Source organism: Barbus barbus (genome assembly GCF_936440315.1).
Source record: "Barbus barbus genome assembly, chromosome: 3".
NCBI lineage: Eukaryota > Metazoa > Chordata > Actinopteri > Cypriniformes > Cyprinidae > Barbus > Barbus barbus.
The window spans coordinates 22,312,417-22,417,285 of NC_136731.1; the positions used below are offsets into that span (position 1 = coordinate 22,312,417).

Below are 104,869 nucleotides of genomic sequence, written 5' to 3' on the forward strand. Positions count from 1 at the left end.
AGCAATTAATGGATGTAAATGAATCAATGTATCTTATAATTATTGTTCTGCCATAGTACGCAACATACATTTGAACTATGCACACTTGCAACTTTTTATGAGTTTTTAAAAGGTTTCGGGGGGGTTCACAGCAAAGCAACAGAAGAACCATGTTTGGTTCCTCAAAGAACCTTTCAATGAACAGTTCTTAAAGAATTCTTAGTTTGAAGAACATTTTAATAATATAAAGATCCCTTTTCCCACTAAAATGAATCTTTTTGTCCAGTCTAAACGTTCCATGGATGTTAAAGGTTCTCCATGGAACCATAGATTCCAATAAAGAACCTTTATTTTTAAGAGTGTACAGGCAGCATCACTCACAATTCACAAATACTGTATGTTGAAGAAGATAACTCCAGTGTCTGAATATCAGTGGTGATATGTGGGTTTGGTATGTATGTGGGCGCGCTATTTTCTGCCGTCCAGGATAAAGTGAATGATGAAGTTCTGCTGAGTGGAGTTTCACATCAGAGCAGCTGTTCTTACTTTAAGCAAGGAAGAAAATATGCTTTTTACAAAAAAATGGAATAGGTGGACTGGAGGATCTGCATTGCCATGTGACAGGAAAACTAATGGATTTGCTTCAGCAGTGTCATCTTCTATATAACATAAAAAGTCCTGAAGTATCATGATCTCCATTGTGTTTCAGCACATACTGACCTGAACTTTCTCCATTAGAGTAATAACATGGATAGTGTTTTGCCATTAATTAATTGAATTGAATTTATTTATTTGATCAGGGACAATGCACAAAAAACATTAGTCTAAAAAAGAAGAGATGTCATGTGCCAGGTTATAGCAAAAAAATGCTAATTTCCACCCGTTCCAAATGTTATTGAAATATTTGCTGGATCAAAAGAAACTTTGGAAATGTAATTTGGGAATATAGCAGTCCCCTCTTACAAGTGCCCTCTTTCTTTGTGGCTTTTTATCCAGTTTAATATCATGTCCTTTAACAGTTTCCATGTTAATAAGTATTTTGTCGTTACCCCCTTCACATTCACATCAATGCTTCAGGATCTCAATGACACAATGAAATAAAAGAATGCAAAAGTGACACTACACTGCACTGAAACTTTAACCTCTGGTGTTGCTGTAATGAGTGATTAACCACACACGCACACACACACACACACACAAATCATTTTAAATGTTATCATGATATTACCATGTTATTGCTACATGATGAGTTGATGAAAAGCTAATACTGTAATTACTGAAACATTAAAAGAAGACTTTCTCAATGTATATCAAGTGGTAAGTATACATGTGGTTTTGGAAAGGAAATTTTAAAAGAGAAAAAAGATTTTGGGTGAATCAATGTATGAATAATTCAACTGGCACTGTATGTAATAATATGTAATACATTAAAAGTAACTATAATTTCATTATGACCTTTTTAAAATATAACAATCTGAAATTAAAGTATAAAGTAATTATTATAAAATATAACTTATAAAGTAATTTTTAATAAGAGCTTGTGGTCCAGGTGACATGTAATCAGGTACTAGCCAGCACTTTTTAAAAATAATTTCAGTTACATCTTTTGTCTTTTTATAGTGCCTTTCAGTCTACAAGAAAGTACACAGCCTGCTTGAATGTACACAGTACACTTGAATGTATTTTCAGGTCTATTTCACACTGTCCATGAGTCTTCCAAAAAAAAATCTACAAAGAGAACAACGAGCTAGAGCATCTACTAGAGTACAGTGACACTTTTTATTTTGCTTGCAATCAATCTATCAATCGATATTTCATCACAATACATGGCTACTTTTGAATGGCTGTCAATGGAGAAAGACTCATTTTACCTCCAAACCGGTGAAGTCATAACATCTACCACGCTGCCACAGCTTACTAGACAGATCTTGAGCTCCTGACATATGTTGCTATTTCTGAAGTGTTTGGCCCTGTGCACAGTGAATGTCTCACTGATGGGGTGGACCTAGAAAATTATTTATGGGGTGGCAAAGGGGTGGCATGAGGACCATGAGGGGTGGCAACACCAAAGCAAGCGTCCATGCATAGTTCTTGATTATTTATGGCCTGATATACCCATTTGTGTCCATGAATATGCAAAACAGTTGCATTACCACAAAGTCATCATCTATTTTGTTAATGACTTTAAATAACAAAACATCAACATCCAGGACAACAAGACACTGTCTATTAAATCACTTCAACAGATTATAAATATGTCTGAGCTTATAAGAGTAGATTAGTACATGTTGTTTTATTAATATTATAGGCCACAAGGTTGTTACAGTAAACTGCCCAACACGGAGGTAGGTGTAAAAGAACAGATGTTTTATTTACAGGATGAGTGGGAACTGAGATGGTGAGGTGAGTCGTGAACTTTAGATATTTTGCAGGTGATGATTCGTGCTTCTAAGGTGTTTTTCGTGTCTTCAGGTGCTGGACGAGGCGGTGATGTGGAACACAGGAGAGCGGGGATATCCAACTACACACAGGACGGTCTGGAGACGGGGAAGACAACGAGGAGGAGAACAGGAGGTAAGTATCAATAGGTAAGGAATGCAGAGGTAATACTCAACGACTGGAGTCTGTCGGGGGAGAGTCCACGATGCTGGAACGAGATCGGACACTGGGTGAATGGAGGTGAGTGCTTTTATGTGGTTGGACTGATGATGGTGGTGATGAGGTGCAGGTGCGGGTGATCAGTAAGCAGGCGCAGGTGAAAGTGATTGTGATGACGCTGGAGACAGGCCATTCTGTGACAAAAGGTTTAGTGTATCAAGTTTAAGAGCAACAAAAACTTTTGAATTAGAACATCAAAAAGAAATGCCAAAATATCAAAGCACTGAAGTGTCAGATTTTTTGTTATTACCCTAATAAAATGTCTGTATGTGGACGTTATAGAATACAACCCGGGAAAACGTAACGATTTTAAGAGATGGTGATTGATTAAATGGTGATTGGGATCATCTAAATATTGTTTTCATTTTTAGAAAGTTCTAGATCCACGATGAAAGAGTGCTCCTGGCAATAAGAGAATCTATATGCGCCACAAGAAAATAGTGTAACACTTTAGTATAGGGACCAATTCTCACTATTAACTAGTTTCTTATTAGCATGCTTATTATTAATATAATGGCTGTTTATTAGTGCTTATAAAGCACATATTCTGCATTTCCTTATTCTACATCCCTAATCCTACCCAATACTAGTAACAACTACTTTACTAATTATTAATAAGCAGCAGTTTATTGAGGCAAAAGTCATAGTTAATGGTTTGTTAATATCGAGAATTGGACCTTAAAATAATGTATGACCGGAAATGTGTGACTCAACAAAAGTCAGAGTAAACAAGGAGAAGTGTTGTGGGAAATGATATAGCAATCCCAGACATCTGGATGAATTGGATTTCTCAGAAGACCTCTGAGTTAGAAAAGAAGAAGTAATTTTCCGATTCTCGAGCAAACAGAAAAAGCCTCCATTTGTTCATGAATTGGTCTACACTGCTTGTGGTGTGTGTGTTTGATTCACCAAAAAGAACACTTTACATATTCCAGGATGACAATGTTTAGATTCATTGGATCCAAATTGTGAAATAGTGGTTCAGTGAACATGAGGAATCATTTTCTTGTAGGAATTGGCCGTCACAGAGTCCTGAGGTTAACCCTATTGAAAGTCTTGAGGATGTGCTGGAGTCGACTTTACAGGTTTGACTTTCAAATTGTCAATACAAGATCTTGGCCAAAACTTGATGCAGCTCTTGATGCAACTCACAAATGAATGTTGTGATGTTGCATAATGTTGTCGAAACAATGCCACAATGACAATGCACAACACAATCAAAGCTAAAGCCGGTCCAAAGAAATATTAGAGTGTGCAACTTTTTTGGCCAGGCAGTGCCAGCACATCCTACAGACTTTCAATGAAGTTAAAGTCAGGACTTAGTGGTGGCCAGTCTTTCACAATTTGCAGCTGATGAATCTTGATATTGTCATCCTGGAATATGTACATGAGAAAGTCTTATAATATCATTGTATGAGAAATAAAAAAGTTATGCACTACAACAGTTAGGGTTAAAATAACTGCCAGAATTATATTAATCACTGCAATGATTCAATCCTAAATCTTGAGTATTTGCTTATTTATATCCAGACGCCGACTTTAAGCCAGGCAGTGATAAAAAAAAAAAAAAAGAAATTTGAGGCAATGAAGCTTACTACATAGTGTGAGCATAGTGTAGTGTAGCATACTCATGGTGAGCATAGTGTCATTCTCTCCAGCATGTTGTTTTGAGAAATCATTTAAAACCTACCCAGGACACGCCTCTAATTGTGCTAGATATTGATAATTGACTTCTTTGATGCTTGTCTTGATGAGTGGAGCAGATGAATTAAGTGCTTAAATGAAATAGGAAGTGATTATGTGCACATCTCTGTTTCAGTTCGGGGAGGGAAGTGACCTCCTGACCTGTTCTTATAGTAATGAGGAGGGAAGCTGTCCCCATGCTGCTATGACTAATGCTAATTGCAGACATGATTGCCCATATTTGTGGAGGCCAGAGCACATGGAAAACAATTTAGGCATAACAACTGCCTTCCGCCATCTAACGCAGGAGAACATATTGTGAAAATAATGACAGGGTTTCAGACGTCAGAGCTGTTCTGTCCCCATCTAATCAAATGCAACCAGTAGGGCCGTTTTGGCACAACAGACTTTACTGGGGATGGTTCGGTCCCCACAGCTATTACAATCAACCAACCTATGCATTCATATATATGAATACAATGTTCTCCTGCCCATACGACATATTAATTTCCCCCTCCCAGGTGGCACCAGGAATTGGCCCCTGAACACAAAAAGGAAACCAACTATATGAAAGAAATGACCCCCTAATGCGTCCGAATACAAACATCACACAGTCGTTGAATGTATTAATAAACACAGGTCACTCAACAGGCACGTACCTCAGTGCTCTGGAGAGGCAACAGAGTGACAGAGGGCTCTGCCACAGCTGTAACAGCAGTACGGACATCATGTTGAAGATAGCAATGAGATTTTTAAAAGAAATGGTTGGCTAGATGAGCTTGCCCATTCAGAGCTTTGCTGGTTTAAGTGGTCATTACATTGGTGGTTCTTAATTACTTTTGTATGGGACTAAAATAGTTTACCACAAAAGCAAGACAATTTCATTTAATTTTGTTTTATGAAATAAATGTATTAATATTATTTACACTTCCATTCAAAGGTTAGGGGCATTAAGACTTTCTTTAAGAAATGAATACTTTTATCAAGCAAAGTGACAGTTAATAGACATTTCTAATGTTACAAATATTAATTGCAACTTTTTCATTATTATTTATCAAAGATTCCTGATAAAAAATACTTTTCTTCTACTAGTAAAGTAGTTTTTAAAGTAATTGTTTTCTACTAGTAACGCATTACTTTAAATTTGCAACAAAGTATCTGAGTTACACCCATGTTGAAAGAAATATGAGAGGGGTTCATATTGCTTATGTATTAAAAAGAAAAAGTGACTTTCTCACAAACGGTGGGTGCTTCATTTTGATAACTGGATGCTTATGTTGTGTTTAGACTGGTCTTGTCATGGTGGGAGAGACTGGCATGTTAGTTCAGCAGGAAATGGTTATCTTTAACAAGTACCTAAATTCACTTAATGCCTGGTGTGTATTATGTTTATCCTGTGGAGAAAGAGTCTCTGTCAAGGTTCACTAACCACAGTGTGGTTTAATAAGGCCTGTTACCACCAGCAAAAGGGTCGACTGGTTGTTCCCCAAAGGCTTTTACAGCATTATGTAACAAGACAGACCATATTCCCCCAGGCACACTAGATATTTTTCATTGCTTTGAGAAAAACCGTCCTGCCTCAACCCACGGGATGCTGAGCCAAAAGACTGGAAAATAGATTTCACACACACATAAGCATGCATAAAACTGGCCACCTGCTTCATGAGAGCATTTCTAGAGAGTGATATTGGAGACAAAGATCAATAAGAAATGCAGTTTCCCGGCATCTGTTGCCTATTTATTTTAAATCAAAATAAAACTCAGTAAATATAAGCATTCCACATTCACCGCTGCTGAAGTACTTACTTCAATCAGCGCAAAAATGACACAGCGTTAAAAATGACTTGATGGCAATGACCCTGCCTTGAGAAAATACTTGCATAAATACAGTTTAAACCTTAACTGGTCTATCATTAAATATTCATGCAATGGTATAAGCAACAACAAATGAAATAATGTACTTGTAAAATCAGCACTGAAGGAGTGTGCATGTTTTTGTGGTTTATGAGGACACTAATTTGTATAATGACATGGGTATGACAGAGGTATTACAATATGAAGGCGGTTTATGAGGACACTGCCTATGTCCCCGTAATTCAAAAGGCTTAAAAAACATACTAAATGGTGTTTTTTTTGAAAATCTAAAAATGCACAAAGTCTCCTGTGAGGGCTAAGTTTAGGTGTAGGGTTGGTGTAGGTGTAGTTTAGGTGTAGGGTTGGTGTAGGGCAATAGCACACACAGTTTGTTCAGTATAAAAACCATTACGCCTATGGAGAGTCCCCATAAACCACAAAAACCAACGTGTGTGTGTGTGTGTGTGTGTGTGTGTGTGTGTGTGTGTGTGTGTGTGTGTGTGTGTGTGTGTGAAACATTTATGTTTGATTGCTTTAGCTCTAAAACTGTAGGAGCATAAAAATGAAAGCATTAACTGTAAAACTGGAAGCGCATCAGAATGAATCTTTAGGGAGATGAGAAATGGATGGACAGCAAAATCAGAAAAAATAAATAAATAAATAAATAACAACATGCATTTACCAAATTAGGCATAACCTAAAATTGTACAACAGATTGTAGTTTAGGGTTTGGACAAGTTACAAAAGAGAGTGGAGCCCTATGAATGAATAAAGCAGAAGGCACGTAGAGTATATAATTCAGTGAGAAAGCCATATATTTGATAAAAAATATGACAGAAGAGACATTTGAACAAAAACACCACTAATTTTTTTCAAAGTGAAATCTAACTGAACCCTGTTTACTTTCTTAATGCACTTTCCTTTCTTATTGTGCATGACTGATTGTTGTATGTTATTCCACGGAGGAAAAATAGTTATTTGTTAGTTATATTTCATATTTCAAAATATAACTTTTCATATACTACATTCAAAAGTTTGAGGTCAATACATTTTTTATGAATTAAATTATGCATTAAATTGATTTAAAAAGACATTTATAATGGTACAAAAGATTTCGTAAAGAACTCTTAAACTGTCTATTCATCAAAAAATCCTGAAAAAAAGAATCAGTTCCCACCAAAAAATATTGAGTAGCATAACTGTTTAACATTGATAATAATAAATGTTTCAAATTATCATATTGGAATGACTTTTGAAGCATCATGTGACACTGACGACTGGAGTAATAATGCTGAGAATTCAGCTTTGCATCTCAGAAATGATTACATTCGAAAATATATTCAAATAGAACCATTTTGTATTATTTTAAAATGGTAATATGTCAAAATATTCATATTTTTGCTCTATTTATTTTGAACAAATAATTGCCTTGCAAACATTTTCTGTCAGTGTCTAAGAATTTTGCCAGTAAAATTAGATTTTGTGGTTTGTATATTAATAGACAAAAAGACAAATATGATCGTTATATACAGATACTGTATAAGTCTATGTGAAATGCATATCAGACACATTGTTGACAAATTGCTGTACATCTTTAAGGACCTGGTATATAATATTTTTCTCAGTCTTTCTGCATTCTCCTTACGCAGAATCTGTATTTCCTCAATTTCTGGCCTTTTACCCTCTAAAATCCTGTGTCAGCTGCAGCACGGAAAGATTTATATAATATTCATGGCTCATCTGTTTTGAGGGGTCATACATGGTACAGAGTGCCACTGACTCATCTGCTTGCTTGGCTGGTTTATTTATTCAGACATTTTAATGGGTTGCCAAGTCTTTTGGGGTCATTTTAAATACCTTGAGTGGTATTAGTAAAGTGTTTGAAATTGTGTGGGTCACTTATCATTCTAATTGAGATCCAGTGATCGGTTTATCTATTTCTCACACTTTCATCACAGGCAGAATCAAATTAGTGTGGAATTATTCCGATTAACAGAGAAATGTCAATTTGGACGTTGGGTGATGGCAAGTCAAGAGTTTATAAGAATGTCACATTTGTGATTAGCACTTGTCATAGCATTTAAACATAGTCAAATAAAGAGAAATTAGCACTTTCATAATTTTACTATCTGGCCCACATTTTATTTTCCATTGATTCTTTTCATTAAACAGGACAACTAGATTTTTACATTTTGTGAACAAAATCCGAAAAGTTTCAATTTTAAATAAATGCAGAACTTTCTATTCATCAAGGAATCCAAAACATTACACAGCACAACTGTTTTCAAAATGAATAAGAAATGTGTCTTGAGCAGCATATATATCATATTAGAATGGTTTCTGAAGAATAATGTGAAATTTATTTGTAAATTGTAGCAATACTTCACAATACCACTGTTTTACTGCATTTTTGATCAAATAAATGCAGCCATAGGTGAACTTACAGTAAGACTCAACATTTCAAAGATCTTACAGCCAAGCTTTTGAAAGTTATAATGTGTGAGCAATTTGTCATCTATTTTACTGTCTTCCACACTAAAATTAGTTCTGATCACATAGAAAAGTTGATGGTTTAATGCATAATTCATGTCTATAGCACAAACAATACTGGAAATGTTATGCAGCTAAATTTATTATATAGCAGTTGTTTGTTCAACAGTTATTTGCACTTTTCAAAGCTCACAAATATGGATATGATCAAACACTAATTTATGAAATTAGCTTCTGTTGGGATATAGGATTACAATTTAAGAAAATTTAAAAAAATAATGACTTGATGTGTAGTTTTACAATTGTAAGAGCAGCACTTAGTTTGCTTCCAGTGTGTACACCTGAACTCCTGTGATTCCCAGCTGAATCAGCAGACCTTGACAAAACTAATAGGATAGAGTTGCACTGCTAACCATACAAATGATGTGAAATATTTAATAGGGATTATGGTAATTTACGTGTGAAACTTTGTAAAAAGTCAGAAAATATTTGACTAGATGGTAACTGCTTCTGGCCAGTCTTCTTTGATTCCTCTTAAATAACTTGGACCTACAATTAAAACCACATCTCTGCACAGCCAAAGTGATTTAGTCACCTCAGTCAATGTTTACACCTCGATTTTAAAAAATACATTGGCCAAAAGGGAGACAAAACAAGATTTCTACATTTTCACAAAATGCAAGCGCTGCTTTTCCACACAAGACCTCACCACAGCAATGCTAGTGTGTTCTGGGTGTCTGCCACTTGGATTTCATGCAAGCTTGAGCGCATGCTGATAGCACCGCTATTTCTGTACTAACTGATTTCCATTGACACTTGAGGATTAGACTTACAAAGACACATGTAGCAGCATTCAAAGCCATATTTCTTTGGAGACGTGCAAGTCACTGAATTCAGATGCTGTGTAGAGTTTTGCTGCTTGATTATCTATTTTTCAAAGAACGGTAAGCATTTTTTCCATATAAGAAATGCTTTGTTTGGACTTCTAAGAAGATCACATCAAGAAGCACCAAATTTAAGGGTTTTTTTTTCCCGTTACTTGAAAACTTCAGACTGTATGAGAGGGATCTACATTGCTGTGATTGCATTGTGATATTGCTGGGTGGACTTTTGTTTCCATTTCAAATTATATTGTAAGCATAATATTTGACGTTAAAAATCATTAATTGGTCTCTCTTTTGCTTTAATGACAGCAACACTGCATTTAGCATGAATGAACTCCACAAAATGACGTTCTTCAGAACATGATGGTCTTCAGAAGATTTCTTCACAAATGATGTTCTTCAGAATGATTTGAATAAGCATCGTGAGCTCCAATGGAAGCAAAAACATCAGACCGTCTGTACAAATAAGTGGTCAATATCACAAATATGCTTTTTTGATTAGTGATAGTATGTGAAATAGTGGTGAATCCTACATATTTTGGCTTAAATATATAGTTGTTCAACATTTCTCACTATCCTAAAATGTTCTATTTATATCTAGGTTTAACACAGAGCTTTGGTTTTTCCAAAGTGGTCTCTGACTTTTGGACCCCACAGTACACTGTCTCTCAGATTAAACAGGTCAATCAAAGGGAATTCACAGGAGTGCTTATCACCAGTGACCTAACAGCTAACAGGCTTTTCATGTTTCCTCTGGCAGCTTTACCAGATGGCGTATAAGGGTCATTTGGCCAGCTCAGTGACAGACAGGAACAAAGCAGAAATACGTGCAAAGTAACATCCAGGCCTCTGTTCGCTCCTCTGACTAAAACAGTTTTCTATGTCTGCTGTAGAGTCATCTTTCAGCAGCTGTGAAGTGTTGCCAGAGTTCCTCTGGAACACAGTCAGGCACAGGAGCCAGAGACACTGAGCACTCAGATGCCACGGGTGTTATTTCGCCTGAGCGCTATACTTGCCATATTCACACCAATTATATGTCAACAATTATTTTGAATACATTATTTATTTTTTAAAGTTGATACTTAAATTAAGTCTCCTGATCCTGCTGGACCAGAAAAATGTATCTAGTTTAGATGGTTGGCAGGACATTTTGCTGCTTAAAGGGGTCATATGATGCGATTTCAAACCCAAAGAGATATTCTTTATAAAAGTTAAGACTCTGCCACGCCTTCCTGAAATGGCTCATTCAAACACGCCCCCACATGTCTACGTCTCGCTGTGGGAAGATTAGTAAAACACTGCCCAAATGTATATGCAATGAAAGAAGGCGTAACTCTTAATTTCGCTGTAGTATAGTTTCCTGAACCTGGGAGAGAGTAGCCTACAATGTGAACACTATAAAGTGGGGCAATTCCAATGACTCACAGCCTGTAAGTACATTTCAATATTTGAAGAATTTGCTACTGACTATTCAAACGCGAGTTTTGAGCAGTGTAGAGAAGTGCTTGTTTGTCGTTTCTCCAATCACAAATGCAGATATGGTAATGTTTACAAGGCGCGGCGCAACGCATAAAAAGACAGTATAAGTCTTTATAATCAGTAATTATGTCCTCACTGAATGCAACAAATGCCTCGTTTATAATGGGTTTTATTGTTTTAGTCTCGTCGTGCCTGCCTGGGACACGGCATCACAATACGGTGAGGGGCATAACATTTCCATCTCACGTTTGAGGTATTTGGCCAATCATAACGCACTGGATAGCTGGCCAATCAGAGCACACCTCGCTTCTCAGAACAATGAGCTTTGTAAAAATCGGCATGTTTCAGAAAGGCAGAGCATAGATGAGCAACAATAATGTACAGTATGTGGAAAATAATGTGCTTTTTGAACCTCGAACCGCATAAACATTCCATTACACCAAATACACAAAATAATGTTCTTTTTTAGCAACGTCATATGACCCCTTTAAGAATCCTGTAAGAAAAACCAGCATCCAGAACACATCACATGCTGGTGACCAGATCCGTCAGTACTTTGTACTAATGACTGTGACAAGGACTGTTTTTGTAGTTTTGCAAGAACTTCTGCTTAAAGCTCCAAGCAAGACAGAAAGAGACAGATAAGATAAATGCTGTTTACTGAAGGAAGTCTTGAGAGTAACAGAGATTTCATGGAAGTTAATTATGTTTCTTCATAATTATAAATAGAATGATAAAGAAAATGAGCAGTTATAGGTGGATGTTTGTTTGTGTTGTGTGTGCGGGTCAGGTTGTGATATCATTCTGGTGACTAAATGTCCCAACAAGGATAAAACCTGAAATCCCCAACAGTGAGGGGAGCAACCAACAGATGACACAAGGACATCAGCTTAAAGGAGTTGAAAAATGTCAACCCTGTATAACTTCTGTTCCATGGAACACAACAGGAAAATTTTTGATTAATATCCATGTTCTTTTTTTTTTGTGCAATTACAATTAACAGCAGCTTTCAAGCTTCAAAAATGATAAAGTAAAGGCTAAGGAACAAGATTTTTGAGTGAGTTTAACTCGAAAACAATAATCATGATTTAGGAATGAATCATTCAACATTTGTAAATGATCTGTAACCCGTTCAATTGATTACTTAAAAAGCTTAGATTCAAAAGAATGATTCTTTCATGAAAATGATTCTTTCTCTCACTGAAAATGCTAGCAATCAGGGGTTCGCAAACCCTGTACATGTGAAATAAATACTAATAGCATCCCCTGATATTTTATTTTAATAAGTCAAGAATTTAAGAACATATTCACATGCTCACAGTTCTCTAATTAATGGTCACATTACATTAAGTTAATAAAAGTAAAATTATAATCATTATCAATCATATATAATAATGAAATTATTAGAATTATATATTAAAATAATTATTATTATTATGATTAAATAATTAAATGATGATTAAATAATAATAGCCTTATAATAATAATAATAGGCTACAGAAACAATAGCAGATAAAAGTGAATATAAAACACTAATAAAAGATTACACATTTTATTAATTTGCTGCAAGTTACAATACTAAGATTAAAGCTGCAGTCCTAAGTAGCCATCTCTGTTGAAAACCTGGTATTGCAGCCAGGTGGGAAATTATCTTTATTACGTGGGCTATACTCTGGCATGGCTTCAGCGCGGATGAATCTAATGTTTTGAGGTGAATGTGTAGGTGACACCGGTGTGAATCAAACACTTAGTAATCACAGATTCTAGCCTATGTCTTGGGATATATGACCCATTATTATTGTTATACTTTGTTCTCAAATTATTAATGTTAACAACATCAGCATTGCGTGACTATGAGTATAGTGTGTATAGCCTGTAGATTTCAATTTCTGTACAGTCTAATCTAATTGTCATGCCATTCGAATTGCATATTTAGAAATTCTTTTAACCCAAAAAGCAAACTATGCTCCCTTCGAAATGGTTTTCTTTAGAATACAAATCTTGTGTAATCCCAGGCTATCTGTAATCAGAAGCACGTTTAAAACTGGAATATAATTTAATTTCATTCACACGTGTTTCATAAACACATAATCCTTTCTGCATCACAATCCGGCATCAAAATGATACATAATTATTCTAGCTGCTGTGAAATAAGGCTACAAATGATCCGTGCACCTGCAGGATCCTCACATGCGATAGCCGGGACAACTTCTTTATGTTTACCATAGACTGTAAAAAAAGATGGACGACGAGTCTCTGCTTCCTTCCACTATAGAAAAGTGAAGCGAATACATCTCAGTATGGCCGCTGCCATCTTGAGTAAATGAGGTCATTTGGAGCCAGAGTCTGCGCAGTAGAGTCATGAGGTGGAGCCGCGGAATCAAACTCAAACTTCCGCAGACCCAATCAACCATAACGTTTTTATAGCATCAAATTACCAGCTAAAATCAAACTTATCACAAAAACGAACAATTGAACATATATCAGCGTGATAACAACTAACTTAAATGACCAAAACCATATTTCGGAAAATTGTATTGGAAGTGTTGTTTATTTTTTATTTTTTGACTGAAGTCCCATTCGTTTACATGGAGAGGGCGGGGTTTATGACCTGTACTGCAGCCAGCCACCAGGGGGCGATCAAAAAGCCCAATGAGTAAGACACACCAGATGTTTACAGACGTGACGTAATGATGCAGTGCCATGCTCGAATTTCCTGCGAAAAACCGTACCACTTAAATTAAAAAACATTATTATAAGCTAACCGTTGTGAATCGGGCTAAAGTAAGGAGATAGTTTTGAACACTGGCTGGTTTCTCAAATATTGATTTCGGATCATTTTTAACCAAAAAAAGTTACGGACTGCAGCTTTAATGTTTTCAATTCTTTAAAAACTCTCAATCTATCGAGATTTGAACATTTTATATTCTCAAGCCTATTTTGGGCAGAACAATGCTGAAATACTATAAATTTCTGCCAAAAAACATACAAAAAATGTTGGAAATTATGTGATTGTTTAAATAAAGCAAACTTAAAAGTGAATATTTACCTTTCAGTCAGAAGCGATGCATACTCACGTTCCTTAAAATGCTTTATAAGCCAATATATGCTTTAAATATGCTTTATAATGCTAAGCAGTTGTTGGCAGTTGAGAAATCGTCAACATTTCTCTCCCAAAACTTGTAAAAACCGCTCCAAGTTCATCTACCGCGCTCTACTCTTCTTCTTCTTCTTCTTCTTTTGATGTTTATGCTACTTAAAAAAAATAAGAAGGAAAAAAACTTCTACCTATATTTTGTTCATTTTTTTCATTTCAGGAAATTTGTAAGAGCTTTGTAACCTTTATGAGAACTGTTTAACACATATGTCATAGAATTAATGCCACAGATTTGAATTCCTCTTTTAACTTAATTCTTTCCCTTTCTATCGCACCCTCAGCTTCCTGCTTCTCAAATATGGACTTCCCTCGGTGAACGTGCCAAATTACTGGCTGGAGGAAAGCGCTTCAAAAGTGAACAATCTGACCGCGGCTATTTTATATTTTACGGCACTCTTTAGTAATTAGTGAAGCAGTGAGGGTTAAAGAGACTAGGCATGCAGGCTAATAAGGAGAGAAGTCTATTTTTAATACAAACTCCTAAAAATGTGTGATTTGCCTTTATTCCCTGACACTGCTTTTGATATGACCATTTTAAATATCATAAAAGTCATGAGATTGGTACATCGTGTGAGTAAAATAAAAAAGTTGAAATATAAGGTCAAATGTTTCTGTAAGGGTTAGGTATAGTGGTATAGTAGGTAGCAAATACAGCAAATATAATTAGCTTAACAGAAACGAGGCCCATTTGTGAGAGATCGCGTCTGTAGACTTCAAAATCTTTGATCTCCTAGTAAGAAACTGATCATGCACGCTGAGATTACATAGATGTTGTTTTTTCAGCCAGGTTATGTAAGGTTTTTTGCAGGGGGAAAAATGGATGGAAAAAGCCAGACAGATTGGAAATTAGCCCATCTTTTACAGTATCTCATATATCTCTCAAAGCATCTCTCTCATTGTACATCTCAGCCTCAAATGTCAAAACAGATATGGCTAGGAACTATACTCTCATTCTGGCGTAATACATTTACATTTATGCATTTAACAGACGCTTTTATCCAAAATGACTTACATTGCATTCAAGTTACAGTTTTTACATTTTATCAGCTCTTGCTTTCCCTGGGAATCGAACGACCATGGGTTCAGCCGGCACAATGATATTACCCAGCACCTGAAAGTAGTCCACAGCTATACCTAGGAAAATTATAAATAGGAAAATTATCGAAACGCTTTGGTCATTTTTGAGCGAGATGCTAATGGTCTAATCCGATTCAATGATCTATGCTAAGCTAAGCTAAGCTAAAAGTGCTACCTCCAGACCCAGAGATGAATGGATTCAACAACAGTAAAACTCAACTGTTTAACTCTGGGGGATTTGTAAAATGAGCCTATTTTCAAAAAAGTGGAGTGTTCCTTTAACAGGGCTCTTGGGGTTATGTCACCACATATATGAGCACATGTTTTACAGTCAGTGAAGTAGTGAGGGTTTATCTTGACTGCTGTTTACAAAGAGGCCGTTCGTGAATGTATTTTTATGGCCCATAGCTTCAAATATTTCTTTATTGTTCTTTTCAATGAGATAATATTGTGTAAAGCACTGATGTCTTGGTCTTTTCAGAATAATTATTTCATGTTGAAGTACTGTTTTATGAAACTGTCTGTAGTTTAGCTATACAAACCAAACATTTTTAAATTGTTTTTTGGATTATTGCAGAAAATAAGCTCTGTGGCCAACAAACGTTTATGATCCTTGCACGTATTGTTAATCATGAAAAACTTTACAAATGAATACAACTTTTATGAAATTTGAAGCCCAAATAGGCTACTGTTTTAAGAAACATATTTTTGATTTTGTTAACGTTTTGTTATGTTGTAGAATAAAACATGAAAATGTCTTAAACTTGTGTAAACCACAGACCTTATTTCAGATGTTCAGAAAAACCATTGGCTTCAGGATGATGAAACCAAAGGTGCCAAAATGCTAATCTAGATTCTGAATGACACTGGATGGGTTGGGTGATGGCTTGGTGGATTAAAAAAAAAAAGAGGAAATATTGATTTTATACGCAATATTGATCAGAAACCAATTATTTTTTCCTTACATCCAAATTAGATTTTTTTTCCGCAGTATTTTTTTTTTTTTGACTTCTTGAAATCACTCACTTCCAAACATCTTCACAAAAACATACTTATCTGTATTCATTCTTATGATATAAAGTTATGAATGCTGTTTACTGTAATTATGTCCTCATGTCTCAGTGGCATAGATATTTTCTATGCTGACACTTTCTCACCCCATGAAAGCATGAGTTTACGCTCACACCATCGAGTTAGTGACAATGCAGCACTGTCACCTGTAGGACATTACATGCATTACATTATTCATTGTAATAACACCAGCAGGCTTTTATGGTTTGAGATGGGTTCTCATTAAATAAACAATTAATCAATAGAACACACAAAAGGTTGTACAATTTAAATATTGTGATTGTGAAATTATGTTTTCTGTCAATTCCAGTCTGATATCATTTCAGGTGAATGAAAAAAGATGCTTTTTTTATTATCACAAAGAAAACATGCCAAGGTCTATATAACATAAATGACAAATTGATTAGGCCTATATATGGAAAACATTATCACATGCAGGCAACTTGAATGTTAATATTAATGGGACTGCAAAATGAATATTAGTAAAAAAAAAAAAGACAGTTAAAGAAAGGTAGGCCTACTACTATTGTCAACAGCACTTTTCTCCTCCTGAATCAGGTTCCTTGGCCGGTGCTTCCCTAGAACTACAGTCCATTGCTATGCATCTTACTGTAGAGCAACAAGCTCTGTATTGTCTTTTGAGACACTGCAGAAGTCATTTTGGTGCTGTTTACACATGGTATTAACATTCATCTTGGTTAATTTAGTCACAAGTAGTCACCCACAAGAAAAGGTTGAGAACATTGTAGCTTCCAAATAAGCTTCAAATTTTAATCTCAACATAAATGTGACATTTTGAGGCATATTCATTTATGAACTGAACTTCAAAACTGCATATTTCACATCATGTTTCCATGAAGTCTTGTGCAAGTAATTACAGGATTTTCCAAATATTTTGATTAGTTTATTTTCTTTTAAAGGCATAAAAAGCTGGAAATGTTGTTTGAGACCATTGCTTTAGAACAAAGAATGACTGACAGGTGACTAGGTGGTCCTTTGTGGTTTGAATTGTGTTTCTGTCCACCTTATGGGGTTTCAGTGATTCGGTCACAGAATATTTTGGACCCCGTTTACACCTGATTTTATTACTGTCTACTTGTGAAGGGATCACCTGAAACTGATGTTAATACCAGCTTTTGGGTCAGAGTTCATGTAGAAGTGATGACTCCAATGCCAAAGTACAATCGGAGCTGCTCCAAAAAGATGAAAGTAAGTACAGTGTGAGGAATCAGACGGATTCCAGCTGGGACAAGGCCCTGCGAAGACAAAACACATTTACTACCAGAGTTTAACACACTCAGCATGTATAACACTCTTTATTGACATAAAAATAGTTTTCACCTTGTAGAAAGCTTTAGGTCCGAGTTTTCCAGTATCAGACAGGCAATGAATCACCCCCTACCACAGAAATTATAGTTTTAATTAATTAATTAAATTAATAATTTTAGATGTTTTATGTTTTTGAAAGAAGTGTCTTATGCTCACCAAGTCTGTATTTATTTGATCAAAAATACAGTAAAAACAGTTATACTGTAAAATATTATTACAATTTAAAATGACTGTTTTCCATTTTAATATATTCTGAAATGTAATTTATTTCTGTGATGCAAAGCTGAATTTTCAGCATCATTACTCCAGTCTTCAGCGTCACATGATCCTTCAGAAATCTAGTATGCTGATTTGCTGCTTAAGATACTGTTCTTATTATTATCAGTGCTGACAACAGTTGTGCTGCTTAATATAATTGTAGAAACATGCATTTTGTTCAGGATTCTTTGATGAATATAAATTTCAAAAGAAAAAAAATATTTTCTAAATTATATGAATCTTTTGTAACTTGGTAAATGCCTTTACTGTCACTTTTGATAAAATCTGTTCTTGTTTAATAAAAGCATATTAAAAAAATGAAAGAAATCACGCTTTTGAACTATAATGGTTAATTTAAAAAAATTCAAGATGCAACATAGATTTAAGATTTATAAAAAATAAAAGAAAAAGAGGAATTCAAGCAGAATCTTACCCTGTATTCCCCCTTTGAATTCATCAGTCTGGTTTTCACCACATCCATAGGCTGACAGAGAACAGTAGCACAACCTCCCTGTGAAGAAAACATTAAAATGTTATTAAGTGAGCTAAGCTGAACTACTAAGTGGAATCAACAACTTTTTTTTTTAATTTTGAAAAAGACATGCCAAAAAAGGAATGGTCTTAAAGTCACAGTAGCAAAAACAGGTTGTTTAGTGAGAGAGAAGGTGTAAATGGTCATTAAAAATTGCAAATTAAAATCAAACTACTACATTACTACTTGACCAACATTATAAGTGGACCTTAAGGAAAAAATAAAATAAAAACCTAACCTTTAAAGAAGCAAAGGTTAGTTTATAATGCATTTCTGAGGAGGAGGGCAACTCACCGCAATGAAACTAGCAACAAAGTGAGTGAAAATGTTATCAGTCATCAAACCAGTTCCCAGAACAAGCTGCTTGGCCTGGTCATAACAGGACAGCTAGAAGAACCACAGAAAGACTAGTGAGGAACTGAGACTATCCTGGTCATGGCAAAATGACAGCCCATTCAATGACTGTCTAAAAGTGTATCTATAAAATCTAAACAGTTCTTCCTTTACCTGCCCCACAGTGACCATGGCCCCTCTACTAGCTGCCATTGAGGCTCCAGAGAACAGCTTCCTTATTCCCTCTGTGAGGAAAAAAAATAGCAGGTCTTCAGGCAGGAGATCTTACAAACAGAGCTCTAGGAATAATTCAAATAACCCCAACCCTTGTCTGTTCTCTCTTTCCTGATGGATGAGTAAGTAGCACAGGCCCGCATTCTGTCATTACACATTTCCAGATTGCTGTGGGAAGGTCTTTTAAGTGCAGACATCAGCATGCATACATCCTCAGCAACAAAACAATGCTGCAATTTATTCTATACTGTATTCCAGTGGCGTAGCCAGAATTTTTCTTTTTTGGGGGGGAAGGGGGGCATCTTAAAATGAGGGGGCAGCTCTATATTACATGTAGGCTATAAAGTGAATATTAAAATGTGTGCATTTTCAAGTGTTTGTGCGGCGTGTGGAAGCTGAATAGCAGCAAGAGCACGCGGCTCAAGTTACTGCAAGAGGAATACTTGGACTGATTTAATTTTATTTTTAATATTATTCTGTTTATTTTTTCATTATTTTTATTGTGATTAACCTCCCGTTCTTGTTCACAGTATAATGACATTCAATCGTTGCACGCAATCACAGAGAATATAACTCGATTAAGATTTATTTTTAATTATCGTCTATGGGCTGGAAATATTTCTTTATTTAAATCATAAAGTCAGCGCATGAAAAATCTGAGCATTAGCCTATATTTAATACAACAAGTTTGCCCTACACCTTTAATTGAATCCTTCTATACAGCCTTCAGTCGTAAATAATGTTTTAAGCTTTGGCTAATTCTAATGCTTTTTAATGATATGTTGTTTGTATAGTTTTCTCGCGGTTCTGTAATGAAATAAGGTGATCAGACAGTGAAGAATTCCCTATACAGCATGGCTCGCGCGCTTCTGTTTAAGTCACGAAATAAGCATCGGGATATCGTGACAACATATTCCAATGGTTTCATAATACTCACTCAATTAATTGTTGTAAACGGAGATTGGTGTCTTTAGAAGATGTATATGTGCCGAAATCTACATAAATAATCCACAACAATGCCTTGCTATAGACACAGCCATTGATAGAGGCTGCAGCGGAAGTTCTTTTAGGGGCCGAGATGGAGGAACAGCTGATCATAGCTGTACAGGGATAGCCATTTTAAATAAATTTAGTAGCAGAGCGCAAGCGATTTTTAGTGCTGGAAATGCATTTATCCTTTTCTGAACCTTCCGCGTCTTAGCAATGGCAGATGCTACTGGAGCGCAAGTGGGCTACAGAGTGCTTTGAAAGAGGGAGAAAGCGACACGCCGAGCGTTTTCCACGCGTTTTTAGGCGGGACATGTGAACGACCCCGTGCTACTATTTGACTCTTCCCTTTTCAAAGAAGTGTGAAAGGATTAAAAAAAATTAAGCAATCTACGCCACTGGTGTATTCTATGACAGTATCTTTTCAGACAGTTCATCTGATTTCTTATAGTCCTAAGCCAAAATGTGTCTCATTTTTTTGTAAACAGATTTTCTTATTCTCACCTTCTTTCCAGACGCGTAACAATCCATCAAGAGCATGTGCATAGCTGCAAAACACCATATGTTGTCATGACAGATTATTTTGTTTAAGTTTGGTGTGTACTTCATATTTTTTGAGACTCACTTTCTTCTTAAATCAGGTGGCAACTTCACATCATTCTGCATTCTGTTATAAAACACAGGGTAGAGGAAAAGGCACAAAATATACTTGAACCAGTTTCCGGGTGTTGTGCAGGTAAGGAGAGAGTTAAAGCATGAATATAATTGCAAAGTGTATTAAATAAAAACAAAATCAAAACACCCTGCAACTCAGGAGCACAGGATAAACGGAGGAGCAAAGCAAACCCTGGCCGAGCCAACGGAGGAAATGACCACGGCAGAGGAAAAGACCACAGCGGGGCTGGAGACCCCCAATGGAGGAGGCAGCAGGTGAAGAGACCATGGTGGAGCCGGTGAAGGAGATGACCTGATGGTATAGCCATTAGGATGGAGAACCGTGGAGGAGTTGGCTGGACAACTGAGCATGGTGGAGCCAGTGGGTTGGAAGACTGAGGAGGTGCCAGAGGAGGTAAAAAACAGAAAAAGTGGAGCCAGTGAATGGTGGGCCATGGCAATGTCACAGGCTTGGAAGACCAAGGTGGAGCCAGAGAGATGGGCCCCAGTGAAGCAAGGGAAGGCAACAGACCAAGTTGGAGACTGAGAGATGAGAAGTCTGGTGGATTCAGAGGGATGACAAACCATTGTGAAGCCAAGGCCCGAAGCGGAATCATGGCCTCGGAGAGCCAAGGTGAAACCAGAGTGTTGAATGTCGCAGGTTTGGTGGACCTGGGTTGCCATGAGACCGTGGCTGCACCAGTAGAGCTGCAGAGCTGATAAGGATTCTGGCAGAATATCTAGGCAGGGCTAGGGCACTGGATGGAGGAGTGAAGGAGGATGGGTTTTGGGGCTAGGCTTAAGAGTGGGGATTACTTCCAGGACACTCAGGTCAATAAGAGTTGGCTCTAGGACAGACTGGGCAGCTGGCGCTGGCTCAAGGTTGAACAGGGTGGTGGGATGGACAGCTCCTTGGATTGGGTGTCTGTTGCAGGCTAAAGCACTGGCTTGGGGCTCACGGTGGGCATGTGCATTGGCTCGGGGCCCGTGACTGGTGTGATGAGGGGCTGGGAGGGCTCAGGAAGGAAATCCAGGGCTGGTGCGGACACAAAGAGGGTGAGATTCTCCTCCACCTCACCCACTGTGAAAGCAGATTTATTGCTCTGGAGCACCTCACAGTGTGCCCCTTGAGGACCATCCCCAGGAAGATGAGATCTTGTCCGTGTATTTAGTCTGGCGTGGAAAAATATACAGAGGGATTTGTCTGGGTAATGTACCATGTGAGCCAGGTAATTAAAACTCACATGTAAAATTCTTGAGGGACCAATCCCCTGGAAGAGGAGGAGGATTTGTTCCGCTATTAGATCAATTTAAAGGGTCTGTTCGTGACATTTGAAGCATAGATCTATTTGCAAAGCAGGAAATTTAACAAACAAAAACAATAACCACTCTGGAACTTGGAAGCACAAAATAAACTGAGGAGAAAAGCCAACATTATATTGATGAGAACACTGCCAAGAGCTGAACCAAACATTAATTTATACATAGGCTAAATAAGGCAGAAAACAAGGAACAGGTGGGACTGATCAATTGACAAATCAATAACCATATGAACAAATTTAACTGACACTAAACACAGGCACTCTCAGAAATAAAGGTACAAATGCTGTCACTGTGTGGTACCTTTTCAAAAGATACAACTTTGTACCTAAAACGTCCATATTGGTACCTTAAAAGTAACATTAAAAAGTAAAACCTTGTGGAAAGGTACTGACAACTTTTGTAGCTTTATTTCTGAGAGTGGGGGGTGAAACTGAACTGAAACATGCAACAAGACATGACACATAGCAGTTTTTATTTACATATAAAAAAGAGTACCCAAACAGATCTACAGTTGCTTCACCATAAAAACACTCACAACTCTGCTGCTGTTTTATGAGACTCCCTTGTGTAAACCAGTGTCACTCACCTGACATTAACCATGTCCGCTGGTGTCCCAATAAACCCACCAGTAAGACCTACAGATTAAGAAATTAAAGGAACAGGTTTTTCTTTCTTTCTGTTTTGTTGTATAGAAACAGAGCCAGTTAAAAAAATGTTGCCATCTCATTTTGTGTTTTATAGAAGAATTTATAACCCATGATAAAAATCATGAATAAATGATGACAGAATTTTAATTTTGGGATGAACTGTCCCTTTAAAACAGTGGTTCTCAACCAGGGGACTTCAGCAAACTTCCAAGGGGGCCTTAAGATGACTTAAAATTATTAAAAATTATTTTTATAAAGAATTTTTTTTTCTAGCTATCTCAGTTTCTAAAATATTTTACTTAATATACAGAATTTGTGAGTAAAAATATATAGAATTTCTTATTCTGTAAATCACAAATGACTAAATTAGTAAATCATGTAAATGATAGCGCGAGATATCTGAAGAACATTCTGCTATTAAAACTATTATTATACTAATTTTAATTTATTATTTTGATTTATGGATGCTTCTAGTTAACTAGAAGAAAAAAAATCTTTTGAAAATAAAATTTTGGACAGTGGGAGTTTGGAGTCAAAAAGTTTGACAATCACTGATTTAAAAGATGCTAAACAGAGAGATTCATCTTCAGTTCATCATAAGGCAAATTACGAGAGTTACAGGATTATACGGCATTAGTTGTGATGTTTTTACCTCCAAAAGCAGCCAGCAAGATCTTCTGGTAGAAGGGCATGGGCCCCTGGTTTTGACTAGATATCTTGTCTCTCACAGTTTCATAAATGGCAAAGCGGGTCATTGAGTAAGTCATCTAGAAGAGTGAACACGGCACCACACTGTCAAAAGAATCTTTACCATTTGGGACGTCTTATTGTAAGACATTAGAGTGAGCACAAAAGCATAAATAAGCCAAATCCTCTGCAGAGGCACTAACCTGCCTGCAGAGTGAAGCACTGAGCCCATTGTAGAGCGCTAGCACCCCATCACTGCGCACCACCTGCATAGCCATGCCAGTCATCCTCATCTTCACCTCCTGCTGGGTTTGCAGATGAACCTGAAGGTGGAGGAAAGAACTAAGGAAACCCCAGTATAGATTATCCTAGACTACGGTACTATCTATATTACACTTCTGTATCTACTGTATTAAGGGATACAGGAACTACTATACAATACTACACTCCTCAAAATAAAGGTTCAAAATGGGGTTTTTGCAGTGATGCCATAGAATAACCATTTTTGGTTCCCCAAAGTGCCTTCCCTAAAAGAACCTTTTTTTTTTCCTTATAGTGTGAAGAACATTTTTATAGTCTAAAAACGATTCCATGGATATTAAAGCTTCTGCATGGAACCATAAATGTCAATAAAAAAAACTTTAGCTCAGTTAGATTTGTCAATATAATATAATTAAATAATTTTAAGTTATCCTGTAGCCCCCTTAGCAGTGTGCTGAGCCCCCTGGTTGAGAACCATTGTACAATACTGCACCTTACTCTACCAAAACAGAACTAAGAATTATGATGCTCCTGTTCCATAAATGTGTTTACATTTGCAGTATACTATACTACAAACAATACTATACTATATACTATTCTATACTATTTGCTACTACAGTGGTTTTCAACAAGGGGGCCAGAAGATGGCTCAAAATGATTTAAAATATGACAAAACAATCATTAAAACATAACATATTCACCCATCAATAACCGTCTTGAAAAACCTGCATATATGAGGTAGCCTCGTTTTAAAAGTGTAATTTCTAGACCTGGAAAAGTCATGAAAAAAAAAAAAAAAAAAATGGGCATGTTTAATGAAAATACATTTTACACAATACAAATATTCTGGAAATTGTGGGGGGCCTTGGAGTCAAAAAGGTTGAACCTCTGCTAGCTATACTTTACTAGCCTATACTATACTGTGCTATAATATACTTTAGTAAAACACATTTATAGCTTTAAAAGCTAAGAAACTTGCCGGTAGATTCCTCACTCGGTACCTTTATTAAGTCCAGTGGATGAGTGCAACATGCGGCCGCGCACGAGGCGACACCTCCGAAGTACCAGCGCGAAACGCGCGTCTCTGTCATGATTGAATCTCGGTTTATTCCGTGACGACACGATGAAGGAATAAAGTGGAATAACGCGACTCACACGTGACATTAACCGCTCGGTTCTGTGATAAAAGTCCCAGCGATAATCCTCTATTTACACCGCAGTTGATTGACTTAGTGCTGCCGGAAGACCTGCAACTGTTAATAGTTTCTTTCATCCGCCATACATGGGATTGCAAACGCGCAGACAGGCTAGTACAGAAAGTCGCTCGTTTGTAAGCATAGTAATACAATTTACAGATAAGCCTATAGCGGGGAAACCCGTGGGTTAAAGAGTAGTGTGTCGCTCGGTATATTAGTGCATCGTGCTGCCAACTCGGACACTCAGGCGACCTTACAAGACCGAGCATCTGTCAGAAGAAAGTATCATGTGCCAAGGCAACATTGTTGCTTTAAGGGGACATGCAGTTGGTATAACTCACACAGCACGGTTTGTGTTTATTCTGAAATTCCTTTTTTATTTCCATTTTAATTGTTCAAAATGTAAGCTTCTGATGGCTTTTGAATGACTCAAAGCATTATTAAGCCGTTATTTTCTGTCAGTTTTTGAAACCTATGAAATATCGTTTCGCTTTTGCACTGAGACAGTTTCACAAGGATCTCCTCAAGCGTGCTTTCAGTGAGAAGTGTGTACGTGACGCATATAAATAGAATCAAGAAATGTTTGACCTCCGTAGGGTTTGTAAAAGGCTGTGTGTCAATAAAGTCCACCTTGTGGTCGCTTCTAGACTCGTAGTAATTTTTATGAGAGCTATTCAGTTTTTTTTTTTTTTTTGTATATGGCTTTTCGCAGCTTTATAGAAAATTATAATTCTAAATGTATTTCCAAGATGGTGAAGCAAACTTGCATCTTGGAATCCATGACCAGTGACAGACGTCTGAAAGCATGATGCCTGTTCTCCAGTGGTGTCTATTTTGTGTCCACTGTGTATGTTGGGCTGTCAGCGTCATATGTACATGTTATATAGCTCAAATGAATGAATAAATAGGTGTATGAATTAATTATGGTTATTTAAGATAATTCTAAATTAATTCTTAAGAACTTTCTTTTTTTGTATAACAGAAGACAAACAGCTCTACCGGCCATCAGGGGGCCCAGATGAGCTGTAGAGATGGCACATATTTACCAGAAATCAATTACAGCCTATATTAAATATATATTTGACTAATAATTATCAATTGCAAAGATTGTCAAACAAGATTGGTTTGGAAATTAGGCTATTCTTAATTATGACAATAAACAGTGCTGTTCAGCGGTGAGGGGCACCTAGTAGCTTACCAAAAATATTCATATTAAACTGAATAAATATATAACCCACAATCAGGTGACTGTCCAACAGAAAGGAAGATTATCGGGCATTTGATTAATGAACAGGTTTGATAAGCACAGAATCAGACCAGCAGAGGACGCCAGAGACCACTGTGAGTGTTTAAAACCAATGAAAGGTGCGAGACTTAAACAGAATAATAGGCTACTGTTTGTACATGTGTGCAACACATACTGTAAATCTTGAGAAAAGTACAGATAGTGTTAAGGGTAGAATCTCTCTAGTATCTATTCTGGTTCATCAACACAGTTTCACTGATGATCCTCCTTGTGGAACCCAAAACCCAGCATAGAGTGACTGAGTGAATGTGGTCTGGACCGTGTGAATGAGGTTCACTGTGTCAGAGACGCTGTAGAACAGGGGTGCCCAACCCTGTTCCTGGCAATCGACTGTCCTGCAAAGTTTAGCTCCAACTGTAATCGGAGAACGTACTGTGGACAGATGAGACAAAAGTAGAGCTTTTGGTAAAGGACATCATGGCACTGTTTACAGAAAAAGACATGAGGCCTTCAAAGAAAAGAACATAGTCCCTGCAAGTCAAACATGGTGGAGCTTCAAAGATGTTTTGGAGTTGCTTTGCTGCTTCTGGCACTGGATGCCACGACTGTGTGAACGGTATCATGAAATCTGAGGATTACCAAGGAATTTTGGGGCGCAACGTAGTGGCCAGTGTCAGAAAGCTGCATCTCCACAAGAGGTCATGGGTCTTCCAGCAGGACAATGACCCAAAACACACTTCAAAAAGCACTCAGAAATGGTTACAAACAAAGCGCTGAAGAGTTCTGAAATGGCCAGCAATGAGTCCAGATCTGAATCCCATAGAACACCTGTGGAGAGATCTTAAAACAGCAGTTGGGAGAAGGCATCCTACAAATCTGAATGACCTGGAGCAGTTTGCAAAAGAAGAGTGGTCCAAAATTCCAGTAAACTCATTCATGCTTACAGGAAGCGATTGATTTCAGTTATTCTTTACAAAGGGGGTGCTACCAAATATTAAGTTAAGGGTGCCAATAATTTTGTCCTGTGCATTTTTTGGGTTCTGTGTGGAATTGTATCAGATTTTGTTTAGTTTTTTGTGTGTTTTTCCAATGCAAACAAAAAAATTAAACGTGAGTACCAAAACATTTGCAACTGCAACAATTTTCTGAGAAGGGTTGCATTTTCTGACAGAATTGCAAGGGTGCTGATATTTTGTGGCAGTGCAAAATATTTTGGACCACAATAATCTTTCTAGTTTATTTTCGTCGTCACTTTGTATGTTAGGGGTGGAGTATTTCAATTAACGGCGGAAGGAAGGAAGATATAAGGAAGTTAGACTTATCCAGGGGTATTGCGTCATCAGTAAGGTTTGCAGTGTGAGAGGGACTTCTAAGTGAACTGTTGCTTTCGGCGAATGATATCTGGTGCGTCGCGGAGGTCAACGTGACTTTTTAGGCTTTGCACGTCAAGATTATCTGGTTCTAAGGCTGTTCTGAAGACGGGTTCCGGCTGCTTATTCACCTGTCCTGGTGTCTGATGAAACCAAATACACTCTCCAGCTTACCTCATGACTGTGAACTTGGTCAATAGCCGTCATTATACATACTCATTTACTCACTACATACACGCACTCGCATAACAGTCATTCCCGCACATTCAGTGTGTTCTTTTTTGTTTTCCATGATTGTCAATTGTAGTTTTAAGACTGTGGTTTGATATTATTCCTTAATTATGAAATGAACAAAATGCTTATTTAATATTTCTTTGATTTCTTTTTTTCTCTCTCTTTCCTTTCCCAATGGACAATTTATGAATGATTGTCGACGTGAATCTGCCGTTGCGGAAACATGAATAGTGACGCAATTACAACACGGATTCCGCACTTGAATCAAAGTGATATATAATATAATATATATTGTTTTTGTATTTTTGATTATTTTGTTTTCTCTTGTTCCTTATTTTTCAAACACGTTTTTTCCCAAGGACATTGTGGAATAAATTTTCCCTTTGTGAAACAGTTTTTCTTTGACTATTTTTGTGATTTAATATTGTAACAGGTGGTTTATTTATTTCGGCTATCTTGGGTTAATTTAATTTTGTCAGGATAAATCTTGGCTGGCGCCCAAAAAAACTTTCTTTACCAGTGTTTTCTTTACCTTTATGTTAGTGTGGCCACCACCATTACAAAGGGTGCCAATAATTTTGTCCAGTGCATTTTTTTGGGTTCTGTGTGGAATTGTATCAGATTCTGTTTTTTTTTGTGTGTGTTTTTCCAATGCAAACAAAAAAATTAAACGTGAGTACCAAAACATTTGCAACTGCAACAATTTTCTGAGAAGGGTTGCATTTTCTGACAGAATTGCAAGGGTGCTGATATTTTTGGCCATGACTGTATATACAGACCATAATCTCCACTCCACTCAATTTCCCAGTAACAGTGTCAAGTAGGGCACGCTGCAGCCCACAAAATAAATTATTACTGATGCTTCGCTTTCGACTAGCAGTTGTGGCCTAATGGATAGAGAGTTGGACTTGTAACCCGAAGGTCATGGGTTCAAGTCTCAGGTCTGGCAGGGATTGTAGGTGGGGGAGTGAATAACCAACACTCTCTCCACCCTCAATACCACGACTGAGGTGAGACCCTTGAGCAAGGCACCGAACCCCCAACTGCTCCCCGGACACCGCAGCATTGGCTGCCCACTGCTCTGGGTGTATGTTCACTGCTGTGTGTACACTTTGTAGTGCTTGAGTCAAAACGCAACAGGCCCACATACCTAACTTCAACATTCTTGAGCAACTCTCCCGCTCTCCGGCCATAAAACCCCTAAAACCCAGGATATATGGAAGAGTAACATCTGGATGTCTTTCGAGAATAAAATTTTAAGCGCTTGGCTGGTTTTATCATAAATAAAGACTTCGGCGTCTGAAGGAAAAAAAGGTTCTAACGCGGACTCCCTCGATACTCCCTGACGTTCACGCAGTAATTCAAGGGTGGTATCAGCTGAAGATGACGTTTTTACAGCCGACTCGAACCAAAGACAACTCCACACTTTCCAAAAGAAGTGACATTATGACCTCGCGTTTCGCCCAAGAAAGGAATGCGCCTTTTCTGTTGCGTTCTCTAAAACAGACAAAGAGAGCCACAGCTTTGATTAAGGATATTTGGTATCTTACAGGGACAAAGTTATACTAGTTTCTGCTATTGAAGCAATATACTGGAAAAACACTATATATATATTATATTCACAACATATATTAAGGTTGTCACGACATGTATAAACTTCACTGTGTTATTGAAATTATGATATTGTTGTAATCTTTTGAGGCATAATATTCCTGATCACTAGTTGTTAATTTTCACATGCTCGATGTGATTATTTAGAATTCAGGATCGTTTAATCAATGCATTAACCACGTAATGAATATAAAGGATATGTATTTTTGTGCATGTCAAATGCCTAATGTTTGGTGTCAGACGAATACTAATTTCATGAATAATGTTGTGGTATGAATGAAAATGACCTGTTTTCATCAATGCATGATTACAATACGGATAGATCAATCTGCTGTTGAATAGTTCTTAATGTGACAAACTGAACAAGATCATGTATGCACAACACGCAGCTGTGCGGAGCGGGTCTCCGCCCCACAGAAACACTTGCGATTGGATCAAACGCCCCACAGGAAGAATCCGATTGGATCAGGCGCCCGTGGGCGGATCCCAAATCGGCCCGTTAAAAAAGATGCGCAACTGAAAAGTTCGGTTGGAGTTGAAAACTGAAAAGGAAGAGCTCACGCTCGCCTCGCTCGTATCTCGTTCTGCACGCGCTGCAAATCGCTTCTGGCCACTAACATCACGGCTGAGCATTGCAACCGCGATCAAGGTTCAACTTTGAAAGAAACTAACATATGAAGCCAGGAACCGAACGACTTCCTGATAGCGTCATCAAGTCAGAACGAAGCCCTCCAACCACTGAAGAGTACCCTCGTGACACGACCTACCAAGCAGCCAATCAGCGCACGGTCCGTCGACTGAGGGCAAAGTTGAAGCAGAGACGTCTTCAACCAAAAAAAGACTGAGTTCGATCGGAAACAACTGAGGAAACAGTAAGGCAAGCAAAACTCCTTAAATTGGCTGAACTGGTTATATCTATCTTTTAAGAGTAAGGATAAAGAGTTCCTGCGTTTGATTTCCCTCAGGTTGAAACGAGCATTAGAACCTAAGACTCTCTTCAGATCAGAACAATCCATTGCAACGAATGTGTGTGTTTATGTCTTTTGTTTTGTGTTGTCTAATGTAGTAGTGTGTTAGAGTAGTAAATAAACTTTGATTATATTAAGAAATCTCTTGTCTGTGCTATGTGATTTTGCAAATCGTAATTATTTGCCAAAAAGATCGCGTTTTACCTACGCTCATGAGCTTGATAACTTTAACTATTTGTACTGTTTTATCGTTGGCCAGCGAATAAGATAAACAAATGGTTAAGAAATAACGTGCTGATAATAAGGTATCGTTAACCAGGTATAAGTTGGACATTCTGATTAATAGCAATTAATCATATAAATCATATAATCATCTTAAGAGTGATTCCCTAAAAGCTAAAATAAATATAATGTGGTTAGAATACTACAACTTGGATGGGTTAAATGCAGAGCACAAATTCTGAGTATGGGTCGCCACACTTCCCTTTCCTGTCCCTTTTGTATTGGTATGTCTCCTTGTTTACAGTTGGAGCAATGATGTGAACATGAGTTCCATCAATGGCTCCAACATCTCCAGGAAAGTCCACAATCCTCATAAAAGTGATGTCCAGCCTAGGAAATTTGAACTCTTCACCCTGTTTTATTTGTGATAATAATGCAATGAAACATGCCAAATTGTGAAACATGCCAATGAAATGTAAATAACTTATGTTGTAGTCAATGTGCCAATGTTGCCAATTTAGTGATTTTGTCACTAGACTTCCTCATCCCTTTAGATACTTTTTTTCAAAAGCCTAGCAACAAAATCAATTTCTTAGACAAACTTTATCTACATTCTGAGAATCTTCCATGACGTCGTAAAGGCGAGTTCACTGATCTACAGTATAGAAATGTAAATACAGATCAGTGAACTCACCTTTATGAGGTCATCTAACAACAAGTGACCAATTTTAGCTACTTTCAGTTGAAAGCAGTTTTTTGTCCTTTTGTATTTTAATGGTTTAAGTGAAATGTGGGGGGAAAAAATCCACACATCACTTTTGGCCACTGTTGTGTTTGGTGGGGTTAGTGCTACAATATGTAAGACCCTGCTTACAGTGTCATCACTGGTGCATTGCTGCATTTTTCCAATTTTCCAGCCAAAAAAAATGAATTACTACTTTCATTTCTGCAGTTAAAGCATTGACTTGTTGTTAACTTTTAAAGGGCCACCTATGGTCCGATCTCCATGAAACTTTTTGTGCTTGTTAACAGTCATTTGACACGTTTTCACCAACTTTCATAAAGTTTCAAGTTTTTGTTTAGGTTTTATAGGCTTTTGGGTATATGTGGCCACGCCCCCTTTTTAAATGAGCCAATTATAGCTAATCAAAGGACAAAATTCAACATTTTTTTGATGATTATTGGGAGTCCAGAGATTCATTTTATCAAGATTGAGCGAAAAACCAGGGACTAGTTCGCAAAAGTAGATTTTTAACATATTTGTAAATAATTAATGAACGATTTGATTGACAGAAATGGTTCTAGAGGCAAAGTTGCCCATTGTGAGGAGATCCATCAAATGATGTGCATTTTTTGTGGATATGTTAAACACCACATGATTACAGAGCCAAAAAACTCGTTAGCACCAACTAGTGGCTTGAATTTCTTTCAAAATTCTTACAGACCTTTAGGGCCAAGAGTCGAACATGCCCATCGAGTTTTGTTTCCGATCGACCACCGTTAACCTTGTCAAATGGGTGTTTAAATTTTTTTTGCTATTTGTGCCACCTCGTACAAAGACACTTCATACCAAATTTCATGTCGATCGGACCAAAGCTTACCCAGTTATAGTTTTGTCAATCTTATAGCACCCCAAAGTGGCAGATCTGCGCAATTTTTTTATTTGACCAAAGATTGAGCTGCTATGTTTGTGTACCAAATTAGGTGAAGATATCTCATTTCGTTCACGAGTTATAGACTTTTTAGTAAAATTGGCCCTCGACTTTCGAACGTTTTGGGGCCCTATTGCAATAGTGAGTCGAAATTTCATTTTTTTTTTATAGTTATTGATATTCACTGTCCAGAGAATATTTCTGCAGTGGTTTGGTTTCAATCGGGCGAAAAACCTAGGACTAGTTCGCAAAAGTAGGTTTTGGATATCACTCAACTTTGCGCAAAAACGGGACGTCCTAGACCCAAATTCACAGTGACCTTGACCCAAGGATTGCAAAAATGTAAAAATTTTGAGTCTACGACAAGCGGGTTTAGGAGCTATGAGCGATTACGCCTTTTTGATCGCTGTAGCGCCCCCGATAGGCCGATTGGGGCGAGTCTGTGGATCTGAGTAGAGAGCAATACTACTACGTTCTGACCAATTTCAGCTCTCTAGGCCTTACGGTTTGGTCTGCACAATCAGTTTTACCGGAGAATAATAATAATAATAAAAAAAATCATAACAATTACAATAGGGTTTCAGCACTTCATGCTTGAACCCCTAATAATAAAAATCCTTACAATTACAATAGGGTTTCAGCACTACGTGCTTGAACCCCTAAAAAAAGACTTTTTGATCTTGACAATCAAGTTTGTATCGTTTTATCAACTCCATATCATCATATAACTCATCATATCTTCACTGGACAGTGTCTGTCTCCGCCTCTTTGCTGCCATCTTGTTACTCCTAACTAGGTTAGGAGACCTCTCCAGGGCCGTATTTATCAAGCTTCTCAAAGTGCTGAGAAATCATGAAATTTACTCCTACTTTCAAACTTAAGTATAAAAGCAAGTTACCAAATTTCATCACCTCCGCACTTTGTGCTTTTTGTGATTTTAGTTTAATAATTTCTTTAAAGGGGACCTATTATGCAAAAATCACTTTTATAAGGTGTTTGAACACAGCTGAGTGGCCGCAGTGTGTGAAAACAACCAGCCTATGATGGTAGAAATCCACCCACTCATTTTTTTATAATCTAAAAAAATCATAAACAGTCTCTCAGAACGAGAAGTCAAGAAGAACGAGATTCTCCCTCTGTTCACGTCACCGAGGGGAAAAAGTCCCGCCCATTTGTGACGCTGCCCTGTAAGCATAGACACAGCCCTGAGTACGTTTTCTGTAAAGATAACAGGCTTGTACTAATCGTGGAATGTTTATTTGCAAAGGCTAGCACTGCTAATGCTGGAGCTTGAGCTCTTGAAGCTCCGCCCTCTTCGCCGGGGAGCACCAGCTCATTTGCATTAAAGCAACATACTCAAAATCAGCGCGTTTTGGCTCATACCCTAAAAGTGGCAAATGTAACAAGCTATAAAAAATGATCTGTCGGTATTTTGAGCTAAAACTTCACATACACACTCTGGGGATATCACAGATTTATTTTACATCTTGTAAAAAGGAGCATAATAGGTCCCCTTTAATAAATCTATTATTTAAGGGGATTTTACTATATATTAACATCGTTGATATGCCAAAGTTTTGGTCCGTGCACTTTGGCGAATTCTCTCATCAATAAATAAGAGAATAATTCATCATACACTGCAGACAGCTTCACTTATAGCCTAACTGGAGCTTTTTTAGAGCGCTCTAAAAAAGACTCACATTAGACTGAATTTGACAATGAGAAGCGAAAAAGCTTTGTAAGACGTCTTATAAAAAGAAAAAATACGTAAGTGGTTTTTACAAGTCAGAATCTAAAATTAATCTCATGAACACTTCACATGAAATTCTGTCACTGATGCGGGACGTGCGCCACAAGGTGCTCAAGAAAAAAAAAGCTGCATATTTCTGGTCAGTTTAATATATAATTAATTCATAAACTATTACAAAATGAAGTATATTGGGGATGATCGAGGGGCACAAGGAAAATCTCAGGCCCAGCCCTGCGGCGGGGGGTGCTGCAGCACCCCTAGTTCCTGCGGCCATGCTTACGCATTACTTTAACATATTTTTTAAAAGGGTACTTATCACGGAAATAATATAATTAAAAGAATATACCTATGAACTAAATATAATATTTTCAGAGACATTGCAAAGATGTAATATTCCAGCAAGTATGCTTGATCAATTACCAAAGAAGCATGTCAAATTTATTCAGGAAAAATAAGATTTTCTAATCAAAGTGATAAAATGTTGTGAAAAGTGAAAGTGAAGTGACGTGTGGCCAAGTAGGGTGACCCATACTCGGAATTTGTGCTCTGCATTTAACCCATCCAAGTGGACACACACAGCAGTGAGTAGTTTACTCTCAGTAAAGATCCTCTCACTGTCCTCCACTGCTGTCTGTGCAGGGCGCTGTTAAACACAACACAATCACACAGTGAATTCAGTGAGACTGAAAGAGCTCCAGCACTGGAGAAGAGTACAGACTAGGACTTCTCAAACGTCTCTTCTTCTCTAAACTCACCTTATGAGACACCACAGGCTCTTTCAGCTGCTGGAGATCTTTCTGTCTCTGCTGGAACGTTTCCTTCAACTTTTTCAGGAGGACAAACCAGTAACAGTAAATGTCACATAAAACTACCATCACAAAACCATAATGTAATAGTTAGCCTACATGAATCCAGTATTGGTGGAGTAGATAAAGATCTAGCCTGGTAAGATTGTAAGTTCAAACCACAGATTCATACCTGAAATTAAATAGTTATGAAGCCTATTACATTATAGTATTAAATTTGAATCATGTCATCATAATTTACCCAACATGATGTCGTTCTGAACCATCTTGACTTTCTGTCTATTGCTGAACAGTTTTTTTTAAGCATACAGAGCACAAATATGGTGACACATCAATCAACCTCATTGGTTCTTGAGTGTCATAGTCACACATGACTAAATATTATGATGCATCACACAGGCCAGTGAACTTTGATGTGTTTTGCAATAGCACCATATTTGATTTGGGCACACAAATTCATAAATTATTTAATTTGCAAATTAAATTTGGCTCTCCCTTGTGAAAATGAAGTACAGTTCAGCATACTTCTAAAAAGTGTACTTATTATGGAAGTAATACAATTTAAAAGAATATACTTAAGTGCACAAGGACTGTAGCGTAATGTTTTCATAATTACATGTTAACTAAAATGAAATAAAAACATTTTATTGTTTACTCTTAAACAATTAGCTCAACTTAAGAATGCCTTTTACCTGCATAAGTAGGACTTTTTAAAAGTACATCTTAATATGTAATTTCATAATTACTTCTATTTTCTTTGAAACATGGTTGAAGTTCATTGCTGAATTTACTGACAAACATTTATGGTAAACTAAAGTAATCTTTTATGTCATTTCTATTGAAAATTGTATGTATTAATATATTCAATAAAGGCTGCATTTAATACAATCAAGTGCACTTCTTTTCACAGGGCTGTTATCATTCTAAGTGGCCGAATCACTTCAGAAGACTTGGATTAATCTGGAGTTTTACTTTAAAGCTACATTTATGTCCTCTTTGGAGCTGGAAACTTTTGTACCTCGCTGATTTTAATGTATAGACTAAAATAGATGAGGTTCTTTAGATATATGCTCCACAGAAGAAAAAAATTGAAACCGGTTTGGAATGAAATCTTGGAACGGGAATTTTTATTTCAATCCCTGTAAGTCCATACCTGTTTCTCTGTCCTCTGAGCTGCACTTGATACAGTTTTGTGGTTTTTATGTTCATACTCCTTACACAGCACACAAATGCATTGTTGGTCAGTGATACAGTACATTTCCAGCTGTTTATCATGTTTACGGCAGATCATGTCCTGGTAGTCGTCCAGTGGCATAAATCACTTTGTGAGGCTTACAAGAGTGAAAGCCAGAGACATACACATTGCTTGCTGACTGAATTCTCTCATCAGAAACAGCAAAGTGAAGATGTAGCCTAATGCAAGAGATTCACTCACAGTGTAAACAGCTTTAGTGATTATAATGGGAGTTAGACTGAAGTGAAAATGTTCTTTGCTCTCTTTCTGTACAATGAAAGTATTATAGGCGGATTAGTAACGTGCAATGTTTTATTAAATTCACATTAAATACAAAGTCAGTCGTATTAAAACTATTTTATGGCATGACACCCTGGTTCTATGCATAGTTAATACACTTATTTATTTATTACAGGGACAATGCACGTTAATAAACATTTCTGTCAATATGTCAGAGTTGGCCAGAAGGCTATTTTTCACCTGCAGTCCCTAGACAGATGGTAAAAGTCACCCTAAATGAGAGTAGAATTACATATTTGTATAACAATATAATAATTACAATACATTTAGTAAAAAATCCTATAAAGCTAATATGTACAATAGAAACACAACAGACCAACAATCAGACAAATCCATGAACACATACACACACACACACACACACACACACACACACAAAGCAAGAAGCCAGCAGGGGGCAGCGAAAGCAGGTCTAGTAGTAATGTTGACAGCTCTGATGATCAACGAGCCATTTCTTTAACTGGATCTTAAATGTACTATATGTGTTTAGATTTATGATATTTATGGGGGTGAGTTTCCACTCAGCAGCCGCTCAAACAGAAAAAGCGGTTTGGCCAAATACATTTTTCCTAAAGGGAATGATACAATCTCCCCTCTCTGCACCTCTGGTTCTACTATGATCAGCTGTTCGGATGTTGACAAACTGGTGGAGAGGAGGGGATGATAGACCATCAATAATTTTATAAACAAGACATAGATTTGCATATTTTCCCAGCTGAGTAATCTGTATTTTTGTAATATTGGACAATGATGAGAAATGCTTGGTTTCTTATCCAGAATTTTTACAATTGGTTTATAAACTGATCGCAGAGGTTTCAAAGATGTAACACTAGCTTGTGACCAAATAGGTAAACAGTAAGTGATATGTGAAAAGATCAAAGAATGCATGTACATTTTTGCTGCCTGTGTGGACAATTGATGGCGAATGTGTCTAAAGTTACTGAGGTTGAATTTGATTCGATTACAGACCCTTTTTAAATGAGATTTAAATAGTAACTTTGAATCAATTAAAACCCCCAAATATTTGTATTCTGACACGATCTGCAGCCTTTCCACTGACACAAAAACATCTAGCTCAACACTGAAGTTATTTGACTTTGTGAAAAACAAGTTTTTTACTGTTTTTGATGTATTCAACTGCAGACAGGAATGCTTCAACCAAGCTGTAATATTGACCATGGAGTTAGTGATCTTCTCAGCTACCTGAGATATATTACTTCCATGAACATAGACTACGGTGTCATCAGCATACATCTGTGCAGACAGACGGGAGGTCATTTTATATAAAGTGAGAACAACAATGGTCCTAAACTTGATCCTTGAGGAAGACCGGTGGACAGACTGAGAGTCGCTGATTTAAATGACTGGACTCTGGCATGTTGGAAACGGTCAGTGAGGTAAGACTCAATCCAAGTGCATCTGAGGAAAAGTTAAAACTGCATAATTTTGTCAGCAAGATTTTATGATTAACAGTGTTGAAAGCCTTCTTAAGATCCAGGAACACAGCTCCAACAACCCCACCTCGATCCAACAAATCTCTGATGTTTTCAGTAAAGAAGCAAGTAGCAGTTTCGGTGGAATAATTGGCTCTAAAGCCAAAATGCTTCGGGTGCAGAGCATAGGGTGTGGTATTTAGATGGTTAATAATTTGTTTTACTATCAGTTTCTCTGCAATCTTAGACACAATGGGCAATATGCTGATGGGTCTGTAGTTTGACATGGAATGAGGGTCTCCACTTTTGAAAATGGGAGTAATAACAGCTGATTTCCACATACTTGGGAATATATTTTGTGAAATAGATTGATAATCTTGGTAATGGGGCGTGTAACTGTTGTACTGAGCTCCTTGAGCATCACTGTATCCATACCAAAAATATCTTTACATCTAGATGGTCTGAGTGATTTAATGGTCTGTGATGCCTCTGATTCTGTGATATTTCTTAAACTGAAAACTGATTGACTTGTGTATATTGAAGGAGTGTATGTGTTCTCAAGTGTAAAACAGCTTGCTATATTAGCCACAGAATTAATAAAATAGTGATTGAATGCCTCTGCTACAACCAGAATATTACTTGTTAGTTGTTCATTTATTTTAATTTCTAAAGTGTTTTGTTCTTTGGGGCGATCACCTGTCATTTTTCTTATCTGGTTCCATATTATTTTAGCATTTTCATTTGATTTTTCAATTATAGTGAGAAAGAAATCTGCCCTTGCTTTTCTTAATGATCTTACAACTTTATTTCTCAGCATGGTGAAACGTCCTCTGTTATGAGTTGATTTTTATTTGCTATTTTTAGGGCTTGATCTCGTTCCTTCATGAGTTTTATGATATCTGGGTTTATCCAGGGTACAGTGTTTCTGTGTTGTTTGTGCGTGATTTTTTTTGTGTGAATTCTTTAATAGTTCTCAAGTGTTTTTAGAAATATTTGGCTATATTACATACACATATATATATATATATATATATATTAGGGATGCACGATATTATCGGACTGATATCGAAATCGGCCGCTAATGACTTTAAATGTAAATATCGGCATCGGCCTGACATGCAAAATTATGCCGATATCTTGCCGATAATGGGAAGGGGTTAACTCGCATGTGCTCAGGGTGTGCTAGCGATTAGATCACGTCAGCAATGTGGCTCATTCTTGAAGCAAAGTTTTGTCTGAATGATGAATAGATTGACTGTTTTGGATCGCTGCATTTAATGTGTGAAGGCATGTACAGAAAGACGCGTTCGGTGTGGGATAGAGTAAACAGTTATAGCACAAGCAGGGGCAGCAGTGACAGCCTCCCCCAGGTCCTAATGCCCGTTCGGTAAGTAGTTTTAATAGTAGGGGCGCTGTTGGCCTACTTCTAATTAAATTAAAAGTAAAATAGCCTACACAAATAACATTTAGACTGTGTTTCTGATTAAATAAAGCAGTAATTGATGTAATAAAATAAGTATGTTTTGATTTAATGGTCAGAAGCTATAGCTTACATGAAAAAAAAAAATCACAAACATGACACTTGTAAATTAAATAATTTTATATATACTGATTTATTCATTAATGTGTAACGTTTTATTTTTTAAACAAATCATGAGCTCTAAAAGATTTTCAGAATTTTTACAACTCTTTTGTTTTAGACCATCTACAAATGTTAAATCTTAAAATAAAATATTAGGGTTAACACTGCATCTTTCTGGGGGAAAAAAATGCAGAGATTGATATAGTTGATTTATATTTATTTTCAAAGCTTCAATGTACTGTTAAAAAACCTTTATTTTTTATTTAATTCTAATAAACAAGTTCTTGTTAAAAACTAACCAAAATTAATAATATTTTGCTTATAATTTCTGCACAGGAGAGACTTGGTGTTGTTTCCAAATAAAAGGAAATATATCGGTATCGGCATCGATATCGGCCAAAATGAGTTGAAAAATATCGGCATATCGAATATCGGCAGAATTCCAATATCGTGCATCCCTAATATATATATATATATACACATATATACACCTACACATATATACACCTACAGGTGCTGGTCATAAAATTAGAATATCATGAAAAAGTTTATTTATTTCAGTAATACCATTCAAAAAGTGAAACTTGTATATTAGATTCATTCATTACACACAGACTGATATATTTTAAATGTTTATTTCCTTTAATTTTGATGATTATAACTGACAACTAATGAAAGTCCCAAATTCAGTATCTCAGAAAATTAGAATATCAAGTGGCAGTGGTCCCTGCCAGAAAATGCTAAATATCTCTTTAAAAACAACTGAGATATTATTCAGTGTGCAGTGATCACCAATTACTCGCTTGACAAAAATGGTATTTTATAATGCATTGATTATTGCTCTATAAACCATAATGATACAATTACGATCAGTACGGTATAACATGTTTATTTAATCACAAGCAATAGCATCACATCCCTTTGTCAGGACATCCCCAGTATCAAACACACAGACCAGCTCCATCCATCCTGCCCAGGACAGCACATGTGTAACTAAAGGTCAGATGGAGGAGTCAGTGATGGGTGGGCGTTTGCAGGCTCAGAGCCTGTTAGAGTTCAGTCTGTAAGTTCAACACCCAGACCACTTCTTGTGGACCAAGTGGTCATTTTAAAGGCATTATTTGTTTTCTTCAAATTCCTTTTATCTTTTTTGTAAAAAAAAGAAAAAAAAAAAAAAAAGAAAAAACAATGACTGACAGGTAACAAGTGATCAATGAAGGGCCAGCGCAGATATTCATTCCAGCACCACAGAGCCTCCTGCTGCTTCTAGTGCTGCTTTCAGTTTTTCTGCTTCGTCTTTAAACACATTTGCCCGGATCTCCTGAGGTAGAGACTCTACAAGCTTCTTGGCCTGTAAATGAGATGAAAACCCATCATAAACTGAGTCCTTTAGAAATGAAAATCAACAGCAACTCACATTCATGTGTAGCAAAATCTAGTGAGCTGCACTGCTGTCTGCAGACTTTTGACACACTGGAAACAAACTACATAAACAGCAACTGATATGTGCTAATAAGAGACTGAAATAAATTTAGATTAGCCTTCATGCTACTGTGGACTACAAAAAAAATCTTCATATTACTTTGTAATACTTAAAAACATCTTACCTGTACAAGATTCAGACCTTCCATGCAATTCTTCACTTCTTTAATCAATTTCACTTTGTCAGCTGCTTTGAATTCTGTCAGTTTGACTGTAAAATGGGTTTTCTCTTTCTTTGCAGGTGTGGCCTCCTCCTCTACTGCCTGCAAATTCAGTTAATCATTACAGCAAAATCGTCACAAACAAAACCATTACATTTGCACAAAAATATACAAAATATTTAGAGCCATTATAAATGTTTTGTTTTTTTCCCTCTCAAAAAAATGTTCCATAAAAACCAGATTACAGTTTACCAACAAAGTTTAAGATAAACTTTGTTTATCTTAATTTAGATATTAAATCCACATAGGAGACACACATTTCGGAGGAAAAATATATCGTTGGTCGTCGCCCCCTAGCGTGCAGGCGTGAATTAGCAGAAGGCGAACATTCGTTTCGCGCTCGGTGAAAGCAACATTCGTCGGCGTTTCGCCTCGATTTTTCGCATCGCGCTCGGTGTGGAAAGGCCTGTAGGTGTTGCATTTTAATGCTTTTTTTTGCCTATCCAGTTGAAGCCACTAGATGCGGTGCTGCTACGTTGTAGTGTTGTCAAAAATATCGATATTTCGATAAATATCGATACTGAAATATCTGAACGGTACCAATATTAATTTCCCGAAGTATCGATACACCGATACTAGCCGAGCTGTCACTTTCACTTCTCTCCAAAGGCGCGTGGACAAGCACCACACGTGACCGCACTCGTCTCCCTCGCTCTGGTTCGATAGCAAAAGTGAAGTGAATAGAAAGATGACTGCTCTGGTTGTTAAAGAACACAGCAGGAGCGCTATCTGTAGGATCTATGATCTCCGCGATGCAGAGAACGTGCACGGAATCGTGGAATCCAGTCATAAAAACGGAATTTACAGTTTAACGCGGAATGTCACGGAATTTGTCAAAGTTTGGATGAATTAATCAAAAGTAGGTCATTACACTTAAATCAAATCGCGATATGGACTAGTATCTGTAAATATTAAGCTGCAAAAGTGGATTTAAATATGAATCCTGCATGTTCTGCGCGTCTCTGTGTGAATGTGCTGCACGTGCGGTTGTGTTTATGTGGCGCTCGCGATGATTTCAGCGTCTGCCGTCTCAATGAGGACATAAATACATCAACAATATCTCCAGAACTGATCTGAAAGGCACTTTACGAGCATTTTACCATTTAATTTGAGTAAAACTAGCATCATATCATACACAGACAGAACTTTAGAAGTATTCACGGCAACCCGTCAAAATAAAAGTTCAGTTTAACAGCCTATTAAAGACCGTGTGCCAGAAATAGGCTATATTACTATTATTTAGTAGAATGTACATAATACTACTACTGTTAATTTTTTTAAAGAAATAATCACAAAATATTTTAATTTTAATAGTAAATCCCCTTCATTTGCCAAAAATGTAAATGTTTAATTTTCATTAATTCAAATATAAATTAATTAAAATTGTTTTATGCCTTCATCTGATATCCAGTAACATTTAAATAAACAACACAGAATTTCTGAGGGGGAAACACATTTCATAAGGCTACTGTAAGAATAAATAAAAATAGTTTGTATGCATTCAAATAATAGACATGCTAAAACACAGAATTTGGTAACAATAAAACATAAGGTGAGAAAATAATAAAACATTTCATACGGCCCTAAACGTGTCATTTTTGTTACACTTTTAATAAATTAAATGTTAAATTGTATAATTTTCATGATTTTAATGAATTAGAAATGCTTTTAGATTAATAGCATTTAATTTGACCATTAAAGAAAAAGAGTCCAGAAAAATTAAAACGGAAAAAAACAGAATCCAGAAAAATTCAAATGGAAAAAATTTAATGTAGAAAAAAATAAAACAGAATTTGGGGAAAAATAAAACGGATTTCATAGGGCCCTATGTCTGGAAATATTTTGGTTATGAAGCAAATGAGAATATCAACAAATAGAACTTTGGATTTTAATTAGTACATATATTAGTAAACGTTAGTTTCAATTAACATTTAACTAAGATTAATAAAATATTAATAAATAAATCAACAAATGCAGTACCTCAAGACATTTTTTTGTTCATGTAAAATATACCGCATGTTCTCGACTTGTTACATTTATCTTTAAATTAAAAAAAATTACCCCCTTAATATTGTGGCAGTTTTTTTCTCCGTGGTATCGAAAATGGTATCGAGTATCGATATTTTTCAAGGTATCGTATCGAAGTTAGAAATTCCAGTATCGTGACAACACTACTACGTTGTTCATTCAAATATTGCGGAAAAAGAGAACATCAATGCGGAGAAAATGTTGTTTACATCAAAACTGAAACCAAGCTGTTCACACAGAGTGCATAGTTATCGCATTTTATATAGAGAGATCTATCACCGTTGCACTCACGCCTTGCACAAGAGACCTGCCTGTCTAGAAAGCCATGTAAAATTAATGTAAGTTCAACTTTGAAAAAACATGTCTCGAGACTTTATAGCAGTTTTTCCCTATCCCACTGCTTATGTTTATAAATTAAAAAAGTACCCTTTGTGATTGGTATTCATTCCTTTGTATTAAACTATAAATACATACATGATGTCGTTTTGTTTCTAATTGTTTAAGCAACATATATATATATATATAGCTTATAAACATTGTTTTAAACATTATGCACTTTTTCAAAGATAGTCTTGTTATTTTATTGCTTTGAGGAAACGTGCATTAGTAATATTTTGCTCGATGCGCCCTCTTGTGTCCTCAGGAGGGAAGCCAAAAGCTTTTTTCCCCTGACTGAAAGTATGCCTTTTAAATTCAAATATAATTTGAATATTGATAATATTTAAGTACGAAATTCAAATAAAATTTTTCTGCCATTTTGACAGCCCTACTCAAAGTTCCTAAAAACAACAACAAAGTGCATCATATGTATTGTGCCACATACTGGTCTTGTACGACTAATAAAGCTTTACCTCAGCAGCAGGAGCAGCTGCTATTGCTGCCATTGATCCCATGGGCATCATTCCAACATCATGAATGTTCAGAGTTTTCTGACGGGGACAAAAACACATTTATATCAGTGTTTTCAGTAAAGATGATCACACACTATTAGAGCTGGGCGATATAGTGAATAATCACAATTTCAAATTCAGCAACATCTTATATAGTGAAGAACTATATTTGACCATTAAGTTTACAAAAGATTATACACTTAATGCCTATTTATTTCACTAATATTATATTAACTGCAAGTTTTTCTTTTTTTTTTTTTTTTATATACTTTTAGGATTGGCATTACACTACGAGTGCACATTCAATACAAGTGCACTTCTTGTTGTGTCAATAATAAATAATTGTATCGTTTATGTCATAACTGTGACACTGGTGTATATGAATTAAAATGATTAAATATCATTCTTCTTTGTGTTCATTTAGAGAGAAACATATCTTGATTTTTTTAACTGGATTTCTGTTCTATTTTATGTCTTGCATTAAACGTTATTCAGCTGGTGTTTTGACAGTGTGCTGCACCTTTAGTAACTCGTTGAGGTCTGACACTTCGATGAGCGTGAGGTTGGCAATGTCATTGACCAGCTGTTGGATTTTGGGAGAGTACTGCTTAGGCGCCCCATCAAGAGGAGGTGTTGCAATGGCATCAGACGGACTGACAGGGCTGGTCTTGAGTGTTCGCAGGGCACACAGTGCTGCTGTCTGTAGGTTGTGTCTGTAAAACGAGTCCATTCAAACAATAATGAGCACATAAAGCAACAACAAATATCACAGTGCATCTATTCTCTGTAAGCAAAAGAGCAGCAAATCAAGATATTAGAATGACTTCTAAAGGACCATGCAAGTAGACTGCTGACTAGAAGACTGGAGTAATCATGCTGAAACTTCATATTTTAAATTGTAATAGTTCACAATATTACTGTTTTTACTGCATGTTTCATCAATTAACGGGATAGTTCACCCCAAAAAAAAAAAGTCATTAATTACTCAACCTCGTGTCGTTTCAAACCCGCAAGAGCTTGGCTCACCTTCGGAACACAAATTAAGATATTTTTGATGAAATCCGAGAGCTTTCTGACCCTGCATAGACAGCAACACAACTGACAGGTTCAAGGCCCAGAAACATAGCAAGGAGATTGGTAAAACAGTGCATGTGACATCAGTGGTTACAACCGTAATTTTACGAAGCTACGAGAATACTTTGTGCGCAAAGAAAACAAAACTAATGACTTTATTCAACAATTCTTCTCAGCTTCATAAAATTATGGTTGAACCACTGATGTCACAAGGATTGTTTTACTGATGTTCTTACTATCTTTCTGGGCCTTGAACGTGTCAGTTGTGTTGCGGTCCATGGAGAGTCAGAAAGCTCTGGGATTTCATCAAAATATCCTAATTTGTCGGCACAAATAGCCTCGTGGGCAGTGCGACATACTGCACCGTTGCGCTTTGGGTGTCCCAAGTTTGAGTCCTGGCTCACGGACCTTTCCTGACCACGCCCCTCCTCTCTCTCTCAACCACTTCGCTTCCTGTCTAGTATACTGTCCTATCCTAAGAAAGGCAAAGACGCTGTAGTTCAGATTTTCTGCACAGTGGAAGGAGACCATCAACTTCACTAAATTTTTCGCCCATTTGAGGATAGTACCCAATGGAAAGCCAGATGGGGACTGTGTACCTCAGTTAGTGTACAAAGTATGGAAGGCCCTCTTCTTTTTCCTAAGTATGTCCATCAGTCTTTCCACTGGGTACCATCCTCAGATGGGCTAAAGAGTTTGGTGAGGTTGGTGGTGTTTGTGGAACATCCTGGACTGCCGGCAAAGGGGTTGTCTCTAGTACCAAAAATAAATCCATAAAAAAAAAAGAAAATCATAATTTGTATTCTGAAGATGAACAAAGGTCTTACGGGTTTAAAACGACATGTCAGCGAGTAATTAATAAACAATTTTCATTTTTGGGTGATCTATTCCTTTAAATGCAGCCTAGGTGTAAATAAAAAATAATAATTATAAAAAAAATGTAATCTTACCAACCCCAAACCTTTGAACGGTTTGTTTCTATTAAATTGCATTATAAATATACAGAGGAGTCTAAACATTTGAGACCGCAAGTGAAAATGGATCCATTTTGCTTTTTTTGTTGCACAATATGCTGGCAGCATAATACTAATACGAGTTTCTTCACTTGAAGAGGTTAGCGTAACCACTACTGACCTTTAGTACAAAGGAGTTCACATGGTGAATGTCACAGATGTGCTTACATTCAAAGAGTGACTCAATAATAGATCATATTAAATGAACATTATATCAGAGCTTCTTAATTTCAACCATTTAAAAATAGTTTCCAAGGTGCAAATGAGAAAACAAATCCCAGATCTTCAGTGTGGTCTCAGCCTGCATGTCAGCACACAGCTGACCACCATTAGAAATGTATAGAGGAAATTACACATTTATGATTCATTAACAGAAGTCACGTGACCTTCCACACCGGTACACGGTCATTCTCGTTTAGGTTAGATGCATTATAAAGTAAATTTCAGATAAACGTTAAAACAGTATATTAACTAGGTTATTACACGCATATAACTTTTGACGTTGAGAGAATCAGATCTGTTGCAGGATAAAGATGCATCTAATCTCATGTCAGAATCTTCTCGGAGCACATCACAGTTCAGATTTGTGCATTTGAGATTTTAATAATATCTGTATGTGTGTTTCATTGACAGCGACACTGCTGACACCTCTAGTACGTGAAATATTGTTGGTAAATTCTCTGTCCTTGAGCGCAGGCAGACGCAGGGGTTTCTTAAGGCTCTTACCGGTGTGTGTTTGCCGCGGTCCGCAGCGCGATCCGGACGCAGTATCTGCTGCAGTACATCATGACCCGAGAGCACGACTCAACTCAGTGAACGCGACAAAACGACAGGTCAGTTCCCCAAACACCTGTCAGACCTCCTCTAGCAGAAGCACATGGCGTCCTCCACTGGCTCTTCCTGACCTACCCACAATGCATCGCGCCGGAGGGAGAGAACTTTATTTAAAATAATCCTGTCACGTTGTTTTACAAAACCCCTTTTCTTAAATAAATGTCTTAGTGTCAAGATAAATAGCCTCATAAAACAATGGGCAAAAATGAAAGAAAACGTACAGAAAAACCTACATGCATGGGGTTTTAAAATAAAAGTCTCTGAACTGAGACGCATTACATAAATTACATAAAAGTCTCTAAAACAAATCCTAGAAATGCCGAGCTAAAATATTAGTAGGCAATCTATGAAATAATGCCACTGACATAATCTAGCTATATTTAAAATTAACTTATTTAAATTAATTTATTTACTTACTATATGGGTCTATCTGAACTGCAGGTTCCTATAAAATAAATTAAATTAAAATAAAATAAAATTGTTCTGCATGCATAGGTGCTCCGGAAAAAATCAGGACAGTCTCTCAAATCCCTCCTATAATAAAAAGACCCTTTAATGGCCACTGTGCTTAAAACAAATAAAATAAAATTAATATTTAAAACAAAATACTACAGTGGCTGTGTAATAATAATACACAGAGCTAATCACTCAGCAAGACACTAAGCAAAAAAAGTGAGTTGTTAAATAAATAAATATATGGTCGAGCAACCAATGTTGGAGCATTTGATATAAATTAATTTATAAATTGATTATAAATTAACCCTCAGAAAATGGATTAACCCACTGAACATTTCCATGAACAATGCAATTTTCTGATTCTCCCATACAGTTTAGTTCACTTGTGTGGCTATAGCTCAAAATGGGTTTTATGTGTTATACTGATATGCGTTATGGCCAAATTAAACAACGGTTTCAATCAGAATCAGAAATTTCAGAGTGCTGTATAAAATACAATATCACCCTACTTCACAAAATTTCCCAGATAAAGGTAATTTGCTTGCTCTCTTTGGTTCTTTAATAAAGTTATATTGAGTTCTTTGCTTGTGCAGAACTTGACGGGGAGGAGCAGTCAGAAGCCTCTTATCCAGGTAATCTTCTGATCCATCTGCTGGTTCTTCAGCCTTCACTGAGCAACAACAGCGCAGCGTAAGTATCAGGAACATGGCATATAAAAATAAGTGTTCAACATTTAGCAAGAGTCCACTAAATGTTCCTTTGTTCTGCAGATCATGCTGCTCTCTCCTGCAGCTGAGCGCAGTCAGGACGGTTTGCTGTCGGTGCTCTGGGAGCTACTGGAGGATCAGTCTCACCGTGAGCTGCTCGGTCTTGAGTTGGGATCAGGCACAGGGCAGCATGTGGTGCACTTCGCTCAGGAAATGCCCTTTGTCACATGGCAGCCATCAGACATCGAGGAGGAAGCACGAAACAGGTGCAGTACACAGGTTGTTTTCTTTGATACTGTGTAATTACAAATGACATTATGAGGCATATATCACAAAATTATCAGGGTTTGTAATGTGGCGTCTCTGCTGCAGTATCAGAGCTTATATAGGGGCCACAAAGGCAAAAACAGTGCTGGAGCCCGTGTATCTGGATGCCAGTCAACCCTGGGAGAAATGGGCAGGACTTCCACAGAGCTCTTGTGACATTATTATAGCAATCAACCTGCTTCAATACAGCCCCTTCAGAACTGCAGAGGTATGGCACCAATATACATAATATTGATTTATGATCTTTTTTGTATTTTAAAGTTGTGTTTTCGTATATAGCAGACCTTTAAAATAGACTTGGGCTATGAAAAATAAGAAACTATAGTAAACTAAATGTTTGAAGTCGGTAAGATTTGTTTAATGCTTTTGAAAGAAATGTATTTTATGCTCACCAAAGCTGCATTTATTTGATCAAATTAATTTATAAATATATATTTTTTTTCAAATGTAAAATTGTAACATTTTATAAATATATCTTAAAATGTAAATTATTCCTGTGATGCAAATCTGAATTTTCAGCATAATTACCCCAGTCTTAAATGTCACATGATCCTTTAGATATAAATGCATCATTCATTCATTCATTATCGGTGCTGAAAAGAAGTTGTGCTGCTTCATATTTTTGTGGAAACAGATTTTTTTTTCAGGATTCTTTGATGAGTGAAATTCAAAAGAACAGCATTTATGTGAAATTCAAATACATTTGGAATAAAATGATGAATAAAAGTGTTCATTTCTTTCAAAAACGTTTAGAATTTGAACTATTGTATGTATTCAAATACAGTTCAAAAGTGCATTAATGTAGTCTTGTATTCACAGGGTGTGTTTAAAGGATCTGGGCAGGTGCTGAAACAGAACGGCCTTTTAATGACTTACGGAGTGAGTTTGAGTATTGTATCATTTTCTTATGATGTTTTAGATAACAGTCGTAACCACATCTTGCTATAAACATCATAACCTTGTGTAATGAAATGTGTCTCAGCCGTATGCTATCAATGGAACAATCACACCCATCTGCAATGAACAACTGGACCAGACATTACGCCAGATGTGGGTTTTCAAACTCACAGTTCTTTATTTTATATTTTAAGATTCAATATATTGGTGTTTATTAATGCATAAAGATATGCTGACACATTTTTCAGCTTACAAGCTCACTGTCTGTCTTGGCCCATTTTACACCAACTGTCAATAGGAATCCGGATTGGGGTCTTCCAGACATCGATGTACTCAGACAACTGGCGTTCAGTAGCGGAATGAGAATGGAACGAATGGTGAGGGGCAATTCATTACTTAAATTAGGAATTAGAAATAGTTGGGTAAATCTCACAATACATGTCCAGTAACAGATCACATTTCGCCCTAAAATCAAAACAAACATTAAACCTAATTTAGAACCATTCTGATTTTTAACATCATGACATAATACAACAGTTAAGCATAATTTGTCCCATCATTCCAATTACCATGTTTTACTTTATCATAATTTTTTTTGGAATTCTCATTCTCTCCTTTTTCTTTATTTAAATTAGAATATATTATAATCATAACATGCAAATTAAAAACAAATTTTAATACACACTGCAATCCAAGTTTTTGTGTAACAATAATGAGGATTTGGAGATTTTAATTGCTAAATTATCATTAAAAAAAGTCACTAAATCTTACTGCTATTATATAAAGGCTTCATTTTCTTTAAGCAAACTATAATTCCTCATGTCTATCTTAAGAATGTCCTGTCACATTTCATCTCTAAATCATAAGTTTGATATTTGAAAACAGCATAGATAACCTCTGTCTGGTGTTACTCAACAGATCGAGATGGCTGAGAGTAACAAATGCCTTGTCTTCAGAAAACTGTAGGAAATCTGTCCATTCAGAGAACATGGAAAATATTTACAACATTTCAATTTCTGCCTGCACTTCAAACACACAAATGAACAGTTTGACATTGTTTTATTGTGCACATACTTTCAGAGACAAGAAAAGAAACATTTCCACTAATGTATAACCAATAAAACACAAGATATTTATTAAATATGATCTTAAAATTGCTTCTTTTTAACATGAGGCGGATCAGTATGGAATAAAGATGATATTAAAGGGGTTACAGACATCACCGGTTCTCTTTGCGTGTGTGTGTGTAACAAACATGCAGCGTTCACTTCATCCATCAAAACCATCCACAAGCGGTCAACAGTTTTTACGACCGTTATCTAAAAATAGACTTCCTTTGTCCGCCATTGATCCAGTACTCAATTTTGCACTGTAATTAATTGGTAATGAAACCACGGCTTTGAGATCAATTGCGCAGTCAGGTCTGAACCCCTGGCTATGCCACTCTGTGAAGGTCCACAAAGAGCAAAGACAAACAGATGTGACGCCTGGCAAATACATGCAGTATCTGGAAACACCAGCCTATTTATTTCTAATAGATTGGTGATATGCAAATGGCAGTACAGTTGACATATCATTGGCTGTTAATTATACGACAGAAGCCAATGTTTGCGCCATCTACCGCATAAATCATTAGTGAAGATTCCACAACACTGATCCTAAACGCAGAGCTTCTGAAGCATCTCTAGAATCGCATACATGGAAACCAGCACTAGAATATCACATGATCTTACAGCATTTTAGAGCAAATCGGAGCTGAAAAACTGCTATGACGCCTCAGTGACCTCTGCTAAAGTTAGCAAGTCTCTTAACCGAAAAAAGAAAGAAATGGCTGTTACATATTCACTCATGCAAACACATCTTAGAAAAATATGAGTCAAAGGATGGTTATGTCTTTTTGAATCATATGGTGTTTGTTTCTCTATGGTACGAATGACTAACTTCGCATCAGCTTAGTTTTATAAGGAAAAACTACATTTGTGAAAATCTAGAGAGATGAAAGTTAGAGGTAGGATGAATCTCACAACATGTCTAGTTCATATTTTAAATAGAATCTCATTTCTGCCACCTAAGCTTTAATGAAACTTCTTTGACAAAACATCAACATGAGATATTAAATCAAAATTATGACAAAGATTAGTTTGTCATAATTTTGACTTTTTATCTCAAATATGACTTAGTATCTCATAATTTTAGTTCTGGACTTAGTGTAATTTCAAATTTAAAAAAAACTCAATTATGAGATGCTGTCATAATTGAGGCTGACAAAAAACTATGACAGTAGAACTTTGTCATAATGACTTAGTATCTCATTTTTGACTTTGTATGAGATACGAAGTCATAATTCTGAGATAAAAAGTCATTATAGTGAAAGTTCTTCTCTCACAATGACTTACAATGTCAACATCGAATTTGAAATAAGTTGAAATTATGACATTAATTATAAGACGACAGACATACTGTATCAGTTATGACAATATTTTATCATTTTGACATTACATTTCAACTTTCGTCATAATTATGATTTACCAAAGAAAGAAAGGAGAACGTTTAATTGTCATAACTGATGTCACAATAGAAAAAAATGTAGTGGTCTAAAATAGGTTTCTTTTTTTAGGTGCAAAAGAAAAAAATTTTTTTTTGTTTTGGGGTAAAATATGATCTAGACATTGAGTTTTGTGAGATTCATCCAGTTAAGAGACAAAGGTTCCCCACCAGCTTCATCTGTAGCCTCTCCTCCTTCATTTAAAGAGCCAGAGAGAGGAGGGGGACTCAGACAGCCAAATGCTTTTACAATATTTGTACACCTTCAGTATCTGTGGAGCACAGGGAATCGAGAGCAGGTGCAGGGTGATTAACCCAGAAACAGCAGGGTAAGGGAGGGTTGAATGTAGTGTGCTGGACCTGGTGGGTAAAGGCATATGATGAGCTATGATCAGTCAAATGAAATGAGCTGAGCCTCTGCACTCCCCGGAGGAGCCTGTGCCGGCTGCTGTTGTGATTGCTGCTGTGGACCACCGGGGGGAGCCATCTGTTTAAAAACATGAGCAGATAACATGATGCAGATTAATAAATGCTACAGTGCCAGCACACTTTGTCAGAGGCATTGGATCTGAAAGTAGTTTCCCATTCATTTACCAGTAGAGATAAAAAAAAAACAATCAAAAAAAAAAAAAAATTAAGTTAAGTCTATTACGCTCAAGGCTGCATTTATTTGATCAAAAACACAGTAAAAACAGTAATTTTCTTTTTAATATATAAACAGTAGTTTTCTATTTTGATATACTTATTTAATATAATACATTTAATATACTATATGAAATACTTAATATATTTTTTCCTGCTGAATTTTTGTCAGCCTTTTGTCTTCAGTCTCACAAGATCTTCCAGATATTATTCTTGTATGCTGATTTATTTTCAATGTTGGAAACAGTTGTGCTGCTTAATATTTTAAAGTTATCGTCTTGGAAATAATTAGTCATGTTTCATGTTTATATCAAACTTTGTACAAAAATGTCAACTTTTCAATCAAATACTGAAGTTAAAAAAAAGCGTAATTACTTCAGGTTGAATTTTCACAAATGAAACTGAAGGTCGAACACACTGTATTTTGCAATATAATATTCTGTCAAGTGTGCGCTACTGTATACGGCATATTTCAGTAAATTTGGCCATGCAGTATAAAATGTCTGAGGTGCGTACTTCTCAAAAAATACATATAATGTTGAAATAGAGAACAGTAAGCTATTCCACACAAATAAAATGTTTCTACATAAAAATGCTGACCTGCTGGTACATAGGCTGCTGCCCAGGCATGTAGGGCTGTTGGGGAGGCATGTTGGGGTCTTGTCCTGGAAGAGCGGTCATCATATTCTGCAAAAGAATTTAACAGCAATCAGCGACAGTCTCCAAACTTTCCATTCCATATGGTTTTTGTAAGTAGGGGAGAACATCAGACACAACCTGCGATCTGATACAGTAAAATGTAAATATTATAAAAACAGTAAATGTACCTGCATGCTGTATGGCTGATAGCCCATGTAGGCAATACCGTTGGTGGGGGCAGCCTGGGACATCGGGGGCAAACTCTGAGCTTGAGAGACCACATTCTACAAAAAGAACATGCAAGCATTAATGCCAAACTTTCTGTACAACTCATTAAGAAGACTTGCTCTTCCTGAAGGAAATAACTGTGGAAGCCTATTTTGCTCTATAAAAAAAGAAATAAAAAAGATAATTGTGACTTTTTAACTCACAATTCTAACTATTTTACTCAGAATTGTGTGATAGAAACGTGCAATTCTGACTCGTAATTGTGATGTATAAAGTCAGAATTGCAAGTTTATATTGCCATTCTGACTTTATAACACGCAACTGTAAGTTATAAAGCCAGAATTGTGAGATATAGACACAATTGTAAGAAAATAGTATTTTTTCCTCAGAATTGGACTTTATAACTCGCAACTGCAAGTTTCTCTCAATTCTGAGAAAAAAAAGCCAGAATTTGCGAGAAAAAGTCAGAATTAAGATGAACATGCAATTAAGCTAATAACACAATTCTGAGAAAAAAGTCAGAATTCTGAGATGTAATTTGCAATTGCAAGGGAAAAAAAGTCAATTGTTTTATTACGATAATCGTAATAAAAAGTCACAATTACCTTTTTTCGTTTTTTTTTTTCTTTAGTAGCAAAAATGGGCAACAGTACTAAAATAATATGAACATTTTAGGCTAATGTGAAGAAATACATCTCCTGACCTGGTAGCCCTGTGTAGGGGTGGGCTGGTAGTTAGTGTAGGCAGGGGTGGTTGTGGGAGGGGCTTGTCCAGGGGCGGCTGGCTGCCCACTGGCGCCTGCAGTCTGATACATGTAAGCGTTCACCATGTTGGGATCTAAAAGAGAGTGAGCAGAGAATCAATTAAATGACAACATGCCACATTTGAAGCTGATGTGGTTTATTCATTAAACAGATTTTTAAACAGGGAGATAAAGACAGAGGATGATTGGTTGACCTGTAGCTGACACAGGCATGGCCTGGTACGGGCCACCGGCAGCTGTCTGTCCGGGTTGGTTCATGTAGACTCCATGCATGGGCGACCCCTCCACTGAGCCAGAAGGACTGAACGTGCCAGGATAGCTGGGAGGGCCAGTGGGGGGATACACCACCCCTCCTGCCACATTAGGAGGCAGTGACTGCATCTACAAGCACCAAACAGCACATTACAAATAGGGCTGCAACAATAAATTGATAAAATCAATAACAATCAATAATGAAAATAATTAACAACAAATCTGATTATGGATCAATCATGTCTTTACATTTTAAAATATTAGGGAGTTATGTGATTACTTCTATTTCCATAAAGGATGATTCTGACATCAGACTGAAGCCGCAATAGAATGGGAACACAATGATTCTGACTAAAATAAACATTTTGCTAAAATATTTGTCGTTTGATGTTAAATTCTGCATGTGACACAGAAAGCAGTCACTGTATAGAGACTGTTATACTGGAGTATAAATTTAATACTATGTTTAGATGAATGTGCGTGTTCATCCTGCTTCGTAGCAGTTAATATTCAGTCTGCGCTTTTATTTTCCTGTAATATCACTTTAGGTTTAGTGATTTTAACTTCTATTTTTTAGTAGTAAGCATTCAGACTTTTTTGTATAGAAATATAATATTTATATTTGACCCTTTTTGCACAATGTACAGAACAACCTACATGGATACATTCACTGTATTTGTTTACATAACCTCCAACAACATTTTGTAAATAATGTGTTAAAATTAATTAATAAAATTCATTTTTTTATTTAAATTTTCATCTGATTAACTGATTCTCAAAATAATTTTTAATAGTCCAGTTATAACATCTATGAGACCAGTTTTTTGATAAATCCAACAGTCATACAATATAATCTTTTGTCTAAAATACAAAATATTTACTATATATTCACAATGACAGTCATTTAAAGTTAAACAATTTGAACACTGTAATGACTTTAATATGTTTTTTATACTAGTTTCATGATGCTTCACTTCAATATGATTCAATATTCTTGCTTGTGTTGATTTAATAAAATTAAAAAATGTATTTGTAGCAGTGCACACCTGTGCGTAAGGCAGAGAGAACGTAGGCATCTGTGCTCTCATCTGAATGGTGTGTTTCTGCTGCTCCAGACGCATCTGTCTCTCCTTCTCCTGCTCCTGCAGACGCTGGATTGCTAGCTGTCTTTGCATCTCCAGGTACTCCTGCAGTAAACAAACACAGTCAGCTTTCCCTCATCACATGATTCACAGGCTCAAAAGGAAAGCAACTTGCCCGTTTCTTCTGCCTCATGATCTCCAGTTTCTGGGCGAGCTGGATTTGTCTCTGTGTCTCTGCCTCCTCGGCAGCCCGTCTCAGTTTCTCCCTGTGCTCCTCTCTCAGAGCGTTCAGTGCCGCCCGCGCGTCACGCACCTGAGCAAGTTTGTCCTGAAGACCCTCATAGTACACTGAGCGAGAGAGGAGACAGCATTCACTATCACAAGGCACCTTGTAATAAAGAGGTATTAGAGACGATACTTTGAAACTGCAACCCAACCAGCTTCAATATATTTGGAAAGAACAGCTATATACACTGGAAGTTACTAACAAAAAGATCAAGCTAACAGCTTGAAGGCAGCAGTCTCTATTAAGAAAGTTTTAATTAAAATCAAGATCTAGTTTAATTTATTTTGATATTTACATTTAAACTGAATTTTCTAATTATTGATTTCTAATAAATACTATAATAATTATATAATAAAAAATAATATAATTACTATATTTAAATTATTTAGTGGATATTAAAAAACACATCTCATTTATTTTGATAAAAATCTAATCATTTTACATTTATTTCTAATTATTTCAGTAAATATGCAAAAACAAATTTATTATAAAAATATATAAAAATGGTACAATTTAACATTAGTTAGTGCATTATGTGTCATGAACGAACAACTGTACAACAATTATGGTTCATTTACAACTTTTAGCAGTGTTTGATCCAAATGATTGTTTTGCAAAACTTAAATTGAATTCTAAGTATTTCATAGCAAAAATCAAATGTGGTGTTATCCACTATTTGGCATTAATTAATTAATAAAGGAGGTTTTCTATGCACACAGGAAAGACCTCACTAACTGATAATGAAATTATGTTTTGATTATTTTCATTCGCAATAATTAACGTTTTTTTTGAACAGTTGTTGCAAACAACATGTTTTGGACCCCATTTACACCTATATGATACCAGGTGGACACGGGCTTGAGACACAAACATGCACACGTGACTCACGTCTCTTTTCATCCAGCTGATTGAGTATTTCCAGCAGCTGTGGGTGCATGTTGTTGATGGACTGGAAGAGAGAGAGCACAGCGCTGTCGTTGGTGATGCTGCGGCCACGCATGTGGTTGCTCTTCATGCGGTTAAGGAAAGTGGTGACGGAGTTCTGCAAGGCCTTCAGGAACTGCTCATGGTTCTCCTCAGATTCTCCATTCTGATACTGCTGCTGAAGAGACAGACGCAAGGCATTCAGTGCAGAACACGATTAAACAATTTTCTTGATTATCCATTTCCAGTGCTCCAGGTACCTCCACTATGTTGATGGGTTGGACCGGAGTGTGGCTTTCCACTGGTTGGCTGATTGGCACGGGCTCAGCCAGTGAAACTGGAGCAGGAGCAGAGGGGGTGGGACTCTTGCGAACCTCTTCCTGTTTCTTCTCCCAGTAAGTTCTGTTTAGGTAACGGGCCAGCTGAAAAGATAATTGAAATACACTGATTGGGGTTTTTCCATATACTAGCATTCAAAAGTTTTTGCTCTTTTTTTTGGTCGATTGCTTATGATATGCTATTACACGGCAGATACAGATTAAGCATTCAACAATATAATATAATCATTTTTATCACTTTTTTTTATCAAATCTTACGTAGACAAAAAGGTTTTTCTGGGTCCATTCTATAATTTTTTTAAATAATACTAAAAGGTTTGTCCTGATAAAAATCATTGTCTTTTTTCAAATGAAAAATGCTTATTCAAAAGTGACAGTAAAGACATAATGTTACAAAAGATTTCTATTTCAAATAAATGCTGCTTTTGATCTTTCTTAATTATGAAAGAATCATGAAAAAATGGGTCACAGTTTCTGCAAAAATATTGAGCAACACAATAATACACAATGTATAATTGGGTAACAACAATAATAATAATAATAATAAAAAAAATAATAAAAAAACGTTTTAAAATTAAATTTGAAATGTAAAATCTGCCATGTTATGATGCTGACAATTTGCTTCACACTAATAAATTACATTTAAAGCATTCAAACAGAAACAGTAACTTTAAATTGTAATAATGTGTCATATTATTACTGTTATTTACAGTATTTTCAATCAAATAAGTGCACCCTTGGTGAGCATAAGAGATTTTCAAAAGCATAAAAAAGAATTACATTTTAAAATGTTTTTTGAACAGCAGTGTACATAATTACATTAGATTATTGACATATTTACTGTACTAATACAAAATCTAAATTAAATCAACTATTTTTGAACTATTCCTTTAAAATGATTTGTTTTTCACCTCTGGATCCACATCTTCAGCCGATGGAGCTGATGAGTTCTGAAAGGTAAAGAGAGAAACGATTTACCCACTAAAGATTCATTTAGACAAGGTGTTTCAATTAATAACTTAAAGGAATGTTTCTTACCACGGAAGAGTAGAGAGTGCTGACAGGAGGGGCAGAGGAAGTCACAGGGGTGGGATCGGCTTTGGGGTACGCAGAGTAAGGGTTCTTCTGTCTCTGTAAACAAACACAATCATCATGCAACCCCTTATTTATGCTGACAGAATGGCTGGCTTATAGATGTTAGACATCGTACCATCCTCTCCTTCTCCTCTGCCTCACTCTGAGACAGTGCGATGGCCAGCTGCAGCTCCTCTTCCTCCAGCAGCGCAGCCTCATCTCTCTTAGGAGGCATCTGTGGAGCACAGCAGCAAGAGGAGGTCAAGAAGAAAACAACAGGAAGATGAGGAGAGGGAGCTGTACACATTTTGATTCAATTTGGTTTTCATTTAAATAAAAAACAATATTGGCTAATACTGGATTTTATTGATTAATAATTAATAATGAATAATTAGCAAGGGTCCAAATCATTGGCTTCCACTGATTCGGACAAAACTAAATTAATTAATTAAAACACTGATACTGATATGATCGCTGAAATTATGTGCATCTATATTAAAGGTGAAGAGCGTAATTTCTACACTATTAACAGCCCCAAATGAAACTGCAATTTGTCTGTTTTCCTGACATAACATTATCTCTACCATTGATGTGAATCTGATTAATTGCTATGAATATACACTTCTGTTTAAAAGTTTGAGTAAGATTTTTTTTTTTAAAGAAATATTTTGTTCAGCAAGGATGCAATAATTTGATCAAATATGACAGTAAAGACATTTTATATTTACAAAAAAATTATATTTCAAATAAATATTCATTTATATTAATAAAATAAGTAAGAATAGTAAGAAGTGTTACTAATAGTAATAGTGCAGTATTTATAATAGTAAGAAATACTTTATATGCATTAAATCGGCATATTAGAATGATTTCTGAAAGATCATGTGACATTGAAGACTGGAGTAATGATGCTAAAAATTCAGCTTTGCATAACAGGAATAAATTAAATTTTAAAATACATTAGAATAGAAAACAGTTGTTTCAAACTGTAAAAACTTTACTGTTTTTTTGTTAGTTTTTTACTGTATTTTCAATAAACTAAATGCAGCCTTGATGGCCAAAGAGACTTCAAACTCTTATCATATTATAATGACATTAAAGGCTCCTACAATAGCCAGCTGTTTTTTCAGTAATTCTATTTGGTCATACTAGTGACACAGAAATGATACACTTCACCTTTAAATTCAGCGTTTATTACTGATTGGTGTGGGATTGATGGTAAGCACACAAACTAGACAATAATATGTGCTCTCACTCATGAGCTTCAAAATTGCTTTGCATTCAAGGTCCAAATAAACTTGTGCGTGAATGACAAACTATTGGTTTATTGTCCGTTTCAATAAATTTGGTGGTATGCTTCATAATTGTGACGCCCATGAGAGTGAGCCCTCTATGAAATGCAACTACTTACTGATTCGGTGGGCACTACCTGAGACTGCTGGGACAGAGGGCTGGTCAGGTACTCAGGGGGAAGCTCGGACTGCCCAGTGCTGGCGGCCTTCCCTTCGGCTTTCCTTGGAGGGGGAGAGAGGGAGGGGTGGCTGGTAAGGAGGAGGGGTTAGGAGACACACACATCCTGGTAAATCTCTGGGGGTCAGCAGGCTTATGAACATGAGAAACCCAAGGGACAACTTCAAGAAGATATTACACAAATATAAAGCTGCCTTGCCTTTCTGTCTAAGGCCTACATCAGCTGCCCGCAACCTAACTGAGACCGGTCATAAGTGACTGATTTAGAACAGCATCTATATACCACAATTTAAAAAAATTGAAGTCATAAGAAAAACAAATGTTTTTGAAAGAAGTCTCTTGTCCCACCAGGATTTTGCAGACCTTTTTTTTTTTTTGCGTTATAAAATGACAGAATTTGCGGTGGCTTTACTCAAATTTGCAGCAATGTTTGATCTTTTTGTTGTTGTTGTTCTGCAATGAAAATATACCACATTATTCTTTTTCTGAACTCAAGATCATATGTGCAAACTATTTTAATTTCTATTTAATTTGGTCTAAATGTAAAAGAAAAAAAATTATATCTATTTATTTATATATAATTATTTTTGACTATTGTTTAACTATTTCAGTCTTTACAGGAATAACAACAAGTTCATGTCATCACACAACGTGTCTAGGCCCAAAATCTGTGGGAAATAATATAGAAAATTTGCATGCTCCTCTGAATATTGTGGATTTTGCATTAAATTTTGTGATCACAGAGTTGCGATCTTCTGAAGGGACTGATTAAGTTGATCGAAAAAAATATAGCAAAACAGTAATATTGTCAAATGTGAAATTTTATTACAATTTAAAATAAAAATAAAAAATTTATGCATTTTAAAATGTAATTTATTTCTGTTTCAGCTGTATGGAGATTCTTTAAAAAAAAAACAGAACATCCTTTTGTGGTAGAAAGAAGAAATTAACCCAAATCAGATGGGTTTGGGTTAATAAATAATGAGAGAGATTTTATTTTTGCATGAACTATTACTTTGTAAGCTGAATACCCTTTCTCAAAGAACAAAAAATAAGTACAATGGTAGGTATTTGTCTTTTTTTTACATATACTCACTTGTTGAGAAGCTCGAAGCAGGGCTCACACACACGCACCTCCTTCTCAATGCCAAATTTGGGAATGGTAGAGTACTTAGAAGAGCACTTCCCACAGAAAATCTGCCCGCATGCCCTGCAGTGGTGCTGAACGAAGAGCCACCAGCAGTTACGCATCAGAAAATTGCCTTATATATATTGTACTTCATAAAGATGATATAGATAGATTGTCAAAGAAGCAATATGCACCTTTCGGGTCATAACACCAAACTGAACCCTACATCTATGACACTCCTCAGCATCCACCCATTCAGGAGCCTGGAAGAGAAACGCGACAAACCTATGACAAATCTCAAGAGTGCACAAAACATGCTCGATTTACTCAACAGTTATTCTCACCCTTTCAGCTGCAAACATGGCATCACTCTCCTTGAATTCAGGGAAGACATGACCTGAGCGAGTAGAAGCGATTGTTTTTCTTTTAAAAGTTTCACAGCTTAACATCTTATTTTAAATGAATCAGGTATTTTTGCTATTAAATTGTGTAATGTATTTCATGTTTACGAATCTGTGTAAAGCCTTACCTTCCACCTTCATGATCTGATAGGTGTCCTGGACGACTTTGTACTTGGGCTCGTTGCGGAAGGCGTGGGTCCAGGCCTGGATCAGATAAAGGATCTTGGTCTTCACGTTCGGTTCGGGTTGTTTCTAAACACAAAAAGTTGTCACATTCTGTCAGTGACAACTTAAAAACCAATATCTAAGCTGTGCAGTCAGAACTCAGAAGTTGTCAAACTGGTTAGTAAAGAGAGCGAGAGAACAGAAAAATATCTAGTCTCTTTTTGACCACCTCAAAACCTTCTCTGTGATATTTAAATCGTAGAAAGCAAACGAAATCCAAGAACAGTGTGCCGTTTCTGTACTTCCCTTAAACATAAACATGTGACGATGAGACAATCAGGAAGTACAGTCACTGGGTCTGACCCACTTGGAAAGATCATAAAGGCAGGAGCCAAACAACCCTTAAAGCAACAGTCACAGATTACAGGTGAAGTTTAGCAGGAATAACCTTGAACAGCTCCTTCAGCTCTTCCATCGTCTGCTTACTGGCCACTTCATCATGAACCGTCTGGCCACAGTTCTTCACCACTGACTCCAGGACCTGTTGACAAGCAAATGCTAACTTGCACAAATGACCTTGACTGATCAAGACATAATACAAAAACTTTATACTATTTACTATACAAAAACTTTGTATAAACTCAACATTAAGTAATCAGGTATACGTTAAGGCCTGTTCATACCAAGGACGAAAACTATAATGATTATGTAAGAATAGGGAAGTCCACACCACGACTACACCAATAACAACTCAGAGGAACGACACCACTCGAATCACTTTAAGAACAAACTTTTCCAGCTGATAAATGATACAATGACAGCCAGACAGTCAGAATCCCCACAACTTTAAAGAACAAGCCACATACAACAAAAGTGCAATGCGAGCTGATAGTGAGCTTTTTTTATCATTTTTATTATAAAATCTTTATTATTTTAATAAAATAATCTTAATCTTATTTTTACTTGTTGTTGCTGCTTGAAATCCCCTGGTCTACAGTGCTCTCTATATGTAGGAAGTACAAAGGTTGTAGTTCCTTCGTCAGCTCAGGAAGTTTAACCTGCCACAGGAGCTGCTGAAACAGTTCTACTCAGCCGTCATTGAGTCTGTCCTGTGCACATCAATAACTGTCTGGTTTGGCTCAGCAACAAAATCAGGGATCAGAAGACTACAGAGAACGGTTCGGACTGCTGAACGGATTATCGGTGCCCCCCTGCCCACCCTCCAAAAACTGTATACATCCAGCGTGAGGAAAAGAACTCAGAAAATCACTCTGGATCTCTCACATCCAAGTCATCCCCTTTTTGAACTTTTGCCATCTGGCCGGCGCTACAGAGCCACAATTACCAGGACAACCAGGCACAAGAACAGTTTCTTCTCCCAGGTAATCCAATTTATGAACAGTTAAACCCCCCCCATGCAATAACAATGTGCAATAACCTTATATTTATTTGCTACCACCTCCATCCTGGTACATCCCTGTATCTCCTTCTATTCTATCGCACAACTGTATATACAATCATTTAGGTTTCAATTATTTTTTTTCTTTTTCAATTTTGTTGTTTATTTTTATTTGCATGTGTGTATTTTTTTTATTCTCATCTTATTTTTATTGCCTGTGTGTCGTTGTTGTCTCTGTGAACTGGAAGCTTATGACACTAAAACAAATTCCTTGTATGCGCGTAAGCATACTTGGCAATAAAAGCTCTTTCTGATTCTGATTCTGATGAACTACACTTACCTCAAGAGCATAGAGCGCGACATGTGGATTTTTGTCATTGAGTTTTTTCTTGATGGCACCAACTGCATATTTTGCCCTGGTGGCGGGAAATAACAAAACAGTGCATAAGGAAGTCAAGGCTATATTTAACACAACACATGACTGACATGCACTGACATGCAGTCAAATTAGAAGTTGTTTTCTCTTACTGCGTATCGCCTTGCCGAATGAGGTCACATATCTGCAGAATGGACTCCCAGTCTGTCTCCAGCAGCAGCTGACTGGTAGCCTTATCTGTAAAGGATTGGAAGAACACATTTTTATCATTAAGTGGTATGAGAATCTATTCTCTAAAGGCCTGTTTCCTGAAAACATTCAAAAAAAAAAAAAAAACATGTTCAAGTTTGACAGTATAGTAAAATGTATATATTTTCACTGGAACCAACATGATAACAAAAATCTATAAATATATATATATATGAGTGTCTCACCTATAATTTAAGCATTTAGTAATGTTTGATTTAGGACTGGGTGAATTGGATTAAAAAAATTAAGTAAATAAAACAAAATACATTGTGCATTTGACAAGTCATAGCTTAATATTTATAGTTTACTTTAAAAAGTAACAAGTGCAAAAACAAAATAAAATAAATAAATCAATCGAAATAATCAAGACATGGATTTACTAAATGAACACAAGGAAGAATCCTATTTAATTGTCCTCATTTAAGGAGACCAACATAATACAGAGTCATAAATAAACAACATGCACCAACCTATATTACAATACACATTGCACAATATTCATACAAAATGTAGAAAAAACTTATTATTAATTAATTCTGATGTCCAACAACTCACGTTAAAATTATTACAATATTCTCAATGTTACATAACTTAACATAGATTATAATAATGAATATTTGACATAATATATAAAACCGCTTTGTGAAGTCTTGGAAATGGAGCTGGTGTGTTTAACAGGAAGTTACTGTTATGTGTTACACCTTACTATAAATGGGCCACACCATCGTCTCTTTGTATACAGCAGCACTTGATTACATGAGCAAACAGGAAGAACCACCCGTGACTAATGGGAATACTTTCACAATCTTCAAATTACATTTTTATTAAAGGTGCGAGCGACTGCAAACATAAATATTCATATGAAGTGCCAAGACAATGTTTACAGCCTGTGTCTCATTAATTGCCTACTTGACAGCGAGATTTGGCAAAGACAAACACAACGTAACAGTTACTTGTTAACGACTATAGACACACACACACACAAATAACGCTGCTTATGTTATTAGTATATTGTGAAAATAGGCCCGAAAAATAGCTCGATCAGATGTGCTGCTAATTAGCTTACGTAAAATAATCGATTTGTCAACTACAGATACAACACCATACGGTTTTACTGAGAAAGATGTTCGCAATGTCATGTTTAAGTTTATGTCACTGGTGTCCTGAAGCTGCTGTGGGGAATATAAAGGCAATAGACGTTAAATGCTAACGTTACCGTGACTGTTCAAACTGTGCTAGCGTTAGCACACTTCATGTATGTGTTAGCGATACATCTGTCTGTCACTAAAAACATGAAATATAACACATACCCAAAAGTCTGTCAAACGTTCCGCCACCTTTGCCCATTTCTGATCTCTATTATCGGGACGCTCGGGGTTTGTTTTGCTGTTGTTCACCTGAAAAAGCGAGTTTCACTGCCGGGTGACACGCGCATGCGCAGACGACACGACACGACGCAAATGTCAAATAAAAGTCCAAGTGACAGTAACATTATTGATCTTTAGATATGTTTTCATGTATATAATGTAGGCAGTGTAGGTTATTTTATTATTATTTGCATTATTTGACCATTTTAGTGCTATCAAAACAACACAAATGAATGCTGTATTGATCAATAGTGGTTTATTGAGAATAAGCAGAAACTTCGAGAGTCCCAGTCATTGCATTATTGACACTGTCTATTTGTTGCAAACAATGCCATATCTTCAACTCTCTTTGTATTTGTAAGTACTGTGAAAGAGTTACCTGAATGTAACACTTGTCTCTTATATAAAAATAAGCCTTGGTGCCAACCACACTCCCCTTTCTAGGTTCCTTTATCCCTTATATTCCAGCAGTCAAGACAACAATAGCCACTTTTCTATATTTTACAACCCCGGATTTTCACTCGTAGCATTAGGTCATATGTGAGTCACTACCTGGCGCAGTAGACAATGCAGCTATTGTAAATGCTGTGCTGTGGTACAGCATACAGTGGTATTGTACTGCTGTCTAAGCAGTCCCCATAACAACAACCAGAGATGCTCAGAGAGTCGAGACAACAAGAGCCAAGAATGGCTTCATTTGGCCTGAACTGCTTACATGAGATGGAAATCAAGGTTTATCTGAAATTATGTGTATCAGATATTGTGTAAATCCAAACTTTTACCTTAATGACCTTTAAAAAAGTAGGATTTATTTACTGTATTATCTCGTATTTGGTACCAGCCTTTAAAAAAAAAGTAATTAGACCATAATTGTGTATTATTTATTCATGTTCATGACGTTTCAAACCTATATGAATATATACAAAAACAGATATTTTGAGAAATATATATATATACAATTACAATTACTGGGGTCTAATCGTGTTCAAATATCTGTTTTGTGAAGATAGGTCATACAGATGTAGTCATACAGATGTAGAGTGGCATGAGGGTGAGCCTATGGAAGCAGAATAATGACAATAGTTTTTGAAACATAAAGCATGCTGAATTCCACAAATCGAAAAAAAGATGCATTGCAATGAACAGTGCTTGAATTTTAATGCCTTGTATTTCCAGGGCTTGCATTTTTAGGTCCTGAAATTTAACATAGTTGTTTATTTAAGCTGTGAATATTTCAATTCAAAATATTTCACACACATTTTCATAATTAAAAATTCAACAATTCATATTCACCTTCCAGAATTCATTTCCAAAATATTCAATCTGTTTAAAAATACGATGTATAATAATCGACAGGCAAATTTCGGTCATTTTATTTCACTTTACAAATTCGCTGCCACAAATTCAGTGGTTAAAATTCGGCAGAAAATTCAGCGGTGCACATCCGGGACCCGCAGGAATAGCAGTAGAGCACCGATGCATGATCTCCAGCTGATGTCAGCCGCTCACCAGCAGGTGGCGCAAGCGGCTGTTGATGAAGGCCATTTGTGGATCAAGTCATTCATTCACAAAAACTGATTTGCAGAAATGGAGCAAGCGCTAAGTAGAAGTTTTGATTATCGGGGCCAATATAAACATGTGGAAACGCTGATTGTGTGTATGTTTAATTCAACATCTTTGCTGTTTCCCGTAGCCTACATGTAAGCAGCTTTCTCTACCACAACGGAGATTATAATGCTCTTTTACCCAACTCTGAAGTACAGAACTAACATTACATCTGAGGAAGACATATATTGCTTTCGGCTGCCTAGTTTCTGTAACTTTGTATCATGGCTTGAGTGACGCTGTGCTGTAATACTGGGGTTCCCCTCAAAAGCCACACTCCAGGATTCCCCAATGACGCGTAACGCGCCTCAGTGATATAACTAATACAGATATATACGACCTCAGATCTCACAATACACTTTACTGATGATTATGCCAAATATATCGACAGTTAAGCAGATGTAGAATATCAACGAACGCGCAAGGTTTCATGCTGTTTCCCTCAGAAATCGGTTAAAGAAAACACATTACACTCAGTAGTGCACTAACCCAATGACAGCTATTATTAGGCTTGTTTGAGATGCGCCTCGCCTGAAATGTAGACGAGTAGGTGGCTACAGTGAGGGGAGGAGTGTTCTGAGCTCTTGAAGTAGATACCTACAGATAGCTACGAGATCAAAGGCGGATGTCGCGATATTCTCACTCATGTGCTGTGCTGCTGATTAGCGTGATATCCTACCACATGTCCGATTGTGCAGTGCGCTCGCCACCGGTTACGTCCCGAGAAAAACATATAAATAATAAATAATAACTAGTGGTGTCAAAATTAGCGCGTTAACGCATGCTATTAATTATTTTCAGATTAACGCGTTAAAAATATTTAATGCAATTAACGCAGGGGCGGGCTAGGGTTGGGCACCCCATTCGCAACTGCTGCCTCTGTCTCTTTTTTTCTTGCAAAGGATTGCGTTTATTTAGATGCAGAATATCTTTATGACCACATCAAACGGGAAAAGTTTCAGACACGTGCTCTATACGTCGCCTCCACGCCAGACGCGAGTCAAACAAGCGCGTAAAAGATACTGTGCTCTTCAAATACACGCACAAAGGTGCCGGTGTAGTGCCGAATTCTGACCCCCGCCAGATTATTACCCCCCTAGTATTGGTAGGTTTAGGGTTAGGTGTGGGGGAGGGGTTAGGATTAGGGGTGGGGTTAGGATTAGGCAATCAGGTAGCGATTTCAACGAGGGGGGTAATAATTTGGCAGGGAGTCGAAAATAGGCACAACACCGGTGCGCGCTGTAGCCTATATCATTTCATATAGCGAAAGAAACTACGTGCATGCAATGTCGTAGTTATGCCGTCAGTTAAGGCATGAAGTTACCAAAAACGCGATTAAAGCTGCCTTAAACTGTTTGCATGCATGCAATAGCCTATGTTATATATGCGTCACATTTAAGTATGTCTCTGAAATGGTTTTAAAAACTGTCCTGAGGCAACCCATCACTGTCTCCCTCATCTAAAATACCCAATTAAACTCATCCGCTCATTAGTTGAGACTTTCAGACCTGAAGTGAGTCAGAAAATGTAAAGAGATTTGTGAGAAAATAAGATGCATGTCAGATCCCCATCACCTTCACCTTCAGCAGCAGCAGCTTTTAAAGCAATAGCAGGCAAATAAATTAATAACCAGCTGCTGTGATGTCTATTAATCCAAGAACAAAAGAAAAGAGGAAATCAATAACTTTTATAGTTTTAAGGGGTTCATCTATATTTCATTTAGAATTTAGTGTTTGGTAAGTATTCATTTTCTGTATATTTCTGCTGAAGGGAACAGCTAGCTGAATATGTCATTTATTATAATGGGTTCATGTGAAGATTGTTTTAAGTTCACTTAAATTAGACGTTAAGTCTAATAAATGTTAAAATTGATAGCTCTCAATTATACTGTAATGCTGAATGGCTACAGTCAATGGTTAAATATTCAGGGGGCAAAACAATTTTTTTTATAGAGACATCAGTAGTATTGATATCAGTGATGCTGGCCTTCAATCATGAAAAAGATACCATTAAAGAAATATTAAAAATATACTGTCTTTTTGTTTGTACAGTGTACATTTGAAGATTGTTTATTTAAAAACTTGAATGTTAGGTGGGGTTAAGCGTGATTAATCACGATTAATTTTAGAAAAATGTGTGATTAATTAGTAAATTTTTTTAATCGATTGACAGCACTAATAATAACATATTTTAAAAATAAATAAATAAAAAGTGTCCGAGGTACTTCCGCCTTGTTCTGATGTCATGCTGACCTGTGCCAAAAAACTCTTGCAACGGCTAAAATGTTTTATTTAAAAAAAATCAGATTTCATGTGATTGTGTATTTATTTTAAATTATGCTTGAATATTCCCAAACTATGACAGTGCGATCCCTGTGTGAGATATGTGATCAGTAAAGTGTATTGTGAGATCTGAGGTCGTATATATCTGTATTAGTTATATCACTGAGGCGCGTTACGCGTCATTGGGGAATCCTGGAGTGTGGCTTTTGAGGGGAACCCCAGTATTACAGCACAGCGTCACTCAAGCCATGATACAAAGTTACAGAAACTAGGCAGCCGAAAGCAATATATGTCTTCCTCAGATGTAATGTTAGTTCTGTACTTCAGAGTTGGGTAAAAGAGCATTATAATCTCCGTTGTGGTAGAGAAAGCTGCTTACATGTAGGCTACGGGAAACAGCAAAGATGTTGAATTAAACATACACACAATCAGCGTTTCCACATGTTTATATTGGCCCCGATAATCAAAACTTCTACTTAGCGCTTGCTCCATTTCTGCAAATCAGTTTTTGTGAATGAATGACTTGATCCACAAATGGCCTTCATCAACAGCCGCTTGCGCCACCTGCTGGTGAGCGGCTGACATCAGCTGGAGATCATGCATCGGTGCTCTACTGCTATTCCTGCGGGTCCCGGATGTGCACCGCTGAATTTTCTGCCGAATTTTAACCACTGAATTTGTGGCAGCGAATTTGTAAAGTGAAATAAAATGACCGAAATTTGCCTGTCGATTATTATACATCGTATTTTTAAACAGATTGAATATTTTGGAAATTAATTCTGGAAGGTGAATATGAATTGTTGAATTTTTAATTATGAAAATGTGTGTGAAATATTTTGAATTGAAATATTCACAGCTTAAATAAACAACTATGTTAAATTTCAATACCTAAAAATGCAAGCCCTGGAAATACAAGCACTGTTAATTGCAATGCATCTTTTTTTTTTTCATTTGTGGAATTCAGCATGCTTTATGTTTCAAAAACTATTGTCATTATTCTGCTTCCATAGTGAGCAAATTTAATTAGCAGTTTGTATTTTGGTTTGAATAATCCTTGAAGGGACAACTATTTGTAAGTTATACCTTTCAGATAGTTTAAACATTTTATGTTCAGTATGTTAGCATCTTAAGTTCACCTAAAAAATAAAATTATTTGATCAATGTTTGAGTATTGCATCGTTACAATATCATGAGACCATATTTATTCTATAAACACAAATTAATATATTTTAAATGAAACCTGAGAGATTTCTGTCCTTCCATTAAAAAGTCCATGCCACTAAAACTTTGACAATTCAAAATTTCATAAAGATTTTTTTAAAAGTAATCCATATGAATGAGTGAATGAATCCAAGGCTTCTGAAAAAAAAAAAAAAACATGATCACATGATGAACACATTTAATTTAGTCTTTTATTCGCATATAAACATTATATAAACATTACATAAATGCACATACACAGAGCACATCGAATATGGTAAACTGTACTTGTTTGACGCACCAGAACCAATAAGGTTTGATCTTGTGTGTCTCACAAATACATTAAAGCTTTTGCAAAAAAACTAAGATTTCTTCAATGTCTTAGAAACGTTTAGAAATGTCAACAATTTTGTGTAATTCCCTTCAGTGGAGGGACAGAAATGTCTCAGGTTTTATTAAAAAATATATATCTTCATTTGTATTTCAAAGATGAACAGAAGTCATATAGGTTTAGATCAACATGACGGTAAGAAAAATTAGAATTTTTTATTTTTGGTGAACTATACCTTTAACTAACATGAGTGACATCATCAGTCATCTTCATAAACAGAGAGACCTCCAAAAATTCAGAAATGACACTATAAAGGATTTAAGGTTTTATTATTGAATAACATAATAGACAAATACAGAAACAGACAGACTTATGAGTGGACATTAGAGGTGGCAAGGAAACTTGATTTCACATTTCTATTCACTGCCTCCATCAGACTACATAAATATTCTGAATAATAAAAAATAGATTCAAATTAACTTGAATCTATCACAATGGGAAACTCTAGCAGAGAAGGCTTCCGGGGACTGGCGTGTCGCTGCTGGTCATTAAACATAACCCTTGACCTGGGATGGTCCACCCGCTCGACGTGGGCTGCTCTCGCCGCTGCTAAATGTAGGAGAAGAGGGAATCCCAGGGGGATTGGACCCTGCGTAGAGGAGCGATCCACCGATCAAAAGCAAAGCCGAACCCCCCCAGCCCAGGTAGAGCGCGGGGCCGAGCTCACGTTTGTGAGGAGCTGCCACATAGGGGTCATAGAAATCCCTGATGATGGAATGAGCCGTCCAGCAGACAGGTATGAGGATGAGGAACCCCGCGATGACAAAAAGCACGCCGGACACTCGTGCCAAGCGCGCCTTGAGGCTTGGGAGGCCCACGCACTCGGTGCACTTGATACCCAGAACACCGAGTGTGAGCGCCAGGGTGCAGATGAGCAAAGCGAGAACCGTCAAACCCCGGGCGGCCTTCATGTCACTAGGAAGAGCCAGCAGGCTGTCATATACCTTGCACTGAATCTCCCCTGTGCTCTGCCAGATGCAATTCATCCACAGCCCCTCCCATGTGATCTGTGCCGTTACAATGTTGTTTCCGATGAAGGCAGTGACCCTCCACATGGGCAGGGTGCACACCAGGAACCCACCCACCCATCCTATGATGGACATTACCAGACCGAGCAGCTGCATGCCAGTAGTTGCCATGGTGAATCTTTTCCCAGAATGATCACTTAGAAGTGTCCGATGGATGGCAGAGATAGAAACCTTCAATATACTTCAACGTCGGCAAGAATTGCAAAGACAAAGTCCAAAGTGAGTTCCAATAAAAGAAGAGTGTAGACTGACAAGTGGACCTGAGGATTGGAACAAATGAATGCGAATTAGTTACATAAAGTCACCGTATATTGTTAAAGTATATAAACTATGTATATAAACTATGACAGGGTTTGCATTCTTAAATCTTCAAAATGTTTCTAAATTATTAATGGCCTTAAAGCAGTCATGTAGAATCTTGCTCCTGGAGGACCACCATCCACCAAAGTGTAGCTCTATCTTTAAATAAACACCTGATCCCGCTAATCAAGGTCTTCAGGATCACTGTAAGCGTCCAAGCAGGTGTGCTGGAGATGAACTCTGTAGGAACATAACCCTCAAGGAGCATGATTGGATAAACTTGTCTTAAAGAGAAGTTCTGGGCTCAAGTTAAGCCAGGTGTTTCCAGTCCTGCACCTGGAGGGCCAATGTCCTGTAAAATTTAGTTCCAACTTGCTAAATCACACCGGTTTCTATCAATATTTAAGACCTTGATTATTTGGTACAGGTGAGTTTAATTGGGGTTGGAAGTAAGGTTTGTTTGAAGGTTGCCCTACAGGAGCTCTTAGGACATCCCTGGGTTAAGCTCTATTGACAACATTTGTGGCATACTCTGCAAGAAAATGTACAAAAATCACTTGTCACAGGGGTAGTACCCTCAAAAGGACAACTTTGTTTCTTATCTACTCATAAAAGCTTATGCATTGAAGTACCTTAGAGTACCTGTGAGGTACTAATATATGAACTGTTTAGATGTAGATAATGCACAAAGATGTCCCTTTCAGGAGACTATCTCAGTGACAAGCTATTGTACCCCTAAAGGTAACATTTTCACTTTTTTTTTTTTCCGAGATCATTTCAGTTTGTTTTAAAATGAACAAAACTTGTGGTTACAACAAAGGGCTTAACTCTGTGAAGCTCGTGTTTTTGTTAATGTACTTACTGTATGTGTTATTCAGTAAGCATGTTTATTATGTGAACTGACTTGCCTACATTGATATTGTGGTGGAACTTTTTTTTTTTAGGTGGATGAAAGTCTGGTTTATAATATTTTTTTGGTCCAGGTTAAAAGCCACTTTATGGAATTAACGCACATGTCGTTTGCCTGGTTTAGTGGTATGACGTGGTTATGGTATTGAAGATGAAAGATTAGATTACAGAAAGATTATAAGATAAGGTCAGTAAGTTATTTATCACACTAGTCACATGTTAACAAGTGTAATGTCTAATGCTGCCCACAAACTACACAACTTTCAAAGTCATTGGATTGCTGTTATTTTCACACGAACTGTCTGTCATTGCTGAGGTCTTTTCCAGTCAAAACACATTTAATTTGGCAGGATTTGGAATCACAGACAGATCTATCTCTCAGGCATCTGCAATGTAAATTCTTCAGATCGTCATGTGAACAAGCACCTATTTGCTTTTGACTTCAGGCTTTTGCCACCGATCTCCATTAACTTGTGAAAATCAAGACTTAAACCTTGTAGTATAAATCCACCATATGTCTTGTACACTGTTTATTTTATTGTTTACTACCTGGTCCTATGTGGTTCTATTGTATCGTACCATGATGTTTTTAATATATTTCTGTGGTAATCCACATTATGCCACAAAATGCTGTTTATGCCGTTTAACTTGTAACCCAGAGCATTCCTTTAAATATTCATGTGGTTTTATACATAAATATTTGGGTACTGTTATGTACAGTGAGCATTACTGGACTCACTATACATCCGAGAGAATGGGCTCTTTTCACACTATGGTGGGTGTAGAGCTACGCCTGGTGGGGTGAGTTGATTATCTCAGAAAAACATGAGGAGCCTCTGGACACAAGAAGCTTTCTTTCAAACATTCAGAGTGGGCCAAGCAGACTTGAGTCTGTTTATGTCAGTTCTGAATGCTGCTGTAACAGTACTGCACAAGCATAAACCTCAAAAACGCACCTTTAAAAATAGCCTAGACAAAATTGTTAGTTCTTTTAGTAACACATCAAGTTATTTACTGAACCAAACGTCTGATTTCCATTATAAATGACTGAAAATGTTGTTACCTGATGGACGACAATGAGGTCTCTGAAGTTTAACTCCTTGCACAGTCACTCATCTGCTAATCCTCCACCTTCTTGGATTGGGTTGGGTACCTTCGATCTGGATGCAGAGCTTGTCCCAAAATGCCATAAAACTGTGACCTCTGAAGAGGCTCAGCTTGGGTGAACGTCTTTTGGGTTGTAAGTTTCAGAGGCAAGGACAGGAGTGAAGTGCTGCCCTCTGGGATGCCAGCTCGGGTCTGTGTAGCAGTGGGCAGAAGCACGTGCTTATGTGCGCGTTCGTGTCAGTGTGTGAATGCGTTAATGTGTCTTGAGTGTGTCTCCCAGTGCCTGGTGTACCAGCACAATGACTCGCTGTTCTCTCGCCCTCGTGCTCCTCCATCCCCAACCCAAACCATCCATCTAGTCCCCTTTTAAATCCTTCGCCTTCTTGTTCCTTGAAGTGAATTCTGTCATTTCTTACAACCTTTCATTCATCTTACTATGCTTTCATAAAGTTCACAGAGCGAATACAAGTTACGTCTTACTTTCATGTCTCATGACAATGGCTTGTGACTAATATGTGTAAAGTTATAAATAACATTTAAGGAATAAATAAGTAAAAAAAAATCTATTATAGCTAATGTACATTTTGGATTAGAAACTTTTACATTTTTAAAAGATTGGATAATACCAATTTGTTAATTTAAATAACAAATTGCATGATCATCATTTGATTGTCATAACCTAAAGCTCAAGTGATCTGAGCGTTTCTTAGCATGTTGCTATGTGGTCCCTTGTGAGAAAGAAGTATGCATATTTTTAAAAAGATTTTAACAATTAAATTATTGTTGCTTACAAATAAAGGAACATTTATTATAGTTTAAATGAATATTAAATGCATTTAGCTGTCCCACTTAAGTAGGATTATGTAGTGCATCTTTATACTGTACACAATTTCATAATTATTGTCTTTTAAATATGTACTGCCGAGCATAGTGGCTATCAATATGGTAAATATACTTTAATGTCATATCTATTGAAAGCCATGCATTTACACATATTTATAATTGCACATTTGTAATGACAAAGCTGCAATTTAGTACAATTAAAATATATTAACTTTAAAAGTTATATCAAATAACACACACAATTTTAACTATAATCAAGTGCTTTTCAACACATCAAAATAAATGTACTTCTTTAAAGCATGACAAAAGATTAAGAAAATTAAAAACATAATGATTTAAAATGTATATTAAAGTCAAACATTTAATTTGACGATTACAAACTGCACTTTTTTAAAAAGTGTTTTAAGAAACATAATAATGAAACTGTACTCCCTTTAAGAACAGTTACTACAAGTTGCCTTTTTTTCATTAATATTATTCGCAAGATAAGTTTTTAGAAAATATGAAGAACACTAACCGCTGGTTTCACAGACAAGGCTTAAGCCTAGTCCTAGACTAAAATGTAAGTCTTAGCTGTTTCAACTGAAATTAACTTGCACTGACTGATCTTACAATATATCAGTGCCTTTGTTTTGTCTCAAGATGCACCCCAGTAATGTTTATAAAAATTACTTAAATGTCTTAATTGAACTATGGCCTAATCCTGGCTTAAGCCCTGTCTGTGAAACCGGGCCTAAGTGTTCTTTTTCACAGGGGATTGACAGGATTATTATTATTATTATTATTATTATTTATCAGCTCAATTGTAAGTCTAATTGCTTAAAAACAGTCTACCTCTCCTGAAAAAATCGGACAGTTTGAGGTATCATTCATGTTTGTAGTGTAGCAATAAAAAAATAGCACCTAAGTTTTAGCAAGCACCAGTAATATATAAAAAGTATTTTTTGTAATAATAATAATACAATTAATTGAATCCTATGATGGCAATGGTAAAGAAAGTGAAAGAGCTAGCATATTGTCTCAGATGCTGCAGCAGCTGCTGCTGATGATAAGGGGAGCAGTGTTCTTTTCCCCGTGGGGTCGTCCTGGGCTGAAGATGGGGTGGAGCTTATCTGTGAAAGTATCTTTGAAAGTGTAGATATGAGTCCCGGTATCCAAACAATAGAAAGACACACGTCCCTCCTCAAAGTCCAGGTAAATAGACAGTGTTTTAGGTTTGTGACTGAGGCTGAAGAAGGTTGGAGGGGATGTGTTAGCAATGTATTGGTTGCCATTCTTTAAGCTAAGCATCCAGAAGCCGTTGGCTGGACAAATTGTGAATTTTCCCTTTCTGTTGACAGATTGTTTGGCTACTCCCAGATCCCAGTCAGTCTTGTCTCCAACTTCCACTTCCCAAAGGTGCTTTCCATAGCTAAAGGCTTCCTTGGACATTACGTTAGCCACCCGGTCAAACCTTTTGGGGTTTTCTGGGACTTCTTGTCGCTTATTCGCATGTCTAACTTCCTTCCTGTCCTCAGAGATGTAGAGGTAAGCATGAGCCGTCCGATGATTCAGATTTACATCAACTGAAAAGAAAGACACATTATTAGCTTTCCAGCGAAAACAATGACAGAAAACAAATTCTATAAAAACATCTATAAATGTACAATGAAAACACACCTGAGTACTTCTGTAGTCTCTTCAGTTCTGAAAAATAACAAAATTGCACATGAAAGATAAATGGCAGAAAAATTACTTTCTTTAACAATTACATTTAAACTGCTCTCAAAGGATCGAGAGTTTGGCAAGATAACTTATTCAGTTATCTTCTGCTAATTACACCACATTTTTCTCTACTGGCACACATTCAAAAGTATATCTCCCTCCCTCCCTCCCTCTCTCCCTCTCTCTCTCTCTCTCTCTCTCTCTCTATCTCTATATATAAACAGTATCTATATCTACAGTGCTGGGTAGATTACTAGTCCATTGCTAATTTGCTGATTACAAATTTAGATGAAGAAAACTGTAGTCAGTAACATAATCTGAATTGCACATAATGTAGTCTACTTTTTGATTATTTTAGATTACATAACTTTTGACCTAACTTGTTTATCACATATCACATAGACTTGAATGCGATTATTGTGTACCGAGCTAATAATTAATGAAATCATAAAAATGTCAAAACCTTGGGGATCCTTACATTACACGAAACATTAATAATCATGGCATTACATGGCCAAAGTCAAGGTCACTGGATAAGACTTTTTCACAGCTATGCATCAGCACGGTTTAGTAACTTTAAAGTATGTAACATAATTATTAGTCTCATGTATATAAATGGTAGGTTCATTTAGAAAGACTTTCAAAGAAAAAAATAACTGGGGTGAATCAATAAATTGTGAATAATTCACTGCTATTGTGTGAATAATATGTAAATAAAAAGCTACTATAATCTGATTATGAGGATTTTAAAACGTAATATAATCTAATTACGAGTACTTATTTTTCTGATTACGTAATCCAGTTTACATGTATATATATAGTAAATTTGTTTATTTTTGAAACACAAACATATTTGTTATACAGATTTGTTTATGTTTCACGGCCCATTCCACAACAGTCTTCGACCTTATTCTGCCACCTACTGGCTTGGATGTATTGTCACCAGTAATGTTATCGGCTCTTTTAAGAAGCAAAATGTGGTCATACACTAAAATTGTACAGCTTGTGACCCCAGAACATGAAAACATTCATGTTTTAAATGCTAAAAAAACAAATCATAAGCATAAGCATGAAAAACAGAAGAAGCTGTGAGAAGTATGTTTAGTACTAAAAGGCAAAACCAGAAGGACAAGCTAGGAGGATAGTATGACATACTGGAGCATATACTGTTGCATTCTTTTAATCATGCAGTCATACCAGCTTTAGAAAGTCTTTTAGCTTCCGTAGTGACTGTATCCATGAAGTCCACCACAGCCTGCCTGGTGAAGCCAACACAAGGATCAGTCTCCAGTGTGACTTTAGACCAGTCTCTCATTGCTCGTGGTATATCACTGAAGCTCTGTAGATGAAAATAGGTCAATTATTCTATACTATGCAATACTTGCTAAAAGGAAAACGTATTTGCTTGAGAGTCATTAGAACTAAAAGCAAAGGGAAAGATTTTCAAATAAGAACGACATAAATTTCAGTCTGTTTCTCACTTATAGCTATTGCATGACCGCAAGAATATAACGCACAAGTCATATTGACTACTTTTATTGTGTTCCTTGGTTCTTTTTGAGCCTTTTCAGAGCAGACATCACTAGTTGTGTGAGCTTTTCTTTGTGGAAAAAAAATAGAACACGGTTTGGAACAACATGAGGGTGAGTAAATGGTTACTGAATTTTCACTTATTTTTTTAGAATATTTTTACAATACTTAATGTAATAAATTCAAAGACTATATGGTTACACAAATGAAAAAGTAAAAATAATGAATACAAACAAAATGAGCAATTTACCCCTAATGATTACACTTAACAAATGTGACAATACATGTAACAAAATTTTATTTTTTAAAGGTTTTTCTATAATTCTGTGGTGCTAATTATTATTATACTATTTATTTTCACAGAGCATCCATATTTGGGTGAATATTTAGGTCAGATACATTTTATAACTTCTGTCCTTAATTATAAAACATTGTTTTAGTGCAGATACGTTTTTGTACTAATTTTGCATGTTCTTATAAAGATATGTTGCTTTTGCAAGGATGGAAACTTTCTAGAAGTTTCTGTAACATTCTAGAATATGCTGTAATATTCTAGTGCTTTCTAACATTCCAGAACATTGTGAGACTAGTCATAAAAAGACAAAAATCATCCAATGTACACTTCTGAAGTTTTGGACGATTCACTTTTGGTAACTTTTTATGTTAAACTGTTGTTGTTAGCTCAGTATTATGTATGCAGCATGTAATTGTTTATGCATAAGTAATAACAGATCAGCTTTTTTAGTTTTCAAGAGTTAATCATCTGTTTATAACACAAAAAGTAATGTGATTTTTGTATTCAGCATGTCAGACTTCATAAAGAAGCATTAAAAATAAAAGCAAAACTTTGTTTTACTGTGTTATCAAAAGAGAAAGTGTGGTTACCTTTTTAAGGCGCTCCTTGTCATCCAAGTGGTTGGTGTGTCCATTTTCCAGTTCCAGGATTTCTTTCTCCAGGTCTTTTACAAGTCTTTCAACCCTTTTCTCTGCCTCTTTTTGTTTCTGCTCAACCGCAGCCACTACCATTTTATGGCTTTTCTCTAAGGTGCTCAACAGAGAAGAAAACACCCTTTGACTTTCCTGAACCTCTCGGAGACATGTGCTCTGTTTGGAAGAAGAACAGGGTTTCTTTTAAAAATAACCTAATTAAAAATAAATAATAATAAGATTAGCCAGAAAAAAAAAAAAAAAAAAGTCTTCCTTATTTATTGAAATATTAATTGTGGTCATGGTTTTATTCACCGTGTTGCAATCAGCCACATACCTTTAGAAGCTTTAAGGAATTCTGAAGTTTCTCAGTCCTCTGAACTCTTTCCTGAATCATTTGCTGCAGCTCTCCTGCATTCTTCTGTTTGCAGTACACAAGTGAAGAACAAAACCACATAACTGTCAAGTCTGTTTTGTTGTTGTTGTGTTAATCATCAAATCTACCTCATTTTCATTGTGTAATGAATCCTGAGAAAAATGTCTTGTATATTATTATTTTTTTACAAGAATATTAAGCAGCACAACTGATTTCAACATAGATAATAACAAGAAATGCCAATTTCAGCAAATCAGTACATTAGAGTGATTTCTGAAGCATTATGTGACACTGAAGACTGGAGTAATGATGCTGTAAATTCAGCTTTGCAACACAGGAATGAATTCAAAATGAAAAATATATTCAAATAGGAAAATGTTATTTTAAATTGTGTTATTTGACTGTATTTCTATATATATTTGATTGAATAAATATAGCCTTGGTGAGCATAAGTCCTTTCAAAAACATAAAAAATATATAGTATAATAAATGGAAATATACATTTAGGTTTTTTTTAATGAAAGTACTCACAGGTTCATCCTGAAGTTCATCCATACTGAAGAACTTGGATTTAGCAGCCAAACGTGTCTTCCTGTAGTTTTCAGTGACATCCGCCAGTATGCGGTTCACGCTGATGTGGGGTCTGGAGCCAAAGGCCTTCCTACAGAGCGGACACTCGTCTGACCCGCTGCGGCTCCAGTAAACACGGAGACATGCTTTACAAAAGCTGTGTCCGCAGGGTGTTGTCACTGGGTTGCTGAAGATCTCCTCACACAGAGAGCACAGGAAGTGCTTCTTGGACAGGAGACTGATGGTAGATTCCATTCCTGAGAGAGTACAACGTCCAAATTTCCATTCAAATGTATCATGTATCAAATGAATGTATCAAATAAAATGTAGCATATTAAATGTTACATACTGACAAGAAGCATTCATTTTTAACTTATTTTCCAAAATAAAAACTTCATGCTTACAGCTTGAATGCTTCTGCTCCCAAATACTAGAAGGAAATAACAATTACTGCACCTTTTGATCACACTGTAAAAAGTGATTTTTTTTCAACAGTAATTTCTAAAGATTGTTATCAAGATTAATTTACTTAGGAAGCAAAATGAAGTGAGTTTATGACTAAAACAAGAAGATATATCTGCCAAAGGGCTGAGAAAGATATAATTCAGAGGAAAAGACGTTTTCATACCCGACAGACAGATGTTTGTTCTTGTTGTAAGCATAAACTCACTTAATTGTGTTACATTTCTGAGAAAACAAGACTTCATATGTATTTTGCATTGAAAGTATAAACACAGCTTCATTTAAGGATGTTCAGATATTTGTACTGGAAAACAAGACAAAATACTGAGGAAGATCTTAGTTTTCAGCATGACTTTTATGAATTTACAACTTTCTGCTCTCATTTAGGACTTTTTTAAGGCCTTAATCCGCAAATTAAAACTTTTTAAGTCCCATATAAACCCTGTATAAGTTCACAACTTAATTTAATTAAATAAATGTCTGGTTCACATAATATGGCTAGGCTGTTTTGTCCCAGGAATCACGAATAAGTGACTAGGGATGGTCTGGTGTAAGATGGAAACACTTTAACTAAGATAAGAGAGTGGAAAATTCTTGTCTTTCTTATTTAACACAACATAACAAGGTTTAACAAAAAAACAAACAAAAAAAAAAACATTATGCTGTGCTCTAAAGCACAGCTGTAAGCTAACTTGACTTTCTGCAACAACTGTCATTTATAGAGGAAAGCTTGAGCTATTGTGTCTATGTAAATATTTACAAACGCTTTATATAATGAGTTTGTGTAGCATTGAGTGTAATGGGGAACTTCCGAGGTCTCTGTTGAGCGTGTGGCATGGAGAAGAACGGGTTCAACCAGAAACCTCATGTCGTCATCAGGACAAATCTAAATATTTATCTAGCAGGTTTCGGGACTGATTTTCAGACATTTTGGACAGTTTTTGAAATGGCAGCTATAAACATTTAATTATAGGTCTAACTTAAAAATGAACTGTGTTTTTCAAAATGTAATTGTTTTATACAATTACATCATTCAAATTGACCGCTTATTCATATAATCTTTTTTTAAAAAGCTGCATTGTACCAGTTGCCCTTTACATTGTGAGCTAACATTTAAAGTTACAGGACAATAGTTGATTGTAATCTCATTGGATCTTACCTGTACTTCAGCAGATGAAGAGAGTTGTTCACGTCTCCTACGGCAAGTTTCAGAAAGTGAACTAGACCATAATGTACATAGGTGTGTTTTCAGCAAGGGGAGGAGCCTGACAGTGCCTGCCATGTACTTTACACTGAGTCACACACCTTACCAGATCATAAATAGACTCAAATAGCTTTAAAGTGTTGCAGCAGATTTTATAACTATAATTTTGACAAAATTTCAAAGGTACAGCTTTATACAACAAAACTCATACAACTAAATAGTTTTTTTTGGTTTGTTTTTGTTGTTGTTTTTACAAATAAACATATCATTCAAAATCTCTTTGTACAAACGTATTTAGAGTTTAAAATGTATTAAAAATACATTCACACAGTGCCCTCCAAAAGATTAGATATGATACTTTCCATTTTGATTACAAAATAATGGCTATATATAGACATCACAGTAAGACGTGGCAGCTCTAAATTTTATTGAGTCAGAACACTTTTATAGCATTACAGATTAACTGATGATTACACATCATGATTTATAAATTACATTTTCATAAATTCTGAATTCAGATTAAGATCAAATACGTTTTTATAGTTTGTGCTTTGCTAATGAGTGGCAAAAAAGGGATTTTTTTTACTTAATGGGAAAAGGATAAGGAAAGGTCCTTAAGTTGGGACTGGAACTCAGAAGCTGCCCACAAAGCTATGACAATTTAACTATCTTTGACAAACACTGGCAAATGTAGTGACTAGCCTACTTTATCCTCAGAAACCCTCATTGTATTTGTCACGGCGTGAGTGAGGAAGGACTCAGGTGCAGAGTTGAGAAGGTGCAAACTTTTATTTTGCCATCAAAACACAAAATAACATAAACAATATATAAGCGGCTCAAGGAAGCGGAGATTCCAGAGCTGGCCGGCAGCGTCTGCGGACCACACAAGCTGCTGGATCTCCGTGCTGTAGCACAAGGGAATAGAGGGTCAGAGAAACGAGAAGTGAGATTCTCAAAAAACCACATAACACGAGTACGGACAAAATAATCTACTCACAACGAGAAACGGAAAAACAGGGACATATATGGGAGTGGGGGAATGAGCGACAGGTGGGGGAGAGTCAGCTCGTGATCTGTGCCCTCCCGCTGCACGATCAGCGCTGATTGCCCAGACCACGAGCTGCCGCACATGACAGGACAACACAGACAGCACGAGGAGCCGAGAAGGCACCCTGAACCGTGACAGTATTATTGTGGATTTTTAAAAAAAAAAAACTTTCAGACAATGTTTAAAGCACGGCCGTAGCCAGCTATGAGGTCACCGAGGTCCGGACCTCGGTCATTTTTTTATATTCAAAAATAAAATGTCAAGCTCTCTGAATGATTATTTAGCCGTTTAAACCACCTCATATCACATGAGTGTTTGCAATTCATGTTGCTGCGAGAAGCTAGCGCAGTGAACGGGGCTTGAGAGCGCGTTGAGTGAGAGCGCGGGTGCAGTCTCCGTTTGTTGCCAGATCCACCTATTATACGTGTTTTTGGACTCGTTTTTCCAATTTATTGTGACACTTTGGGACGTTTATAAAGTGGAAAGTTGAACGTTAGTGTTAGTGATATATTCTTATTTACAAAACACAAGCTTTGAACTTATTTCGGATATCTTTTTCTTTATTTTTGTAATTGCTTGTTTTTTGTAGCAATATCTGGCAACATTGTACATTCATAAAAAAAGCTTATAGACAATCTGTAACTTAATTGCTGACAGGAAGATACCACAATCGGTAAGACAAACGCAGTGATCATCGTTAATATCTGAAAGAAATGTATAACACTATAAAAAACAATAGCATAATACAAAATCAGTTTGTTACAGAATGAAATAGGCTACTATGCCAAATAACGTTAACGTTACTGGCCAGCAGACGTCTCATGCTCTTTAGTTAACCTTAAGTCATCAAAAAACAATAATTAAAGCGGTGTTTCTCAACTGGTGGGTCGCAAAAACGTTTTGAGTGGGTCGCGGAGTGTGCAGTCAAAGAAACAACAAACATAATTCTGTTTTTTTCTGATGCTAGACTATTATTTTGAAAGACGTGCTTGAAAGCGCACTGTAAAAAAACGGTAATCTACTGGCAGCTGAGGTTGCCAGCATCATACTGTAAAAATACAGTGTGCTACTGGTTTTTAAATTAACAGTAAAATGCTGTTTTGTCATCTACAGTATACTACTGTAATTTAGCAGCATATATCTATTAAATTACATACTACTCATAATTCCATGATCTCAATTTTAAATGCAGATTATACCCTGCATTTTCTATTTGACCGTGTATTACAAAAGAGAACAAAGTCAAGTTATGTTTTGTTTTTTATTTTGATACAACACTAGATAAACTTTTACAATATGCCCTAAAACAGGCATGCATCCAAACATACAAACATACTGTACATAAAGTCTTTGTTCATAAAATGCAAATATACTCTCAAATCACGCTTCAGTGAACACCAGCTAATGTTTTTTCAGCATTAGCCAATTTAAACTCTGATATAGATGATAATTTAATGGAGGTGAAATGTCTGTTTGTCCATACAATGCAAAAGAAAATGGGGATCAAACTTTCAAATACTTAGGCAGTTTTCTGAAGTGATTCAATTTGTTTGGGTGAAAACACTTTTCACTGTACATCTTGCAATTGCAATCTCTCATTTGTGGTCCTTTGATCTGATATTTTGGTGTCTTTGATTAATCATAACTTTATGTTCCTTTTGGAGCTGACAGGTTTGGTCTTTTGGAAGACAAAAAGACAAAAGCTCCCATTTGTCTTCCATTGTATGGGCAAATATTTCTTAATGACAATATCTTAATTTGTCCTACAAGAGAAAGAACTACAGATTTGAGACAGCATAAGTTTGAGTTAAGGATGAGATACTTCTGGACTGATGGTCGTCTTCGTCATCTTGCAGTTTTTCCAGTTATTTAAGACACCTCTTTTCTCCATGCAGCTTTGATCCTCTTTTCTGGATTTATTCCAGCAAAGTATCTAAAGAATAAGAGTAGACAAGTTTCAATGCTAAACGTTTTCCAGTGTATGATACAAGTCATACATACTGCATTTATAATAAGTGGTTTCTAATATGAGGCACATTAAAGGGTTACTCCACCCCAAAACGAAAATCATCACTTACCCCCATGTTGTTCTAAACCTGTAAAAGCTTTGTTTGTCTTCGGAACATAAATTAAGATGTTTTTGATGCGTTCTGCCAGCTCTCTAACCTTCCCATTGAAAGCAATATAATTAACACAATCAACGTCCAGAAAAGTTGCAAGGACATCAGTAAAATTATTCTTGTGACATCAGGGGTTCAACCGTAAGTGTGCGAAGTTACGGATACGTTGTTTTCATTCAAATGAAAGCATAAATAAATGTAGAAACGTATCCACGTGGTGCAGCTGACACAGAACAGCATATACTGTTTGCGTTCAGTAGATACTCTCCAAAATAGTGCTTCAGTGATGTGGAGGAGACAAACTGTTGAATAACGTTCTTATTTTATTTATTTAGCGTACAAAAAAGTATTCTCATAGCTATGATGTCACATGAACTATTTTACCGATCTCCTTGCTACGTTTCTGGATGTTGATCGTGTTAATTTACATTGCTGTTTATGGGAGGGTCAGAGTGCTGTCAGAATGCATCAAAAATATCTTAATTTGTGTTCCAAAGATGAACTAAGCTTTTACGGGAACAACATGGGGTAAGTGATTAATAACTAAATTTTAATTTTGAGGTGGAGTAACCCTTTAAGGTAGATCTTTTGCTGATAATAGAAACTAGTGTCAGTCTGGAGCGTGAGCTTCGTTTTAATGAAACAAAATGCAGACATATCTAATATGATATACTTACCAAGAAGGATCAAGCAGGGAATCAAAGGCAGGTTACCCATATTCTCAAGGTCAGAAGGAGTGGCAGACATCTATTAGTAAAGAAAACTATTTAAGATGGCTCACAGTATCTGCAAATGACAAATTAAAAAACAAAACAAAAAACAATGAGCTACTTGTTGCAATATTCTACAGCCTCTTAGATTCAGAGTAGGAAATCAAAATGATAATTTTCTGATCATTTACTCACCTGTATGCTGATTTAAACTCTGATGATGCAATAGATGATTTTTAATGAAGATGATATGCCTGTTTGTCCCTACGATGCAAAAGAAAATGGGGATCAAACTTTCAAGTAGCAACAGACAAACAGTAAATGGAGGATAAAGATTATTACTCGCATGGTTTAGCCAGTTTTCTGAAGTGATTCAACTGGGTGAAAACAAGTTTCACTGTATTTGCAATTCCATTCTCTAATTTGTGGTCCTTTGGTCTGATATTTTGATATCAGACAAAATGACTGGTGATTAATCATACCTTTATGTTCCTTTTGGAGCTCGACAGTTTGGTTCCCACTGGTCTTCCACTGTATGGTCAGAACAGACATCATTTCTCCATGACAATATCTTCACCTGTCCTCCAAGAAAAAGTCCTAAGAGTTTGAGACAGCATAAGGTTCAGTGATTATGAGAGAACCATTTTTAGGTGAATGATTACTTCAACAAACAATAGGCAAACTTACATTTATTTTTAAAAGAATGAGTCCTTTGCTTCTCTGCAAAGTCAGCCTTCAGTAGTTGAACTACAAGGACAAGAATAACATAACGTAAAGAACAGATAGCTTCTCTAGTTCACCAATTACAGACATCCCCCACAAAAAAAACATTTAAACAAAGTTTAAAAAGAAAATAAAACCGTCTGTCGACTAAATATTTTTGCAATCCCTAGCAGTGGTTTGCACATTCACAGTAATCATGCAAGAATTATGAATTTTGTTCATACACACATCTTTTGCTTACATAAAGATTGGGACATGTGTCCATTGCATAAATTGTGATGGTAGTAAATAGCAAATCAAATGCAGTTTGAGTAAACTTATACAGTATGCTAACGAGCTAACAATGCTATCATATCTTGCTCGGTTACTGTTCAGTGATTAAAACACACTATCCTGTCATCAAATTACGCTTTGCTGGCTCTTTATAATGTATGTTAATATTCAGAATTGTTCTTGGTAACTTACAGATAAAACCAAAAGCGTAGTTGCAACTAACAGCAGCAGATAATGGACGGTGTGAACCTCACGCTAAAATTGTAACCATGCACACAAGATAAACAACATCATTATACAGTATTTTTTACTCAGATAAAGTTTAGGATGTGCAGGTTAGAAAAAAAAGAGAGTTTCTTACCAGTTTGTGTGTGATTCGTTCAAAGGGTTCACACTCCTGTGGTAACTTGCTGATAAAGACACATGATCACGAATCCAATTTAGCTCCCAAAAGCTTAATTGGATGTTTAAACTTTAATATTTAAAAGTAATAAGTACTTTAGAAATTAAACAATAAAAGGCAGAGCTGCAAAATTACCTCATGCAGATAAACTAAGATGTCGTCCTATGCGCACGTACAAGGGAAAATATGGTATTATGCTGTTAAATAACAGTGTCTTACTGTTGCTGGTCATCTTGTCCCACAATGCATTGCAAAAAACAGTAACGTACTGTTATTGTATGAAAACAGCAATTTACTGTTAAATTTCCTTGTAAATTTACAGATTTTTTTTACAGTGCGGTTGACTCTTCTATCAGTAGGCCTACCTGAGAAAAACGCTTTTTCCTCATTCAGTATCTACGGTCAAATGAGATGTTGTCAAGTTTTATGTCGGTGTCATTATTCTAACGTTATTTTTATAACTTGTTATAAAATAAAAATTCCCTCACCTAAAAAAAAAAAAAAAAAAAAAAAAGAACTTTCCAGTCCTGTCAGTCATACTGTGCTGGTTGCGCGCACTCTTCAATTACACCGCAAATTTACCATGGTAACAGACCTTAACCCTCAAAATGCCACTTTATTTTCACTGTGTTTTTTGTAATGTATTTCTAAATGACTGTGGTCTCATCACATACCAACTTATTAACAAAAACTGTTTTGGAACTGCTACCTTACCTTTACCTGTTACCTTATACCTCATTCTCATCAGTATGTGCATTTTCTTATATACAGTGTGCATGTGTGTACATTTATATATTTTTATATATATATATGCAAAAGCCTCTAAGTGCCATCTGAAAATTTCTTCTAGAATGGACATTTTTATCAAGCTCGTATATTTAAGTTCAGTAATTTCACTTAAATGTCAATTAATAGGTCATTTTAATTGTCATTTAAGTGAAATTACTGAACTTAAATATACGAGCTTGATAAAAATGATCATTCTAGAAGAAATTTTCAGACGGCATATATATATATATATATATATATATATATATATATATATATATATATGTCAATTTCCAAAAAAAAAGGGTCGCAGCTTAATGTCCATGGTAAAATGTGGGTTCAATGGCCTAACCAGTTGACAACCACTGCATTAGAGCACAGCCAAAGTTATTATTACTTATCCATATAGCAATGTTTATTATGGAAATCTATTACAGTAATCAGTATTGTTACATAACCCATTGTGATGCAATAAAGAAGGTCTAATTTAACAATGTTTATCCTCCAAAACAGACAGAACAGAGAGAGTGTAGAATGGCAAAAAGGTTCCGGCAAAATACATTAGATGTATTTCTTAAAAAAAAGCCTAAATTGAAAGACACACACACACACACACACACACACAAACACGCGCGCACACACACACACACACACACAGAGAAACACTATAGCAAATAGCCTGTAAATAGTTTGTAACATGTAAAACATTATATTGAATAAAAAATATTTCACAATCATCTACATGTCTGTCTATTTTGACGTTTAGGCTATATGTAGTACATTTGTGGGTGTTATTATAGCACAATTCTTAACACCTTACTTCGGACCTCACTTATTTTCAAACCCTGGTTACGGCCTTGGTTTAAAGCCAATCAAATTAGCTTCTAAATGCATTATGCATTAGATCAGGGGGGCCCATCCCTGTTCCTGGCGATCAACTGTCCTGCTAAGTTTAGCTCCAACGCTAATCAAACACACCTGCCTTTAATTTTCACGCGATGCTGAAGACCTTAATTAGTTGCTTCAGGTGTGTTTGATTAGATTTGGAGCTAAACTTTGCAGGACAGTTGATCGCCAGGAACAGGGACGGGCCCCCCTGCATTAGATGGTCTGTGGGAGGGGTGTACAAAATTTATCATCTATGATAATATCATAATTGTAATTTTAAAGACACGTGAACTGACATTATCGAGTAAATTACTCACTCTGCAAAAAAACCCAAACAAAAGCACATCTTAAAAGTCCAAAAGCATTCACTGCAGGATACAGTCTATTATAATGCAGTAAAACATGCCCCTATAAGTTACGATGGCAAAGACATCCCTGTATTGGTTGTTATTTATATTTATAAAATGTGATGTAACATCACATAAGCAAGATGCCATTTTCATGAATATTAGCACTTGAGTGTGATCGCAAAAGTGCCAATTAACTTTATACAACAGTTCGCAAAAACAAGAAGTTAATATAGAGTGAAATTTTAGACACAATATTGTATTTTTTCCTCTGTTTTACCAACAAAACTATTTCCAAACAAAGCCGAAGCAGAACATTAGCGCGTCTCAAAGCAGCACTGCTGTAGTTAGTTCCTGAATTAATCTGTTTTTGAACGAATGGACAGCCAGCGTGCGGCTCATTTCTAAATGCATCAGCCATTTTGAACAAATAAGTTGAATGAATGATTCAATGAATCACCCATTAATCATTCATTAAGGGACTTACCGCCACCTGCTGGCGGTTTTAGTGTCAAGTTGATTTATTCGTAACAGATGCAAACCAAGGTACAAGCACAAAAACACACTAAGCAAAATATTATTTAGTTATTGTTATCAATAAAATCACACAATATTGAGATATAATTTCTTGTCATTAACTGGTCACTTCTATGGGAGGCCCAGGGGTGTCAGAAGCTGAAACTATGTACTAAGTAGCACCTAAGTGGGCATTAGTGATGTGTGTTGTTCATGAACGATTCGTTCAATTTGAACTAATCTTTAATATGACTCGGGAACGACGAGTTGTCTCAGTGAGGGATTCGTTCATTTTGTGTTGACCGTGCATGTGCAACATCCTATTGGTTCTACAGGAAACAGAAATGATTAGTTCACCTCTCGAGTCGTTCGTTCATCCTGTGACAGCCCCATAGACGCTATATGCAGTCTGTGCCAAAAGGAAAAATTATTAGTTCACTTCTCGAGTCTTCGGGTCTTGAGTCATTCGTTCTTTTGTCACGTGACGTGACAGCAGTATTGGATACAGAAATTAGTTAATAATTCCCAACCTTCCTTACAAACACATTTACAGTCGTGTGATGCATTCCTGATCTCAAATTGCAACTTTTTTTGTTTCTCACAATTTATACATTTGTGAATTGAACATGGTAATAAAGAGGCTTTAACTTTATCCATATGATGAGGAAATATCACTCTGATAAAGCAAAGAAACCTACATATAATAACAGCATACAGTTAATAATATGTAATGTTTGTATCCGTTGTAAGATACTGAGCAGGGAAGCAGGCGCGTGACAAAAGAACGAACGACTCAAACTCAAGAGATGAACTAATCAATTTTTAAGTTGTTTCTAGTACAGACTGCATAGCTTCAGTTTATGGGGATGTGACATGACAAAAGAACGAACGATACAGAACAGGAGGTAAAGAAAACTATCAGATTGCATAATCTGAAACAATGAATTAATAGTTTCTGTTCCTCATAATTTGGCCTTGGTTGCATTATATATATTTTTGCATTAACCATCTTATTCGAAATCTTGTACAAGTTGATGTCTCGTGGAATTAGGCTATTAGCATACATTTTAATTAAATTGTGCTGAAATGAGCGAAATGAACGAAATGACATGAAAAAAGATTGAACGAGATTAAAAGATCCAAAAAATGATCTGATCTTCCCATCACTAGTGGGCATCTGTGAAGGATTTGTAAATGTAGCTCCATGCTGCATTAGCTGCGCCTCCACACACAGCACCAAGACCAGCACCAACAGCAGCTCCCACTGCCATACCTTCATATCCTACTGCAAATCCCAGAAGTGCACCAACAAACGCTCCTTTTCCCACTGCAACAGCATAATCAACAACTCTAACAGTAAAGCCAAGCTTGTCTGCAACAACCAGCTCTGCTTTCTCTCTGCACTCTGACTGTATCTTTTCTTCATACTTCAGGATCTCACTGGCAAGCACTTCTCCTGAATGTTGGTTCTCCAGCACCTTCAATGTCTCCCTGATCTCGTTCTCCTTTGATTTTCTGACGAAACGCTCCTCTATCTGAATTCTTTTTTCGGCATCCTTAAATTCCATGTTTGAAAACATTCCATGCTCCGAGACCATCTCATCCACCTTGGTGAGCAATACTTGTGTCTGGCTACCTTCAGTCCAGTTTACTTCTCCTTTGAAGAAGATGTAGTTCTGGCTACATTTCTCAGCAAGCTCTCTAAAGCTCTTATTCTTTTTTACCTCAGCTTCTATGGACAGAGCTCTCATGCCTCGCTCATGGTATAAAACAATCAATGTGTGCTTCAAGACACGTTCCCCAAAGTAGTGTACCAAAGGCTTCAGTATGTCCATAGTGTAAGAGGTCAAGTGAGATGGGTCTACAACGAACAGCACAGCATGAGGACCTGGACATGAGAAACAAACTGCCTTCCTGAGCTCCTTATGCAGTACACTGTCCGGCAAGTCATTATCCTGAAGATTTGGTGTGTTGACTAGGGTTATGATTCTCTCCTGCACAACCCCTGAACTTTTCTTGGTAACTGAAATATTGACTTCATCTCCAGTAAAGACGTCTTGCCCCAGCACAGACCGCGTCAATGAGATCTGATCACAACTTGAGTTGCCAAAGACCAGCATCCTCAGTGGTGCTTCTCTGCTCACTGTGAGATGAAGTTAGAACATCTTTCACTGTTAATCAAATAAACTGTAATTTCTTAAATGTTCTGATTTGTTCATCAACTCACTGTTAGGTGGACTGTCTAAGCTCAGTCTTCTCCGTGGTTTCCCTTTGACTGATGCCATCTTAAGTGTAACACTCACAGGGGTTGAAGAACTCAGGATATGCTATCCTATTAAAGAAAAATATCTTTTCATAAAGAAATGACTAAAACCGAATTAGAAATTAATAAAAATTATACAGACATAAAAAAAAACTAAGACTAGTAAAATTAACAAAAAACTAACAAAATTACTAAAACTGAAAACAGGAAAAAATATTAATGAACACTAGTATCTTCTTTTAAGTTTCACAGAATAAAGTCAAACATGTTTGGAACGACATGAGGGTGAGTAAATGATGACAGAATTTTCATTTTATGTTTTATGCTTACTGTACCATTACAACAATACAGGGCATAAATGTAACATATAAACCATTCCATGTAGACTATTAATATGAAGTAGACTAGTTGTATTATTTTTTTTAAAAAGCCCTGAAACTTACCTCTGAACTTGTCACACCAATCCAGCAGCATCCCACTAAAAATAATGCAGACAATTTTAAGCACACAGATTCAGTTTTATTATGTAGTATTTCACAGTACTGGTGTACACAAATTGTGTAATAAATCAGAAATGAAATATCATACAAATAAAATCACTCAATAATCATATGAGAAACTGTGTGCACAGCTTGGTCTATACAATAAGAAAGTAAGAATCATCAGAATTAATAAGAAATCATTACAATATTTGCTAGGACCTGAAAAGGGCACACGGTTGTAGGTTTTTAGGACACGCGTACGCGTTTCTCCAAGTCCAAAAAGTACGTTTGCAGGTTTGCAATCAGCAAAAAGCAACAAACTCCAGCAACAGAAAATGTCACTACCTAAAGCAGAAGTCCCACCCTCTTTCTGACATGATTGTTTTCTAACTTTTGATTGCTTGGACCGCTTGTCTTTCTCTACTGCTGTAGTTTTGTTTTTGAAAACCCCAGTCACTATTCCAGCAGCTATGGGTTTAAATACTTTATTAAGCGTTCGCTGTCCTTAACAGTTGCTAACGCGGAAGTTTATTAATGAAAACGACACAACATATCTGTCACGACCTGCACTAAGAGTGCAGCATTTGCGTTAATTCAGTCGCAACCAATATCCATAACAATTAGCCTATTTACTGATCTAAATATGTTTTCTCGTATTAGTCACTTTGTAAACTTTGGAATTTGCATGACGGACATTTTCTCAAATAGCCTCATTTCTGTAACATAGCCTAGGCAACGCATAACTATGCTCAAATACATTATAGATGTGTACATACCTATTTCCTGTGGTTTTCACCAAAGTAGAGGTTGATGAAAGTGCGACAAATGTTGTCTGGAGAAAAGACCTGGTAGAATATGAAAATGAAAGTACAGGACTTCTTGCATTTCTCATGACTGCCGCATGGTGACTACTTTGAGTGAAATAACTTCATTTGTTTCTGTAGCCTAACCTTTTTAAATATAGTTTTCTAGAAATGTAATTTTATTAAAACTAGTGTTTGGGGCTAACAGAGCAGTGCAGTGACACAGAAACAAAATTCTGTAAATACACATACAAACATTTTTAAGATTTACACATTTCAGTTACATAACAAATTTCCTTCAAACTGACTACAAGAGTCTTCTAAATGTGTGCCTAGCATGTGTCTAGCATACTGTGAAAATAAAATGCATGTTGTTTTATTATTAGCTATAGCCTATTTGAAACAGGGGAACTTACAAGATGGTCACCCAGGTCACCCGGTACTTGTTTGACACCATTTTGCATCACAAGAATTTTAGAGGACTAGACATGCAGTGAATGGGATAATGTCTGGCTTTAGGTTGGGGAGGGTATATTTGAGATCAATCAGGGGTGGGTGTGTGGTTTGATACCCTTTTTCTTGGTTTGGACTAAACTGCCCCTCAAAATGTCTGTGCATAGCCCTACTGTGGTTCAAAATATTAATTCAAAATACTGCCTTATATATCTGCTACTCTCACACTTGAAAAACACTGGAACATGGCAGATAAATGCAATATATAATTTTATTTTAAACAGAAAGGTGCTTAATAACATCATCAGAAAAACTCAAACCACATAGGACATCCTAGAATATATGTACAATTCAATACAATTTAGCAATCAAACTTTTCAGTAAACTCTTATAACGTATAAAATTAGAAAAATTCAAAGTGGTTTATATGAGACTTTTGGACCCCATATAAACCATACCTGATGAAACACAAGTTAAAATAATCTCTAAAGTAGTTAGTTATATACTGTCATAAAAGTTACTGTGTATACAGGGGTGTGTTGAAACACTATAAAAAGTTTTTTTGTTTTTTTTTTTGTGCAAGAGAAGTAGTTTTTCTATTTTATGGAATTCCCTAGAGAGTAATATTTGTAATGTACTCTAAAAACTAAATCTAGAGATTAATAGAGAACCAAAATATTTTTACTGATATAGAAATATCAGTATATATATCAATATATAGACAATTTTCATTCCAACTTAAAATTTACATTAAATTAAATTTGTTATTTGTTTTCCTATTTGATTTCTAGATGCATGTAATAGGTATTTGTGTATTTTTCAACTTATTTATCCCATAGGGATTGTTTGAAAAGTCTTTGATAAAGCATTTAGGCAATCAATCAACCCGACCAGCCAAAGGTATATTAGTGAGGTAAAGAACTGCAATCCTATGAAGCACTGTAAATGGCATAATCAAACAAAAAATTATGCTGAAAAAAAAAAAGATTTTGATTGGTGGAGATTCACAGCAGAAAATGGGTAATGTTGTTTTTCCACTGTTAAACACAATTTTGTTTCCAAAAAAAGTAATAACCTCTGTGCTTACAACAAGTCTGTCTTGAAAGGTTTATCAAAATCAATTTGAAGAATTTATCTTCCAGAATCTGCCAGTAAATTTAAGGAGCTAATTTTAGTCAATCTCTGCAAGACAGACTTTTCATGATAGGAGATGGGCTAAAAACGAGCTCCCAAAACTCACTGCCAGATTCTGGAAGATAAATTCTTCAAACAGTGGTACCAGAGCATGTGGTGCTGGTCCTTCAAGAGTCACTCTCAACTTATCTGTCCATAAAGCCTATAAATATATAAGCCATATATGCCTATATGTCTATATAAGCCTATATTGTTCCTGATGGTTTCTCACCTAATTCTTCACCTTAATTTTTAATTCTTTTGCAGTTAACGTGTCTTTTCTTCTCCACCTGTATTTTCTGACCGTGCTGACCCAATGAGCATTTCGCTGCCCAATGGTCATGCCTTGACTTTAAAAATTCTATTATTGCATTAATATTACATCCTTCTCATGGGCATTTAATAATTTTTGACTTTTAGTCTGAGTTGAATCTCTTTTTTGGTTCATTTTATATGTAAAAGAAAACCTGCCTAATAATTCTGCACACCTGAATATAAGGAGTTTTTGACTTCCAGCCTTCATGGACAATTATATATTACTTATACATGATTAAATACTAGATTAATAGTAGCTATTAAGATTGATGTGGTTTAGAATAGCTAAAATTATCTTGGAAAACAAAATATGACCAGATTATCAACTTGCCTAATAATTCTGTACGCGGTGTACTATGGGTTCAGATATTACCCATCTCACATGCTGTTTTCCACCTACTGTATAGTAGGGAAGGTATAGGTATTTGGACACAGGGATTATTCTTGCAGTTCCATTTGATGATGCCTTCACGTTTGCCAGGTCTGTGGCTACTTTTATACTGCTGCTGTGGGTTGTTTTTAATCCACGGGTTGATGCAAAACCCCAAGGTGGACCAAGGTGGAAACCCTGGAAGAAATTTTTGGAGTGATTTTGGATTTAGCTATTTTCTCAGAACGTGATTGGTCTAGTTTTCGGCTGTGATAGTTTTAAGAACCATTGGGCTAGTTTTGTTATGCAGACCTGGCAACCCTGGCCAGCTTTGAAAACAAAAAAATCCCCACCCAAATATTCTCTGCATTCAGACTGGAGGTGCCCGATAGAAGCGGTTAATAAAAGCTGTATTAAAATTGGCTGGATGTGATCCCACTCTGTCATCCAAGTGTTCAATGGCCAGCTGTGCAGCAGCACCCGAAGCCCCGCCCACGATACCACCCAAAGCCCCTCCCACTGCCATTCCTGCCGGCCCTTCCACAGAGCCCACGATCATTCCCATGGTGGCTCCAACCATAAACCCCAGTCCCAGTCCCACAGCCAGTGAAGTCCTGAGCCAGTTATTCTGCAGCTCAGCCTCAGCCCTGATTTCTGCCCCGACCCTTGCATTATAGGCGTCCATCTGCCAGCGCAGCTCATCTCCCCGAAACTGTGCCTCCAGTTCTCGACACGTCCGCTCGGTCTCAGATTGTCTTTTCTTGCGCAGCTTTCTCTCCTCGTTTCTGACGCTCTCCTCTGCTCTCTTGTAAGATCTGTTAATATAATGGTGCCCGCCCATAGTCTGCAGCATCCGCTCGATCTTATGTAGGAGCTCCCGGCTCCCGCTGCGGTTCCTCCAGTTCTTACTGAAGACATGATAGCGGCAGTTGCACTGCTCCACGAGCTCCCTCAGATGCCAGTCGGTTCTCATGACCTTATCATTGAGTGCTCTGCCTCTCAGATGCCCGTCGTAAACCAAGAGGATCATTGTGTAATTCATGACGTTCTCTCCAAATTTATCTTTAACCAGCTTGGGAGTCTTCATATCGTTGGGCGAGATCCTGTCCAGGTCGAATGCGATGAGTATGGCATGAGGTCCAGGAGTTGACAAGCACATTGATCTTCTCAGCTCTTTTCTCATCTTGGACTTGGACAGGTCTTTGTCATACAGGTTCGGTCCATTGACTACTGTGACTCGTCTTCCTACTGACTTACCCACATTCTTCTGGCTGCTTGCAATGCTATAGACTTCCTCTGAGAACACCTCCCTTCCCAAAATTAAGTTGGTGAGGAGGAACTGAGATGGACCACTGCTCCCGATAACCAATATCCTTAGTTCCACATCACCGAAGCCTATTGGGAATGAAACACAGGGATGTAGAAGGAATAGTTGACCCAAAATGACCACAAAGTACGTAAAACACCATAAAAGCAGTCTATATGGCTTGTTGCTAATTAGCATTACTAGCATATTGGCTGTTTATTAGTACTTATAAACCACATATTAATGCCTTATTCTGCATGACCATATTTTAGATCCCTTAATCCTATCCAATACCTAACCTTAACAACTACCTTACTATTAATAAGCAGCAAATTAGTAGTTTATTGAGGCAAAATATGTATTTAATAGTGAGAACTGGTCCCCAAACTAAAGTGTGGTTGAATTTTTATGTGTTGGTAAACTATCCTTTTAAAAATATTGTGTAGCCAACATCGTTATTATATGATGTTACCTGTTAAAGCCAACACATGTTTAATATGTTATATATTTTTTTATTATACTTGATTAATTGCATGTCATTTAATATCAAATACACTTAAGCAGTACTTAAGTACATCATTACATGTAATTTCAAAATGACTTATGTTAATGAACGAACAAGCATACACTAACAAACATACTCGAATGTAATTTCTATGTATTTAAATATATTTGTAATTATACATTTGTAATGATTAAGTTGCAATTTAACTTTAAATGTTATATTGAATAACCCTACAGTTAAAAATAAAACAAGTGCTTTAGTATGTTAGTTGGCACATCAGGATAAGTGTATTTTAAAGCATGACAAAAGATTATTATGTGAAAACAAATGATTAAAAATATTTCACTTGACATTATTACAAGGTTTTTAAAGTGTCCTTGAGTGTGTTAAAACAATGGATTCAATGCACTTAAGTGGCCTTTTCTTTCATTTATATTTTCTTCAAGTACAGTGTTTTAAAAATATACTTTTAACAACTGAGGTACATTCAATAAAATTAAGTACAATTAAGTCTTTTTTAAAAGGGATAAGCTGTTGTGAAGAAATTTCAAACTTACCTGCTCTTTTAGGCATGTTTTCAAAGGCTGCTTTGTTTTATTATTGTTGTTGGTATGTTTTTGTTGTCCTTAATGTGAAGAGCTTTTTTCGCAGTATTAAAAATAATAGTTACATTAGTTTTCTCATCTCAACCCTCATCCCTGCTGATAATGGACAAGCGCTAACACTGGATGGAATATGCCCTGGAGACAAGGGGGATTGAATTTATTCATGCACTTGCCAGAGCACAACGAACACATGACTTTGATTTTGGCTGCATCAGTTCATATGGAATATGAATCTCAGTTTTGACTGCTAAAAATGTGTTTATATTTATATTGATTACAGTATTACAATACTCAGACTACAACACAATAATAATAATATTGTTTTATATGTTTCTAGGATAAGGTATGAAAATGCATGTAACTTATAACCCTGAACAATAACAGTTCTGTGTCACAATACTTGAAAAGCAAGCACACTTTTTAAATCCTTTTTTTTGAGCAAGGAATATGTTTTCAAATGACACCAGTGCAAAAAGATGTGGTATTTGTTAATAAACATGAACACTAACAACAGACACAAGATGCTAATTACAACAAATTATAAAAAATGGTCATTTAGTTTGCCTTATAAATATATTTCTGCTTGGGAAAGAACTGATATCCAATGAAAAACACATCAAGCACTGATATTAGTCTCGCATGAACTCTCCATTAGAGTTATCTTGTATTTCGAGCTGCCTGTCAGGAACAATAATGCTTCTTGTTTTTCAAAAAATGTATTATTTTAAATCAGTTTTAACTTCACCCACATTCACTGCAAATTGTCTGCTTTTATTAATTGTATTGCATTTCTTTTCTGTAAATCATCAACCTTTAGGGACACTCTTTCAGCTTTTTAAGCTTGTACTTCTGACAATTATGTAATACTCTGCATAATAGTAGGCCATATTTTGATCAATAGACATTAATGGTGAGTCATATAATAAAAGATGAATAAATACAAACCCCAGTGTCAGACATACCCCAATATGATTGTATTAAAAAAAAAAAAGACGCCATTTAAAAATCACAAAAGACTACAAAATAGATTTAATCTACAGTCCAACAACAAAACCACAGAAGGTCTGGCCCCAGGTGCACAAAACCCCCTTAAAAGCATAATTCAACCAAAAATGAAAATTCTCTCATCACTCACACTTAAAACCTGTATGAGTTTCTTTCTTACGTGGAACACAGCCATTTTAAATAAATGCCTCAATGTTCCATACAGTGGAAGTCAGCACCCTGAATATAAATAATACAAATAATAAATAAAAAACAAACAAATACTGTTTTAGGCATGAATTAATTTGGTTTCTAAACAATGTCTTGTAACAGTTTCTGCCGAGCAGTAGTGCAGTTTAAGAATATGGTGGTGAAAGCACGCCACCGTGCGGGTAGTTCAGGTCATTTATTTTGATCCATATATGCATTTTATTGCTCTTTTTATTTTAATAAAAATAATTCATTTTAATTTGTGTTCTTTTTGAAGAATTTTCAGAGCCTGATAAAATCGGTATAAATACATTTTTAATGCTGCAAAATACGCTCGATGTTACAGTCACTGCCCCTGCCGTCCAGAATAAAAGAGAGCATCCCAGTCGAGTGAAGGGATTTGTGGAAACTGGTTCCTAATTATTGTGATCCAACATTTGCCTCGCATTTCAGAATGAAAACAAATTTCAGGTGAAGGATAATCCACTTCTTACCTCCGAAACTGTGTTATGATCTATATGACCTTGTTTTTTATTGTGAGTAGGCCTATTAAGCTTATCATTATTGTTAATCACTGTTGTTGTGCTATGATATTGTAATATTTACTATTATATAATCAGAGGAGCATAGAAAAGTTTATGAAAGTGTTACTCCACAATACAATAGCAAAATATATAAATATGTATAGTATTTTTATGTTACATCAATCAGTGTCTAGCACATCTTCCTGAGGAAAGGATATGGACCAGAAGACATTGAAATTACTACATATTTAGACAGATTTAAAGAAGTTCCAGATCTATACTTGTGCTCTTATTATTTCAGTTATTTTGCCTTTAATGTAAATAAACGTGCAAACAATATGCTCTTGTGAATTTATTTAGATGTTAATTACATTTACTTACAAATTCATCATCATCATGTTGATATGCTATGTTACTATAAAACTACAACAAACATGTCTTCTAATATCTATGCATATACCGAGCTGCAGCGGACACATATCAAATGACTTCACTTGGACACATTGTGCGATCTGTCTCTTTAATACCACGTGGTTTATATGCATGTTGCTGCTGATTGGACTGACATTTTTGACACACTCTCCAAACAAGAGAAAACGTATCTCAAACCCCGTTGCACACTGTTTCCAGGAAACATGTCGTTCAACCCGGAACCCGGAGCAAAACATAGGGCACCGGTGTGAACCTGAACGTGCTCCACGCATATAATAAAAATGGAGCCGGTTGGTTAATGCTGGACATTCGCTTGACAGTCGCTGGGCAAATTAAGGGACTGTCATAAAAATGCATAACAAAACAAACAGAAAAAAAATCCTTCAAAATTCCAATATTTGTAGAATTAAAATAGCAAGAAACAAATAATGTAAAGGATTGAATGGGTTATTCAACATAAGTAGTAGTAATTCTTCTTTTTCTTCTTCTTTAAATCATTTTCTAACTCATAGAAACAGGTGTTGTTATAGCTCATGCCATGTCTACAACTGGCCTGTCATTATGTAATCTCGATGCAAAATTGTGTCACTAAATCAAATCAAGTAAAAAATATATTTTATACATGTTAATTCAGATTTGTTCATAAAATAATATAAATACGAATATAATATTAAAATATAACTATTTTTAAATACACAATTTAATTGTTCAACAAGTCAATGAATTAATAAACAAACATTTTTGAACTATTACAATTTAAGTTTTATATTTTTATTAGCTAGTAAACTAATAAAACTACACATTCTGAACAACTATAGTTTTAAGCAGTGTATTAGTGGTTAGTTAGTGTGCTACACTATAAGAAAGGTCTCTAAAAATAGGGCACAATCCACTATGCTAATATGAAGGAATTTTCCTTACTGATTTTCATTTTTTTTTACCTGCATTTTAAATTATACGTTGTGTTTTCTGGTCACAGGGTTACAATGGGTAACGGATAATGGATAATATCCAATTACTATATAATACCTTTTTCTTACAGTGTACTAACTGATTAACAATCACAGGTACAAGCTAGGCTACTAACAATGTGTATCATAAATGAACAATGATTCAATTATTATTATGATAATTAAATTTAACAATTGCAAATAGCAGCTAACTTAATTCATGTGATGTGTGTACACAGCAAAATTTCCAGTTTTGTCTAGAGTTGTTTTTATGGTGTTAATTTTCCAGTGTTAACAAGTGTTGATTTGAACGACATGAACACTTGCAGTGTAAACCAGTATTCAGAGTCAGCGTTAATACAGAGAGTTGACATAGGACCATATGCACGGAGCGCTATTTAGAACTTCCGGATAAAGATAAGCCAGCTCCTAATCTTCCGGTGAAGCTCATTTTATATGTGCTATATATAGGTAGAGACTCTCACAGAAACATCTCCTGCTTCATTCTTATCATAAACTGAGAAACAAAATAATTGCAACACCGTAAATAATGATTTCGGAATTAACATACAGTTTGTTATTAAAGAACTTTTATATGCAGAGTCTGGTAATCCCAGGACAGTACCCACGTGAGTATAACTGTACATTTAAATGCTGACAAATAAACACTATCGTAACTGTTTAGGCAGTTAGGCTAATCTCTTAAAGGACAATGTAATGCTATTCTCGATATACCTTCATAGCCATGAACACATTTTTAAAATCTTATAAAATTTTAAAGCATTTATTATTTCTTAACTCTGTGCGATATTAAAGGTTCATTTTTCATTCATGAAGAAATATGGTAAAAACGTGTCTCGGCGAAAAATATACTTTTTAAGATGAATATGAAAATTACCATTATAACCAGGAGATGGCAGTATAGGATCAATCATTGGCTGCAGCTGCCATTTCAACTTAGTTTTTCACGTCTTTTGATTTATTAGAAAATAAATATTTTAACTAATTTAGAACTTTGTCGCAATGAAGTATAGCAAGTGCAGGAAGTCACAAAGTCACAGCATATAATGCCAAATTATTTAAATATAGTCAAATACAAATTAAATAAGTTGGTATAACAAATAAATAATGCATTCAATATTTAGAAATGTTTAGATTTAATTTAATAACTAGGCTACATTAAGTTTAATCCAACACAGACCTGTAGTTTTGTTAGTCTGAATCACTTAATGCACAGCTTTATTTTGACATCGGCTTCATTCCGTTGGCACTGTCAATCATAGCAATGACTCGCGCCATGATTTAACGGATTCTCTCGTGTAAATTTAACATTCGCATTTTGTCATTCCTGAAACGGAATACGTGGACGTTTGGTCATCTTAGACAAACAAAACGTTTCTCCTAATTGTGAATGGATTATGTAGAGAAACCGAGCAAAGGGCGCTCCTCTGTCACGATAAGAAGGAGGAAGCAGAGATGCAGGTGAAACAATGGTAAGTATTTATTGATATAGTCACATGACACGAACACAGCATAGTCTCTCGGATGGGTTGGTGGCGCAGGGACACGATGAACAGCGTGCTGGTGACGAGTGACGACGGTGAATCCAGTGCCGGTGAATATCCAACGAGTGATGACGGTGAATCCAGTGCCGGTGAACATCCAGACGAGACGAAACCCACGAAGACTCCAGACAGACGATGACCAGGAACACTGAAGCAGACGGCACACGGGGAATGACACAGAGGACATCAACAACGATCTGACAAGGAGAGGAAAGTGCGGTGAGACTTTATAGGGGAGTAGATTGGCAGCAGCTGGTGCAGGAATTGAGATCAGCTGCCACGCTGATGACTGGAGTGAGCGGTCACGCCCACTCACACACACAGAGAACAACAATACACGAGACATGAAGAAACCAGTGAATTCATGAACCGTGACAGTACCCTCCCTCCTAGGAACGCCTCCTGGTGTTCCCAGACTCCCTTACCTGTCGATTGCAATCATCAATAAGGGAGTGATCCAGAATGTCTCTAGCAGGCACCCAACTTCTCTCCTCCGGACCGTAACCTTCCCAGTCCACCAAGTACTGAAATCCGCGTCCCCTCCGCCTAGAGTCCAGAATACGATTGACCGAATAAGCGGGTTCCCCTTCTACGAGTCGCGGCGGTGGGGGAACCGGGGCTGGCGGATTTATGCGTGCATAAAACACGGGTTTAATTTTGGACACATGGAAAACGGGATGAATCCTCCTGTACACTGGAGGGAGATTGAGGCGGACTGTCACCGGACTAATGATCTTGGTGACAGCGAACGGGCCAATGAATTTAGGAGCAAGTTTATTAGACACGGAGCGGAGAGGAATGTTCTTAGTAGAAAGCCACACTTTGGAACCGACGACGTATACGGGAGGTCTAGACCGGTGGCGATCGGCCTTGGCCTTGGTGCGCGCTCCCACCTGGAGTAGAGTCTCGCGGGCTCTAGTCCAAGTGCGATGACACCTCTGGACAAAGGCGTGGGCGGAGCGAACCGCGACTTCGGATTCCAGACTAGGAAAAATTGGTGGCTGGTAACCTATACTGCATTCAAACGGAGACAGGCCCGTAGATGACACTGGTAACGAATTGTGGGCGTACTCCACCATTGACAGTTGTTGGCTCCATGAGGAAGGATTCTTGGAGACCAGACATCGCAACGTTCTCTCCAAATCCTGGTTGGCTCTGGGGATGAAACCCTGAGGACAGACTAACAGTAGCACCCAGCAATTTACAAAACTCTCGCCAAAATTTGGACACAAATTGGGGTCCTCTGTCGGAAACCACGTCCGTCGGGAGGCCATGTAACCGAAAGACGTGGTCAATGACTGTTACCGCTGTCTCCTTGGCTGAGGGTAATTTGGGCAAGGGAATAAAGTGGGCCGCCTTCGAGAATCGGTCCACCACGGTCAAAACTACCGTGTTACCCTGAGAGGGTGGGAGGGCGGTGACAAAATCTAGAGCGATATGGGACCAGGGTCTCGAAGGGACCGGCAGCGGTTGAAGGAGCCCATCTGGGGGTCTATTGGAAGTCTTACCAGTGGCACAAACTGAGCAAGCCAAAACAAAACTGTGAACATCACGAGCCATAAGCGGCCACCAAAATCGTTGCTTGACTAAAGATGTAGTGCGACTGACTCCTGGATGACAAGCCACATTGGAACAATGACCCCACTGAATAACGTCGGACCGTAATCCCTCCGGCACAAATAACCGGTTCGGTGGGCATCCGACCGAAGGCGTTACCCCTTGTAAGGCTGTCTTGACCTTCGATTCGACCTCCCATGTGAGTGTGGAGACAATTAGTGTCTCTGGAAAAATGCACTCGGGAGTAGACGGGCGATCGGAACGGTCAAAAATACGTGATAAGGAATCGGGTTTGATGTTCTTGGAACCCGGGCGGTACGAGAGAGTGAAATCAAAACGTCCGAAAAAAAGTGCCCACCGAGCCTGCCTGGAGTTCAATCTTTTGGCAGTTCTGATGTATTCCAAGTTCTTATGATCGGTCCATACGATAAAAGGTACCCCCGACCCTTCTAACCAGTGACGCCATTCCTCCAATGCTAACTTGACTGCCAACAACTCTCGGTTACCAATGTCATAATTACTCTCGGCAGGGGACAAACGATGGGACAAAAACGCGCATGGATGCATTCTGTCGTCCGCCGGAGAGCGCTGGGATAGCACTGCACCTACCCCCACCTCTGACGCATCGACCTCCACCACGAACTGACGTGATGGATCAGGGGTGACTAAGATGGGGGCTGAAACGAAGCGGCCCTTCAGTTTGGCAAACGCAGCCTCAGCTGCGTCTGACCACCTGAACGTAGTCCTGGGGGAGGTCAAGGCGGTCAGAGGCGCGGCTAGTTGGCTGAAATTGCGAATAAAACGCCGGTAGAAGTTGGCGAAGCCCAGAAACCTCTGTAGGGCCTTACGGGAATCTGGACTTGGCCACTCCACCACAGCCTTAACCTTGTCAGGATCCATGCGCACTCCCTCGGACGACACAATGTACCCTAGAAAAGGAACCGACTGTGCATGAAAAGCGCATTTCTCCGCCTTGACAAAAAGCCCATTCTCTAGCAACCTCTGAAGCACTCGCCGGACGTGCTGCACATGTTCCTGGAGAGATGAAGAAAAAAATCAGTATGTCATCCAGGTAAACATATATGAACTGATCTACCATATCTCGCAGCACGTCATTGACGAGTGCCTGGAAGACCGCTGGGGAGTTGGACAGCCCGAAGGGCATGACCAAGTATTCAAAGTGCCCCCTGGGGGTGTTAAAAGCAGTCTTCCACTCATCCCCCTTCCTAATGCGGACCAAATGATAAGCATTACGTAAATCCAATTTTGTGAAAATAGACGCTCCCTGCAATCTCTCGAAGGCTGAAGACATTAACGGCAAAGGATAAGTATTCTTTACCGTGATGTTGTTCAGTCTCCGGTAATCAATACAAGGTCGCAGGGATCCGTCCTTCTTCCCCACAAAAAAGAACCCCGCCCCCGCTGGAGAAGAGGAGGGCCGGATGAACCCCGCTGCTAGAGAATCAGAAATATATTTCTCCATAGCCTCTCTCTCTGGAACAGAAAGTGAATATAACTTGCCCTTAGGCGGAGACGTACCTGGCAGTAACTCTATAGCACAGTCATAGGGACGATGCGGAGGGAGAGAAGCAGCACGAGACTTACTGAACACCTCCTTCAGGTCGTGATACTCCGTGGGCACGTTTGACCAATCCACTGCCTCCTCCTGAAACGTAAAAACAGAAACAGACGGACAAGCA

At 36.7% G+C, this 104,869-nt stretch overlaps 8 protein-coding genes and 1 long non-coding RNA gene across 16 annotated transcripts; 2 read left to right on the top strand and 7 right to left on the bottom strand.

The window, feature by feature from the left end:
• The first annotated feature begins 9,503 nt into the window (after positions 1–9,503).
• LOC306848511 lies at positions 9,504–16,158 on the top strand. The gene is made up of 3 exons (XR_013782249.1): positions 9,504–9,608; positions 9,858–10,019; positions 14,466–16,158. It is a non-coding gene; the product is annotated as an uncharacterized lncRNA (long non-coding RNA).
• A 497-nt stretch (positions 16,159–16,655) lies between these two features.
• Positions 16,656–27,632, bottom strand: slc25a10a (solute carrier family 25 member 10a). 2 transcript variants are annotated; one of them, XM_079383091.1, is made up of 11 exons: positions 27,564–27,632; positions 23,520–23,639; positions 23,282–23,396; positions 22,569–22,617; positions 20,631–20,672; positions 20,510–20,553; positions 18,959–19,029; positions 18,746–18,838; positions 18,353–18,430; positions 17,674–17,730; positions 16,656–17,588 (listed from the first exon to the last, which is right to left on the bottom strand). In XM_079383091.1, exons 1-11 carry the CDS (start codon positions 27,594–27,596, stop codon positions 17,481–17,483), a joined length of 810 nt encoding a protein of 269 aa, XP_079239217.1. In that variant the 5' UTR covers positions 27,597–27,632; the 3' UTR covers positions 16,656–17,480. The 2 variants fall into 2 exon arrangements, with proteins under 2 accessions (XP_079239217.1, XP_079239216.1); XM_079383090.1 differs by lacking the exon at positions 27,564–27,632 and adding an exon at positions 24,579–25,036.
• Positions 27,633–40,249: 12,617 nt separating this feature from the next.
• mrpl12 (mitochondrial ribosomal protein L12) lies at positions 40,250–46,990 on the bottom strand. 2 transcript variants are annotated; one of them, XM_079401609.1, is made up of 6 exons: positions 46,616–46,781; positions 45,476–45,629; positions 44,323–45,351; positions 43,764–43,841; positions 40,789–40,926; positions 40,250–40,532 (listed from the first exon to the last, which is right to left on the bottom strand). In XM_079401609.1, exons 3-6 carry the CDS (start codon positions 44,530–44,532, stop codon positions 40,416–40,418), a joined length of 543 nt encoding a protein of 180 aa, XP_079257735.1. In that variant the 5' UTR covers positions 44,533–45,351; positions 45,476–45,629; positions 46,616–46,781; the 3' UTR covers positions 40,250–40,415. The 2 variants fall into 2 exon arrangements, with proteins under 2 accessions (XP_079257735.1, XP_079257734.1); XM_079401608.1 differs by lacking the exon at positions 45,476–45,629 and having other exon boundaries at positions 44,323–44,515; positions 46,616–46,990.
• A 796-nt stretch (positions 46,991–47,786) lies between these two features.
• On the top strand, positions 47,787–50,338 carry LOC306844968 (methyltransferase-like 26 B; the record flags this gene model as incomplete). 2 transcript variants are annotated; one of them, XM_079377436.1, is made up of 7 exons in its annotated part: positions 47,787–47,869; positions 47,950–48,152; positions 48,259–48,421; positions 49,033–49,092; positions 49,196–49,263; positions 49,409–49,487; positions 50,029–50,338. In XM_079377436.1, the coding sequence occupies 6 exons, from the start codon at positions 47,953–47,955 to the stop codon at positions 50,074–50,076; spliced, it is 618 nt and encodes a 205-aa protein (XP_079233562.1). The 2 variants fall into 2 exon arrangements, with proteins under 2 accessions (XP_079233562.1, XP_079233561.1); XM_079377435.1 differs by lacking the exons at positions 47,787–47,869; positions 50,029–50,338 and having other exon boundaries at positions 47,953–48,152; positions 49,409–49,559.
• Positions 48,838–64,536, bottom strand: hgs (hepatocyte growth factor-regulated tyrosine kinase substrate). Of its 4 annotated transcripts, none has more exons than XM_079377398.1 (21): positions 64,382–64,536; positions 62,975–63,059; positions 62,787–62,862; positions 61,496–61,588; positions 61,011–61,134; positions 60,826–60,878; positions 60,676–60,744; positions 60,449–60,573; positions 59,294–59,396; positions 58,019–58,117; positions 57,847–57,939; positions 57,720–57,758; positions 56,731–56,892; positions 56,435–56,648; positions 55,436–55,608; positions 55,225–55,365; positions 54,121–54,307; positions 53,867–54,000; positions 53,124–53,219; positions 52,897–52,983; positions 48,838–52,141 (listed from the first exon to the last, which is right to left on the bottom strand). In XM_079377398.1, exons 1-21 carry the CDS (start codon positions 64,416–64,418, stop codon positions 52,046–52,048), a joined length of 2,286 nt encoding a protein of 761 aa, XP_079233524.1. In that variant the 5' UTR covers positions 64,419–64,536; the 3' UTR covers positions 48,838–52,045. The 4 variants fall into 4 exon arrangements, with proteins under 4 accessions (XP_079233524.1, XP_079233522.1, XP_079233525.1 ...); XM_079377396.1 differs by having other exon boundaries at positions 59,294–59,423; XM_079377399.1 differs by having other exon boundaries at positions 49,739–52,141; positions 59,312–59,396.
• A 5,868-nt stretch (positions 64,537–70,404) lies between these two features.
• On the bottom strand, positions 70,405–71,055 carry cldnk (claudin k; the record flags this gene model as incomplete). Its single annotated transcript, XM_079394564.1, has 1 exon — positions 70,405–71,055. The coding sequence occupies one exon, from the start codon at positions 71,053–71,055 to the stop codon at positions 70,405–70,407; it is 651 nt and encodes a 216-aa protein (XP_079250690.1).
• A 2,990-nt stretch (positions 71,056–74,045) lies between these two features.
• btr02 (bloodthirsty-related gene family, member 2) lies at positions 74,046–80,889 on the bottom strand. The gene is made up of 7 exons (XM_079394552.1): positions 80,832–80,889; positions 79,172–79,467; positions 78,602–78,685; positions 78,223–78,441; positions 77,005–77,146; positions 75,763–75,789; positions 74,046–75,668 (listed from the first exon to the last, which is right to left on the bottom strand). The coding sequence occupies exons 2-7, from the start codon at positions 79,463–79,465 to the stop codon at positions 75,124–75,126; spliced, it is 1,311 nt and encodes a 436-aa protein (XP_079250678.1). The 5' UTR covers positions 79,466–79,467; positions 80,832–80,889; the 3' UTR covers positions 74,046–75,123.
• A 402-nt stretch (positions 80,890–81,291) lies between these two features.
• On the bottom strand, positions 81,292–92,318 carry LOC306848760 (GTPase IMAP family member 7). 2 transcript variants are annotated; one of them, XM_079383506.1, is made up of 7 exons: positions 92,194–92,263; positions 91,387–91,413; positions 90,900–91,021; positions 88,154–90,815; positions 87,737–87,842; positions 82,011–82,091; positions 81,649–81,949 (listed from the first exon to the last, which is right to left on the bottom strand). In XM_079383506.1, the coding sequence occupies exons 3-4, from the start codon at positions 90,955–90,957 to the stop codon at positions 89,839–89,841; spliced, it is 1,035 nt and encodes a 344-aa protein (XP_079239632.1). In that variant the 5' UTR covers positions 90,958–91,021; positions 91,387–91,413; positions 92,194–92,263; the 3' UTR covers positions 81,649–81,949; positions 82,011–82,091; positions 87,737–87,842; positions 88,154–89,838. The 2 variants fall into 2 exon arrangements, with proteins under 2 accessions (XP_079239631.1, XP_079239632.1); XM_079383505.1 differs by having other exon boundaries at positions 81,292–82,091; positions 88,049–90,815; positions 90,900–91,004; positions 91,379–91,413; positions 92,194–92,318.
• Positions 92,319–94,901: 2,583 nt separating this feature from the next.
• On the bottom strand, positions 94,902–96,915 carry LOC306860172 (GTPase IMAP family member 7; the record flags this gene model as incomplete). Its single annotated transcript, XM_079401736.1, has 2 exons — positions 94,902–95,926; positions 96,900–96,915. 2 exons carry the CDS (start codon positions 96,913–96,915, stop codon positions 94,902–94,904), a joined length of 1,041 nt encoding a protein of 346 aa, XP_079257862.1.
• Between the last annotated feature and the right edge of the window lie 7,954 nt (positions 96,916–104,869).

Excerpts from the sequence above, each read along its gene's own strand:
- hgs (XM_079377396.1), bottom strand. The coding sequence starts at position 64,418 with ATGGGCAAAGGTGGCGGAACGTTTGACAGACTTTTGG. Across the intron at positions 56,893-57,719 it reads CTGAAGATGTGGATCCAGAG|CTGGCCCGTTACCTAAACAG; the intron begins GTGAAAAACAAA and ends TTATCTTTTCAG. Across the intron at positions 55,609-56,434 it reads TCAGCTGGATGAAAAGAGAC|TGTACTATGAGGGTCTTCAG; the intron begins GTGAGTCACGTG and ends TCTCTCGCTCAG.
- slc25a10a (XM_079383090.1), bottom strand. The coding sequence starts at position 24,668 with ATGACAGAGACGCGCGTTTCGCGCTGGTACTTCGGAGGTGTCGCCTCG. Across the intron at positions 22,618-23,281 it reads CTTGCTGGCTGCTTTTGGAG|GTCTTACTGGTGGGTTTATT; the intron begins GTAAAAACATCA and ends CTTAATCTGTAG. Across the intron at positions 18,839-18,958 it reads CCATGGTCACTGTGGGGCAG|CTGTCCTGTTATGACCAGGC; the intron begins GTAAAGGAAGAA and ends TGGTTCTTCTAG.
- LOC306848760 (XM_079383505.1), bottom strand. The coding sequence starts at position 90,957 with ATGGCATCAGTCAAAGGGAAACCACGGAGAAGACTGAGCTTAGACAGT. Across the intron at positions 90,816-90,899 it reads CTTAGACAGTCCACCTAACA|TGAGCAGAGAAGCACCACTG; the intron begins GTGAGTTGATGA and ends TTCATCTCACAG.
- btr02 (XM_079394552.1), bottom strand. The coding sequence starts at position 79,465 with ATGGAATCTACCATCAGTCTCCTGTCCAAGAAGCACTTCCTGTGCTCT. Across the intron at positions 78,442-78,601 it reads ATTCCTTAAAGCTTCTAAAG|AGCACATGTCTCCGAGAGGT; the intron begins GTATGTGGCTGA and ends TCTTCCAAACAG. Across the intron at positions 77,147-78,222 it reads ACAAGGAGCGCCTTAAAAAG|AGCTTCAGTGATATACCACG; the intron begins GTAACCACACTT and ends TTTCATCTACAG.
- mrpl12 (XM_079401608.1), bottom strand. The coding sequence starts at position 46,677 with ATGATGTACTGCAGCAGATACTGCGTCCGGATCGCGCTGCGGACCGCG. Across the intron at positions 44,516-46,615 it reads ACCGCGGCAAACACACACCG|ACACAACCTACAGACAGCAG; the intron begins GTAAGAGCCTTA and ends CTCGTTTTACAG. Across the intron at positions 43,842-44,322 it reads ACCTCAACGAGTTACTAAAG|AAAACTCTGAACATTCATGA; the intron begins GTGCAGCACACT and ends TGTCCCCGTCAG.